This window comes from Harpia harpyja, chromosome Z (assembly GCF_026419915.1).
Source record: "Harpia harpyja isolate bHarHar1 chromosome Z, bHarHar1 primary haplotype, whole genome shotgun sequence".
NCBI classification, from domain to species: domain Eukaryota; kingdom Metazoa; phylum Chordata; class Aves; order Accipitriformes; family Accipitridae; genus Harpia; species Harpia harpyja.
The window spans coordinates 44914781-45058959 of NC_068969.1; the positions used below are offsets into that span (position 1 = coordinate 44914781).

The 144179-nt window shown below is 38.3% G+C and overlaps 1 protein-coding gene across 5 annotated transcripts; it reads left to right on the forward strand.

The window, feature by feature from the left end:
- Nucleotides 1-4179: 4179 nt before the first annotated feature.
- COMMD10 (COMM domain containing 10) lies at nt 4180-119324 on the forward strand. 5 transcript variants are annotated; one of them, XM_052777062.1, is made up of 8 exons: nt 4180-4261; nt 4404-4494; nt 6874-6984; nt 8774-8929; nt 28649-28759; nt 32039-32127; nt 118093-118152; nt 118791-119324. In XM_052777062.1, exons 1-7 carry the CDS (start codon nt 4230-4232, stop codon nt 118112-118114), a joined length of 612 nt encoding a protein of 203 aa, XP_052633022.1. In that variant the 5' UTR covers nt 4180-4229; the 3' UTR covers nt 118115-118152; nt 118791-119324. The 5 variants fall into 5 exon arrangements, with proteins under 5 accessions (XP_052633022.1, XP_052633026.1, XP_052633025.1 ...); XM_052777066.1 differs by lacking the exons at nt 32039-32127; nt 118791-119324 and adding an exon at nt 108847-108927; XM_052777064.1 differs by lacking the exon at nt 32039-32127 and having other exon boundaries at nt 4181-4261.
- The last annotated feature ends 24855 nt before the right edge of the window (nt 119325-144179 follow it).

Below are 144179 nucleotides of genomic sequence, written 5' to 3' on the forward strand. Positions count from 1 at the left end.
ACAGTTAATATTTGCCAGCCTCTGTGATTCATACAAACACAGGAAGGCATTAAAAAAGGTAATTTACTTTGAACTCTTTTCCAGACAATTTTCATGATCCTTTTAACACCTTCTGTAAGAGCACAATTGAACTTTTGCTATATACATCCACAGCAGAGTAGAATACAGATTTCATTCACTTCAGTGGGAAAACCAGAAGAGCTTGACTAAAGAAATATAGACTAATACTTTCTGGATAAATATGCCTCAGATAAATATCTGCACCAAAAGCATTACAGTTGTTGCAGCTCTGTTGGGTTTCTTAGCTACTGATAGCAATATTGATTGTAGCTTCTCCTTTGACACATTTTTCATGATCTCAAAACATTTTAAAACCAATTACGCATGTTTCAGTGGACTATTTTGTTTGATCACATTCTATTTGGAAAACAGACATATCAAGTCTGAGCTAACTGCAACTTTGAACATTAGTTAGAGCATGATACCTGCACTTCATTAACCCTAATTTGTAATCTTGGCATGAACCATAGAAAGATTTGCTGTCGCGTCATTTGCAGAGGGCAGCATATCTTTTCTCCATTGACCTGGCCCTGCAAAGTACTGACCTGCTTCCACCTCTACACAGGTGCAAATGTATGAATGCTGATCTCTTATGGGATCACACCTGTTTGTGTTATAATGGAATAAATTAAGGCCTATTGTCCACAGCTGAATCTCCTGTATGCTCACAGGTGCCTTTGATTAAAGGAGTAGGCTATGCAGCCCTGATTTCCATTGTCAAGCACTGTGTCACCCACTGTGTCTGATTCCTTTCACATGACTAGATGTAATAGTGAAATTTCACATATAAGCACAAAAATAGCAAACAATAAGCCAGCATACAGAGCTAATAAATTAAGAGGGCCCCTCCTTTATTCATAGTGCCCTGCCCTTACTCTTTCCGAGCAGAGTTCAAGTAGTCCTGGTGATTTTAATGAGATTACTCATTCAGTGGAATGCAAATAATGACACAGAAAGAATGGCAGATTGTTTCATAATGATAACAGTCACAGAGAGCAAGAGAAGAGTATTTATTTCTGATAGACGTAACTTAACTGACACACTTAGAACACACTTTACAAAAAAGAACTATTTTTTCAACAACAGTTCAAAAGTTGAGCTATTTAATACTAGGTAAAAGGTACAATTCAATCCCCGCCCCACAAATTTATAGTTTGCTAACTTCAATTGCTTAAGCCACTTGCAAGTTTAAGTGAAAATTTATGTGAAACATTATTGGTTTATTTTCAATGAGTTGCAGGACAATTATTTAGTCAACAAATAGTGTCAGGGATATTGTACAAATCAGATCTTGAAGGAGTTTAGCATGTTCTTTTGTGTGTACCTTCAGAAGTTAGGAAAAATAACAGAGATGAAGATGACAGGAAAAGGAAAGGCTTGAGTGTAGACAGAATGGCATCGCAAGTAAAAGGCTATGGAATAAAAAGAGGATCAAAAGGAGCCAAGAAAAAAAAGAGGAAAATAATACACTCAAAGAAAACAGGTCCTGGTAGGATTTTGAGAGCCTGTAGTCCTCAATGCTGGATCAGCTTTACTCAGTTTCTACACATTTACTATCCATTTTTCACGACAGGTGTTTGTCCCTTTGTGCTTTAAAACCTGTAATGAAGGAGATTCTTCAACTTTGTCATGCAATTTATTACAGTGCTTAACTAGCCTTGTGTGGAAAGTATTCTGTAATTCCTAACTTTACATCCTTTTCATGCTCTATATAATCAGTTTCATCTGACAACCACAGAAGTATTTTAAAAAGCAGAGCCTAAATGAATTCTAACTGAAGGGTTAGGTGGTGAGAAAAGTCTGTAAAACAAACTGTAATCAAATAACATGAAGGCTGGTTTGGTCTTTGTGAAAGAACAGAATATATAGTTCAATTTCTGGAAATCCAAAGTAGGGAAGACCGAGCTTTTCAAGACTGTTGTAAGGCAGTAAGATTCCCAACTTTCATTAGCAGCTAAACATTCTAAAGTCTCAGTCACTGATGCCTAAGATTTTGTCATAGGATGTGAGCAGATTAATCCAAAAGCCCCCACAACATCCATTTGCATGTCTAAATGGAGTATTTTGAGTCAAAATACGGCTAACAATTTGACTCAAAGTATCTCTTAACTAGATGGATAGTTGAGACAACTGATAAAATTCATTAAATTGTGTAATATCATTACCTCAGTGAAAAAAGCTATTATTCACATTGGAAAAATGGATCATGGATGCAAGTACAAAACAGTATTAAAGGAATGGATGTATGAGAAGTCACAACTTTTTATAATTCGTTTTTAGGAACAGAAAATGTATTTGGAAAAAAATGATTTAATTGTGCACTTGACAGCACCTTGTCAGGTTAGCTTCATTACTTACTATTTCCAATCAGCTGCTCTGTTTCCTGTCTTTCTTCAGTGAGGCTTTGAACACAGAATCATACAGGTGGAAGAAGCCTCCAGAGCTCTCAGGTTAAACCTCCTGTGTGAAGCAGGTCCAGCTGGAGGAGGTTGCTCGGGATCCTCTTCAGCTGAGATTTTAATGTTCATTGTTTTGACTCTTCATTTTTAATATTCATTTGATGCAGCAAAGCGTGAAAGAAAACACTTTAAAATAGCTCCATATGATTATAAAACCAGAGAATTGGCAGCAAACCTGAGTGGCGCATCCAATACCTATATCAGCTGGAACTTTTTAAAATAAGTAAGCAATTGTCTAGACTTCCAGTCGCCCTTGCTCGTTTTGACTGAACAAACTTTATAAAATTCTGCTCTCGGGGGAGATTTCCTAGAACAAGAGGCTACATTATTTCAGCGTGGAGTGAAACACTCATGTTTCTTTTCCAGCCAAATAAATTTCTTGCGAGAATATTGTCTTTTCATGTTTTGTAAGAGTACAGAAAAACAGATTAAATAGTTGAACGTAATTATATTTCACCCCAGAACAATAGCATGAAAAATGTAGCTGCCCTTTGTAACAGTGACTGTGGGTCCAGCTTCTGCTGGGGGTATATTACAAGTGTTGTTGAAGTGTCAGATAGGAATTCTCTGCTTTAAAATTCCTGTTGAAGTACGGCCAGGTTTGCCACTCTTTTTTCCTGAAGTTGGTTCTTAAGGCTGAGTCTATTTAAACAGACATTATCTTTTCAAATTTCGTGGCTGAAATCCCTGACCTATTGAAGTTAATAACGAAATTCCCCTCTCTTCAACAGAGTCAGGATTTTGGCATCTATGTTTATAAAACATTTCTTTACAGTACCTCAGAAATTTTCAGCCTTTTCCCACCTGCCTCTTGACCCTACCATAATTTATTACCATACACCTAACCCTTCGGGCCACATCTTACAAACCTTTACAACCACATTCAAAAGCCCTTTGCACATTTTTAATATTTTTAGTTTGCTTCCTAGGAAAACAAGGCCCACGCAGTCATGCTCCCTGTTCCTCTGTTTGTTGGTCCCATGGTCTTTCAGCCCATTTTTCCACTTCAGCCCAATCTGATGGGAACCAGAGGTCTCACAGACGTTACATCCGTTCAAGGTAACACCCGCACGGGGAGAGTTTGGGGTTGCCACCCGTGGAACAGGTTATTTGGGGAAGATGGACACACAGCCAGCTGCCGCTGGTTCCACCGCCTCCGGAACACTCTGCCGTAATACCGCGGGGGTGACAGCCGTGCCACAGGTTCGCGGCCCGCCAACAAGAGCTTCACGGACCCATGGCTCGGAGCTGGCTGGGCGCTACCACACGGGAACACGGAGGCTCTGTGGGGCCGGGAGGGGCCGAGGGGCTTCGCACCACCCACACTTCTGCGGTACGGTTCGAGTACGAGCACGGGCGACACGCGACAGAGGGGGAAATGCCGCTCCCCGGTACTTTCTGCTGGGCGCCAGTACGTCCTCAAGACTTTCAAACCCGAGGATTTCAACGACGGCCTTCCCAGCGGTTGCGGGGTGCTGCCGACCCGTGAGCGAGGCGCCGCCAGGTTGCTTCTCACCGCTCCCCCCAAGCCGCGGAGGCCGCCGCAGGTTCGCCCTGCCTTCAGCTGGGACTGTGCGTGGGGGCTCGGGGCCCTCACCCAGAGCGGCCCCGGCCGCCGACCTGCCCACGCCAGGGCGAAGCGGAGCGGCGGCGCTTGGGCCCGCCGGGCTGCCGTCGCGGGGGTGGGGAGGCGGGGCCGCAGCGGCAGTCATGGCGGCGTCCGTCGTCCCGGAAAGTGACAGGTACCGGTCGCTCCGGCGGCAGCGCCGCTGCCGCCCTTGCCTGCGCTCCCTCCGCGGCAGGGCAGGGCGGGGCGGGTCGGGGACAGGGCCTCGCCTCGCCACGGCCTGGGTCCCCCTGACCGGCTCCTCTCCTTCCGTGCAGCATCCGCAGGGCCGTGTCGCTGCTGAACGCCATGGACCCGGGCCGGTTCCCGCGGCTCCTCTCCCGCCTTCTCCAGAAGCTGCACCTGAAGGTTGGCGGGGCAGGCGGCGGCGGGGCGGGGGGAGCCCGCTAGGAGCCCGCTGGTGCCGCGTTCGGCAGGCAGCGGCGCGCGGCGTGGCGGCAGCGGGGGCCTCGGGCCGCCGGCGGCGGCGGCGGCAGAGACGGGAGGGCCCCGCCGGCGCTTTGGCGGCGTTGCTGCGGGCGAAGCCGCGGGAGCGGGTCCGCGACGGGCGGTACCGGTGTCCCCGAGGAACAGCGACGTGCCAGGTGCCGCTCCGCTCCCGCCCTCGGTGCGGCGGCGTGGGCAGCCTGGCCTTCCCTGCTGTGGGACGGGACGGGGAGCCTCGCCGGGAGCAGCTGCGTCCCGCCTCTGGCCGAGCGCCGCGGAGTCGTCTTCGTGGGACAGAGGCGGCACTCCGCTGTGCTAAGGGACAATTACTTCCACTTTAAATTGGTTTTTTTTGTTGTTTTTTTTTAAGTACTTTTGATCTTAATTTCATTCATCACTTAATTGTTCAGAGCTGTTTCAGGTGAATGAAATAAGAGCCAGTAATGAACGGCCGGAGGTGAATGGCGTGAGGAGTGCCTCTTACAACCCGCTTCCATCGCCTCCAGGTGCTGGCGTCTCTGAGAAAGCTCTCGGAGGAGACGCTGCTTCCTTGTGGTTCCTTGGCTTTTTGCACAAACTCCGCTCTTGCCCTCGCAAGGGAAGCGCTAAATGCTTTTTTTTTTTTGCCTTTTTTTTTTCCTTTTAATTTCTGTACGTCCATCAACCAAAGCCATCAGTGGAATTGAGATTAAAAATGAAGTCCCTAAAATTTCGTGAAAATGTTTGTCATCTTTACAGAAAGTTGTTTCTTTTTTTTTTTTAATTGGAGAATAAAGAAAGAAATAAAATCAGTAGTCAGTTTCACTGCGCAGTGCCAAAAAGTGAAATGGAGACTAAAACTAATGTTTGGACTAAATATTGCAGGAAAGATAAATGCTAAAACAGAAATTACTTTGTTGATTTTCTTTATCTTTCAGTGTCAGATTTTGTTTATTCCCATGTTCTGTATTTAGAAAAAATATAGAAAGAAACACAGAATTTGTTTTCTATACATGAATATATGCAAAATAAGCGTTAAAATATTACAGGTTAGGAGCAGCACAGGTAGAATGTACAAATGTATTAAAGGTCATAATTCTGAGACTCTAAAGATTGTTTTGATTATTTGATTCAGGTGCTGATTTCTTTTCCTACCAAAATTACTGTTGCCACTGTTATTGCAGAGGGTTTTCTCAATTGTTTTGCATGGATATTAATTCACTGGTAACTGGAAAGTGTCACCAACTTTTTTTTTTTTTTTCTTTTTTACTACTCAGTAGCAGTTAAGTAGCTCTTCACAGTTTTAATCAGTGTTTAGGTGAGCTGGAGTGGTCTTTTTAATTTAGCCTGCTGAGTCAATCTCATAAATCGTTCAGTTGGCCTTTCCAAAGTATCTGACTCTAGGGCACGTTAGATTGCTGGAAACTTTAAATTTACTTGCCTTAACAAAGCAGATTCTCAGAGCTCTGCATATCCTTCTAACAGCTAATGATTCAAATAATGTTTCCATTTTGATACTCTTGTCACAAACATTGCTATTATTGAAGTTTTTGTGTAATTGCCTCATTTTGTTTTTTCTGATAGCTGAATTGCTTTTTTGTGTAGCTTTGCAGTTTTGGATTACTAAGTGGTCTAAATATGGTGTTTTGATGTCTGTAGCATAGATTTGTTAGTAATTGCGTTTTAAAAGATGGCAATATCTGCATTTAAATTACTATTTAATTTGCTGTAGTATAATAAATATAACTGTGCTATTTTAAAAATACAGAACATTCTTAGTAATCTTCAGTAATACAGTAGGCTATAGATTCAAATCTGACTTTCAAGATAAGCCTACATTAGGCCTTTATTTTTTTTGTAACAGCATGGATGATTTTCAGAAGAATATCCAGAGTGGAAGGAGCATATGTAACTAACTTCACTACAGTTTTGCCTTCTGTTTTCTTTGGAGTCTGATTAAAGTAACACACTTTGTACTTTTCTTATTTTTTATTTATGAAAGGTTGATGGAGATGGTGTGATAGTTGAAAGAAAAATGTTTCTTCAGTGTCTCTCAGGTGCAAAGAGAAAGCATTTTCTTGTGATGTACTTCAAGTAATCCTAATAACTTCTTGTGTGATACTGTTGGCTTTTAATTTTGATTTTCAGTGAGAGGAATTGCATTGTATTTTTCTATTGGAAAAGAGCTTTACTTTGTTATTTCTATTTAGAAACAACTGGACAGCCACTATGTTTATAAAAATGTGGAGAAAGGTTTTGTTTTGACAGCTATGTTTTTGGTTGCTAAATGGAATGTGAGGACTAACCATTTTTGTGCTTCAGGCTGAAAGTATCTTCAGTGAAGAGGAGGAAGAAAAACTTCAAATAGCTTTTTCATTGGAAAAACAGGATCTTCATCTAGTCCTTGAAACTATATCATTCATTTTGGAACAGGTACCTTGTTTTTATCATTATGAATAGATGAATATATTGTTTTTATTTGATTGTAGATTTCAAAAATATAAAAGTCAAGTTGAAAAGGAATTAGTGAAAATATGTATCTGTAGTATATTATGTATGTTTTGGGGGCATGATTTTGCTGCTTTTGTTTGCATGCTTTCCTGATTCAGATTGGACTCATTGCATTTGTGGAGTGAGTTTCCAGCTGATGTAAATATAGGTGGTGGAAGCGAGCTCTGCATGACTCAGAGAGAAGTGCTGATAATTGTGAGTTATAGTCTTTCCTCTTATTCATTGTAAGCAAGCCAGTCATGCATTTTTTTAATTCCTGTAAGGAGACTATTAGATGGCATTATTGAGCACTGCTTAAGTTACATGATGTGTCAGATTTGGAAAATTTTCATGCACAGAAGCAGTCTGTACTTAGGTGAACAGATGCAGCTGATGTAGCTCTAGTATCTGAATGAGTAGGTGACTGCATGGTGTAGAGCTAAGTGTCTTGTAAACAGGGAAGGTTTTCCAGTTCTACAGTCTACCACTACTCAGGTTGCAAAGCCAATGTATTACTGGGTAAATATAGTAACTTTCTTAGAAATTGTCACAGCTGTGATGTTATCCATCCATTTCATGCAAGTATAGTAAGTGTAGTTGATGCAGAGGGCCTGCATACTGATGGTCTGTTGTGGGATTTGGATCTTGTCCTTTCTTACATGTCAGTTTATGATTAGTTCACTTAGTTAACACATTCCACAGCATTAGAAAGAAAACAAACAAACAGTCCTCCCTATGGCTCCTGTGCACAGAAAAGTCAAAACAAAACCTGACGTCACATCCAAACTGGAATTTTGAATTTTCATCTCAACCGAACAGCAAACTTACCTGTTTTATTGTCTGGTCCTAATTTCATCAGACTGCTTCATTTATACGATAATTATTGAAGATAAACAGAAGAAGCAGTTCAGTTTCCTCTAGGAGTTACTTCTTTGGCATTTAAAAAAAAAACAAACCAAAAACGAAAGGGAAGGATATTAATATCTGCCCAAAGAAGAGTGCCAGATGGAATACATGTTGTATGAGGACTCTTTTGTATTCCCACTGACAGCTACGCTTCACAGAGTAGCTGCTTGTTCTGTCAGAGCGTAACTTTTTTAACAGCCCTTTGGTCTATGGACACTATAGATAATGAAAATGCTGCATGGTCTTTGCTGCATGTGTTGTTTATTTTTTCCTTTTTTTTCCCCGCCCTGGTGCTGACGGAGTCCTGTTTTGAAAGTGGAGATGAGCATACTAATATAGAGTGTTTACCACAAAAATTGATGTTAATAGGGAGGTTATCTCTAACTCACCTTTTTTGGCAAACTGTTCCTGTCTTTTCAGAATATTACCTTGTAGTTCAGGCTTACTTGAGGAGTGTGAATTTGGAAAAGTTGTCCTTTCTTCATGGTCACAATTGACTTCAAAGCTCAAGTTTTTTTCAGTGATAGCTGCTTTGGCATTATGTACAGTGGAAACATACTCAGATCTAGCTTGTGTATACATTTTTTCACAGTTTGTCTTCAGACAAGTCACTTGTAATGTTGCATTTTGAGATACAATTGAAATAGTTAGTTACACTTTTCTGTCTTCTCAGTCAGAGGGTTAAGATGAACAGGATGCTTGCAGTCCCACAGTAGAGTTGCTAGTAAAAATCTTGTGTGAACACGGTGGCCATCTGTGGTAGAATTTATCTGGCACAAGTTGTAGAGCAGTGCTCGACAACAGCAGTTATTTTTCCTTTTAACAGGCAGTCTATCATAATTTGAAACCTGCTTCATTGCAACAACAGCTGCAAAACATTCACCTGGATCAAGACAAAGCTGAAACATTTGCCAGTGCATGGGCGGCTGCAGGTCAAGATACCATTGAAAAGTTCAGGCAGAGGGTTTTGACCCCTCAGAAGGTAATGTTTTTTTCTAAGAGAGAATAAAGCTGTGTAGGTTTGTTTTAAAGCAAGGAGTTTAGACTAAGATACAAAGTTTGTGACAAGCCAAGGTACTGGAAAATAAAAAGGGTACTTATTAGGTAGCAGATAAATGTGGCTGGGGCAGTGGAGTTCCATTGTCTTAAAGAGATGTTACATGTTAGCTGAGCTGCTGTACCTGTTGGAACCTGACTATATGTGCATTGTTAGCAATGTAAAGTAATGCAACCTACATACCATTTGGAGATGTTTGTGAACATGCTTTACAATAGGGCAAGGGTAAAATGTGCTCATGAACACTTGTAGTGGTTTAGCTCATCAGCCTGTTGATTCTCTGTACTTAAAGTGTATCTGAGCTCCTGCCATCTTTAGTTTTGCAAGCTGGTTGGATGGTGCATTTTGTGAGATACTTACTATGATTTTGAGATATTATTATGCCTTGGTAAAAAAGTCTTGCTTCACCTGTGCCTGTTACCAGTTAAAACCTTGGTATGTGCTGTGGAAGTCTCAGTGTGTCTTCAGGCAAAATGTCTGCATCTATGAGTAGGTATAATAACATCCTTCTGTTGATTCATAATAAGCCTTCAACTGCAGTAGGAGATGTATACAGAACACATCAGTGGCAGCCAGGATCAAATGGTTCAAAAGAATTGTGGAACACTGACTCAATTATTCTCACTTTATTTTTATCATTGCTATATAACTCGTTGGGATAAGATTCAGTTTGTTACTTTCTGATTTGGTTAGTAAAATATACATAGAAAATAATTTTATATATAAGGTACACATGATACACTGACAGAAGTAGAACAATGTAATTTATACCAGTAGGTTTACACCTAAATAAACCTAGAATTTTATTTAGGTGTAAAATGCACATTTTGAGAAGACAAAATATGTCTGTGAAGCAGAGTAAAGATATTCAGAATCGCATCACAGGTGATTTTTCCGAAGTATTTAAACTTGATCCTTTGTAAAACTGGGTAATTTTAGACACAAAACTTGTAGGATTTTAATCTGCAAAATTATAGTGACTCATGAACCTAACCAAGTAAATGACTGATAATGTAAGTATGCAAAAAAAAATTTGAGCTGAACAAGACACTTTGGGCTTCTGTCTTTTTGCAATAATATTTACAGTGCTAAGCGTACAAGTCCCAAAGTTTAAATGGTCAGCAATACCGTGAGTATATAGGCAAGTATGACTCTCCATTGAAGGAGGTGAGTAATTTGAAGACCAAGTGAAATCACAGAAGGTGATAAGGCAAACTTTTCAGAATACAGTATACGTGTGCAGAACGGAAGGCAATTCTGAAGATACCCTGCCAAGCACCTGTCTGAGAATTTACTTCACATGGACTATACAGCAATACATATTTTACTGCTGGGTCTTCAGCGTATGAGAAACTAATAAAACCACCTTTGATCCTCTTTTATTTGGAGCTAGTACCATACACACCTGTGGTCCTTCTGTTTGGCGATGACATTGCTCTGTTTCTTGCCTGCAGTTTTGTGAGCCCTGCAAGATACAATGCTTCTGGTGTATGTTACAGTTTTGGAGATTTTGTGACTTCACTGCGGTCTCATATGATGGAATGGCATTTTGCTAGTGTATTATATCCCATATAAAGCAGTTTTAAACTGTCATTTGTAATAAACCTTGTAGAAAAGCAACGGCCAAAATATCACAGTGCAACTTACTTGTTTTTTAGCGTGAAAGCAGGTTTAAAATAGGTGTGTGCCTTTACATGTGCTTAAAGCATCATTTCACCCTCTCTTTTCTTTCCTTTTCCTAGCCTAGATGATGAGTTGAGTATCAGTTTGACTGTGAGTGTAACTTGAGTTTGAACTTGAATTTACTTTCTCATTTTGTTTTGAAAACATCTTAATCCTGTAGATTTTAGTTGAGTGAAAAACTTGAAGTTCAAGAGAACTTTTCCTTAACCCAAAGCCTCAATTCACAGAACTAGTTGCTAAATGAGGTATTTATTCTGCTGACAAGGCACACAGAGATAAAATATTTTAGAAATTGCATGAGATAATAGAAGAACTTGCCATCTCCTTATCTTCTGAATCTCCTTGTAATGTCTTATGAGTGCAGTAGATGACTGCATGATCCCTGCATTATTTCCTTCTATATTCTATAAATATTTGTGTATCAGCACGTATTTGCTGTATTATCTTTCTATACCTTGAGAAGTGGTGGGCAAAATATTCTCTTACTTGTGATACATTGTTATAGTAGCCAACTTGCTGTAAACTTTCAACATGTCGAATTAAAGTTAAAAAAAGTTAGAATCCTGAAAAATACTTAGACCAGAGTGCTAGCTTTTTAGATTAGATTTACAATTTAGGTTTTTAGATTGATGTAGAAATTATATTAACTTATTTCTTTGTAAAAAGAGATGTGTATCTGATTAGCAGTATTCTCTGCAACATGTATATATGTGTATAACTTTTAAAACAATTGACCCTAAAAATTTGCCCTCTCTGTAGGTACTTCTTTAAATGCCTGTGTGTAAGTTAATGACTGGCGCTGTTCACTTCTCTCACGGAAGCAATATTAGGTACATAGAAAGAATACGACTGTTCTGTTGTCATAATTGTCAGCAACATAATCACAGAATGGTTGGGGTTGGAAGGGACCTCTGGAGGTCATCTGGTCCAGCCTCTCTGCTCAGGCAGGGCCACCTAGAGTCAGTTGCCCAGGACTGTGTCCAGACAGCGTTTGAATGTCTCAAGGATGGAGACTCCACCGTCTTCCTGGGCAACCTGGTGCCAGTGCTTGGTCACCCTCAAAGTGAAAAAGTGTTTTCTTGTGTTCAGGCAGAGCCTTCTGTGTTTCAGTTTGTGCCCATTGCCTCTCGTCCTGTCACTGGGCACCACTGGAAAGAGCCTGGTTCCATCCTCTTTGCACCCTCCCTTCAGGTATGTGTATACATTGATGCAGTCCCCCTGAGCCCACTCTTCTCCAGGCTGAACGGTCCCAGCTCTCTCAGCCTTTCCTTGTATGTGAGGTTCTCCAGTCCCTTCATCATCTTAGTGGCCCTTGCTGGACTCTCTTCAGTAAGTCCATGTCTCTCTTGTACTGGAGAGCCCAGAACTGGTAATAGTACTCCAGATGTGGCCACATTATTGCTGAGTAGAAGGTCACCTCCCTCAGCCTGCTGGCAATACTATTCCTAATGGAATCCTAGATAGCATTAGCCCTCTTTGCTGTAAGGGCATTTTGTTGGCTTATGCTCAACTTGGTGTCCAGCAGGACCCCCAGGTCCTTTTTCACAAAGCTTCTTTCCAGCTGGGTGGCCCCCAGCATGTACTTGTTCTTGGGGTTGTTCCTCCCCAGCTGCAGGACTTTGCACTTACCCTTCTTGAACTTCACAAGGTTTCTGTCAGCCCATTTCTCCAGCCTCTCCAGGTCCCTCAGGATGGTAGCGCAACTCTGGTCTGTCAGTCACTTCTCCCAATTTTGTGTCATCTGCAAACTTGCTGAGGGTACACTCTGCCCCATCGTCCAGATCATTAATGAAGATGTTGAACAGGACTGGACCCAATATTTGCCTCTGGCATACAGTGCTAGTTACTGGCTTCCAACTAGACTTTGTGCCACTGATCACCACCCTCCGTGCCTGGCCATTCAGCCAGTTTTCAGTCTGCCTCTCTTTCTGCATCGTCAGCATACATGAACAGCTTGTCTATGAGGATCTTACGGGACGCAGTGTCAAAGGCCTTCCTGAAGTCAAGGTAGACCCTATCCACTGCTCTCACCTTGTCTACCAAGCCAGTCATTTCGTTGAAGAAGTTTATCAAGTTGGTCAAGCATGACTTCCCCATTGTGAATCCATGCTGACTGCTTCAAGTCACCTTCTTGTTCTTCATGTGCCTGGAAGTGGTTTCCAGGATTAGTTGTTCCATCACCTTCCCAGGGACTGAGGTGAGGCTGACCAGCCTTTAGTTCCCTGGGTCCTCCTTCTTGAAGATAAGAGTGACATTTGTTTTCCTTAGGAATCTTGAGGATTGGTGTTTGTTGGGGCTGATTTTGGATTTTTTGTTGGGGTTTTTTTTGGTTTTTTTTTTGTTTGTTTGTTTGGTTTGTTTTTGTTTTTGTTTGGATGGTTGGGGGTTTTTTAAGACTCTTGATTTATTCATGCTTTGTGTATGGTTGAAGTTGCATTCATAATGATCAGGTTTTTTTGTCAAGTGTACCTTGTAGTTTTGTTAGTGATTCAGATTCCAGAAATATGGGAGTTGCTGTACTGGATCAGAAAATCTGTTCATTGTGTATCCTGTCTTTGGCACCTTGGATGGAAGTGTAGGGGTGGGATCCTTTAGTTAACCTGTTTGATGAAAACTTCTGCCTCACCTCGTGACTTAGAAGCTGTCTTATACCCTCAAAGATGATTGATTGTCACTTGTGAAATATCCTACTTTAATGAACCTGGAGGTTTCAGTCTGTGTACTTGCCTGATTTCTGATTTTCTACCACTTGAGGGAATGGTGATATGTATTGATGTTTTTTAAAAACAGTATATCCATTATCTTTTGATTTTAATGTGTATCCCCTTTTTTTTATTATGAGAAATACTAAAGAAGAATGTGGTCTTGTTTTTATTTTGAGCTGCATAGTCTGTGATTTCTCACTCTCATTCCATGGAAGTTTCCTGTTTGTCATCCTTCAAGTTATCTGTCTCTGACATATTTCTGCTATATTTTGCAAGAAACTAATGTGAATAGAGTATGATATGGGCTTGCCTGAAATATTAATACTTTATGTGGTGGCTTTATAATAAAGGTCTCCCTCAGGGGTCTGGACTGGGACCAACACTATTTAATGTCTTCATCAATGCCACAGTGGTAGTGAGTGTACCCTCAGCAAGTTTGTGGATGACACCAAGCTCCATGGTGCAGTTGATTTGCTAGAGGGAAGGGTTGCCACTCAGAGGGACCTTGACAACCTTGGGGAGTGGGTGCATGTGAACCTTATGAAGTTCAACAAGGCCAAGCACAAGGTCCTGCTCCTGGCTCGGGGCAATCCCCAGCATCAACACAGACTTGGGGATGAAGAGATTGAAGGACTTGGGGATACCGGTGGATGAAAAATGGGACATGAGCCAGCAATGTGTACTTGCAGCCCAGAAAGCCAATAGTATCCCAGCTTCTGTAAAAAGAAGGGTGGCCAGCAGGTTGAGGGAGGTGATTCTGCCCTTTTGCTCTGCTCTAGTGAGACCCCACCTGGAGTCCTGCATCCAGCTCTGGAGTCCCCAGAGCAAGAAAGACGTGGACCTGTTGCTGCGGGTCCAGAGGAGAGCCACAAAAATGATCAGAGGGCTGGAACACCTCTGCTATGAAGACAGGCAGAGAGAGGTGGGGTTGTTCAGCCTGGAGAAGGGAAGGTTCCGGGGAGACCTTATTGGACCCTTTCAGTATATAAAGGCAGCTTATAAGAAAGATGGAGAGAGACTTTTTACCAGGGCCTGTAGTGACAGGACTAGGGGGATTGGTTTTAAACTAAAAGAGGATAGGTTTAGGTTGGATATAAGGGAAGAATTTTTTTACAATGAAGGTGGTGAGACACTGTAAGAGGTTGCCCAGAGAAGCCGTGGATGCCCCATTATTGGAAGTGTTCAAAGTCAGGTTGGAAGGGGCTTTGAACAATGTGATCTATTGACAGATGTCCTTGCACACAGCAGGAGGGTTGGACTAGGTGATCTTTAAATGTTTCTTCCAACCCATAATATGATTCTATGAATACAGATTTTTTTTTTTTTCTTTCATACACTTCTAAAAATCTGTATGGGCTTTTTGGTTGTCACTGCATCTTTGGTAAGGGCTTTTACTGTCCTGTTCAGGTGGTGTGCAGGACTACATATTAATTTAGAATGCAGAGTATGTGTGAATATTTCATGCTTTTGCTTGCCATATGCTTTTCTGTACACTTACCAACTCTGGATTTTCTTTGTAACAGCTTTAGTGGGTGTATGCATGGGATAGCTCACCTGGTTCTGAGTGCAGAATCAGGGTCATGATGATTATTACTGAGATCCTGATAGTTCTGTTCCAGCATGAGAGGGTGTTCTGGGAAACTGTGTACAACATAGAGTTTGCAGTGTAACTAAGAAAGATCTAATTGGAATTTTATCTTTGTTTTAAAGTGTTTTACTAAAATCCAAGTGGCAAAATAATTCTGAGTCTCTCCTGGCATCTGATACTTAGCTGTGTATTTTGGAAGTGCTGCTGAAATGCTGCTACTAAGTCTGTTTCCTGTAGGGTACACAAGAAGGACCAGGCTCTAATCTTGCATTTCTGTTTTAAGACAACATAAAATGGTTGACAGTTTTTTCTTTTTTTATTTAGCGGTATGGTTTGCACATCACGCAAATTTTGGAACCTTTGGCCAAATTGAAGGAAGAACTGAGGATTCATTAACTTATGGCCAAAACTAGTGGGTAGTTGACTGTCCGGGATTATTATTTCATAATATTACTTATTCATTTGGCTCATCACCATTTTTGAGAGAGTAGGCCACTGCACCTTTGGGTTGCAGCAGTGCTCAGACTGGGACTCCAGACCACTAGTTATTACAAGAAGTAATTTCTTACAGATATTTCACTTGTATTGCCACGTTATTTCTCTTAAACCCGATTTTCTTCTTGCCTGCAAACTACAACTCGGTAAAAACTAGTATTCTGGGTTCTGGGTCTGTCAGTTCTATGCAAGAGATGTAGGTGGTAATGTGCTGGCTGATAGCTTCATTAGGGTGACAAGCCAAACTGAGTTTGTTAGAGCAACAGAACAAGTATTTCCCAGAATACTGATTAGGTGAAGTTTTCTGTGGCATATTGAACACTACTTCTAATTGTTAGAGAAAAAATGTTCTTTTTTGAACATAGGTCTTTGAAATTTTATTGGTGCAGACTGCTTAGCTGATAGGACGTTATTGTCTTCAGAAATTAAGAAAAACTGTGGAGTTAAACTAAAGCTGTACTGCTAAACAGTATTTATTTTCTCACTTCATCTTTTCATTTTCTTCACTGAACTATAGGCAGTCTTCAGCTGCACAGCGTTATTAATTATCTATTCTCCTGTTGCATTAATTAGTTCTTTGAATCTTTACTTGTATGGCAGTCCCTTTATTGTATTATTTCTGCTGTATAATACAATCCTAGTCAATTAGAATGATGGTATTTGTATCAGTTTTTTCTTTGAATGTGTTCTTAATTTGGCCTCTAGAATGATAGGCCAGTAATAATAGTCTGATACCAATCTGATCCAGTTTTTAAGTCTTTGCTGGGTAATGTATCAGTTTAGACATCAGGACACATATTGATCAGATTAAAATGTATTTTTTCCTCTCTGTGAAGAAGAGCTAGTTTTTTATTAGGATTCACTGTGAATTCTCATCGCAATTTTTCATCAATTCTGTTGCTTTTCTCCCCCACCCCCTATATTATGTTCTCTGTATGGTTTTTTGGTACTCTGTGTAAAGTACTCTATCTGTTTTAAAGGCAGGTCAAGCTAAGTGCCTCATAGCTTTCTTGTCTTGGAAAACTACTGAGGGTATCTTTAAAATATATATATATATATAAAAAATAGAAAAGATAAGAATCCTATGTTGCCAAGCAGGAGAAGTTTTTTATAGCCTTCAGACAGCATTACTTAATATAATGATGCGTGGGAATGCAACTAGTGAAATTACATACCTAAAATTCTTGACAGAGCTGTCAATTCTGTATCTTGACTGGCTGTTTGAAGCCATATGGGAAAAACTCTGAAAGTAGTTTTCTCAGAAACTGGCCTTCTTGCTAAGGGGTGTATATGTAATGTGAATATGCTAAATTCCCTCTCCTAAATGCTGGCAAATCTGCAGAAGTATTCTGAAACACATACATCCTATGGTGGTTATGACAAAAAAGAACAGAATTGGTGTGCTCTGTGTGTGTGTCGTGAGGGGAAAAAGTCGTTCTGGTATCAGAAGATATGCAAAATAAAGAGGAATATAGCTCAAACAGAAAGAATCTCTCAGTTTTTTGTTAGTGTCTGATCCACTAGTCATTCTTACAGTGACAAACAGAGGTCACAAAGACCGTGTTGTACCTATGGGCATTGTCACAGTGAGTTGTGAATTGCATTATATGATGCCATCACAGACAGTGGCAAAGAGAGCACAAATGATGAAAGATGTAGTAAAGGCATAGTTGTATACCTACTGAGATTTATTTTAATAGCCAGCTACAGCACAACTGGGTCTGTTTAATCTTCCACTCGCCCAACTTTGTTAGTAGGTATTTTAATTGTTTACAATTTTTAGGTACTACTTCTTGAGGATTTTTTTAATGAGTTTCTTCCTATCCTTCTTACCCTCTTCTGTCTTCTACCAAGAAAGTAGAAATAATAAAAGTTGGAAGAAGGTACATTTTGAGAATGTTTAAAAACATCTGAAACATTTGTTCTGTTCCTACATGCAAAATAGCATCTTTTAAGGTTATAAAAGAGTATCATGCTTATCTTGTGTAAGTTCCTGTGTAATACAAACTGTAATTTTTTCTTCAATGTGTAAAAGAACTTTTGAAACAGGGGTCTGGTTGTGATTTCAAGGCTTGAAATGACAGGTAACTTCTGGGGTATTTTTTATGGTTAATAAAAATGTGTGCCTTATCTCTGATTAAAATCTGTCTAACTTCATCTTCCCACCATTGGATCTTGCTATATATTCTTCTGCTAGATAAAAGAGCCAGTCAGCTATGAGTTTTCCATATAAGCACTCGTAGACTGGTGCATATTTTTACTGTAACTCTGTGCCCACAAATTTCCCAGAGAGGGACAAAGTGCAACAACACTTTTATCTTTTGTACAAAGTGAATCCCTAAATACTGGGGTTTTGGAACCTCGAATGCTGTTTTTAATGTTTGTGATACAGTCCCTTTCTGTTTGCTTTCAAGCTAGCTGCTTATCAGTTAAAATACATGTAAAGGTGAAAACCTGTAGTAACTTCAGTTAGGGAAAAGTCTTTTGAAGTTGTTGCTTCTTAGCATTAGCCTTGCTCTACCAATTTCATGTCATATTATTTCTTTTGTTTACTCCCTTTTGAAATACACTGGTACTTTTTGGTGTGTGTCTTTTTCCTTTTTTAAATTCAAAGATTAAAGATGTGAGGAGTTTTAGTTTGAGTATTGAATGAAGAAGTCTGAAAATACCACTTTGCCTGGCATATGTGCTAAGTAAGGTTTGCTGAAGAGCAATAGGACATTATCCTTGCAGACAAAAATGGGAAGTCAGAGGAAATTAACCCTCCAGGAGAGAGCCAATCTTAGATGAAGAATCTAGTTCATCTTACATATTCACCAAATAAGATAGCTTTAGGTATATAATTTGTGCAAATTTTCCTTTTAGAGTTAGATCTCAGTCTCTTTTTCTATTTTTAATACCCTCTTAATATTCAAATCCTCTCTGAGAGGTAATGGAGGTACTGGCTTTTTGGCTTGCTCCTCTTGCTTTTTCTAGTATTAATTACAAACTGAAAGTCCCAGTTTACAAAGTTAAAACACTTATTGCTCCTCATTTTTTTTTTTTTTTTTTTTTTTTTCCCCCTGCCTCCTAAAGTTGCTGATATCATTAGGGGAAGTTGTGGTGAGGGATCTAAGAGTTGCACAGCAAACATAACCCATGGCCTGTGGCACTCTTCAGTGCCTCCCTGTCCCACTCACTTGAATGTCCCATGCGACTAGGGGTCTGGCCCAACCTATCTTCAGTCCGTTGGTCTTACAGTGCCTTCTTTCGAGGCTAAGACACAAAGCCACATAAATAGTTTCCCTTTGTTTTTTAAAATTTCAGAATTTTTTCCTTTGGGAATTGTGTTCTGTTCGGTCAGTCTTTTTACAGGATTCTCTAAATTCATTGTCTGTCTGCCTGACCCAATCCAACCCGTTCCTTACCTTTATGTTACAGCTACCACTATTTCTAGTTAGAGACAATTAGAGCATGTGGACTGCTTCAGAGCCTGGAAGGTTATTCTTGTCTACTGGTGAAAAACATAGTTGCTACTTTCCTGTTTGTTTTGTTTTGTTTGTCTGTTTACTGATGGTCTTGCAGTATCTGCAAGATTAAAGCAGAATTGGATTCGACATTACATTCTAGTATTGTGACTAGATAGATAAGATCCATCCAGTGACTCTTACTTTCTTATGAATACATGACTAAGATACATTGCAAAACTAGCATTGAGGTTGCAAAGTCTGGTCTTAAAATTTAGTTAGAGGCACTGTAGTTGGCTGTGCAACCTCTGCTTAACTTGGCTGTGCATATGTGTTATGACTGTCTTTAATTACAGGCTTTCGTGCTTTTTAAAAAAAAACCACTCTATTGTCCTGACTTTGTGTGGATGTATTTAAGGTTTTATTGATAGTTACATAATGTTTTTGTGGAGCCTGCTCTGACTCTTGGGTTTAATTTGAAGATTTGCCTAATAACGTCAGCTGAAGATGCTGATCATTCAATTTGTGACTCATATTTCTGGATAAAAATTGAGTCTTGCAGATTTTCAATCTGCCACAGAAGAGTACTTTTCACTGAAGCCACAAAATGCCTCAGTAATCCATTTATAAAATGGGGGTACTGAATTGTGTTGAAGTTGAGTGTGTTTGTACAGTAGGGGGACAGCTTTTGAAATAGTGTATACCATCAGTTTTTTCCATTGCTATTCAAAATGTGGTAGAAGACTGTAGTCAGAAACTATATGCAACCGATGTGAAAATCCAGCTGTTTCACTGCAGACACCTCGCCCATGGAGCAGTTGTTACCCATGGAGGCCTGCAGAAAAGAGGCTGCAACACCCAGAACTTCTTTCAAAGATATTCATGCCACCTTAATACAACTGAAGTCAGTAGCAACACTAGAGAATAGAAATCAGTGTGTCTATGCAGTCATTGCCCCTGCCCCCAGTGCTAGAGCTTCCCATCAGTACGAAACTGATGTTTGATCTGGGGCTTATCTTAAAGGAAACAATCTCTTCCTAATTACAGAATATTTCTGTGATGAAGACCCTACCTGTGATGATTGGCGAATTGTGCCTGTTGCTCATGGCTTTCCTCTTAAAAATGTGCACCTTTTTTTCTTCTTTAATATTTGTTTGCTGTATTGCATACACTTTTGGCTTTATCCTGCTGGTGTCTCCTCTGCACTATCATTCTTTTCTTAAGTAGGCAGGGAGAGTTTTTGAAGGAGTTCAGTCATACATGTTTTGTAATCCTTCTCTTGGCCTCTTACCTAAATTATTTTCATCATCACAGCAGGCACAATTGACATTTTCATATCTAATTTGGAGGTTTGATTCTGCAGTGCTGAGTGTGCTGATGAAGAACAGAATTGGCATCTTAGGCTGTAAATTTTAGAGAGCAGACTTAATGGTTTGCTTTAGTTTTATGTTGGTGTGATTACACAGGTCTAAAGTTAGAGTAGTGCGTTGTAGACCAGTGCTTTTCTTAACAGGCAATATACCTTTAGTCCTCTCCCATCCATACAAAACTGATAGTTAATTTATTAAAACCATATATATGTGTTGCAGTACTTTATTTAAATGAAAGGTATTCATCTGTGTAACTCTGACTTAGTACATTTTGTCTAATTTGATTGTTGAAAGATGAGTGGAGGAGACACCCAAGCTTTAAAATGTGAGTATTCTGACTTTCTACAATGAAATGAGGAGTACTTGGTCTTCAGTGGAGGAACTACTGGAGTTACTCTTTCAAGAATTAAAACTGAGTGAACGGATGGCCATACTCATTTTCCTCTAGGTTATTTGGTTAGAACAACTGAAATAAGTGTATTGTAAGTGAAAGATCTGCACCAGAAAAATCCTTATGTTATGGATTATTTATTTCCTTAAATTATTTTGTTAGTTGGAAAACACTCTTAAATGTTTTGTGTCAGTGTGATATACACTATTGTAATAATATGAGAAAAAGATTTGCTGAATATGTCTTTCATATCCCATTATCTGTCACTTCACTGGTCGTAACAGCTTTAATGAGAGTAATACTATGGATGTCTTAAATTACATAAACAGCTCTTTCAGATTGTTCCAGGAAATGTTTTGATATTTAAAGTTGGACTATTGCTCTCAAACTAGAGGGGAAAATAGCTGAACTGAGTGAGTTAGTATCTGAGTTAAAAAGACAAAATTCTGATTTCATTTGTTGAAACAGGATTTAATTTTTCTCTTTCTGTAATTGTTGCCTTTGGGAGCAGGATAGGTTCATTTCTAAGGTACATGTGGGCAGAGACATTGAGTTGTTCATTTTCCCTATTACTGCAAGCAGCCACATCATATAGTGACTTTCTGAATTTGTCAGGCTCCATCTTTAAAGTATCTAATAGTTTTTGCTCACCCTGGTGCTATTTGAGCGTAGCTCTTCAACCTTATTTCTCCAGCTATCATACATCTACTTCTTCAAGAATGGCCTGAAGGCTGGGTTTTCATCCCCCTATTATGCACTCTCCTACAGTGTTAGTTACTCACTCTTAACGCTGTAATAGTAGCAGTTTAGACTTTGGAATCTTAAGTTATCAATATTTACTGTAGACAGTGAATTAAAGTAGCCTTTTAACTAGGTGAGCACTCCAGCATTGATGTAGTGAAGCTGAACTTACTTCCAAGAGTAGTTGCTGCATGTAAACTGATATAGTGCTTTTACAGATACACCATATTTGGTACAAATAGATGAGGAGAGTGTAACTCTGAAAACCAGTGCCATTACACTTGCATATTATTTTGTTTTTTTACAGAAAAAGCTTTATAGAAACAGGCATGTATATTTTTTTTCTCAGGATATGAAAGGCATAATCTCATGTGCAGTAACATTTAAGTTAATTAAACTATTTGAATATCAAATGGGTGGGCCTATATACCCGTGGAGCATGAAACTAATTTCTGTATTACTGCAACCGTCCTACTTTATCTGAAATAGTTTGTTAGGCTTCTGCCTAACAGAAGACTGTTTTCTGTGGTACCTGTAAAGAATGAGTCAGTAAGAAGTTCTTTTTGGCATTCTATTTCTATTATGCAGTTTTTAAAAACTCAAAAAAAGAAGTCAATTACACTGCTTCAGCCTGTCCTCGAATTAATCAGACTGCCAGCAAAGGAAAGTAACTATAGATGCACTTTAACTACCTTGAAGCAGCTCTTTGAGTATTGACTCAAAGTCAGGAGACTTGGATGTTAGAACTCAGCTATGCAAGTGAAAACCGGCATTTTGTGCCATAGGAAGCAGCTGGCAACCAAGAACAGGGATGTCCATATTAACCAAGTCCTTTGGCACCACCAGTACGACAGGAGGCAGTACTATTAGAAGCACACAGTTTTGTGCCAAGATTTGAATTTTCAGAAGGGATGTTAAGATTTATTTTCAGCTGTGCTCAAGTTAGTAACGTCACTAGAGGCCAATTTGACTGAACTGATAGGTGCATTATGAACTAGATGAGTAAGATTTAGTATCATACCATAATTTCCTTAGTACATGTTCTTCTTCTCAATATTCACAACATGTGATCTAGTTATTCTAAAGGTTACTCTTACTGGCTTTTAATTCTGACTGTGGGCTACAAGCTCAGTTTGCTTTAAAGTTCTTACCACTCATGTTGGGAAGCTCCAACAGCCCCTTAGTGACTTCAGGGTAGTGAAAACATTTTGCTCTCTAAAAAGCCACATGTTGTTGGGGGGATTTGTTGCTTTTAAAAAGAAGTCCAAACAGACAAACTAAACCATAACCCATTGACAATGGGAGAAATAACAAACTGAAATAATACAATTGAAAAATTGTATTATTGTATAGTTGATTTGCAAACATTACCAAACGTAGTGGTAATGTTACCACTCCTTTTTACCAATTTCCTTTTGGCAATACTGAAAATGTCTGTTGTAATTGTAGTAGTAGACTTCACAAATTGCATATGCTAGTTTGTTTATGCTATGTGTTCCTTTCCCATCCAGGCTTTCATGAGCTTTTTCCCCCCATAAACATAAAAGTACAGAACACTGCTACTAATTTAGAATTGCTTCTGCATTCTCCGCCCATCAGGCTTGTTAACAAGTTCAGCCCAGAAGTCTGTTTTTCTCACTTTTTAGACTTTAAGATCAAACTCTAATTTTGTGAATTCTTTTTCTTGCTCTTTGCTAAATGCTGATCAGCATTTCTCTCTCTCTCTATAGAAATGCATATAGCCATTTGTTTGTCTGAGATCCTAATGATGGATATGCCAGGATCTTCATAATCTTTCCTGTAGCTAATTTATCTATAGGGGCTTGTTAAGTCATATTTAACCTATAATACTGTTTAAGTGCATTTGCCCACATGTTCTGAATCATGTATGTGCTCTGAATGTAATTATTCTCTCATTAATTGACGATTATGATTTTATGTTTTAGTATTACACAGAAGTGAAGTACATCGTATTTATTCTATTTAGGGAAAGCGAGGTGTTCTGAAAGCAGCAAATCTTCCTGAGAGGATGGAGTACAAGAATCTGAGTGAAATAATTAGATCTTCATAATATGTTAAATTTGAGCTGCAAAGTCATGTCATCAGCTATTTCATAACTGTGTTAATGTCTGGTGGTTATAAAAACCTCAGTCATGTTGATTTTATGTGTCCAAGCAGTATTTCCATATTGTAATTCTTCCAGGTTCAGTTTACTCACTGTTACTCCTACCTTCTCTGAGGTCAGTGCTTACAGCACTTTCTAAGGGACAAATAGATGCCAAATCATGGATTACCCATGGAGGAGAAATAGTGGTTTGCATGGTATTACAACATCTTGCTTGCCTTGTTTTAAGAAGTAAGCTGTGCCACATTGGCGAGTTCTGAGGGCAGTAATACTGATTTTGTATAGTTTCTGTAATGATTCGTTGCGATATTACATGACCTTCTGAAAGCTTCACCTTCTAGAAGTGGGTAATTTATATGAAAATTCCAGTTTTCCATTTAAAATTAAAACAAGCTTCCAGTCTCCATGGGTGTAGAGACAGACAGGAGGTGTGATCTCAGTATATCACTCAAGTCCAAAATCAGAAAATATCCCCTTTCCCTGCTCTGGTACTGACCGAGCATTTAAACCCCTTTTACCCTCTCCTCCCCTAAAAATGCTGGACCCTGCTCCAGAAGTTTTGAATGGCTGAAGTTGGAAGTATTAGGGAAGACATTTTAGGTGCTTACGTATTTTTTGAAATTCTGTTTCCACTTTTAGTTTACCCTTCTTCACAATATTCCCACTTTTTTTCTTTTCTCAAATCAAAGTCCTTGCCAACATTTTTTCCAGTGTGAGTTTCTCAGTCACTTTGGCTCTGTTCTTGGTCTTCAGGTTGGAGCCCTTCAACATGCCTGTTCTGGACATCCAGTCTGCCTTCTCTCTCAAAGTTGTAGTCCTTTGTTTTTGAGTCTGATAGACTGGCTCATTTATAGCTAAGATTGTTTTCTCCTTGATGTTTTTAGCCTGCTTTTCTTTGCAAAAGCACATTTATTTGATTTCTCATTAAAGAGTATAAAATAAATATCTTTATGTAGTTGACAAAGGAGAATTATTTTGATTTTTTGACAACTAATATAGAAACTTGTCTTCTTTATCTGATTTCTTGAATTTCTTCTCAGTTTTGGTTTAATTTGTAGAAATGTTTATGGGCAGTCAAAAGTGAAAATACGTGAGAAAGAGACAATAGTATGTAAAAACATAATGGGCTGTAAGCGATGAGGGAAATGGTGTATTCTGTGGATGTTAATTTTGGCTGTGTGAAATCATTTATTTGGTTGGAGATAGTGCTTAACGTTTATATTGGATAAGCTGTGAAAGCTGATGACATTTAGTGCACATGGGCTTTTTGCAGAGGGTGACTTTCACCCAAGCATTTTACCATAGTAGGATTGCTGATGATCTTGTTCTAATATGTGAAATACTACACTCTACTATTTAGTATGGAAAGCAGTCTGGTAGACTAGACAGTGGGCATGAGTCCGAAGCTCCCATGTTTTACACTGGAGAAAAGTGACTGTGGGTATCACAGACTTCATCACAGACAGAGCAGAGTCTTGTAAAGTTGTTAGTGATCTAAAGATGAAGGGTCAGGTCCTTTCATATTAGGGGAACTGGCAGCTCTCTAGTGTGGATCTGCACCTGGGACAGGCGTGGGTTGCCACTGAGAAGAGAAGCACTATGATTGTAGGGGGTACAGAGCTGGTTTAGCAGGTATAACACCTTATCTTTTCTACAGCTAATACTGAGTGAGTGCTGGAAGGGAGAAAGAAGTGCATAGGTCCTTCCATGCCTGTTAGTCCTGGCTGTCATGGTATCCTGTTCAGAAGCCTGAGTGGAACAAAATAGACATGGGAACTGAGGATTACAGTGGTTGTTGAAAGCTTCCTCATATCTTTGTTGCCCTGAATCATTTGCCGTAGGGTTCATGGAGCAGATCTGGAGCATTTTCATACGTGCTTACTCTTGGTTTTATTTAGTATCTATGTTTTTTCCTTACCTTGTTTTCCAGCTTGCACCTGTTTTAAACATAACCCTGAGGTTAAGTAAGTGCCAGAGATACTAGTGAGAACTTACAGTGCTAAATAGTACATTTTCAATGGTCTTTATTGTTGCAGTGACAAGGTAGCTTGTACATTTCTAAACTGCTGAGAAGAAATTGTAAAAAGAAGATAACGGGCTATAGTAACTAAAACCATGGCTTTATTTTCATGCTAGTTATGGAGAAATACTTCCCCCTCCTCCTCAGTAAATGCTTTTCAGGTAATATATTGCAGATTCTGGTATCATATAGTCTCTCCCAACGTTCTGTTTTCTGTAACAAGTTTTATATCAGAAATGAAAATAATTTTGTAGTTCTTTTCATTTTTTAAAAAATTGGCCCTAAAATACCTACCGCTTTGTGGCTACCAAATACTGTGCCTTGACACAAATGCCATGCAGAAACATGTCACCACTCTCAAAAGGTTAATTGATATTTCAGGATGTTGAATGTCTTCTAAGTAAACATGACCATGGCCAAATACATGTTACATTTTTCTTTCAAGAAAATAAATAGCTAGACCATTTTGAAGCCTTAGGCAGTGTACTATTTGTTAATCAAAACTTGTTCTTGTACAACTGTATTTAAAACAGAAAAGACACATGAATCGTATAGGAAAACAAAGTAATTTTAAGGTAAAGCAATATAAAAAAAAGAGTTATGGCTGCTGTTCAGCTATAAACTCAGGCCGCTGTGCTGCCACATATATTGTATTTGTTCTGAGCCTTCTACAATATTCCTGGATAGATGTGTATTAGAAGTGAAATAGAAGACATAAATTTGAATTTCTTTACTTTTGATGGTTTGTTTTTCATGCTACATACAGTACACTGTTTAACAGCTTTAGAAAAGTCTTAAAAGTCAGGCTTCCTAGGATATTGTTCTTGTCTCTAGTGGCATTGTTTTATAATCCTGTATAAGCTGCTAGTCTAAGGCTTGGTTTCCATACTACTATAATAAACTGTTTAAGTAACTGAAAGTCCTTTCTAAATGGAGGAGCATGGGGCTTAAACCTTAGTGACTGCAATATGAAGAGCCATTGCATTCCAGAGCTTGCGCACTGTCTCTGACCTTAGTGGTTAGGTGTTTTATCAAAATAGGCGGTACTGTTCCCTGTTGTCTGCTTCAGGCTGCTCCCACCACTAACCTCTTAAGTCAGCATTTGGGTCCTTCTCTGTTGACCATTATCAATTTTGGTAGGGTTCTTTAACTGAGCTGAACTTCTTTCTTGATCTAAAACCTAGAATAAGGCAAGACACTAAGACCTTTGTGCTCCTGAGAGAACCAGAGGTAATTTCTTTACTTAATTTTATTGAAGTCTGTGGAGAGAAAAATGTTTTCCAGCTGTGTCATTCTGGTATAATTTGCTGGAAGATTCCAGATACTGGCCAGCACAGGGGCCTAGCAGACTTCTCCATTAGTGTGATTCACATCAGCACGTCTACAGAATCCACTTTGGATTGTGCTGTACTTCTGGGTTGGATGGGCAATGCCCTATTATTTTCATCAACCAAGATGTAATCAGGTTAGAGGAAATCAATACAGAGAATTATGATTAAAAATTAATCTGCTTTTAGAATTTATAAAACTTGTCTTTTAAAGCATCTTTAGTTCATGGGCTGTAGGCATACTGAAACTAAAGCTATGCCTACCACAAAATAAGCTAGACCAGATTTACAGCATTTCAGCTGTGTCTGTTTGTGTCGTATGCATGCTTTTATTGATTTATGTGTAAACTTCCTTATTTTCACCTCAGAATGAAGCCTGAATAGGGGCTTTTATTGCAGAGTGGCTGACAGACTACAGGCTGACCTGCTGAAGTTCTTCCTCCTGTCTTGTTCCTATAGCTGTATACAAAGTCAGTCTGAGACTGACTGTGTCCTTCTGTTAACTTTGTTTGGCCTTGGCTAAACTCCCTAACCATCGTGGACTGGCAGTGGTGGTTAATAGGTCATGATATGTAATTTTCGTTTTGGTATGCTTAGTCCTATGGCTTTCAGTGTTTGTTACATAATTGGTATAATATTGATGCAATATACAAAGAAATGCAGTATAACATACACTAACATGTAAATGTAAATGGCATAGCTGCAATAAATTTTGAAAGTTCTGTCTTTGAGCTATGCCCATGGAAGATGTTTCTGCCACTCACTTTCTCTCCTATCTTTCATCTAGACATTACTGTCGCTGTAGGAGGCAGGGTATGTATTGGCTTCTTTGCTGTTCACAGTGCAGCGCCTGTGGGATGACTTTGTGCTATTGATGATTTTAGCTGAATTGTTGGACTGGTAAGAGATTAACTGAGATGTGGCACGCTTTCACTTTTACCAAGTCAGCCACAATATTTACTAACAGAGGGGAGACACTAGATTAAAAAGAACTTGTATGCAAATTAACTTGCCAGATGGTAAGACTTTATAATCTGACTTTTCTTTATTCAAGAAAGTGAGGTAGGTTATTTCATGAAAGACTTGTAGTTCTGTTCTTGCGTACTTCATTTGTGCGTGAGGTGTAGCTTGCCCACGTTTGAATATCATTTTAGATTAATGATTAAAAAGCAATTTGAAATTTTTTTGTGTGTAACTTTCTATTAAAAATTTTGTTGCTCACATGCTTAGCTGGTTTTTGGCTTTTCAGTAATAACAATTTATAAAGCAGCACAGAATTATTTTTGTCATTAACATCTGTATACGGTAGAACACCCATGAATAGATCTGTTGATTAAGAAATTACCATTTTTAGCTGGTTTACCATTTATTGGTAATTTTTTTCTTAAAAGAAAAATAAATACAAAATAAAATCGAATCCACAGCTTTGCTGATAGACTTCCACAAGAAGGGGGAAACTACCTTATTTTGGACCCTTGGTTGTATTTTATGGATTGGTTCCAGCAGACCTGAGGCATATGAAGTAGCTTTATTTTGGGTGGTCACAGGCACTTTGAACTGATAAATTTGGCAAGAGGGAGAAGCAAATCTGTCTTGGAGTCCAGGAGAATTTGCGGAATGTGCATTGTATAAAAATGCTTAACATTTATAGAGCCTGACATCGTGTTCACTGACACAGACTGTTCACAGTATTGAAAGTTGACCTGAGTGCTTCTGTACCATCTGATTGTAATCTAAATTTGTGTTTTATAGCTCGAAACAATTGGATGGCAGCTTAATCTTCAAATGGCAGAGTCCATGCAAGCGAAGCTGAAGTCTCCTCGAGCTGTGCTAGAGCTGGGAGTGAGCGACGAAGATTCAAAGGTAAGAAATACATTCCTGGCAGAGTTGGAATGAGTTGTGGTGATGGCCTTGTGTTCAAAGTTCTGAGGCATCCGTTTGAAGTCTTGATCATTGTTAGTCTCGCCAGTGTTTTCATAAAATTATATTTCATAAAACTATAGTAAGCATTTGGAATTGTAATAGCATACATATTAGGTGAACTGAGAGCTGAGTGCTGTGTTACCAGCTCTTTGGGCTGTAACGTAATAGAGGAATATCGTGGAATATGGTTATTTTAGGTCTCTCAAATATCTTTGTAGATAATTTATTTTTATCATATAGCACGTGATTGGTACTTCTTATACTTTTAATGCCTAGTAGCCTGCAGCCCTCTACCATGTGTGTAGTTATGTAAGATACTACTCGTCACTTGCAACCTTTCAGTGCTAATGATGTATTTATATGAATGATGACATAGTATGTGAAGCCACAGAAACCCAATATTTACAATTTTTAAGGTAAAGTCTTAAGTTCAGGGATTTTAGTGACTGGTGGTGTTTCAGTGCCGAAACCCACTAATGACTGTAATTTTTTATTCATAAAATCTGTATCTTTTGTTAGCTAGCATGTTTTAAATTAAACACGTGATTTGCTTTTAACTTTATCTTGCTAACGGAAATTAGAGTCTTTACTGCTGTGGTGTCTGTCAGTGTTTATCTATGAAAAAGTCAGTAAAAAGATTTGAGGGGAAAAATCAGAACTCAGTTCTGCTTTAGCATTGCATTTAAATCACAGTAATTTTACTAATGTGAGTGGAATTTCTGATTTATGGTAGAATAAAAGAGAATATGCAGCTTACGTTTGTGCTTCTCACCAGGACTTGCAGCAGTTGTATTTTTTTCAGCAGTTCACTGCAATCTGTATTTTTGAAATGCAAATACAGGAACCAGACAATATGTCCGAGCTGCACTGGGCAGCACTGCATACAGATTCAATTCTGTGGCAAAACAATTTTTAAAAAAATGAGGAAAAAATGTCACTTTCAAATGACACACAAAGTTTGTCTGTTTCCTTTACAAACAGAATTCAGCAAGTGGATTTTTTTGATTTTCCTCTCTATTTCTTTTTGTGGGTATAATTACCCACAAGATCAGAATTATTTTGCAATAATTACAAGCCTAGAATAGACTTGTAACTGGCATTTAGATAGAACAGTGCAACAAGAAAAACATACTGATGCTCTTACACTACAGACACTAAAAATCTGTGTTGGTGTGAAAATAACTACAGGTTTTTTTTGCTGAGGGATTCCATCCTAGTATAGAATGAGTTTAAGACTGGCTAATATCTGCTTATATACTGACAAAAACTTTGGAACATAATTTTTGTGCTGTTTTGCATCTTCATGATCTCTTTCTGCACTAAGTTACCTGAAAATCCTAGATACTAGATGCTTCCCCCCCCCCCCCCCAAATTTATGTGTGTGTGTCTTTTGCGCAGAAATTTGGTATGAATATAGCATATATGTTCTTAATGATTGTCTTCATTTCTCATGAAACTTTTTTTTTCTTAATTCATGGCTATAATTTGCATTTTTTCAGGAAAGAGACAAAACTGTTGCAGAGGAGCTTTTGCGGGCTGTCTCATTAGAGGGCAGTAGTGCTCTTTGTTACACTGGCTCTGAATGCTTTTTTGAGATCCTACTCAGAATCAATTTTGATGATGTGGGGAGTGTTAAGTGTTTACACTTCTAATCTGTATATAACAATAGAAGTTTGTCTTGCTCATCTAAAACTAAAGCCTATTAATTAAAAAAAACCCATACTGAGCAAGGTAAATGAAATTGGCCATTATTTCTGCTTTTGCTAACTAAAAGTAATTGTACTAGTACATTAATGTTTACTACAACTCACTCCACTTAAAGATCATTTAAACAGTTCTTTGTCAGAAGCAGACATTGAAAATTAGTATTTAAATTATCTCTCCAGGAGAGGTGATCAGAAAACCTGTGGATATATAAAAGTTATTGGTGTTTTGTGAAATAAAAAGTCAGAGAATCTGCTATATGCTATATAAATATTTATAGAGTATATTCTGTCAGCTTCAGATGAAATGCAGAGTCCCATAGGTATTATACCATGAAAATTCAAAAGTAAGGTGGCCTTTGATTCTTTCAGGTGATTCAAGCTAATGACATTTGCATTGCCCAGTAAATAATGCTGCTTATGACTAGGAGTAATTGTGATCAGATGACATGATTTTTGGTAAACTGTTTTTTCCTGGGTTTTGTTACAAATTTGCTGTTTGCTTATACTCAGACTTTGAATTATGCTTGATTTCAATCTAAACAAATATTTTGCATATGCCATGAAAAGTTTTTCACCATGGGGGTGATTAAATACAGGAATGAGATACTTGGAGAGGTTGCAGAGTTGCCAGCCTTGAGAGGAGTCAACGGGACAAGTCCCTGAGTATCCTGACTAAGCATGGAGTTAGCCCTGCTGTGAGCAGGGTGGGGGATCAGGTGGGCTGCCAAACCCTGCCTTCCAGCCCAAGTTGTCCTGTGATCTAGGCTGCTTTGCAGCTTGGTTGCTGCTTGTGTTTTGTATGAGAAGGAGAAAACAGGAGCTTTCAATTAAAAATCCAATTAACAGTGGCTTCTTACAACGATTCAGAATTTGAAATGTTTAATTGCATTTTTAAATCTGAGGGAAGTGGAATTTCTATCAACTAGGCACACAAAACAAGCTGGTATGATAGAAAACATCTTTTTGAACTGCAAGATCCTTTTGCTTCCATTCTGACATTTTAATGAGCTAAGGTGACATTTAGAACTGATGTGTAAGATACCAGCTGTGTATAAGGGTTTTCTTTAATAATATAATCTGGTTTCAGATTTTTTGGGCTGTTGAGTTGCAACACAGCAATCTGGGGATTTTTTGGATTTATTATTTTTATGGCTATAGGGTGAATTAACCAGTAGAGGGAGCACAAATTAACAATCCTGATAATCTGTGCTGCTAATTATGATTTTGATTTGCAAAGAAAGATTGATCCCAAAACGTGCTGTGTTTATTTAGTATCTGTTTCCTTCAGTAATTTATTTAATAATTATCCACATAGGCACACACTTGCACATTCTTTCTCACTGTTCATAGCAGTAATTCCTTAGGCCGCCTAGTCCATACCTTTCTAAACAACTGTGATCATATTCTATAACCATAGGAGCCATATAAAAAAAAAAAATTGTGGTAATGGCTGTAGAAAAGGTCTGAGGGCTTCAGAAATTTCACATCATTGATGCTGAATATTCTTCTGCAGAGGAATGTGAGAAGTAAGAGTGTGTTCTTAAAGAGTTGCTGCTATGCCTCTTCACTAGGAAGATCCAGTAAAGTGCATTACTGTATAAGGTATTTATTATTATGTATTTTTACACACGATCTGTAGTTAACATTTATGCTTGAAAATTGTTAGGATAAATAAACTGTTCTTGTGCAGTGTTGTCTCTCGATAGTTACCAATTTTTTTCTGTAAATTCATTCCACAGGTTTCATTAGATTCAGTTATCTAATTACAATTTGTCCTATGGAAGACTTTGCTCTTTTCTTGTTTTTCATTCTCTTTATTTCATCTACGATTTCATTCTTAACCATTAAGGACTTCTTGGGGGAGCTCTTTTTTTTCCAGTGTGAATGCTATGTATAGATTCTTTGTGAGAATTCAATACTTTGTTTATTTTGTTCCTTCTTTATACATGTATTTGAAGAATTTTGTTACAGGATTTTGTCTGCCAGCGCAAGACAAAGAATAACTGATAAATGTGCTGGTTTGTTAAGCCTGCTAATGTAATGCTTTTGACAAAAGACAGATAATATTAAAATGTTACTATACTAATTTAATTTTATTTCCTTTTAATTCATTTGCCCTAATTTCTAGATGCTTTAAAAGCAGAATATAACAATGGAAATATATTAAACTATTTTTTTCTGCAACTGTTCAAAATCAAAATGGGGTCTGACTGCATTTGGAGCTGAGATTGTAATACATATTCATCATTCTACAGAGTAAATAGAAGCCTGGAAATCTTAAATGATTATTTTTTACTTGTTAAAGTAACAGGACATCGCTTTCTTTTTTTTACTCCTGGTTTTTACAGACTTTCTATACATTTCTGGACTGCGAACAAATCTAGACCTTAGGTATTTTGCTCTGTTTACTTCAATAAGTATGCCATTCTGCTTTCTGAGTTTGCCATTATGAATACTTTCCCCAGCTTTAACAACAAAGCAGAGTAGAAGAGAAACAAAGCTTTTCTTCTAGCAGAGCTAGATCAATCACTCAATTCAGGCTGTAGATTCTGTGGAGCCTGTATGGCATGCAGGCAGGATATGCACTTGGATGGATATTTAAGGAAATACGGTTGTGCTTTCCCTTCCCTCTCAGTTTAGCCCTTTGTTTCCTTCTGAAGTGAAGTTCTATTTGTGGAGTGACATAACTGTGAGAACTAGTGGATGCTAGTGATATGTTCCCACTCCAGAGAGGTAGGAGGTGGCAGGGTTGAGCATCTATACAGTGATGTACCCCCTTCATTTGCCTCCTCAGTCCTCAGCTTTTGGGGTGATGCATTTAGGTGCCAGTTTTTTCAAAATAGAGGAGTAGTTTGCATCTGTAGGGCCTCAAAGAAAGAGGACAATTAAAAGACATGATGCTGGAGGAACTGTGATGAGGTGCAAAGACTAAACAATTGTAAATTGCTTCTCGAATTCATCAGCTACTTCTCTATCACTTTCTGTTCTGATGAGGATATCACCCATTTCCTTCTCAGAACACAAACAAGCTGCATGTACGCTCCTGAACTGAGTTTATTCTTCTTGTCAAGCAGATTTGTAAGTCTCTAGCAATTGCAAAAAGTAAGTGGCCTTGGGTGAATGCAAAAATGTTTAAGGATGAGATTGAGAGAAAAGGTTTTTTCATTCCTATTTGGAGGAGGTAATTGGAGGCCTGGGTAGCCTCAGAATCACAGTCCTGGTTTGAGGTCTTTCTGAACTTCAGTATAGAAGCAAGTTTGCTGCTTTTGGCAAGGTACATCATGAAACCAATTTTGTTCAGAGAACTAAAATCTAGTAAGTACTGCTGCTGTTAAGGAAGCAGAAACTTCCCTGAGAGGAGGTTTCAGAATGTTGAGAAAAGTCCTCATATTTGTAGGAGCTGTATTAAGAATGACTGCATAATCTTGAGTGTGTGAAACTTTTGCCTGAAAAGTGGATTCATCACCCGGTGTGCAATGAGCCAATAATCACACACTTGGGAGAGACATTATTTATTTCATGTTTGCGCAAAGATGGGCACAAGGCAGTAGTTCCGCAAAGCTAGCACACCCTGCAGTTAAACAAGCAAGCAATTTATACAGTTTTAGATTCACCCGCTTAGTTTCCAAAGTTCTTCCCCAAAATCATTACTGGCAGTGGCTTATGTGCCACCATTTCTTTTGGGCTAAGGTTTTCCCCACTTCAAATTAAAGGTACAGTGTTCTCTTATTCTACAGCGCATGCTCAAGGTGGGGATGGTGGTGGTAAGTCTTTTAGGTCTTGAATCGAGTCAGTGGTCACGATCTACCCCTGACGCCTTTACTTTTCCCCTAGTTCATGCTTCTTTGGCAATCATCCGGCCTTTGGTGCCTTCTGGGGCAGGATGTTTCCTTTTTAGCAGTCTTTAGCTCCCCCTTCAAGGGCATAGCCTTAGCAAAGCCTGCATGGTTTATACAAACTAATGAGGCCTGCATAGTGAAGCCATTGAGTAGTGGTCCTCCTTAAAGGACAATGCATCGTGTTTAACCCTAAATTGAGCAGTATCACCACAGTTAGGCTGTAACTCAAACATATGACTACAGAGCAGCTCAGAAGAATGAGCCTGAAATTTGTAATTTGCTTCCAGGCTGTCACATTGCTACAGAAAGCTGTCAGAAATTTCATTGCTCAATCATGAGAGCCAGAAATTCTGGACTTGTAATGCACAGCAATTCTTGCATTAGACTGTTTTGGATCTATCATATCTATTATCTCTGATTAAATCCATCTGATTAGAGGAAGAAATGAAGCTGCAGTCCAGAATTTTCAAGATGCTGAAAGGACTTTTGTTTTCTTACGAGCGTAGAAATGGATGGCAGAGCAACCCATGTCCTGTAAGTTGTGAGTAGTTTGACATTTTACTTAAAAACCATTTACCAGATGGTGTGACTCCAGGAGTATGCACTCACCTCAGGCAGTTGTACTGCAGGGTGTAGTTAATTATCTGGCTCCATTTGTGATCTTACATGATTCAATTACCCAGCTTATAGTGAGGATGTCTTTACAGTGCTCTTTACAGAATTCTTTTGTTTCACCTGGCTATATACACAATTTATGAATACAGTCTGTAACACATGAATTTATAAACTCTGAAACTGGCTACAGCCTCTGCATGTGCTCGGTTCCTGCTGAAACACTTATGACTTTGTCCATGTGTCTTTGTGTCATGGAATTAAAGAGGAAAATGGTCCCAGTTGACTGTGTACAGTTGGTTGCAGCCTTGGGCAACCTCAGCCTATAGTTAGTACTGAAACTCTTGTTTTGTACAGGAGTAAATTGAATTGTCCATAATATGTAAATTTACTACTATCAGTCCAAATAAGCAGAAGAAAAGTAGCTGAAATACTTAAAAGTTAAGTTTAGACTTGGCGACCCATTTCATTGCCAGGCAGAGTTAAACTTTAAGGCCTTGAGGGCAGTTGAAAAACACAAAGATCTGGTGAGTTTTTCGTCATTTAATGCCGTTGTGTATGCCACCTTTTTTCTTACAAAATTTGTTTCTCATTTGCCTCAAACCGGTTTTGTAGGCTTGGTCCTTCAGTCTTTTCAGATGAAGGAAAAACATTCATGGAATTCATTGCAAATTCTCAGGCATCTATATATTTTCCTGCCTGCTATTCTCATAAACTATGCAGTGCTTTAGCAAATGAACTGTTGTCTTCATTTGTGTGTAGCAATAGAAAATAACCCTGGTTTTTTCAGTACTTTTGCTATGCTTTTGCAGTACTTCCAGGCAGTACCAATCCCCCGCTTTTACTTAGGCAATAAGCTCTGTGGTCCCTTCACAAATGTGTTAAAAACTGGCATCTCTCCCATGTCTGTTTCTTCCTGACTCTCAGGTAGAAAGATAAGGTGGTGTAAGAAATGGGTGAGATTAGGGAGAGGTGAACATAAAAGTTGAACCTTCTCTAACAGCAAGGCTCAGTCTTACCAACATAGCTCTTTTGGATGTGTCCTCTGTTACAACAAAGTTGACTGCTGCCTTTGAGAATTGGAGGCAGAGGCAGAGGAATTCAATGTGTAATCTCCAAGTTAGCAGCTTTCTAACGTGGATGTTTAAAAACAGATAATTATTCTATGTAGAGATACATAAAAATTTCTGCTGAATGTTATAAGGTATAAAATTCAGAGTGTCATAAGGCCTTTAGATATAAGTATATCAAGTGAGTAGCATTTCATGGCATTTAAATTGGGTATGAATGCTTAAATCAGGTATGAGTGGTTGTCTCTTGCATTATTTGACAATTAGTAGCAAGCAGAGAAGAGGTGGAATATATTTTTTATAAAAGTAGGAGATTAACTTGCTACATATGGAAAGCCTTGGTGTTGGGGAAGCTGTGCAGATCTACCTATAAACATGTGTCTGTACATTTTTTGAGTACCATTGGAAATGCTTCTCAGTTTTCCATTTTCAGCTTCTCAGTTCTTCCATCTGTAAAATGTTGAACTTGTTACTGCTCAGCAGTTGCAACTTGGAGAGACTTGCTTGTGGAAGGTTTTGTTATCTATTAATCCTTTATTTTTCCTTTGAGGGGTTCTAAATGAGAAAAGTTATGAGGGATGTGGAATTTTAAAAAAGGAATTTCCATGTGTTTTTTCTCAGTAGACTCATGCTTCAAAATACTTCACATCTTTAAGAGCCAGCAGTTTTTTATTTTCCTGTTGCTGGTTCCCATCTAAGGGATACCTTCAGAGCTTGTTGGAAGAGGTAGGATTGTCTTCTACAGTCATGATTACTGCCTGTTTTTCATTTATACTGATGCTTCAGAAGCAGCTGCCTTGTTCCTCATTACTGTAGCGGTAGCTTAGGAGCAGACTGTGCTTTGCTGCTCACTTCTTGAGTCGGAATGGGAGAGGTGCACTCTTCTTAATGCCTTGTCTTCTGGTAGTGCGTACTGTGTTGGAGGCACTCTCTGAATATGAGATCTTTAGTTGGAGAGAAGCAAATATAAAAAAGAGGGAGTTAAAAATAAGATCTAAATATATACAGAATGTTTTAATGCAAGTTGTGAACTTACCTATAAATGCCTCTAACTTTTGTAGCTGCACCGGAGAAAGCATTTTTTGGACATACTCCAAAAAGAGGTAGGTTAATGACCTTGCTTGGGGTATCCAGAAAGAACAGTATGGAGTGTTCAAAGAAAGGTTTAAGTCTTATGCAGCCTATTTGTTAAAAATAGCAGGCTTGTAGAAGAGAGAGAGTATGGTATCCACACCTGCCTGGTCTGACTGCAGCACTCCACCTTTTCTTTGCATAATTTCCTGTTTTTTTCAGGCTTACTGTGGTTGGTTAGTATTTCTTTTCTCACCACTGCATTGTACTTCTGCAGCTGTGGCAGGATGGGCAGAAAATACAGGAAACTTTCTGCCTTCTATTCCTGTGTTAAACATGCTGTTTACTGAAACACTGCTCAGAAGGCTCCGTGATGGGCATGGATAGAAATGGAACTCTTGTGTTGTAAGCAGAAGAAACAAAATTCTGTGGAGAAACAGAAGAACAAATCTAAAACAAATACCAATGAAATGGGTTCTTACTGTCCACCCTAAGCAGTTCTTTAGTAATTTGTATAACTTTTTATTCCATTTTTTTCATAGAAGAAATAATGATACTGACTTTGTTGAACTTGAGCTGTTGAGGAGCACTGGCAGGAGTTTTATTCCTTGTTTTTCCCAATATTTCACCTGCCTTTTCTTTTAATGGTGCACAAAAAAGCATACCTGAACAAACCTCTCAACTTCTTTTATAAGATGTACTTGATTGTTTTGTCCTGAGACGTGCATTTTTCACCTTTGAAAGTTAAGTGGGTGGATTAGCTTGGAAACTGTGATATTATGTTGCTGTTTAAATTATATGAAAGATACTCTAAGAGGAAGGAGGATAAGCAGGAAGGTATAAGAGGCACGGAGTAGTCACTCAGCCTGTTACTGTCTTACTTATGTTGATTCTCTGTGCAGCTTCTGAAAAGCCTAGCTGCAGGCTGACATATTTTAACCCAGGTCAGACACTGATCTCATTGTTCTCCTGTGATAAGTCTTCGTTACCTTCATAAAACAGTCTCGTAGACTACAAGTCCACTATAGCTAATTTCTGATTTGTACAATGTAGTAATTTCAATCCATTTTGCTTAATTATTGCTGTAGGGCAGGTTTTTATAGGAAAAATTTATAAGAATGTTATATAAATGAACATTTTTTTAAAGTACCATAATATTTGGGGTATTTGTTTTCTTGCTGAGTGTCATGCTGCCTAAATAACTTCTGCTGTGTTACATCTTTTTGCACATCAAACGAGTAATTTTAATCAGTCTCTAGTTCTGTTTTTTCTCCCTACAGTATCAAATCACTCGCCTGTTCTTCAGTTGCAGCAGACCTAGTTATTCCAGTTCTTGTATTTGTTAAGTTTTTTCTTTTGCCTATTTATAGTTATATAGTTACGCTGTGTGTCCTGACAAAATAAGGTCAGCTTCAACATCAAATTCAGTTAAGACATTTACATTTCTAAGGCAGTTCTGACACTAAAGTTGTGTATAATATCTGTCTTGTACAGGCTGGAATTGATATATAAACTTATAAAAGTCCATTGCGTATTTGTAAGCATTTCATTGCAAGCCTGAGTGTAATTACGTGCTTTTAAAATCTGTGCGAGTGCCCTCAGATGCTTGAAGATGTCTGTCTTTATAATAGACAGAAAAGCTGAAAGTAAATTACGTTTAACAAGTATGATTTTGCCTTTTTATGTTTCTGAAGTGCAAAAAGGAGGTTGGGCCAAATGGATTAAAAATCTTGTAGGTAATTCACAACATTTAAATAACTTCTAAAATCTGGGAATATTTAGCAAAGTTAACTTTCATTGTTCCTTAACTTCTTGCATGTCAAATCTCGGGATTTTTTAAAAAATTAGTTTCTAATTTGTTTTGTCCTCTCCAACAAACTTTTCAACTCCCTTACCAGCGGATGTGCTCTGGAACGGGCACACAGAGCTGTGTTTGAGTAGCTAGTATGTTTGCATGGAGGAAGATCAGCACCAGCTTGAGAGTCAGAAGCGCGCTGCTGGAGTGGGGAGCTTCAGATGAGCCATCTCCTAATGCTGAAGTGTGTGCTGACCTGTTAGAGAGGTAACAGCGAGGTCCCCATCCTGGGAGAGAGCAAGCCAGGGAGCTGCTCTGGGAACAGCTGCCTACTTTCCCTTCAGCATCTTGACTGCAGCGGTCATAACTCCATCTTCTGCACTGGAAGGGACAGAGGTATTGGTTGAGTGAGGGTAGAGGTTTCCAGTCAAAGTAGCTGCACAGGACTTGAGAGACTGGGTGATATCGCTTAAATTTATGTAATGGGGCAGTTTACCTTTCTTCCAGAAGAAGCACTGCTGAGTGTCTGAGGGCAGAGGGATGGTTTTGGTAAATTTACAGGGGCTTTAACTCTACAGTGCCATAAGTACTCTTCTAAGTATGAAGTTGAACAATTGTGAGATTCTGCTTCAAAATATGAGTGCTTGGCAGTATTTTCTTTTCAGACTTTCTCTGTAATCCTTTCAAGAGTAGAGCTAGCCACGGAAATGAAAAAATGAACTGTTTGAAACATTTGAACACGGTGACTCTTTTGTAATGCTAAAAAGTGAGGCCATCACATGGGAAACTTTAATTTAGATTAGGAAATTACAGATTCTATTACAGTATTTTTACAGTGCAGCCCAAAGGAGAGAAGCTGATCTGTGTCAGAGCATTTGCATCTTGCCAGGGTCAGGTCCCTTACTATGGGACCACTTCGGGGCTGTGCATCCTGCACCCAGTCATGTTTCCCCCCTCTCTGTTGTCATTATACACAACCTGTCACGTGTCTTGTTGAATGACACACATGCATACCTTTTCTTCCTAACCCAACACTTATATCAGAAGAGATTGTTTGGGTGTGAAAGGATGGCAAGGAGCAGCTGCCAGAGCAATTCACATACTGTGCAGGTTGTACCTTGCTTTTGTCTCATGCACCTTTAGAAAACATTATGGTGAGGAGAATCATATCCAGTTACCCTGTTGGTTCATACCTTGCCAGCAGCTTTGTATTACTTAGACTGTTACAAACTAATTAGGTATTTTATGTGACAAGCATCTCGCCAGGTCTGCTCCAGGTAGTACAGAAGGACCTCGTGCTTCTTCATTTGCATTCAGTTTATGTTTGTGTTCACCATTGTTGTGATTCTCCCCGTGCTCTGCTTTTCATATGTCAGTTCTTTAAATGCATTGTTTAATGAATTTTGCTACAAAATGGTACTGCCAAGAAAAAGTAATCCTCTCAGTGATTATGAGTTTCCAACCAAGCTGCTTTGTGGGTTAACAGCATGTTTTTGAATTTAAAAGCAATTGGATTGTTCTGTATTTTCTGTCCCCTTTGCAGAATTGCTGGGCTTACTTTCCTGTTACTTTTGCTAATTTTTTTGTCAATGAGCAAACTAATGAAATTGCCAAATCTGGCTTCCTGGAGAAGTAGTATGTATATTCTTGAAGGAGTACAAAGTGAGCATCTCCTGCGTCGCTAACATCTGTCCTGCTTAAGGCAATAAATATACAATACATGCTCTCAAACAGTATCAACACTGTGCATTTGACATTGAACAGGCATCTGTAACAATGCTGTGACACCCTTTCCAGCCATGCTTCAGGTGGAAGAGGGTGGGTCATCACCTCAATTATATGCAAAGGTGGCAATTTTCACACATCTCGTTTCCTGTTGTTTACGAATGACAGGAGTCTGGTATCTGGAACTGTGTGGCATCTAATTTGTGCCACTTGGCTTGTATGAACATTTAGCAAACTTTAAAAGCTGCTATGACAAGTGACCTTTTCCACTGGTTAAAATACATGAAATATGACCTCTTTTACAGAAAAACCACAACCCACAGTGTGGCCTACATCCCCTGAGCAAATTTTGTTCAGTATGATTGTATAACATCATTACTAATGAAATAACAAATACATATTTCTAGGAATGCACACTCACTGGCAAGGCAGTAATAGAAAGATTTCAAGGGGGAAAGGAAAATGCTTTTTTTTTTCCGTATTGAGACAGATCTTGTTACTAAGAATACATTTTGAAGCCTTGTGCTAATGAAAGGGCAATACAAAACCAAAAATAGAGCCAAAGCTAGTGAAAATGCTTGTCTATCTTGAAATTTGTACATGAGGAAAAGCTGCTGCTTTTTTTGACCCCTTGAGCAACATATTTGTACTTGCATGTAGGTAGTCAGAAACTAAGTTGTCCAGCCAGCCCATGAGATGGAACCACACCAGTGGGTCAAATGGAAGAGAAAACTGCACTGTGATGCTTTCTTGGTGAGTTTATAGGTGTCTCAGTGTAAGGGGATCACAATTTCTGCTGCGCATGTAATCAAAATATTATGCAAATTGCTTTGTAAGTGGTGTTTGTAAATGCTTTCCTTCCTCAACAACATCAGCATTAGGCACTGAGTTTTTCAGTAATGCCTGCTTCGAGGCCTTTTGGATTACTTCTGGTGCATAGAGGTAGGCAGCAGAGTTTTAAAGAAGGCTGAAAATGCTGCATTATTTATCTGTCCTCTCTTCCAACATCAACAGAAATGAGGAGCTAGGAGGTGCTTATGCTTGGGAATAAGTCATGTTATGAGATTGGGAATTTGACAGCAAAACAAGTTGCCAAGGGCCAGATTTGTAGGCAACTCTGGTCGATGTATATTTCTTTGATTAGGTACTTCAACACCAAAGGGTTCACTTGTCTCCTTCATGAGATGGAGAAATGTATTATCCACTGTGTTGGCATAGGAGAGTAGCAGGCTGAAGCTTTCTGGAGAATTACTGATGCTATCTATACCTTAGGGGGCTGCCCACTGGTGGCTTAGGAGTGCTGTCATACCTAGTAGTCCTGGAGGGTTTTAGAGCCCGGAACTGAGTATAAGATTCATTAACTGCACAGGAAGTTCAAATTCCTGTCGTCTTTCCTTTTCTCCTATTCTGAACCCTAAATAAAGGAATTTCAAAATCTAACTGTACACACTTGAAAATAAAGACGCATCTTTGTTCAAGAACAAGTGCATAAACATTACAAATACTGCCTGCAAATACCTGAAGCTATTACTGGAAAGGAAGTGTGTTTTATTAGAAGATCCTAACAGTAGTCAGGAGGAGAAGGTTCATTTGAAGATGCAATTTAAAGTTAGGAAGAAAGGTACCTGTAGATTCAGGAAAGTCCTTGTGACAGCTGAGAAACAGAGTTCCTGAGCTGTTTTTTCTTGTTGTCATTTCTAGATCACTTTTCCTCTTCACATTGCCATTCCTTCTTCCTTTCCGTCATCCCATCTTCATAGGAACAAACAGATTGTGCTCCTATCAAAGAAATGCTACAGATTCCAAAATATCTTTGAAATTCCTCTAACAGCAGAGCTGCCATCAAAGTGGGACAGAATTCCTGGGGTTGGTGCTATATCTAAGAAGTTCTACTACATGCTTTCAAGTGCTGCCATCATATAATTAGTATTTTTTTTTCATTGTTGCTTCTGTTTCTTTTCTTTTTGAACAAAAGTTAATTAAAGAATGTATCATTATAATGCTTTATTATATTGGTGTCCTTTGTTCTTCAGTCCTTAAAGCCCTTCTTGTGCTGTAGGGTATCTTCTGCTCCTAAAGGGATAGCATGGAATGATATAAATCCAAGACAGATGTTTAGGCAGTGTTTAGACAGTTTAAGAGTTCCTGGATCGCAGTCTATTCCTATCTGTACTTTTGGAGGCTAACATTTAACAAGTTCTTGAGTGAGCATTTTAGTTTACTCTTTCTAAGTTCGTATCATGTTGAGTGAAAATGAAAGTCTTTCTGATGAGGACCAAAGTGGTTTGGAGATAATATGGTTGAGATCAAGAATAGCCAGTTTTTAGTATTGAAATTGGTACTATTTGATTTCTTTCTAAATGCAGATGTATTTGAGAAAAAATATAGGAGGAAACGTTTAATACTAAACCTTTTCAGGAGAACTGCTTTGCTGCAGCAGCAAGGAGCTTCTCTGTTGGAGTGCATTGATTTGCCAAGGGTGCTGTAGCCAGGCAGACTCAGGTAAGCTGGCACAGTGATGTTTGAGAATGGTATAACATAGAACAGAAGTGCATGAAACAACTATGGGGAGGTGGAGGCAGTAAGGGCAATTAACAGCAACAGAGGAGCAAGGAAGTGTTGTTCATTGAGAGCTAAGTGAAGTTGAGGTGAACCTGTACAGCTTTGTCTGGGTAAGGCTGAGGATGATTAACATGCAGGGAAGCGATGCACTGTGAGAAGCGTTATGCCACATGATGCAGTGCTTTGTTCTCAACCTGGTATCTGAAAAGTCGTTCTGAAAAGCTCTTGAAAATTCAAGTGTAGCATAATTTGAATTTATTTTTTTAGTGGAGTTGCATTAAAATTCACATTACCATTTCAAACAGCAATTGTACGCTCCTGTGGCCTTGAGGGAGTCACAAAGAACTTGGAGCCATCCTTGACTTTAAGGTTGAGTCCTGTGATGCCTGTCTAGGACAGAGTACACTTGTTGTGTTTACTGCTTTTTGATGACTTTGACACATCTGTAACTGAGGGAGTGTGATCCAAGGGTGACCCACAGACCAACAGCAGGTCTTTCAAAGATGTGTGGTAATAGTAAGGCAGAGGAATGATGTAACAAGCACAAAAAAAACCCCCAAACCAAACCCAATAGGGCATCTAGTATATATGTTCTTTATGGATAGAAAGATGAAACATATTTGTCAGAGCTGAGCGTGAGAGGTGCAGTGCTGTAACTTAAGAACCGCAGTGAGACACTAAGTTGTGGATACTTGTTCTAAATCCTTTCCTTCCTTCTTTGCAATAAAATTGTTTTCAAAACATTCCAATTCAACATAACCCAGCTTTGAATTTGTTGAAGTAACTTGAATGTTTTCGTTAATCTGACTATTTTTAAGATGCTCAAAAGTTGCAGAATTGAGAGACTACTGGCTTTTTATAGCAATGTGGCTTCAGATGATGGAAAAAAAAAAATCAGCATTCTGTTTTTCCAGTGTTTTCTGAAGCACTTCAGTAATGTGCTTTCAGCATTAGCTTTTTTTTAACTGAAGAAGGAAATAAGAATTGTGGACCAAACATGAGTCAGCCTATAAAACTGCAGCTTGAAACCAAAATACTATTACTTTAGTATTTGTCTTCATATAAAAATAAGCACTTCCCATTTTCAGAGTTCTGTGGAATTGGCATGTGTTTAATTCTTTCACAAAAAATTGCAGGAGTAGGGAGAGTGTGAATGTTAGGAAGACTGCAGGTTATTATTGCCACTGGAAACAATATCCAGTAATGTGCTGTTCTACCAACACATCTAGAACAGGTGCAAAATTTATCTGCCATTGTACACGTACGGCATATGTTAATATCTTCATATTACCTCAGAGATGGAGAAAATTAAATTATTCTATGGCTTTGTGGAAGGAAAAGTTTAAAAAAAAATAGATCTAGTTACATGGAGTCACCATTTCTTTACTGTTTGCATCTAATTCTTACACTTCCATTAAAAAACTCTTTGCAGTTTTGGGGGTTTTTTTGGTTTTTTGTTTTTTTTTTTTTTGGTTAAAGAATGCTGACACCTTTACTGAGTGTAAAAGCGTTTGGAATATGTCAAGGAGAAAGCCTTTGGGCTAAAACAGTATCTTTTAGTTTGTCCCACAAAATCCCTTTCAAGTTTAATTGACTTAAACTGTAAATATTACCATTTCATTTTTTGCTGATTGTTTCTCATGGAAGTCCTGGATTTTTGCCCAAACACTAACTGATTATGAGCATTCTGATTTAAGGTCAGGCTTTGCTGTCATTAAACACCAAGCACATAACACTTTTGAGCACTGTGGAGAGCACACAGTCCAGGGGCTGAAATAATGCACCTGGGAGGAGAGTGCTTGGCTGAGCTTCCTTCTAGTCTTTAATATAGTACAGGGAATCAGCAGTATACGCTCCACTTTCTGAAGGTGGCGTATAAAATAATGTAGAAGGTGGTGACTGATCTCCCCCAGGTAGATGAATGCTCTACAGAAAACAGAAGAAACCATTTCCAGAGAGTGTAAGATAGAATACACTCATGTACTAGCAGAAAGATGGGTGAGGTGACCAAAAGGATTTTTCCAATGATTTTTTTGATTATAATAAAAATCCCTATTTAAACTTGTAAATCTAAAAAATATATATACATATATATATATAGTGAGGGACTGCAGACGTGTGGGTGACAGTAAAATCTATTTTGCTTACAATTACATTACTCTGTGGACTGGACGAAGCCTGGGAACCAATTTGGAAAGGGGCAGGAAATCCTTGACCAAGAAGGAGGACAAGGTTACCCTTGGAACAGGCATCACGGGGAACAGCACAGCATGGGATTGAATTTCCTTGGCTGTTCATGTTAGAATGTTGAACATGTTTTTATCCTGAAGTTACTGATACAGACTGTAGACCTTAATGTTGCTTAAATTAAATGGGATTTTTTTGCATGTGAACAGATACCGATGTCAACAGTTGTGAAGCGTCCTTCAAAGCAAACATAAAAGCAGTAGAACAAACTGTGGCTGCAGAGATGAACCTTGGAAATAAAAGCAAAACAAAACAAAACCCCTTCATCCTGCTGGCTGTTGAGAAATGTATTCATTCTCTCTCTAAATCCATCGAAACCCAACTGTGTGTTTTATTCTGTAGTAGGTGGAAGAAAGGCTGGTGAATGAAGTTCACCACTCTCTGTTGTGTCGATATGTTTGTAAAACTACACTGCAAAATGGATCCCTGAAATGAATTAGAAAATGAAACAAAGCCAATGTCCTGGAGGTTTCTAGAAATCGTGAGTGCTTAAGTTACCAGTGGGCCCTACAAAAAAATTACACTGACAAAAGGAAATAGACTGTGGTTTTCAGGTGGTTGTGAGTTGTTAGCGTGAGGAAGGGTGTGACGTGGTGAAGAAAATGCAACTTTAAACTATTCCCTGTTCTTAACTATTACACTTCTTCTTCATGATTGCTGGACTCGTGCTTTCCAAAATCGCAGTTGTGTCCCAGATTTTAGCAGACATCTTCAGACTTGCATTTTGCTTTACAGATGTAGGTAGAAGTGAGACGCTTCTGCATCTATGTTTGTGCCTTTAGTATTGCTACCGATACAAAGATCAGGAAGATTTCTGGTAAGTTTGTAAAACTTACTGTTTTCAGAGGCAGGAGAGAGAAATGACTTGCATGGAATTTCTTAAGGTTGATGCATTGGTGTTTCTTGTTAATGAAATCAGTGAGATGGAGAGACAAATATTTCAAGAATTCCTCCAAATTTAAAAAGCAGGACGTTGCTAAGCATTTTTAGTTTTTGTAATCGAGTTTGTATGTTTGACTGAAGTGCCATTTGATTAGATTCTTTTTCTTAGTAGTGTCATTCATATGCTCAGTCTTAAAATAATATAGTTTTTACCCCAAGCAATTCACAGTCTCAAAGAGCTTTATGTATAAAGTTTGCATATAAAGTTTTACAGATGGTGAGCTTATCTTATGCTACTGAAGCTGTTTTAAAATAATTTTCTCTTGTGTCCAAACATAAACCAAAGAATACAATAAGAAGAATTTGATTTGTAAGTAAAGTGCATATAACTAAAATGTACAGGTATGAAATAGCAATGATAAGAAGGTTACCTGATTGTAATCAACATGCATTATGAAAGAGAAAATAGGAGGGGGAGAAGAATGGAAATTATGGAAACGTCAATATGGAACATATTTAGAGTAGATATTGTGCACATTAGTAACAGATAAGATAAAATTGCCAAAACAGATTCACTTAAAGGATCAAGAGTGGCATGGAATGTATGGAATTGACGGAGGCAGGAAATGAATGGCTGAGGAGGAAAACCCTCTCTGAGCTGCAGGAATTAGCCTACCACTTTGTTTTCTCAACTAATAATTGATATGTAGCTGGCTAAGGAAATCATAGAAATAAAGGATGTTACTTGTAACATGTGCAGTGATACAAAAAGCAAAAAATTATAAAGTCATGAAGAAAAGATAAAAAGGAATACAGTGATTAAGGCAACCACAACTCAAACTCAGAGATTCTTGTCTAAGATGATAGTGAATATTATCAAAAGGATTTCAATGTATTCAATTAGTATTTTAAATAAGATTTTCAAGCTGGAGGGGAGAAAATTGAGAACATCACTGAAAGTGGCTAAATTAAATTTGGAAGGAACAATTTATGTGGTTCTGTAGCTGGAAAGTTTAAAAGAGATTTAAATTTTCACAAAAGTGGTGTCCTTGAGTAAGATGTCAGAAGTGGACATTTCTGCAGAAGCTATATGTTGAAAATTCACTGTAAAGCAAAATACTTGGACTTTCAGAGTTACCCGTGCTTTGAGCAGGGAGGATGGGGATGGTTGAGCCAGGTGACCTCCTGAGGCCCATTTCAAGCTAAATTATTCTGCAGTTATGGAGAGAGATCAGTTACGAAGGTGTTAACTAGACTCTTCTGCAGAGTATTGAAAAAGAAGCTGAATAGGGTCATGACTAGTTTAGTATTTAATCTGCTCTGTTTTGTTTACACAAGAAAAGTAAGCAAGAGTGCCCAGATTCCAGTGAGGATAAAAGGTAGGACCACCCTTTTGGAGGAGGAAAGCAATAGAGACATTAAATCCACAAATCAAAGGGTCTCTTTCCTAGGCAGAATTGTACTTAGCTTTTGTGAAACGTTCCTAATTTGTTTTGGCCCTTTCTAAAACCCACACAATTCTAGTCAGTTTGTCACATTTTCCATTCTGGGTATTATGTTAAGATGTCCAAGTGTATTTTTGTTAGAAATGCTACTCATCGGGAGATGTACGAAAGTGCTATAGCATTGCAGATGAGTTCTTCAATGAAATTGATTCTCATTAAAATCACTCAGTCTTCTCTAGATAATGGAAAATAATGAGTTGCTCATAACCTGGCAGACTTGGGACCTATGTCAAGCACTAACCAGTATTACTATAGTTAGCATAACCTGGCATTATATTACTTATGTGAAACATGCACAGTAAGGAGCTGTTTGATGAGAACGAAAGCACTGAAATGAGGTAAAAACAATATACAGGATAAAGGACCAGAAGCAATAGTAACTCTGTGCTTGGAGTGCAAATTTTGTGGTATTCCATATTTAATATTATATTAAAATAGCATTTGGGCATACATTTGTGGTTGCACTTACTCTGGGCAGAACTTGTAGTGCAGGAGACAAACAATTGGGGACCTGCAATCTGATGTCTTTGCACTCTTTATGATTATTGAGTTATTTAATTTTAAGGGTAATAGTAGTGATTTAAGCTTGTTTAGGACCAATAAGCAGAGTAGCATTTCAAGGAAACTTTTTTTTCTATTTCTTCTATGAATCTGTAATCTGATTCCACATTTTACAGTGTAGGATTTGGTGAATGGGACATGAAGATTATATACTAAAATTAAGTAATGGTGCATCTCTGAAAAGCTTCAACATTTTAAATGCTGACCTTAATTTGCTGCAGACTTCTTTCTAAAATCTGCAGTGTTCTGCATTGAGAAAGTATGTTATTGTGATAGGTAACTTTTATGATTAATTTCCTTAAGAAGGTCTGAAATTAGTAGTTTTTTTTAACTTGTTGCTTTGTGTGTGAATAAGATGTGCATTTATAAATTCCTTGCAGCCAGGATCCATTTTTCCTATACTTAAAACCAGCAGATTTTTGCCATAATTGGAAAATGTTCCTTCAGACTACTGCTAAATGCAGTTGTTGATTTTAGTCTAGGACTTTCATATTTCCTCATATCAGTGTTTTGACCTGCTAACTGATTCGCCTTGTAATTCTGCAGTGCTTTCTTTAGATACTAATTTTAATACAGTGCTAATGCTCTGTAGAAAAAGCTGTGGAAGCACTGTGGAAGATTTGGATTCTGTGTAGCTTTGCCCCTCCAGTTCACAAGTAACAAACCATAATATTCTTTATTTTAATACACCGTCTGCTAAAATTGCATGTTGCAATTCAGTGTGACAAGCTGTGTACCTAGTTACACCTACACCCAAGCTGGTGTGTGACACAGGAATGACCATAAAGCTGTGGTCCATTGCTGGCTCAATACTGCTTGTAGACGGGTCTGCAGGCAGAGGGTTGGTGTGATAAGCCACAATTAGGATGCACAGTCCCCAGTACTTTGAGGTGTGCCATTGCTTGGCACCTGAGGCTGCGCCTGTATGTTTGTAATGCCTCTACAAGCAATTCAGGCATAAGGGGTGGTGTTGATGTGGTTTCCCTTCAAGGTGCAGTCAAAGCACTTACCTTCTTTCAGTCCGCTGCAAACACGAGCATGAGAATGGTGAATGAGGATGGAGAACCTGGACAGCTTGCTAGGGAAAGCAGAGTAGTGGGTGGCTGCATTTCTGTGGCATTGCTGTCTTGTGTATGTATGGTTCTTTTTAAACCTATTGGAAGATGATGGTTTGTAAAACCGAAATGTACAAGCCAATTATTAGACTGAATTCACATTTAGTTTTCATAAGCTGTAAGGGACAGAAGGATGGTTGTAAAATGTTATATTGCTATATTTAATAAATTGAAAAAGTTTACAGAAAGCATATTATAAAATATAACCTATTAATTATTGTCAGGCTAAGCCTGGAAGCAGGATTTTGCTGGGACACTTTTTAACAGTGGTTATTCTGTCAGTGGAAGGTACTGCTCAAATTTCACATGAAACTGCATACTAACCTTCAGTGTTCACTGGTGATAAAAGTATGTTGTGCTTGTTACAGAACATAGCAGGAGTAATAACACTGTTGCCTTTCTCACTTATTTAATCTAAAAATTGTGCTTTGTTTAAAGGAAAAATAATCATGCACTGAAACATTCTACCATTTGCTTCTAATATGTGCCCCCCTCCCCTTGGGGTCTTGTGTATTTTATTGATTCAATTCTTAAATTAGACTTCCGAAAAGTTTTGGAAATGCAAAATTAACCCTTTCTTTATCATAATGAAACAGAGTCTTTGCAGTAAAGTAGGGATCTAGGTTTTTTTTTTTTTTCCCTCTGTTAATGCTCTTAAAGACAAGATGGACCTTTTAGGTGTAACAACTTAAACAGTAGCAGGCAATTGTGAATTAGGAGTGGAATTACATTTTCAAAAGAATATATTTTTGAATAAAGTCTGTTGGAATTCTGGCATACTGTTTTCAATATGATTTCTGTTTGTAAATTGTTAAAAGCTTTACAACAAAAATGTATTTAAATTCTTTAATCTGAAACAGACTAATGAACATGCAGGTAAAATATTAGCAGAACGTTATGCCACACATTGATGGTAAGTTTGGGAATAGAACCCAAGCACTGTCTACTGGGAAGCAGCATGTCTTAATTCTGGCTCTTGTGAACAGAGGGGAGCAAGAGTATTCATAATGTGTGTTGTAACAGTTGACGCAATCTGAACTATCCTTACACTGTCAGATACTCTGAAGTAATAAATAAGTATGTCTGAGACACGGCCAATACTTCCAAGTGAGAAATCCACACATTCTTTTATTGTCTTTAATTTTGTGCTGTAACCATTTGCAAGTCTGGACTGTATTATTGTTTACTCCTCTATGTTTTACTTTTGGCAATACAAGTATGGCATACACAGCAGACTGGTGGGTAAGTGGATGAGTGGGTTTTGTCAATTATGATGTTTATGGCTTAGTTAAAAACAGTGTAAGTGAAACTTCAGATTTGCATCTCAGTATGGCTATATTTTGTAAAATGAGGTTTTATAGAAGTAGAGAATCAGGAGCAGTGAGGGAAGAGGTGGGTAGAAGATAGAGCTGGGCTAGTCCTGAAATTGCTGGGGTGTGTCACCTTGCTTTCTCTAAGAGCTGCTTTCACATTTGTTCCTACATCAGTGTGGCAAACATGCAGATGTTTTGGAGCTTCTTGTGGTGTAGGAGTTCTGTGCCTTCTGACAGAAATGAACAACTGGGTATAATTTTTAGAGTAGACTTAACCAAATACCTAAACCTGTCTTTCAGGTCTTTGGATCCCAAACATACTCATTATTATTTGAATAATTTATTATATACAAACTCATGAGGATATCAAGTCTATAGAAAATATGTCCTATGGAGAAAGATTCCCTGTGTAATGGGAATCTTTTTGCATTACTAATAGTCTTATATTCTTGGTTTGGTCATTTTCATGTTTGCCAAGGCCCTGTGGCCAGGTTGAATACTTACCATATTCCAGATACATTCACTTACCAGTGTAAGCAGTTTTCTGTATTTCTGCTAGTAATTTTTTAACCTCATCATCTGATAGATAGCTTGCTTGTTGAAAGCAAAAAGCTTGTGTTTGTTGGGGGTTTTTTTTCTTGATGAATTTTTTTAATGAGCAAGGGACTAATTCATTCCTTGTGCTCTATCAACCCAAGTCTACTGGTTTATTAAATCACATCCATGATACCCATGACCTTGGAAAAGTCATAAAAATTTCAAATGCCCTCTGCTGTTCTTCCATGTCACTTTAAAGGACTGTCCTAATGGGGTAAAAGACAGGAAGCAGAAAGAAATATGCTACATGGATAATTAAAATTGTTTGGTGTTTTTTTTTCTTCTTGGTATTCTATTTAGTTTAGAAGACTTCATTTGTATTTTGAGAAGCCAGGTTTTGTAATTCAAATAACCTGGGTAAGCTGAATTCTGCGTTTGGAAGATTTGTTTTAATAATTGACATTTATATTCATTTCCAGACCACATTTTGGCCCCTTTGCAGAAATCAGAGAACTAAGGTTTCCTCAGTGCAACAATTATTATGAGCCTGGTACAAAATCTGAATATATTTGTGGAGGTGGTGTGATAGCTATCTGTTGATGAATACTGTTTTACTTTGTCCTGAAAGATACTTCTTAATTGGTGTTTAGAGGGAGTAAGCCCTTGTTTCACAAACTGTGAATATTTGGAAACAGGATATGTGGTTAAGAGGAACTATGAATAATGTGGCAGACAGTTGCTTAAATTCTGGTGAATTTAGCAGTTTTTTGGGCTGAAGGACTGGTTGTTTTTTTTTTTTTAATACACTTTCATTATCAAGGAACCATAAGACATGGAGGGAAATCAGAGCAGAATTTGTGTGCGCAATGGAGATACCCAAATATAACTTTACTTCTCTCCAAAATTATACGAGTCGTCCATTGAGCAGAATTGCATCCAGCACTGGCTCAAAAGAAAACGGTTGACTCTTCTTTACCCCTTCCCTGTGGCCTCTTCTTTTCAGCTGCAGTTAAAGAATGTGTTGAAATCAAGTGAAGTGCATTACTGGAGGACACATGTTGAGACTTTCCTTAATCAAATACTACTGCTTAACATCAAAGACTGCATAAAAAAATTTAATGTGACACTGTTTCAAATTTAATGTTTTAGTTTTTCCTGGTATACGAGCACCAGCCTTTCTACACCTTGGGTTTTCTGTAGTAGTGGTAATGTAAAAGGTTAAGGCACATTTTCACCTAGAACTGTATGTTTCTGATGAACTCCCATGTTCCCATAGCAATTTCAGTAACCACACGCTGTTTTACTGGAAGAGTGACTTGAGGATATTGCCTGATCTCTCTCTACCTCCCATGGTAAACCTTCTGTTTGTTTTGTGAATTTAGTAGTCAGAGGTGCATGATAAAACTTGCCATCTCTTACTTAATGACACTTCACAGCCAGTAAGACTGCCAAATGGCTATACAACTTTCCTTTTTACTTCATTAAGCAACACAGAGGAACAGATCACAACAATTATTTTCTACCCTAATGCCTCATATTGACTGAAACATTTAAGTCTTAAAAATAGATAAGTGCCATAAAATAAAAGGCTTAAATGGGGGAAGGGACATCTTCACAGCTCCAAATGGGTCTAAAGAGAGGAAAAAGCGCAGAAGGACCTAAGTCAAGAAAATGGAGCTTTTTCAGATGAGTGAAGCATGAGTTGGAGACGGGGGAGAAAAGGTTAAGCTATGCTTATCATAGAAGGTTAAACTAGAAATAAAACTTAGGGGTTTTTTTCAGCAAAACCACACTAGAGGAAGAAACTGGAACAAAGTGTTTCTGCTTTCTCTAGTGGCAACAGTTAAACTGTAGTGACACTTAAAATAACCTGTGTGCTATTTTGCAGAGAACATTACTGTCTCAAAAGTCCTTTAATAACTGGCTGACCAACCTGCATCTTTGTGCTTTAAGGGTAAGGGAGCAGTAGTCTGATACTCCTCCTCACATAACAAAATGACTTGCAATAGAAATTGTTTTCTTGTGGTTATGGAGTTTGTGATTTCCCCTGTGTTTTCTGGTTTTCAAGAGTTGTAAATGCAAAAAAGTAAACACATTTCCTCCTTTCTCCCTGCCTTCTCTCCAACCAAAAAAAAAAAAAGAAAAAGAAAAAAAACCATTCACCTACAATAGTGGTTTGGCACATGGTATCTTATTAGTTAAAAGGCAAATAGAATCAATGTTTGTATTACCCTAGCTTCAGTTTTCTTTCTGCAAGCAGCAGACCAGACAAAAAGTTCAAGAAAAGGAGGCGAAGGGTGGACAGGGAAAGAGAAAATGTGCTCTCTGGGCAAACCATTGTACCCCTGGAAAACACTTCTGTGGCCTTGGAAGAAGCCTACAAGTCAGTAAGAACAAAACTTGATCTCTGCAGTGAGTGGTTGTGAATCTTTAGTATGTATACGGATTTGAAAAGTGTGGTTTCTCTATTGTGGGTGGGTGTAGACCACAGTTTATGGCTAAAGACTGTGGTGTTGGTGATGTAACTGAGCTTGTGTCTTACTGAGAACTTATTATTTTGCTTGTGAGTTCAGATTTCACTGGAAATTCAGCAATCGTTGAGGTGATGCATTTGCAGAAAAAATTTGCCGAAAAAATTTGCCATTTCAATAGGCATAGAATGTGACCCCACAGATTGTGGACTGCACTTGGGGGGGGAGGAGATAACCTGCTATTGTTTATACTATTTTTACATTGTATTGAGGATAGATAGTTTGTAAAGCAGAGGATAAATATGTAATTACTTCTTTTTTTTTCTCTTGTCCTGTAAGGAGAATAAGTTCTGGAGCCTTTCTTTGGTCCTTCACTCATTGCAAACAAATGAAGACCTGCATTACTTCTTAATTTACATACTGATGGAACTTCCAGCCAGCTGCCTTCAGTGTAGGATGGGGAGCATACAGATTACTGCTATAATATTGCCTGAAAGTATTCCAGAATGCACTGCTGTAGAATACACTGAAATAATCTTGCACTTGAAAATTGGAGCTCTACAATTCTGATTGTTTCTGTCTTTTAGGCAAAGTGGGACAAAGACAACACAGAAGATCTGACTTTTCCAGAAAGTAATCGTGAATTATTGTCACGGATTTTCACTATTCCTTTATTTGGTTTTTTCGTTATTTTAACCTACTTATCAGTTTAAATTTCGGTCGTGATTTCGTAAGTGGTGTCTAGGTTGTCAGGTTCAGTTATGGCCTTTTTATAAAATAATGTTTGAAAATTTGACATTTCCTTGTCTGAGATTTCCTCCCTTGTTCTGGCTTCATAAATCTTGCCCTGAATCTCTTGCCATTTCAACTTTTTTTTCCAACACAAATCTAAAATATTGAAAATACTGAAATATTTGAATTGGAAATGCTGAAATTGGTCTTTGTGTACCAAGCTGAGCCATGATTCGATATGTAATCCATTTCCTCAGTTCTACATTGAATTAATCTAAGAGGAAACCACTGGGAATTCCCTTCTGCTGTGTTTTGGGATTCTTCCTGCATGATTTCCTGTCAGTATCCACAGAGTTCACTTTAGTGAGCAATTGGTTAATGTAATTAGTTAAGTAGACATAAATTCAGCTTCTGCTTTAGCACTAATGAAACTGCAGAGGCTGATTGTATTCTCGTGCTGCAACAAGAAAAAACAGGACAATTTTTGTTGTGATTTTGAAGAAAGTGTTGAGTATGTACAGAAAATAGTTACTGTTACCATGACAAAGACATTACTGATGCTGGCTCCTTGTTTGGGGCAAATTCCGTAAAGCATATAGGTATGTCTATACCATATGTGCTGACTGACGCAGTGATAACTTGGAGTACTCATGCAGCACCCCAGTGCTGCAGTGCCTACAGTGGAAGTGGACAATGACCATGCAGAGCAAAAGAGAGCAAGATTTTTGAATAGAAGATGACTCACAAAGGTTCTCATGTTAAAATACTGGATGACATTTGCATAATGTGTGACTTAGTCCCATAACTTACCTTTTTAGAGCTGGCAAATATTCAGCCATATTTCTTAAGAAAATTAAAAAAACCCCAACAAACTAGAACCAAACCCACAACCAAATTTCTGGATTATTTTTATTTCCTTGCTTCAAGAGGTTAAAAAAAATAAATCAGTGTGGTGGGTTGACTCTGGCTGGATGCCAGGTGCCTATCAAAGCTGCTCTATCACTCCCCCCCTCAACTGGACAGGGGAGAGAAAATAGAACAAAAGGCTCGTGGGTCGAGATAAGGACAGTTTAATAAAGCAAAAGCAAAGGTCCTGCGTGAAGGCAAAGGAAAACAAAAGATTTTATTCTCTACTTCCCATCCGCAGGTGATCTCTGGCCACTTCCTGGGAAGCAGGGCTTCAGTACGCGTAGTGGTTGCTCCAGAAGACAAAAGTAAATAACAAATGCTCCCCCTTCCTCCTCCTTTTACTTAGCTTTTATTGCTGAGTAGACCTCATATGGTATGGAATATCCCTTTGGTCAGTTTGGGTCAGTTGTCCTGGCTGTGTCCCCTCCCAAGATCTTGCCCCAGCCTGCCGGTGAGGGGGGGAAATGTTGGAGAGACAGCCTTGATGCTGTGCCAGCACTGCTCAGCAGTAGCCAAAACACTGGTGTGTTATCAACACCTTTCTGGCTACCAGTACAGAGCACAGCACTATGAGGGCTGCTGTGGGGAGAATTAACTCCCTCTCAGCCAGACCCAACAAATCTGTTACTCCCACTTCTGTACCAGGAAAGGAACCTATTTAAACAAATATGTGGGTAGCCAATAATAAGACAGTGCTACTTTAAAAGATAGACAATACAGTCTGCTAATTGACTTGAGATATCAGGCTGAAAAAGTTAAGCTTTTTAAATAGGACTTTTATTATCCCATTATCTTATTTCTTAATTAAACTCTAAATCAGGGGTTGTTTTAATTACCACTGGAGGTTTAAAAAAAAAAAAAAGTATAAGCTGATATCTTATTAACATTGCACTGGTAGTCTACAGATCTGGTAACACCAAAGCCAAGTTGTAGAACCCCATTCATTATTGAACACCAACTTTTTAGGTCATAAGATGTAAACACTCTACCACCTTCCTTCATCATAAACCTCAAATGTATCCATTGTGCATGTTTTAAAAGTGTTTTGGCTTTAATTAACTCAGCCTGTAGGAGGAAAGAATTGTAAGGTAAGGGGAACAAGAATACAAGTGGTTTCTCACAGTTGCCAAATTTTACTGTGAGTACTAAAACTTGCTTTCATATAGACTCACAGAATAAAATAATCATGAAGTAAAGCTTAAAAATGAAGGCAAAAAGTTTGTCTTCATGTTCAGCTATGATTGACTTAGTCTCTCTTATGAATTTGTTATGCTGAGCTCGAAGTACTTCACGTTTTTACAAGATATAAATAAGATTTCTTTCACAATTTGCTGGAATATTGGAGCATGGGAGTACTTTTTAAAAATAAAAACCAACCCCCTGAAGAATAGTTGAACACTGAGGACTAAGGTAACATTTGCATTTGTGGCCTTTTACTTCCATTTGGGTTTTGAGACATTTCTGAAAAACATCATCATATCAGAGAATCCTGGAACATTTTCCCCTAATTTGAGATTGGTGCTCGGAGCAAGTTTACCTTGCCATGCTTGCATGTACAACTCAATGTGAGTGGACGTGCTTTCGGAGACCAATGCAACACTTGCATTAAGTGCTTACAGTGCTGCAGGCTTCGGTATTTTTAACATGAATTTTTCAATTTGCCTTTTTCTCCCAGGTTTCATGTGAGAATCTTAGGTTTCATTTCTTCTGAAGAGGAATGAGCTCTTTCTGAACTGGGGCCCAAGTGCCTCTCCTTGTTGTCCAAAAAGACAGGCTTCACCATGGTTACCAGATAGAAATATGAGAACTTGCTTACCTGTTTGCATTGTTTCTTTTGAAAACTGACATCCACGTTGCTGTTACTGGATTCCTCATAAGGAGCAATTCTTTGATGGAAAATAGTGAATCTTTTCCTGTATGAAGAGAATGGTGGGTAAAAAAAAGGTAAAATTTAGGTCAGGATTTATTCCAGCTCTTAAAAATTTGAAGCTTTCAGGTCAGAGATTCTGTTTGCATGTTATGTCTGATTTGCTTCAAGAAAGAAAGAGGTTATTAGAATGTGTTTATAAAGTATGTTAATAACTGTTTGATGATTTGAGCATTGTGTTGTCTGGAAGTTGGATAAAATACTTACTGAAACAGAGCTGAACAGCTATTCAAACATTCTTTTGTGCAGGTCCAGCACGGGTTGATACAACTTTTATCTTCATTTACAATTTGAGGTGATTGTATTTTAAAGTACAAATAATCTACACATGAAAATCTGTTCCACTGGATAATGTAGTCTTTTTTAAAGAAATACATTTATTGTAATCTGTCAAGATTGTATTGAAAAAATAGCCTCCAACCCCCTGAATTGAAAAATAAATAATAAATCACTGAGTAGTAGCATTTTTTAAAAATGAAAACAAACAAAAGCTAAAAAAAATGCAAATGTTTGCGTCAAAGTAAGGATACAAGGCACATGTAGCTTTCATAATCCAACAAGCATCCATGCTCTGGTTTTTTGTACATATTAGAGTTTCTTCTACTTTCTTGTATTTTATGTTTAATTAGGTTTAATCTTGTGAAGGATAGAACTATGGTTTAGGTCTAAGGGACTTCTTAGGTGCTCTAAGTTTGAACTGCATGAAACTGCATGAACTGCATTTTCAGTGGGAAATACTGAACAATACATAAAGAAAACTGCATGTACAACTGCTTCAATGCAGCTAATTACTTGCAGATACAGGGGGCAGTTTTAGTGTGGAGAACTGGTATTCACACCTGCACCTTTGTGCATCAGAGAACTGTCTGCTGTTTCATTAATGCCTGTTTCAGCCAGGCGTTTGTTCTCCTTGTTTGAGCCATTACTGTCACTACCCTACAGGTGGTGGAGTGGTAGAAAATGAACTTTATCATCTAGAGCCACTAAATATAGGAAGGAGAGAATGGTGCATTTAAAATGCTCCTGTTTAAAATAAGTTCAGCACAATTAAAAGTTGGTTTCTAATCAAAGTGTAAGGCTTCAGTGCACAGAAAATAAAACCGACTCCAGAAATAAAGCAATATAGGAAGCAAAGCCACTTTCAGGCAGGTTTATCAACACACCTAAGCTTCTTATCTGGGTGTCCACCTTTCACAAATGCGTACAGTTGTGGCCTACTTACTTCTTCCAATTACTTTAACAATTTTCTAAATGCCCATAAGCATTGGCAGTTATATGAAAAAAAAATATTCTCCCACAGTGTGCCCAGTTGAGATGCAGTTATGGGTTCATCAACTTTTTCCTATTATAGCATCTTCTGCAGTATTTCAGCTTAATTAGTTTCAGAACTCTGTTTAAAAGAACACAACTATATTTCACGTCCATTGAAGCTTTCACATTGCTTTGCAGTTTTCACAGTATCTAAAGAGTAGGAAAAGAAGCGCTTCATGAAATTTTGCAACAAAAATAAAGTATTAAGAATATTTTATAGGCTGAATAATGATAGGAGAAAGGGTGTTTTGGCTGGTTGGTTGTTTCATGTGTGCTTTTTAGGATTATACTTTTTTTGACTTCCACAGTACTCTTATTAGCATTGAATAATAAAATATTTTTCTGAAAAACAGCAATAACATCCAGTGTTCAATACAACACTGATTTTAATTTTAGTTTTATAGTGTTCTTACTGTGCATCTTATTCCAGCTCAGCTTCCTATTAATGATGTATTTGTTGGAATTTAATTCCATACCATATTTTTTTGTAGGAAATATATCAGCAGCTGAAACATACTTTCGGTTTTAGGGGAGGGTTTTTTGGGGGTTTGTTTTTTTTTTTTTTCCATCTAAGGAGCAGCTTGGTGCTCCTAGTCAAATTTAATGGCTTCCAAGTTAAATTTCATATTAAGTGTAGGGAGGAAAGATCATTATGGTGTTTGTGTTTTCAAAAGGAAGAATCCCAGGAAGGAAGCCTTTCTTAATGGCATCTAGAAATCAGGGGGTATTGAATATATTTGTTTTGTATTGTTGTTTGTATTGTGCAATGCACCTTTGTGCTGAGGTATTATCAAACAGCTGTCATATTCACCAAGGGTTATGGTTTAGGATTACTGGTCTGGGTGCTGTTCACAACACACTGTTGATCTCCATTCTCTGCTATCTCAAAAGCATCCCACAAGTCTTTACATCAGAGGGGTAGTCCTAGTCAGACATTGTAGGATGCATCATGCTGTCCAGTCAACTGCCTGATCCCAGTGAGGTTGCTTTGGCGGTGCTTCCTGTGGTTCAGGTGATGCCTTCAAGGCTTCCTCTGGCTAGTTGTTTTCTGTGCTTTGAGCCGGTGCTATCTGCAGCAGCTTTTCTGCTTCTGGGATGAGTTTTATTCCTTTTATATTCCATCTTGAGAAGAAGGAGTATTACAAAGGAAGAACAGCATTAATGTATGGTTTACTTCAGGCTAAATATTGAACCATGATCTTCGGAGTAATTGAGACTTGAGCTTTACCACAGGTAGTCATGTTGGTCTTGCAGAAAAAGGACATTATGAATTTTTTCTGGTCATGTGGTGTGCTGAAGTTATTGAAAAATTCCTTTGGGTAGAATAGCAGGAGAGCATGGCACTTTGCTGTGCATTTCTACTGCTTGTAACAAACTATTATTTTATCTGTGCCATAGCTTCATCTGGAAGTAAGTAATATATTTTACTTAAGCTGAGTATTGAAGTGGTATACATAAGGTGGTACGTGATCAGGGACCTAGAGGAAGGCATTGAAACTTGAAAATTACAGTGGAGATGTATGCAATGGGCAGTTTCTCACAACTTCTTGCTGGCGTGCTTCAAACCTGTGTTTTGGACAGAATAAAGTACATTTAGAAAAGAGAACAAAAAAGGCAATCTTTTGGAAGGCTGTCATCTTGGGATGCAGGTACACATTTTTAGGGAACTAGTCTGAGATTGTGCTTTACATAGCCACCAGTAGTTGGTGGATATTATCAACTCAGACATTAACAGATACTGCGATGAGGTAAAGCTGTCCTGTGTTGCATGGTTAGAGAATCATAAAATCATAGAATGGTTTGGGTTGGAAGGGACCTTAAAGACCATCTGGTTCCAACCCCCCTGCCATGGGCAGGGACACCTTCTGGTAGACCAGGTTGCTCAAAGCCCCATCCAACCAACTTGAACACTTCCAGGGATGGGGCATCCACAACCTCTCTGGGCAACCTGTTCCAGTGCCTCTCCACCCTCACAGTCAAGAACTTCCTCCTTACATCCAATCTAAATCTACCCTCTTTCAGTTTAAAGCCATTACCCCTTGTCCTATCACTGCATGCCCTTCTAAAAAGTCCCTCTTGGGCTTTCCTGTAGGCCCCCTTTAAATACTGGAAGGCTGCTATAAAGTCTCCCCGGAGCCTTCTCTTCTCCAGTCTAAACAACCCCAACTTTCAGCCTTTCTTCATAGGAGAGGTGTTCCAGCCTTCTGATCATTTTCATGGCCCTCCTCTGGACCTGCTCCAACAGGTCTGTGGCTTTCCTGTGCTGAGGACCCCAGAGCTGGATGCAGTACTCCAGGTGGGGTCTCACCAGAGCGGAGTAGAGGGGCAGAGCCACCTCCCTCAACCTGCTGGCCACACTTCTTTTAATGCAGCCCCGATATGGTTGGCTTTCTGGGCTGCAAGCACACATGGCCAGGTCATGTTGAGCTTCTCGTCAACCAACACCCCCAAGTTCTCACGTCAGTGAGAAATTGAGGCAAATGGAAGAAACCACCAGAGGGTGGAGCTCACTCCTGATCCTCTGCAGATCCATACTGTGATTTAAGTCATTGTAAACGCCTAATTGGATTTCCATGGGGCAGAGCACCGAGATAGCCCGTGTTTTTAACCTTGTGGTTCTTCTTCTTGTGTAAATACTAATTTTTAAAAATGTATTCACTTGTATTAGTATCTTTTTGTTTTCTCTCCAGAAATGCCTGCTATTCTCTTGGAATTTAAAGAAAGAGCTACACAAAGAATTATTAGTTTTTCAATGTCACATTCGATTTAGCTATATTATTTTAGCTATTTTCCTCAATCTTTCTTCTTTTTTCAAAGACTGCCATTAAAATAAAAACTCTTTTTTTGATCTGTTTCAAACTAATGAGCAAACCCTACATTAGGAAAATAACATACTGTCTTTTTGTAGCTCTCACACCAACAAGAACGTCTTCCTCAGGTCAGCAGCAGGAGGAAAGATTACAGTGAAACAGAAAATCAGTGGTGTACTGTTTTTTAAAGTGGCAATTTTTAGAAAAAATATGTTCATTTATATTAGCATTATATCTTCTTCATTTCTTGTCATGGAATCCTCTGTAATGTTCATTAGTGAATCAAGTAAATTCAATAATCATATAATTCTTGTTAAATGAGTGATTTTTAGAGAACCAGTGAAAATACTGGTGCCTACTGAGATTATTGTATACTTCCAAAGAAGACTAAATAAGTTTAGGTAGAGAATGCTATTTAGCCTGCAAGGACAAATCACACAGTGAAAGGTCATTGCCAAAGACACTTAATATGCCGGTTACAGGTGAAGGGCTGTATGCCTGCAGAGTTGAAAAGGAATCCAGCACGTATGCTGCTCAGTCTAATTATAACGTTACAGATGGTCATTACATAAGGAATGCCTCCAAATCAATATTGTCCATGCAGCGAGACTTCTAAGTATACCTCATCCTGAATGAGCAGCAGCTCACTATTTCTCTCCAGGAATATAGCTCTTGAAGCAGCAAGGTGCACCTTCCCTTCCAAGTTACCTTCTCTCTCATACCAACTCAGTATTTACAGTCGATTTTCTCTCCCTGATCACCATGCTACCCTCCTTAGTGTTTTTTTTCTCTTTACTGTATGCATGCATCAGGCTGGACTGCATATTAGATGGAGACAGTTACATTTTATTAAAAATGAACGTCATTTGCCCTGCTTAGGATCTTTTCATTAGAGGTAAGAGTATGGTGATGCAGAGACTGAATTTAACTGAAAGAGAATAAACCTAGCTAGCAAGGGAATAACATACAGAACCCATAATTGCCCAAGCCAAATGTGGCTTCAGGTGCCTACGAAAACTGGCACTGAGTTTTCAATAACAGCAGTAATTAGGATCAGTGTGTTAGCACAGTATTTGCAAGTGCAAGCTATAGCGAGCTGCAGGGAAAAGTACTTCCTAACTGTCGTATGGTCAATACAACAGTGGTTGAAACTGGGGAAAAAAATTACGCAGTTTAAGTGACATTTAGGAGTAATAAAAGATTAGACGTTAAATATATCTGTCCTATTTTCATACTGAATGAAGATGCCTCCCCATCCCTAGATGAAGAGCTCATCGCCTTTCCTGTCTGCCATGGACAGTACCTAAAGAAGAGGCTTGTGATTGTATCAGTGGTCCATATAGTTCACATTTTTAAGTAAGCATGCACTTTTGTGTTCAGATATGTCTGAATTCTAGTACCATCCACTTTTAAAATACAAAATGCATACTAGCTTGCCCTCTGCATCTGCAGCCAGGTTTAAGTAGTGTAGTCTTCCACCAGCATCTCCACAGTTTTAGGATATGTATGTGTTTTCCTACAGCTGACTGGGTAAGAATCATGAAGGGTCTGGACGCAAGGGATTTTGGATGTGCCTACACATCTGCTTTGCTGGATGCATGTTCATAATCTAGCCAGACTAATGTAAATAACTAGTGTGCTAGATACTTGGGGTCATTGCTGAGGAAGGCTATTGCTAGCCTGCTCTGGATTTCTGGCTGTGGATCTTTCATAATATGGCTTTTCATAGCATAATGCTCTTCCTTAGGATAATGTCCAACTTCTGGGTAGGACAAGCAGTGTTTTGAGGGTCCACTGCCCCCATGTTTGAAAATAATAGCTTCCCTGAGAGGCTGCTTACTGTAGGTTCATTTAAGTATTACAGGTATAGTATATAGAGTAGATTGGAAAGATTTAGGTATGAGATAGATTGCAACAGCTCATGTCAAGCTATTGTCTGGTCTCTGTTCAGGTACACGGTGTTAGCTGGTTCTAATTAGTGGTGAAAATTTTCTAAGCAAATTGAAGAGAACTCACTCTTTTCCGGTGTTACTACTTTTAAGGACCCTTATTTATTTATTTACCTTCAAATTGGAAACTTATTTTTAAAATGCATTAGCTTTTTAGCATTTAAATACTAAAATTTATTATTGGTATGATACGGTTTTTGTGTTTCTATTTAGTGCCACGTCGCATGCCAAAGTTATGTGTTTCTTTGAAGATTGAAATCTTTACATAAGTTGCCCAGGATGCCAGCAGCTTGCTTACATTAAATAATGTGGTTAGAGTGGTTGACTAGTTGATTTAGTTTGTTCTACAATGCAGCATGGAACAGATGTTAGTTTATTACCAGCTTTCTGTGGAATTACAATATAAGGATGGGGAGAAAAGGCTAGAACTGGCAGACTGGTTAATTATGCAGAACAGCATGATCTATAAAGTTACTGTCTGGTGCTGCTGTATTTGGGATGTATTGCAGACATTAAAAATATGCTGGGTTTTTGTTTAAGGGAGAGTCTGACAAAATTTCTTCTACACCTTTAGGTACACTAGTGGTTAAGTCAGAAAACGCTAGTGTTTTAGTCTTCGGGCTAGAGTCCTTGAGCTTAGGAATACCTCAGAGTGAGGAGGTTTTATAGGGAAGTGCATGCAAATAGTCTTGTGCTTCTGCACTATATGTAGGAAAAGAGAAAACATGGAAGGAATGACAGTCAAAAAAGTGGTGTCCGAGCTTGGAGTATGGGTAATGCACAGGTCTGTAGAAAAGAGGACTGCCGGGATCTTCTGGCCTTCAACAACAGTAGTGTTGTGTATAACCATACAAAAATGCCTCTCACTCCTGTGATGTTTCTTGCCCCTATTAACTACTAGTAAAAAATGTTCAGAATGTTGTTCACCTGATGACAAGGGCTTCCGGTTCCCAGCTCTGCTTGTTAATATCCACTTCCTATGTGCCAGTGTTGTCTATAGCTTTAGAGTTTTTCTCCTTCCCTTTTCTTACATCTCTGATTTGTTTATAGAGAGCACTCTCATTGCCTCTCAGCCTTCATTTTACTAGTCTAATTAAACCAGGCTCTGTTAGTATGGTCTTTGTACTATCCTCTCCTTGCTTCCCTGGTTATTCTCATAGCTTTTCTCTGCACATGCTTCAGCTTAAATCATGTTTTTTTTAAGGCAGGTGACCAGAAATTTTCACAGAGTTCCAGCTGAGATCTTACCGGTTTCTTGTAAAATGGCTTTAATACGTCCCCATCTCTGCTGAAAATTTCTCCCTTGATAAAGTCAGACTGCAGTTGCCTTTTTTGCAACTGTATCTCTCTGACAGTTTGTATTCATCTCTGACAGTTTGTATTCATCGCGATTGATTAATTCATCCAAGTCATTCTCCTCCTCTGTTATTGCAGCTGATGATCCTCTAGCTTACAGTAGAAGTTCTTCCTGTTCCCAGAGTGCTTGACCTTGACTTTGTGCTATTGCATTGTGTCATTACTATCACTAGGTCATTGAAGGCTATTCAGTTCTGTCAATGTGATGGTCTTCTCTGTAGAAATAGTAGTTCTAATTTTTAATTTTTTTTTTTTTAACCATCATCAAGTGACATTATTGTGATCCAATTTTTTTATTCCTTTTTTCTGCTGTAAGGTCAGTTCTCAGAATGGTTTGTAAGAACATCACTCTTAATCTCATTCTAGTCCAATAGCTTCCTTCCACATTGTAGCCTTACTTTTTCTTAGTAAAGCCCTTGCAGTTTTGCATTCAATTTGTCATTTTCTGTCTTATTTACTGGTGTCCGTACAGTTTGGTATCATAGGACTTACTGAAGTACCTATTTTTAAGACATTCATTTCAGTGATCTAGGATTTTAGTTACCTCCACAATATAGGAGGTTAGCCTGGACTATCTGTTTCTGAGTGTGACCATATCTGAATTTTTTGTTTGGGTGAGAAACTGTCCACTAAAACACAACATGACTTGATGAAAATGCCAAATGAAGAAAATTAGGTTCTTCAGTGTCGAAAGAACCACAAGTGACTCTCAGCAGTCTCTCTGAATAGCTTATGAACTTTTCTGAATGTAAAATATGCTTGTTTATGAGCTTGTCTATGCCTTTTTATAAGGCCTTTATTTATAAAACTGTCTAGGCCTACTTTTCAAAAATGTATTAGGCAAGTAATTGGGAACCCTAGTGATACTTCATCTTTGGATTCTAAAAATTAATGTATAGATAGACTCAGGACTACACTGAGTTCTGCTTGATGCTTGCTGCATGCTGTGAGGAAGAGGCAGAGAGAGGATTTTATAAAAGTTTTTGTGAGATGCTGTTTTCCTCTTTATGATGAAAAAGAATTTCAAATATTACAAAAAAATCCAGTAATATTCCTCTAACAGGCCAGCCACAGGATTACAGAACATCTTAATGAAATACAGTATTCAATTCAGTACTGTTTTTCTTGCACAGAGACATACTCTGCAAATCTGCTGGAAAAGGTCTGTAGTGGTGTGTGCCTTCCTTAACCAACACGATGGTTAGACATAAATCCTACCTGTGTCAATCTTGCTAGCCTTCATCTTGATAGTACCTGACTGTCTCCTTTGTATTTAAAAACAGAAATGACAATCTTTCTCCCTCTGCCTTTTTAGCTTGATTAGTTCATAGTTGAAAGTGTGAGACATTTAGGGGAAAAGCTAAATTGAAGGGTTGAGGCTCCCATTGTGAATGTGGTTAAGATCCATTGTTCTTCTTGCAGGAGTGCTCGCTGCCGTCTTTTGTCAAAGTCACATGAAAGTCTTCGTTTCAGTGCTTTTTATTGTTTGGCAGTTTTGCTGGTGCAGAGGAGCGTAGCTGTTGTGGTGACAGAGCAGTGAGCAGTGGGTAGGGAGATGACTCCTTTGGTGCTATAGGAAACACTGGGTACTGGAAGACGCTTAGAGTTGTGCCCAGAACACAGAAAAACCTACGCCAGAGCAATGGGTGATGACCATCCCGACATTTAGGCTTTCTATGCTCAAGTATATATGAACTGGATTTTTGTTAATGTGCTCACATTTGTTTTTCACCACAATGATTTAAATAATTCAAGGTGGAGGTCAGGCGTATGTGATAGAGTATGGTTTTGCTCTATCACACGTAAGGATGGAGTGAAAGGTTGCTGGTTGTAGATGGCTGTGAGTGTTCTTCTCCTGTTTCTATCTTAGTGTTTAGTGGCACTGACACCCTTGACAACGTGTGATGCTAAGCAGCAGTGAAGAACACTTTCTTTGCTTTGGAGAACGTAGATGCATCTATGAAAGAGCCATTTCAGTGATTATTCAACAGAAATTGGTGGGATAGGAGTTGTGCTAAGTAAGACTCAGATTTTGTTAGGATTGAGTATTATTTAAGGGGAAAAGGAGTAGGACTTCTTAGGGGCATGAAAATACCTCTTCCTTCCATATACTGTATTGATCCTATCCAAAGAAAACAAAGTGCATGCTTTGTCCTCTCTCATGATTCCTCACTCTTATTTTTTAACACTGGAAATAACACTTCTAATTACTCTCTGTCTCTAGTCAACCTTACTGTAATTTCTTCACTTAATGTAATTAATATTTTTTATGATTCCATAATTTTTTTGTGGGGGAAAAATGCTGTGATTTAACATGATATTAGTAGCAGCTTGTGATCAAAGAGAAGAAACAGATAAACTGTTGATAAACTTACACATAAACCTCATTAATATTTTGAATTCTCTATATTGCAAAAAAGTAATGCAGGTTGTCCTGGTTTTGGCTGGGATAGAGTTCATTTTCTTTCTAGTAGCTGGTATAGTGCCGTGTTTTGGATTTAGTATGAGAATAATGTTGATAACACACAGGTATTTTCAGTTGTTGCTAAGTAGTGTTTAGATTAAGTCAAGGATTTTTCAGCTTCTGATGCCCAGCCAGCAAGAAGGCTGGAGGGGCACAAGAAGTTGGGAGGGAACACAGCCAGGATAGCTGACCCAAACTGGCCAAAGGGGTATTCCATATCATGTGATGTCATGCCCAGTATATAAACTGGGGGGAGTGGGGCTGGGAGGGCAGATCGCTGCTTGGGAACTAACTGGGCATCAGTCCACAAGTGGTGAGCAATTGCATTGTGCATCACTTGTTTTGTATATTCCAATTCTTTTATTATTATGATTATTGTCATTTTATTATTGTGATTATTATCATTATTATTTTCTTCCTTTCTGTCCTATTAAACTGTTCTTATGTCAGCTCACCAGTTTTACTTTTTTTCCAATTCTCTCCCCCATCCTACTGGGGGGGGGGAAAGTGAGCGAGCGGCTGTGTGGTGCTTAGTTGCTGGCTGGGGTTAAACCATGATAAGGGGGTTGTATTTTTTAGTAACTAAAGCTATTTTAAAAGGTGTATTTTCAGCTTGATACCATCAGAGGGGTGCAAGTGCAATATGGTAAGTCTAAGGTCTTTGTGGAGCTTGGGCGGGCATGGACAGGAGTGTTTAAAAACAAGACAGTTCTGAGAAAGAAACACTAAAAAAATGCATATGTATCACTCCAAGCTATGTATATAAATACAATCTATGTCTGTTCCTCCTCTCCCTCAAGCAAATATGCTGTTTTCTTGTGGCATCAGAGGGTCTTTAAGTAGCTGTGTATCCCTGCACCTCTGTATTGAGAATTCTTCTACTCAGGCAGGGCAAGTTGTGATGCTTCAGTGCTGTGTTAGCAATTATGAAATGCAGACTGAAGAGGGAGAAGATAAAAGAAGAAAACTTGTACATTTTCTCATGGGAGATAGGACCCAAAGCACAATGGGGAAGTCATTACAGTGATGCCAAACAAACTTCTGGGGCATTCAAGCTCAATTTAACCTCTAACAGTAACCCTGCTTTTGTGAAAATACTCCCAAGTGTAGCAGGGAGTGAGCCTGGCCAACCGTATCTTCTGACAAGTTTGTTTTAGCCACTGGAATTGAATGTTAATAGATTAATTTGGAAATCTACTCAACCTGAAATTTCATTTAATAGAAAAAATGCAGAACTATAATATAACTTAGGTTGAAAATATTTATTTTGATAAACTTTTGCAGATGCTGCACCTTAATAACCCTCTCGAAGTGGTGTATCTAAGCCTTGTATATCTAGGTTGCAGACTGTCATGGGCATTTAAGTATTTGGGTGGTCCTGCCCTACAGAAATGCCCCCGTGTTGTCAGAAACATGAGATAAAAAGGGGAGTTTCATGAAGCCATGTTATCAGTGAATTGTCTCTGTCTTGTATAGGCATAGAGAGCCTTTATTTTTAGTATTTCAGAAGCATGGGAAGTTTATGCACAAAGGTGTAAATATAAGGTTCTTTTCTGGGTTTCTTAGGTTTTTTTTTTTATTTTGGGTTTGGGATTTTAAGGTGTGAAACCTGATGTCTATCTCTGTTTCTGTCTCTTTTGTTTTTCCACCTGAAAAGCCAGTAATTCCATTAGACCTAACACCCAACTATCTCTTACATCAAGAGATTGTTTTATTTTTTGTTGTGATGTCCTTGAAGGTGATTTATTATTAATTGGTAGTAGTAGTAGTAGTTGTAGTAGTATTCAGATATGCTTGAACAACAAGACCTTAGTTCATCGCATTTGGTAGCTACCAGTGTTTGCAGTGACAACAGAAGTGACTGTATATGCCTTTTTAATACAGTAGCACCTTGAATCCTGGTAAGTTACACCAAGATCATAAAATGAAACTCAGGACAATCTTGGATAATGAAGAAAAGAAAATTAAATTAAGAGAGCTCAGGAGTAAAAGAGGTGGGTGCATACAGGATAAAGCTATCTCATGAGTAGGAGGGAAGTGAGTGTGGAGAACTGCAAGATGTGCTTCTACTCAAACCCCATATGCTTTGGAAGAATGTAACTCCATGGGTAGTTTGCAAAACTCAAGAGGTTAGTTTGGACATCAAAGAAGTGTGAGAGGTATTTTAATTTCCCTGAAAGCTCGAGATGACAGAACACAACTAACTTACTGGAGTTACTGTTGTGAGAAATTTATGCTGTTGTAACTCAGAAGAGGAGGCCAATTGTGTTTTTCTGCAAGATGAAGGACTGATTGGAAAACCTAAGTTCTACCACTCTTTATATAGCTAGGGAAGGTAGAATTATGTTTCTGTCTAATCCTAGACAGAAGAGCATAGCATTTAAAATATTGACCATCATAGCTATTTTCATAAAACCCACCAAAATACCCAGTACAGTGTGTACTTACATTTTTATTCCTAATTTGGCAGGTCCCGGGATCAGTATTGTCCTTGGTCTTATTTTCCAATCATCCTTGTAGTTGATATTTAGTATATCCTTTATATAAATATTTGGTAAAGAGAAATATATTTCAGTGAAATTGCTGAAATATAGCATTTAAATTTAGGAGACTTACGGGTAGCTTATAAGTGTAGGTTTGTATGGTTTTGGATTAATCTAAGTCTAATTTACTGTAAATTTAATGTGCAGATGAAAGAAGTCCCCATTTAAAAGAGTTAATAAGAATCAGTCTAGCACCAATGTATTCATTTTTAGATAAGTATTATAGGTATACTTTGTGTATATATTCTGGGCTGACCATATGGCTCAAGTATTCATTAGTACTTTAGATATTTAAACACTTGGTACTTGTAGACACTGTTAAACATTCCTATATAAACATTCATATATTGTAAATTTAGACAGAAAAAAAAGACTAGCTTCCAAGTCGCTCACTAAATTATTGAAATTAATCTAGTTATGTGTTACTTGCCGATCCTGGAATGTACTGTAAAGTTCGTGTCATGCTTACCGTCTGCCATTTGGTTGCTGCTGCTAGCAGTGATGTAATTTCATCTTTCTGTCATGGAATCAGATGCAACTAATTATTTTAATTGAGTTCATTGCTTCATATAGCTGAAAAGAGCTCCTAGTTTGATTGCAGGGAAGTACCTACTTTTTAAAGTTTTATTTTAATTCACTAGTTTGAAAGTTCATGTGTTAGTTACTTGAGGACTGAGTTATCCTGAGTCAAATTACACTGATGTGGTATGTTGTTTTCATGCAGCAATTAGAAGCTCATGTCATCTTACCCATGGTTGGCAGAAGCTAGAAGTACTGCTCCAGTCTGATTGTTTCCTTGCTATTGTCTTTTATTGAAGTATTCCTTTAAAAAAATCTACCTGAAAGATTTGCTTTAAACCATCAAGACTTTAAAAACTACTTCCAGATTTCAAAAATTTTCTCTATGTTATTCATGAATAAGACAAGTATCTTTATGCATCGCCTGTATGTAACATTGGAAGAAGAATAACTTTTTTTTTTATGGCTATCATTTATTTTTGTTTCCTTTTTTTTACTTCTGAGTACAAAAATATTGATAAATTATCTTTTGGAGAGCACCAGCAGATTTTGTTCTTAATTGCATCTCTAGATACGTAGCTTTACAGTCAAAACAGAGTCTAGGTTCAAGGATAATAGACTGGTTATCAACAGAAGATGTGACTGGCCTAAAGGTGTAAGAGACTTATAATTTCAAATGAATGTATGTAAACTAATTTGTCCTGTATTTTGTGGTCTCATCTGTGACATTTGTTACAGCATTATGTATATTTATTATATGTTTCAATAACCTGATCAGTGATGTGTAGGCTTCCTTGCTACCATCAGTTTTTCAGTTCAGAAAAACAGACTTTTCATTTTGCAGTATCAGATTTCTTTACTACCATCCCCTCACTCCCAGCAAAAAAACCCAGAAAAAGTAAAACTTAGTCGTTATAATCCAGATTCATCCAATAGGATGAACCAATAGGAACCAGACATTATGCTGGGGCAAAATCACTTAGGAAACTCAAGGTACTTTTTCACCATGCTAATCTGATCTTTTATAAATGTCACCAAGAGAAAGGGAAAGTAAAATGCCACATGCAAGATGCACATATATGAGAAGCTGCTATAGGTAACAATGACTGTAGTTTTTTCACCACAGATGCTCAACCTTGAGAGTTAGTGCACTCGTTTGAAGTGCTGGTGTTGTAAGAAGGAAGATTCAACTGTCATTTCAATTAATATCTAATTGTAGATTGATGGAGGAGCAGTCTATAGGATCGATGCATGTTTAATAAATGATCCAGAATTAATTACTTATATAGCATTATTGAGCTAAAGCTGCAGATTCAAGCACAGAAGTTAAGAGGATGTGTCTGCTTGTAACTGTCATCATACTACATTCTTTGACTACAGGACAATAGCTGGTTTTTCATAGCATTTCTCTCTTTTGTTGTAGAAGCTGTACAGTGAATGAGTCAAAAGGTAGCAGAAAGAGAAATTAACAGTCTCGTGACAAAGAAATTAGGATGTTGCTTGAGAATTCTTGGAAAAAGCTAGATAATTTTTGCCAAAAATTAAGTAAATTTAAAAGCAAAGTCTGAGGCAGACGCCTGCATGGAAAATTTTAGCCTAAGTATTATTCTTTTTGGCAGTGTTGCCAAAACTCTCCTTAAAAAACAAAACAAAACAAACCCAAATAAAATTATTTGTATATTCTTGTGAAAACTGGGATTGGATAAATTGATGCAGATTATATGGAGACATGAGGTATAGGTAGCTTGAATGTATGGTATGTAATCTCACAGGAAGTTGATTTATTTATTTCAAAGGTCAGTAGATCTAAAGTAATTTTTAACAAATTACTAATACCTTGGAAGTTTATTTTAAATTGTATGTAAGACCTTAAATCTTAGAAAGAAACTGTGTTACATGCTGGTCCATTCCTCTTGAGTTTACAGTGTTGTCTATGTATATGTCACTCTGACAATTTCTGTGTTAGTTAATATCTAAATACTTCTACTTTAAGAATTTTTATTTGTACAGATGGCAATAATTGGTTACTCAGAACTTTTGAAAATCAAGCTACCTTCTCTCTCTCTCCCCTCTCTCTAAAAATAAAAATTCAGAATTTTAAGTACAGTTCTGTCTTTTTGGAAACTATCCTTTTTAATATGTTGTTTGTTGTTTACACTTTTCTCAAAATTCACCCATAAAATAAAATCTGCAAGCTAACAATGAATGTCATTTCTAGACTATAAATACATTTCAGGGACCACCAAACCCTGAGATGAAAGGTAGGGAAGTATGAAAAACTGACATCAACTTTCTCTGTTCTCAGTGCAAACCCCAGCAAGCATCCTGCCCCTTAACTCTTACTCATTTGAACCTTGTATATATCACAAGAAAAAAGCTTTCTGGAGGAACTTATTGGATACTTCTCTAAGGTTTACTGTAATTTGACAAAATATGCAGTTTAGAGAGAGAAGCTGTTGCTTTTTGGGGACAACGCATCATGTTCTGCTGAGATTCAATGCTTTGTAGCTAGTGACTAAATTTATGGCACTCCTAAAGACCTTTACAAAAACTTTTAGAAATATTTACATCCTGTTTTTACCACCTCAAACATGGTTTAACCCACCCCCCCCAACCCCACAAGGCTCCTAGTTTGAAGCTGCAATTATGTTTTATTTTTCTTTTCTTTTTAGAAGGGCAGGATTTAAAAAAAAAATCTGATTGGGACATCTTTGTTTTCTTTTTTTTTGCTCACACAGAAATAGTGGTAAGCACTAAATAGAGTCTCAGGTTTTGTGAATTGACTTAGAGAAGAGGTTTTAGTTTGCATTGTGATTTGTGAGATGTGGGATTTTCATGTGGTAGTTGTCGAGTATGCATTTTAAGTACAAGTCTAGAATAGATTTGAAGTTGATAGTAATAAAATATTGCCTGATTATTAAAACACTTCTTAATAGATACACACCTATAAATATAGCTGCCTTTCATTTGTTTATTTCATAACTATTGTATCATTCATTTTTATGACTTTCATGGAACAATAAATAACAAAAAGTTTATTACTGAGGAGAGATCTTTCTCTAAAAATCTTTCTCTGCATATTTTAAGATAATTTAATCTTTGTTCTTGTCCTCTTCACTCTTCTTTTTTGTGATATTTGTTTTGACTACACCATTTGTTACATTGTTTTAGAAAAAAACTAAGTTTAAAAAATAGTGAAAGTCTCTCTGTACAGAATTGAAAACCCTAATAAATTATAGATAACGTATTGAGTAGAATAAAATTAGTGATACCTTTATAATCTGTATATGGGCATTTTCAGCTGCCCTGCCTTTTTTATTTGGGATTTGAGACCAGTGCTTAGACTTAAATCGTATGACATTACTTATCATAATTTTGCAATTTTATTTCACTTATAGATATACCCAGAATATAGGTTGACTAATCAAATTCAATACACGTTTACAGTGTCAGACAAAAAAATAGGCTTTCTTATATATCTAATGAAACTAGTAGTGATGCCTGACTGCAGGGGTCTTATTGGTGTGACCATACAGCTCTTACATGTCTAGAGGCAGTGTTCGGGTATTTAAATAACTTACAAAAGAATGGGTAAATTGGAGGGTAGTTTAGACTAAAAGTCTCATAATGTCAGCAGCTAGATAATGGGACATAGAAAGATACATTATAGGAGAGAGAGGAAAATGTAAGGGGAGATCCCTAGGTAGCAGAGTATTACAGGAGAGCAAAAAATAGAAGCTGAGTAAATGAAGAGGAAGCTTGGCCACAATACAATTTGTATGGTGATTTTATAGAAATCCAAGCTATGTTTTTGGTCTCTTAAGTTCTAATTGATGCAGTCTATTGTCTTTGCAATGTCTTTGTCCTGGGTAGATTTACAAAACATTAGGCTTAGACTTTCTTGATTATTGCTTTGTAACCCATTCTTTCAAAATTAAGGTTTTTCTCTCCAGGAGCAGAGACTCCTTTGTTTAGGACAGGATGTTGTATATCAGAAAGATACAACACTTTTTGGACAAGAAATATTGAAAGTCAAAGGCAGCTTTTCTACTTACACTCAGTTACAAGTAGAAAAGCCTTTAGGATTCTTTTTTCTTTATTCTATACTAAATTCTGTGGCTTGTGTACCATGTGTGGTAAATGTGATCTTGAACAAATGCCTAGTTAACACTTATTTTACCATCATCCCATGCGTTGCACCTTTTTGTATTTGCAAAATGGGCTGCATAAGATTAGATGGTTATTATGGTTTTGAATTGATGTTGAAAAAGAGTTTGTGAAGAGAACTGTTTCTAGTGCTGCTTCTTACTGCATTTTGTTGGAATATAAAAGGAATATATTGTTTAGGTTTTTTCTTTTCTTTCGTAGTCGTGACAGTATGTTATTTTTTTTTTTAGCTACTCATCTTCCATTTAATCAAATGTAGCCTGAAATTATGGCACATATGAAAATATACATTAATTTGGGGGGAAGGAACAAATTTCTCGTAGTGACTCTTAATTCTTCATAGGGCATGTTAATAAATAATTTCTAATTTATTAACCAAATCCTTCATTTATTCGGCAAACTCTTGTTTGCTCCTCGTTGATGGCAGATCCAGACCTTCATTTGAAACAGGCTGGGAGTGATCGAACTTGTTGAACACTCAGATCAATCAATTTTTGACAGGTAGAAGGGAGAAGCTTTGAGCAGGGAGGTTGGAATGTATAGTCTCCAGAGGCCTCTTCCATCTTCACCCACTCTGTGACTCTGTGAAGGCTTGTTGTATTGCCTGCTTAGATGAAAAAGCGTAAGGACCTGCAAAACAGGATCCTGCTCAGTATTGCTGGATTTGCATTTATTCTGCATTACTGCAGAAAGTTTTCTCGTGATCGTTTCTCTAGATACAGATATAGGTGGCTGCAGGCATTTTGGGTGCCATGCGTAGTGGGCTGGCCTGAAGTGCTGCAAAGATCCTACAAGCAGCAAGGTAGAGTCTTTGTAAAGATGTAAAAATACCTATTCTAACTGTCCCAGTCGTACTGGAAGCTGGCTGTGGTACCCTATATTCTCACACTGCTCTCAATGCAAATACAGAAGGTGGCAAGTAGGAAGGAGTCTCTGGTCTCATTACCTGTGTTCGTCCTTTTGAACTTGCATTGTAAGTGACAGGCTGGAAAGCAAAAGCAAATTGATGCAAAGATATGTTGTGCTTAACCCTTCCCCAGGAGATATTTCTTAACTGTTCTTTACAATTTCCCAGTGGCAGAGATTCTTTAAGTTTCTTACATACTTTCTACTGGGGCAAATTATTCATATAGCTGGAAAGGAATCTTTCCAGCTATATAGATACTGACACTAAATCTCCCTTACTGCAAATTGGTCTATTTACTAGCTTTTACCATGTGAAGTGGCCATGGAGTACAGATCTCTTTTATAACAGTATTCTGAATATATCAAGATGTGAAGTATATGCCCTTGATAATTTCTTTTATTCTAAACAAATTAATTTTTTCAGTTTTTTAGTAAATCACATTCTCTGAATGTTACTTCATGCTCTTTTCAGTTTGTCTACATTTGAATTAAAGTAACTGAAATTGGACACAGCTGATGTCTTCTACAAAAAAAAAAAAAACCAAACCCAAACCAAAAAACCTCCATGTGTCTTCTATACAGCACTCCTGTTAATGTACTAGAGAGGGCAGCATCATCCCACTGTTGATTCAACTTGTGGTCAGCAGTAGGTTCAGAATCCTTTTCTACAGATTCAGAGAGGTCACCTCTTGAGTGAACATTTCAGGATTAAATTTCTTTCAGTGCTGCAGAAGAAGGCATGGTGTTATGGTTTCTTTGTTAGTGATGATTTTGGGTTTTGTTTCCTCAAGTCTGGAACCATTTTTCATCCTGTAGCAAAGGAGAGGGAGATGGAAACTATCTACATTTGAAATACTTGATATCAGACTTCTGAGAGGTTGATAATTTTCTTTTGGTTTTTTTTCCTGTTTCCTCTCTTCTCCATCCCCCGTTGCCCCCACCTCCCCAAATCTGTGACACTGAAATAGAAAAGATTAAAGAACAGCATAAAGAGCTCTGCAGAGACTGGCTGCAGAGGTCACTCTTCTATAGAGAAAAAAATTCTAAGACTTGGGTTTTTTTCCAAGGAGAGAATGAAAAAGAGTTTCAGGAAAGAGTGCCATAATGCAAATCTTTCCACTGGAAAGTCTCTGAAAAGAACAAAACCCAGCTTAGGAAGATCAGAGAATTCTTCGTTCATTTTATGGGAGCAAGGATGGCTCTTTAGTCTTGGGGTCAGAGTTTATGGAGGAGAATACAGCTTTTTTTTTTTTTTTTTCTAGGAGCATTTGAATCTAATCCTTGGATTCTGTTTCAGATCATATTTCCCAAAGAAACATATGAAAAGGAACAAATACATCTACATATAAATCTACCACATTTATAAGAAATTGTCATTAAAAATAGTAAGCAGAGCCACCTCAACAGTTTCCAGAGTATCTAGTATTCTCTGCATCTCTTGCAGATTTCATCTACTGTGAGTAAATGATCCTTTATGGCAGGAACCTTGGAAAAATAAAAGTGATAAAATGTGTGTATGTTATATGGATACTGCATGAGAGAGGGGAAGAAGGAGGGAGGATGGAAATTGCTAGTCTGAGTGTCTTGTCTGGATTGCACTTCAAATGCAATATAGCTCTAATGTAAAAGCAGTGATACAGATTTGTTAGCCCCAGTAAAAGCTACATGCAATTGACTTTACTTGTGTGCATCATTGTATTAACTTTCCAAGTTGCTTTTCCATGGAGGACTGATATTCATGAAAGAGTGGCTACAAGGCATATCTCATTTTTAGCCACTCGCATTTGTACCAACCAAGTGGCTGAAACATGTCAGTGTTAAGTATTACTCTGTCTGGGTCCTCATCAGAAACTTCTGATGAAAAAAGATCACTTTAGAACCCATTTTGGATGAATAAAGCACAACGGTAAGTAGTGGTTAACTTAGTCCAGATAAAAATGAAATGTAATTGTGTTTGGAGTGTTCATTAAACTCACAATAAGATGGTACACCTCCTATTATTTAGCTTGTTGCCTTTTCTGTGGCCATGAGCATAGGATTGTGTGAGGATGTAAAAATGCTCATTTTTTACATGAAAAAGTGTCTGAATGCAGGCCTTTTGCTGGATGCCCAAGTAGCCTTATTTTTGTTTCCCTCTTACAAACATTTTGAATTTCCTATCCTTTAAAGCTTGTTATCCAGCTATAATCACTTTACAGACTAGTGTTTAGGGGAGGATAAGGAAACAATGGCATTGTTATTATGAGAGTAGAATTCTGTTAAGGATCAACATAGTATTTATTGCAAAAACAAACTTGGTTACAGGAAATTCTGTCCCGTCCCTGTCCCCTGTCCCCCGTCCCCACCCCCCTACCCCCCTGGCTTTTGCCCACATGCAAAACAGATTTAAAATAAGTAAATTAATTAATTAAAATAGAAAGCAAACAAACAAACTGACATATGCCTCTGGCACACTTTTAGTTTCAGATGAGTTCTAAAATTCTAGATTGAATGCAGCTTCTTTTCCAGAAAATCTCTAGCTATGCTGGTTTATGACTGATATTTTATCATTAGTAACAGCTGCCAGGATGTGAATTTTCATATGCCCTGAAAGGTGCATTTTCATTTTTTTGAAGGTTAATAAGAGGTGTTTTTTCTCTTCAATCTTCATGCCCTTTCATTAAAGGCTATGAAAACCTCTAGCCTGAGAGACCATATGGAACATATTTAAAACAATGGTGAACATTCTCTTCCTCATGGTACTATTCTGCATTTTTAATTTGCAAAATGGAGTATCACTAGTGGGTCTCTCTGAAAGCAGTATCTATTTTAAAAATTGGATCTTCGTCTTTTTAATCCTTTTCTATCTTTGGTGACGCACTGATGTTGGACATCCCATCAGGATGGAGTTAAATTCTTTCCCTACAAAGTGGAGGAGAAATACTGTATTTCTTTACTTAAGTATATTTAATGGAGAATATTTGTGGATCCATCTTGTTCAGCAGGGTAGGCTAATTCTGAAGCAGACTGGAATTTTCACTTCTGGGGTAAGCAATGCTTTTCTCCATTTTTTTTTCTGTTTTCCATGATTCTTTTTATTCTACCTATTTGTCATCAAAGTCATTTGTCTGAAGAACAGCGTTGTCCTTTATTCCCCTCTTTCAACTCGAGTTCATTGTCAGATCTTAACCTGCTATTCCACTGTCACAAGAGTTTCTATTACTATTTCTGCAAACACAGTGTTCTTGCACTGAATCAGTAATGCACAGGCTCATGCCTCAGGAGGGGCTGTCTCACTCAGTGCCGCTGCCTGGGACAGTTGATTGCTGCGGGCAGTGAAGTTACTGTGACCTTGCTGTGTACCTTGCCAAGGCCAGCCACCAGAATGCTGCTGCTGCCTGGTGAGTTGGCTTCCACTGGCAAGCGGGAATATTTGCTCTCATTTACAATAGTTGCTGTCACAGTCCCTTGCATCACTTCCAGTGGCAGCGCGTAGGTTAAATACTCAACCAATAATAAAAACACGCAAAGCAGAAAATCTGCATGCATTTCAGTCATTTACTAGTAATTGTGTTGCAAAGATTTTTCACCTCTTTCAAAAGCAAGTTGAAATAAGCTCTTTTTTAGGAGTTGCTGAATATTACAAATTCAGAACATGTATGATGGTCCTAATAATGGAATGATTCAGGTGACAACTCAAACTCGTGGTTTATGGAAATTATTTGCGTTACCAGTGACTGTGTGCACAAGTGTGAGAAAAAGCGCAATACCTTTGTTACAGAGCAGGGAAATATACACAGGAATTGGAGGGACAGGAATGCCTAAGAGGGTCCACAAGGTTATTATCCAGATCTTGGCCTTGAAAGTTTGTATTTCTTCACAGAAACCAACAGCAAAGAGATTTCATATGGATTTCTATTATGACAGCTGCTATGCTTGTGGTTTCATTTTGTGAAGTCTTGCTGTTTTGAACAATACCTTATTTTTCGGTTCTCAAAGTTTTACTCAACAGTGGATATTTAAGGAGTTGTTCAGCTTTTTGCATGAACTGTGCCATTCCCAGAGGAGAAGACTTGGCTGATATATCAACACCGTATGTGTTACTCCTGCTGATTCATTAGGTGTAAAATAGTTCAGATGTTGGAGTAACTCTTCTCATTGCTAACGGGTGTATGTTCCAGAACCTAGTCTGAAAGGGAATCTTCTGGAAACTTTGATATATATTTTGGGGGTTGCTTTGTAGAGTCCTCTAACCTTTTCCCATTTTCTGTGTTTAAAAAAAAAAGCCACACACTTTTTAAATTAATTACCAAAGTCAGATTTCTCCCCCCTGCCCCAAGTTATTCAATACCTTTTATTTTTGTTACTCTTATTCTTGTTTAGTAATCAGATTCAAGAGTTGCTAGATCATATATTGAAAAAAATTCTTTTCATCCTGGGGGCTGGTGGCATAGCATTTACTTGTTTTCATAGCAGAATAATAAACTGTAGAAACTAAGGCCATGGTACTTCAGTATTTACTGCCACAACTTTTATGGCTACATATTTGAATGTTTATGCTAATTATGTGATACACTTTGGCATATTGAAAACAAAGTGTCACTGAAGGGAAAAATGAAAAGTTGGAGAATGAATCTGAAAGACATCTCCTAGCTGTGTGATACAGTTATATGCATCTTTACTCTAGTTAGGTGGTTTACCTTTGCTGTTGCTACTAAGTGTTTGACCAGAATCTCTACTCTGAGGACAATGAACCTTGTAATATTTGGTCTCTTTTCGAAGTCTACCCTCCTTTTTTTTTTCTTTTGTGTGTGTAAAAGTTATCTTTCATCCTAAGAGTTTTTTATGACACTTCCTCTGACATTTAAAGAGCAATCTGACTCCCTAATTGTCATTGTATTGCAATCCTTATGTAAGCCAAGCTGGTTTTGTTGCTAATATAAATAAGCTTTCAATTCCCTGAAATTCCTAGCATCCTTTTCCTCTTCTTGTGCCAACCTGAATCCTATTTCTTGCAAATGGACAACCAGATTTGCATGTAGTAGTTTTGGTGAGGTCTTACTGGTACCCAGTGTTGTGGCCTGCAAAGTGTTCCAGCAATTTAATAGCTGGGTTCCTGCTCTTGTCCTGATGAGTCCTCCTCTCTAAAGTAGGAAAACTTGCATCATCTGTGTAGTCAGTGTTTGTCTTCCTATCCCCTAGCAATTTGAACCTATTATTTGTTTTCTTCTAAGTTTGGAAAAAAGAACAGAGGTATCAAACATAATTTCTTTCCTGCTTATTTTGAGTGCAGGACGTACTGCTCCCTGTAAATCCTTGACTAAATGAAAAGCTGCAGGATGAGTTCACATAGTATCTGACAGAAAGAGTCCATATAAGAAAGCCTCAGTCTTACCTGGACCACACAAGTGTGTGCACACAGGCACAGAATCCATTAAGAACCATACTTAATTATTATCAGTACATTACTTTTTCAAGTTTTAGTTTCTCTGCTTCTTCAAGAAAATTACTTATTCACTTAACAGTATGAAAGATCTGTTTTCCTCCTTTGATTGCCATACAAGTTCTTCAAATATTTGGGTTGTTTTTCTGATCTGTCTTAAAGAAATGTCAAGTTCTTGCCATTCAAGTCCTGAACTCTTCAGTAAGTTTTCATTATTTTTATCTTACATGTTACTGTGTGGGAGCTGTAGTCCAACAGACCGTTTACATGTGCTTAACTTTGCATCTGTGATACTTCTGTTGTCTTCCATGTAGTACTCAGGTATTTAAAAGTGATTGAATTTGTACACTCTATTGGATTGGAGCAACCAGGATCAGAAGATAAAAAGTATTGCATCTGCCTCAAAGTTGCATGGGGATTTATGCTCCCATTTTATATTTTCTTAAATGGACAAAAGTTAATCCATTGATCACCTCAGTGAAGTAATGAGAATAATGACATACACTTTCTGGTTTTTGGTTTGGATTGTTTGGGGGGTTTTTTGGTACTCTTGTTGGTATTTAGGATGGTAATATGACTTCTATACCTGAAAGCAAGAGAGACTTGGATGCTAAATGCATATGCTTCAAAACAGTTTAGGGTCAGCTGAATTGTTAGTCTAAACAAATGACAATATTAAACAGATACATACTTTGATAAATGTACTTTACTAGCTGTTCTGTTAGAAGCGATGAACTGTTAAAACCTGTAGTTAATATACAATAGTATTACTGCAACAGAAACTGCATTTGTTGAGTCCTTGCACATTCTGGCACTTTTCAAGATGATCTTCTGAAAGTACACTAAGCATTTGCTGTATTTCAAAAAAAAATTGTCTCTGAGTTACATCTCTCTTCACAAATTTCCAGTTGTGTGTGAGACTGCATTGACTCACCAGCCCTACACAGACTCAGTTTTTCCCCCTGAAATTTCTGAATGAACAATACAGGTGACTTTTTTGTTTGGGCTTTTTTTTTATCTTTAATAAATAGATCACTATGTAAAGTCCACTTTAAATATATTGGAAAAGCAGTCTAATTAAAGAAGTCAGGCTATTTAGTGAAATGGGATTGAAACTGTTTCTTTGAAGAATAGACAAAAGAAGTTATTTTTGGTCTTAGGAAAACAAGCAGTGCTTGAGGCTGGCAATTTTACAGAAGTGAAGTTTGTGAACAATAGTATTACAAGAATTCCTCTTACAAGATAAGCATTAAGACATATTAGCTCATATGTCTTTCATGGATATCGTAATGCTTAGGGAATGTTTAAGCATAAATGTAAAATCAATGTTTTAGATTTGCCATGGTGATAATGGTATCACAAGATCTGTGCCTTACTGTCTTACTGAGAGAAAAGTGGACTACAAGTATAGCCCAGTTCCAGAATTATTTTAGATTTAAAAATACATACGATGTCCTCTAAATGGTTTTATTTTTTATTCTCAACATTCCTTTGTATTCTTTATTCTTAGCATTTTGTATATTTAAATGATATTAAAGATATTAAAAGCTGGATTGAGAAGCATAAATTCACCTTACTTTTATGAAGCTCTTATGTTCAAGAATAAAGCCTTTGTTTAATATCCATACAAATCAAGATCACTTTTTCCCTAATTCTAACACTAAAATTGGCTTTCACTCTGCTCTTCAGCATGCTGTAGGTCCCATGATTCTCATGAGATGTTTTATTTAAATCTGAACTGAGGCTAGAAGGCAAAACTATAATTTAACTTTATTGTGTAATGTTATAAGAAGCTGAAGCAGACTAATTAGATGAAGTACTATTCATACTTGTTCCTGAAAAAGATACCTGTTTGGTTCTGAAGAGAAAGATACAATGGGTTGCAAATCCAAAGAAGTTTGCCTGTGTGGAAGGAATGGTGTGAATGATTGGTGTCTGTTATAATTTAACTTTTCCCTGGATTTTCTAAGAATGTTTTATGAGAAGGGCCATAGATACTGTGATTGACAAAATGAAAATGGAGGAGAGACAAGAACTACTAAAAGTGTCACCTGCCCAAGAGTGGAAATACTTTTTTCTGTTCAGTCTGAATTCCTCTGGGATCCCCTTTGCAATTCTTCTGAGCAGCTGGAGAGGTGCATGGCTGATGGCAGCAGACTTTGGCTGTAATCCTACTGCCTTGGAAAATGTCCAAGTTCATGGGATGAAACAGGAGGGGCAGTATTTCATAAATACAATGCTGTTCCTGCCTCAGTGAGCCTGAATGTCCCCTTCTGTACAAATACTTACTCTTCCTTGTCCAATCAGCAACTCCCAAGCCTCCACTGAGTAAACTCACACACTGGGATTTTCATCTTTCTCCAAGCCACATGGTGCTGTGTGTTGCTATATACTGGAGTAGTAAACAATGAATCAAACCCTTTTGCATGGAAGCTTTTTAATAAAGGTGAATTTTAGACTATGACTATCATGCAGGAATGGAATGACCGAATCTCCTGAGGATGACAGGAGACTGAGTGGTATAGAAATGTAGACAGGACAGTAGGGATGGCCGTAAATAGACAACTTTCCTTATTTCTTAGGAAGATGGTGTCATGCAAGTAAAAGAGAAGTACTCTTGGAGCAGAAAAATTTCCCCAAATTGGATGAAAGAACAAGGGAGTAAGAAAAATAATCATTTCCTTAATGAATTACGTTTTGATGAGAAATTTTGCATTTTTATCAGTGTGGCTTGTATGACTTACAAAAGGGCAGTAATCTTCATGAGAGATGCGGTTCAGTAAGCAGCAATATGTGTAATTTTTTTCTAGAATTGTGCCCCTTGTGCCTTCCCTAATGCCATTTTATAATGGTAATTATAAAAGTTTTCTGGAAACTCTACAAAAGTTGTAGTTTGGATGAAACTACATATTTTACAGGAATTATTCTTTCTTATAAATCTCATTTGAAGGTTCAAGGATGCTGCATCCTGCTGAGCCATTGGGTGTTTCTATTTTCAGTACTTTGTGTGCTACTTGAGTCATATTGATTTCCAAATACTGTAAAACTGTAGAAAACAGGAAGAGTGTAATAACCTTATACAGTAGCTGAGATTTTTTTTTTCCCCTAATCAAAGTATTTATTAAAATTGAACAGGAATAGCTCAATGTAATAAAAAGCTGCATTTTCTCTGTTTGCAACCCAAGCTACTGTTTGAACTGATTCCAATTGTTTCAGTTGTTCAAGTGTAAGCTTTATCTGCTGTGGAGGAAAAGTAAGGGAGAAACTTTCTTTTAATGTCCTCTCAAAAGTAGGAAAATGCAATTTGTGCAGGTCAGAAGAGATGAAGTCTAACAATAACAAATTGCTGAACAAAGAATAATTTTCCTTGTGCCTGTGTTATCATTGCCTGATCCATTTATCTGTATTTCGTTACAATAATTAATATTCTGGAACACTAACTTGCTATAATTAAGCTACTTTTTGTTTCAGTTACCCTGAATGTTCTAAAATATGAAACTTGTGGTTGTGAAATAGTGCTGGCAGTTCACGTTTACTTTTTTTTTTTTAAAGTGAGGATGCCTGCAATATTTTTACTTTTAAAGTAAGTTGAGAAATGTGGCAACAGTATTTTGTGCTTCTAATATATACAGGTACCACAATACTTCCCATTTGCTTTTGCAAAAAGGCCCAGAGTACCTGTTTGGTTCCCCTCTGGAGGTTTTAAGTTCTGAGACTTGATGGTTCCACGTAGCTGGTCACTTCCTAAGAGTGATCAACAGTCTGCCAGATTTCCTGCACAGACATTAACTAGTCTGGTGGAAATCGTCCAGAAGGATTTATTTTTGTGCTCCTAAGAGACTTTATTCATTTCTTCCCCTCATATATGCCTCTGCCTTTCTCTGAAGGACAGGGACAAATGTCAGCAGCGGAAGCCAGCACCATCAGTGTGCACCTCCCTCCCATAATGCAGAAAGCCTGCCTTCTGCTGGTTGCACAATCCCCACCCACACCAAGGGGGAGAGCCGGGCTCACAGGCAGCGCTCTGTGTTTTGGCTAACAGCATTTTACAAACATGCACTTAGCCTCTGTTTTTCGTGTACCCTGTTCAGGTACAGCTCGTACCCCTGAGTCGTGTGTGGTTAGACAGACCTTTCTGATGTAAAGATGTCCACCTGAAGGCACTGGCCATTAGCAGTTTAGGTCCTACAGACATATCCTTTATTACTACTGGTGAAATTCTTGGTTTAAAGAAGGAAGATAGCAGCAAGAAGGTTATATTTGTCAATATAAAGGCTTTATTGATCTGGGTGATACAGGATGGTTTGGACCTTGTCCAAGCCTTGATAAGGTGACTGGGTTATTTCTGTAGTTCCTTGTGAACTTTGACGGTAGTGGCTTATATACAGGCAAATCTCAGTCTAACTTTAAGCATGAGTATGTGTTAAGCAATTTGTCCCAAACTGTGTAATAAACTTGTAACAGCAGAATATGAAGTCAGAATTTGCTACGGCCTAAGTCCTGCCTCTATCCATCTTCCTCTTGTACTGCTGGCTCCTGCTTTTTCATAACCTTTTAAATACAGCCTTGTTCCAAACCAGTCCTTTGCTGTTCTTGCATCCTCTGCTGTTCAGTTCCCCATACCTTTACTAAGGTTTGCCTTTCTGGGAAGGTACCTCAGGAGTGTAAGCCAGGCTGTGCTGAGCAACAGAGAAATGGGAGGATGATGCAAGGGCAATGAAAGGAGTAATTACAGCATTCTGTATTCAGAAGTATCTCCTCAAAGAATCCACATAAATGGATAGAAGGATTAGGCCTGTGAATTAAGGGCCTGCCAGGAAATTTTTTGCTTTGAAGACCAAGGAAATAAGTGAATAAAAGCTTCACTAAGATGGGGTTAAGATTATTCACTGGTGCTCTGTAGTTTTTGAGGATGTAGAGAATAGCTAATACAAAGCCTCTAGAAACCAGAAAGTGGATGATTTAATGTGTTCAGCTTCCACTGCGGGATTTAATTCTACTTTTCTGGAATGATGCCTTGCTGTATCTTCACATGCTTGTGCACAGCCTCTGCAGGTGCCCCAACAGATCTGGGCACAGAACACCTAAGCTCTCTAGGGCAAAGCCCTAACACGTCCTTCTTTCCTGGCAAAATTTGGATTTTTAAATAGGTATGGCAAGTAGGGGCTTTTCCCAGCACCGGCTTACTCTTCACAAATTACACCAGACTTGCCTGGGGTTTCATTCTGAGATGCTCCTTTCACTTACCCCTCACTATACTTTCAGGATTCATTGTCATATATGCCAGTAGGCTATTAGTAATTCCATGACATGAAGGCATTTTTGTTCATCTCTAGGGAACCTTTGTAGCTGAATCATTCCCACACAATCAATTCAGTTCAGCCCTGAAAGGAGGCATTCTTGATTCCTTGGGATAAATATATACTCTTTTCAAATCACAAGATGCAGTTCTTCCAGGCTGCTCTCACTAACAACTCCACTGGTTGCCACACTGAGTGTTAACATAGTGAATGCAGCTGGAGTGTTTGCAAATATGTGCCGGAATGTAAATGTGTGAATACGGCATAAACAATAACACATTGTTCTAGTTCATTCACATATCTATTCATGTATCTTGTAGCAATTTTCAGGCCCCTGAGAACCATCATCTAGTCCTGCCTCTTGGCTGTCCTTCCTGTATGGGTTTCTCAGATGGTAGCTTTCTTCAGGAGTTCATCCTTTTGCTGCAAAGAAATCAAAAGATGGACAACCTCTACTAAGTGCAGAGGTTTTCCTATCTGTGAACCCTTGTCACTGAACCGTTCCCAGGGACTGTTGGCAGTTCCCTGACTTCATAACCAAGGTCATGTTATGGGGGTGGTAAGTACATTATTTTTTATTGCCTAAGGCACAGTCTAAAAGATCTGAGACACCACTGGCCCACTTGAACTGTGCTAACTAAGCTTTGGGACATTCAAAACATATAAAGAGTGGGTTTTTTCCATATATTTTTCCATCTTCACTTTTCATAGGAAAACCTGGAAGAAGGCACTAGGATTCTTTGAATAAAGCTTTTAGGTCCATTGCTTCATTCCTGTGTACATGGCTCAGCAAGTTCTTACAGGCTGTAATTCAGATGGAGAAGCATCTAGGAAGAAGGAGTTAGCACATGAGGTGCCTTAAGGGGAAATCTTAAAAGCAGCCAATTGAGGAAGAATACTTTTGTTGAACTTGAGTTTTGAGTACTCAGTAATACCAACACAAGGGTTTGAATATTAACTTCTGGACTGCGTTTTTCCAGAGTCTCAAATATGCCCTTCCTCTGTTCATTTTCTGTATGTGATTGAGCTGTGTTTTGGGAGAGCCATAGTCTCTAAAGCTTTAATGTTTTGTATTACTTTATCCATGGTACTTTGCTGGCTTATTATGAGAACAACGCTTGCCAACGCTCTCTATTAACTTTCGTAGTTATCCTTACAAACAGTAATTGATCTTTTGGTGAATTTAAATGTCCTTCTTCAAAGGCATGCTGGGAGATATATTTCTGTGGCTGAGTGATAATCTTCTTTATTATATTTACAACTTTTAACAAAGCTCTGGTTTCTCAGCTAATTAAATTATGTGGGTTTTCTTTCTGTTTTTCTTTTGATAGAAGTATTTTCATCTTCAGTGCTTTTTCACCTCTTGAGGTATTTTGAAAATTAAAATGGTAATATGAAAAAGCCACAAGACATATGTTATCCAGTCTTGGTTTAGACATTTGTAATGGATTCTTGAGCCTCAAGTGAGAATACATCAAGAAAAGTTTAATTCACTTAACCAGAATGACGAAGGAAGTTTGTTCAGAATTATACTTCATTTTGACACAATTCTATTCACATTTTAATAGAATTAACTCATGATCTATGTACTTATGAGTTAAGACTATGTTAACTTCCACTTCTTTATTCCATTTGCTGCATTTCCAAAACAAAATTTTAAGAGCAGCTGTTGAGGGGTGCTACATCATGCTCCTATTCTGTTATCTCCGAATGCTGCAATATAGATTGCATTAGTAGAACTTATTTTATTTGAAATAGTGTCTGAATATATTATTTTTAGTAGCATCTGTGTGTTTCATAACATGTAATATTTATACATTCTTTTAAATCATTGCAATGATCTATATTGTCAAGCTGGGTCAAGTCAGCAGAAGTTTTTTCAAATTTGTTCTGGGATCCATGAAGAAATACATGCTATGTTTTCTTCTTGAGCAGGTGGATTTTTTTCTGTTGTTATGTAAAAAACCAAAAATGCACAGGAAACACTGTTTTTCCTAGTGCAAATGTGAGTTCTGTCTCACTAACTTCAATATTATTATAATGATCAATTCTACATGGATTCACTAATCTGAATGCTTTCTTCAACAAAATGAACCAAAGCATTTTAATTAATAGGCTTTAGGACCTTTTCAGTATTGTGTCCTCAAAGCTGTAAAGTGGAAGGGGTTTGCTGTTTTTTTTTTTTTAATTAGGAAAATTATTTTTTTCTTAATCTGACAACACATTTCTCCTGTGAAATACTGTGCAGTGCCATTTTGTTCTGTGGATAAATGAAATATTCTAGAAATTTGTTAGTTGAAGTCATTTGGCTTTGTCAAGCTAAATACTTTGAATGTGTCAGTATGCTCTTTGTTCTCCTTGATGTTCAGTACTTTGAGGAGGGGCATGGCAACTAAGGCAGCCAAAAGTAGAGACAGTTTTGGGGGGCATTTTCCATGTTGGGCATGGCATCAAGCTTTTGGTTCAAGCAAGTGAAATGCTTGAATTTTAAGGGTTGAATTTTGATTTTTTTCGATGAATTATTACAAGAGGTGACTAAACAGTAAAAGGATGAAGGGATTCCCTTTCTGGAAGCTGCGTATGAGAAATGTAGGCAGAAGGTGGGAGCTTTACAAGTTGGAGCGAAGTCTGCTTTTGTTGGAACTGGGGGAATAAAACTTTTTTGGTGAGCAGCATTAGTGAGGGACAGCAAAAAGGTACACCGTATTAGAGGCAGGGTGCCAGAAAGTGGAGTGTTTGTATATGGGCAAAAACAGATTCATGAAGGCTGAACTATGATAGAAAAGAAAGGATGCAATATTGAAATATTTGAGGTAGGCTGCTCTTCATCACTACATTTGAGGTAAGTATGCTTGCTAAGGACAAGAATCCCTGTGGTATAAATAAAAGTGTGTTGTAATTAGAGAGGCAGAGGGTTCTTCATGATGGCTCTGGACTCTACAGTTCAAAATAATAAATATGCTATTCCTGATCACAGGAACAGTGATATGGTGCAAAAGTTTTTCACACCTGTCTTACAGAGTGAGTTCTTTTACAACTAGGTAGAATTCATTGTTCTTCTGCAACATTTCTTCTCTCCAGTGAGGCTAGGATTGAAAATATTCAAATGTCAAACACAAAAAGAAATCAGTCTGAGGTCCAGTATCTGAATTCCTTCCAAAAGCAGTCTGAATGTTCCTTTTCAGTGTCTGAAGAGTGTAAGGTGGGACAAGCAGTGAAGAGACCACTGGTCCCATTGTGGGTTTTTTTTTAATTCTGGGTGGTTAGTGTATGAAGTCTGTGTTATGATACAGGCTCCGCATAGGCTGCTGAGAGCGGGAGACTGTATGTCTTGTGGGATAAGCAGTGTACCTGAGTCTCAGACACTGATTGTACTTTGTAGAGTGTGTAGAAATCTACCGATGCACACTATGCTGTGTCAGTGTGAATGTACATGACGCTTTAGTAGTTGTATTTTTCCTTTTGTTTTCTTAGAGAAAGAAGAAAGACTTTGTCCATTTTTACAGTCTCTGTTCTGGAATATTTTTAGGAAAAATAAACTCTGTGATCAGCTGTCACCTAGGCAGTGTACAGGAGTGTTCTCAGCCATTTTATGGATTTAGAAGAAAAGGAACTGAAACTGAGGGAGACTTTGGATTTTGACACAGCAAAAATAATCAGCAGTTTTTAGCCAGCATGTGCTTTTGAGCTGCTTTACTCAACTTGATAAATTATTCACAGATGACTGCAAATTCCAGCCAAATTGCTTATTTAAATGCATCATTACTGGACACCTCACCAGCTTCTCATCCATTTCAGTGCAGTGTACTTCTACTTCATTTCAAAGCTTATTTTACTTAAGAAACTACTTTATTTTTCCTGGCTTACTGGCTGTACTCAGAAAATGATGATTTTACTACTCTATTAAACCCATTTATATGTTGCTCACATTGCAACAGATACAATGTTTGACTATAAGGCTCTTTTCCTGCTTATGTGGTCCATTTTATGTGATAATACCTAAAGTAATCTGTTATTTAATGAATAGTTGTTTATTCATTGATTCTCTAGATTTTACCCTTCAGATTTGGTTACTGGATATTTCATACAGAATGGCTTAGGATTTCTGGTTACAACATGTCATAGTATATATAATGCCTTTTGCTATTTAAATGTTTTAACTGCAGTGTAAGTAAAAACAGCCTGGATTTTGTGTCCAAAACCAAATTTTAGGTGTCAGACTGGTTCCCTTGAGTGATACCACAGTTGTGGTTCAGTCCAGAGCACTGCAGAGTAGGAAATCAAGTCCTAATGAGGGGGTAGGGAGAAAAAAAGATTAACTTATTACATCTTCTTTTGTATTATATTTTATACCTACAAAACCCACCAGCAACACAAATGAAAAACAGATACTTACCATGCTTTGTCCTTTGCAACAAATGACAGTTGTCTTTATCAAGCAGGCTGAGGACCGTAATAACTGCAAAGTCTTGTTCAGGTCTAACAGTAGGTGTGGGAAAATCACATAGAGATAAGGATCTTGGTTTCTTGCCAAGGAACATATCAGACTCTGTGATAACCTGGATGACTTTGTACCCTACCCTGTATGACAGAGTAGCAGATGTTTGGCCAACTGCCACCCAGAAGCAGTGGTAGCCTTGAGGGTCTGGCTGGCCACGAGGCAGCCTGTTGGCAAGATTTTGGAAGCCAAAGCTTCCAGCAGCCCCTGATGGTGCTGCTGTTAGGCCTGGAGCTCAAAAACCCCAATATCTTTGTCATTCAACAGCCAGGGATGGCACTGGTTTGGAAATCCAAACCTGTCGCTGTCCTGGTACTTTCACTCTGCAGCAGCCCTCTGGACAGATTGGTGGAAGATGTGAGAACCTCATTAGAATCATAGAATCATAGAATCATAGAATCATTTCGGTTGGAAAAGACCTTCAAGATCATCAAGTCCAACCATTAACCATGCCCCCTAAACCATGCCCTGGAGTACCCTATCCACTCGCTTTTTGAATACCTCCAGGGATGGTGACTCAACCACTTCCCTGGGCAGCCCATTCCAATGTTTGACAACCCTCTCAGTAAAAAAATTTTTCCTAATATCTAACCTAAATCTCCCTTGCCTCAACTTGAGGCCATTTCCTCTTGTCCTTAGCCTTGTGTCCTTGGCAGTCTTCAGGCCCAGGGAAGCAGGCAGAGGAGCTGCCAGAAAAGCAGACAGGTTTCTAGCTAAGCTTTCATTAGAATTAAAATTTTCTGCAGTAACATGTCAAATTCAGCATTTTATAGGAGAAAGTTGCTATAATAGAGCAATCTTAACCAGCCTTATTAAAAGCTTACATTCTTTCAGCCTGCAGAAGAAAAAAAATTGAGGAGGTTGGAAGTTGGTGATACCTCCTTTGCATTTGTGCGGTTATGATACTGTTCCAGTAATGTATAGAATAGGTCAGAAAACCGAAACAAACAGAATATCCAGAAGAAATTAATGGTTTGCGTGTTTGGTTGCCAAGAAGGAGCTTGAAACGGTATAAAAAGTTTCACAGTTCATTTAAGAATTTTTTGCAAATTTGAGAGAGAAGAAAGAAATGATGTTGTGCATCATTTCTTAGCGTCTTCACATTTTAATCAGATCACAACAGAGGTTTGCAAAGTGGTGTTCCACTGGAGACGTTTTGCCCGTATTCTGTAGTTGAAATCTGAAACATTTTTCATGCTTACATTTTTATTCCTGAATATTTGTTCGACTTCTAAGCTGCTGGTTTAAAGTTTTGTAAAAATTACAGTTTAATAATAAAAGCTTCATCTTAATTAATTATTTGTATTTTAATTACTACCATACCAGAGAAGGGGAGAATAGTCTGTGCTGTTTCCATATATGTTGTAAAGCTTGACAAGACCTACTTGCAATTGAACCATGATCACTGCACATGTTCCTGACTGAATTTTTACAAGGATTACCTTGAACACAACTGTTATCTTTGTGTTATATTAATTAAGTGATATATCCCTAAGCACATCAACAGTGAACAAATAAAAACCCAAATGGGTTGCTACTCTCATTAGAATATCTCCTTTTCTTTCCCCTCCCCTGTCTGCCTAGAATTGATATTTCTAATTGGAAATGCCAGATCCCAAAGTGGGTGTTTTGAAAAGTGAATGCTGTTCTGTGGTAAAGCAGATTTATCATTCAAAGCAGGAAAGATAGCCAAAGAGGAGGAAAAGGCAGGTGGCCAGAGAGCAGAGGCCCTCTTTCCTGTTGTACTTGATCCTTTTTGTGTGTCTCTATGCAAGTCCAGTAACTTTTTAGTACTAAGAACATGTTGGAGTCTAATACTACATAGTTCATTGTCCTGTGAGTTGAGGTGATTATGTAAACATCCATATCTAAGGATTAAGAATACAGTAAATTTTGATTTAGAATGGAGGACAATATTGAAATGTCAACTATATAAAAGTAATAATAATAATTTAAAAAAAAAATCTTGTAAATCTTTCACCAGCAACTGCAAATGGCATACAATACAGAATTAAGCATCCTGACCATTTCAAGTTGTGTTCAGATTTTTGAAACTCTGAATTGTTCTCACATGCTGGGACTGTTCTTTTCTTCTGTACCAATATCTATAATGTGTATTTTACACATGTTGCTTCTTTTGCATCTCTTATTCTCAACAGAGAGCTCTAAGTAGCATGTAAAGCTAGGCATTTGTTTTAGTGGTTCCATGCAGTGTTAGCTCTTGCCCTGTGCTGAGGAACACTACTCCTTTCCAAATATTTTTGAAAGCACACATCCCTTTTATTTTTCATCCTTTAAAGTAAGTTATTCAGGCTTGATCCTAAGCTGTGGCTTCCATGAACTGCTTAGCTTGAATTTGCATAGTATCTTGTATTTTATTTTTCTTAGTGCTCATCCCCCCAATACATGAATTTACTACTTACTCCATGTTTGTTCATACAAATAGGCATCTGATAAGAAACTTGCGGCAAGCTTTGTCATTATTTATAGCTCCTCTTTCTTCTAAACCAAAAAACTAAAGATGCCAAAGATACTACTACACGTCAGTTTTTTAAAAGTTTGCTTTTTAGAAATCAGAATGTGCCTCAGTTTGCGAAGCAATTTTTGAGGAATGGGAAACTTTTCTTACTATTTGAGGAAACTTTCATTAAAAACAGTGAAGCCTGTTTTCAGTCAAGTACAGATTGTTTAGTTATATACAATTACTGAAGTGTGAAAGGATCCTTCTACAAAATCTTCTAAATTCAGTAATACAGTTTAAATGTTCTTTATATATCCGTTACCAGAATGAAGGCACAAGAAGAAAATTAAAATTAGTTTCTGTTGTGCATCTGAAACAAGCGTCAGAAGACTACATTTAAAGAAAAATTTGAATAAAGAAAGCTTGGGGGGGGTTTGGTACAAAAGCAGTAGGCTGTAAGGGATGAGGTGTTATGCAAAAAGATACGAAGATTGGAGATTTTCAATTTGGACAAGAGCTGACTGAGAATGTTTTCTTTCTGTTGTGTGGAAATCAGTCCTATGATGATAGCAAAATTAAATATTCTCCCTGTGTTCATTTAGCTACAGATTGGCCCTTTTGGGACTCGACTCAAATCCAGACATAAAACTGAAACTACTTCTCAGAGTTTTGAAGACTTTGTCTTTCCTCTGCGCCCAAGAGAATTAAAGGAAAAAATGTAAAACATGGATCAATGAACTCTTTTTTCAGTTATTTTACAAAACAATACAGATTGCAGAGAATGAATCATCTAATGATATTTCACTTCTTAAAAATTTAATGAAAGAGATTATTCTCTGGAGTAACCTGCTGTGCCTGTTTCACAGTGACAATATACAATATTCCCTGAAGCTATTTCTGACATCACTGAGTCTGACATGGTTTAGGATGTTTGATGGGAAATTATGTAGGAGAGATGCTGGTTAGAGTACCCACTGATCCCAGGGATACTACACTAAACTGAGAGTCTGGGCAGAGTGGATTTTTATCTTACCAGCTGTCACAAATACTAAAGCAAAATAAACAAATGGACTGTGTGACAATCTGATATACTATTCTGTTGCTTCAAAGCTGCTTCTGAGATTTTGTAGGTTTGATAAAGATAAGGTACATGTTGCTATTTATGATGTGTTGGATGTAGAACTGAAAGCTTTATGTTGTGTTGGGCAGTATTATCAACAACGCTGCAAACAATGGGCAGAGAGCAAGGTACGTGGGAGGCTGCTTCCTTGTTAAGTCTTGAGCTTCATGATTTTAAGATTCAAGGGAGGTTTGTGGCACTAGCTGACCTTAGCTGTCAATATACAGTGGATTTTTGGCTTATTTTTGATGTGGGTTAATATTTAGTGTGCTTTGAGAAACTAATATTCTCTAATACTTTTGAAAGTTGCTTTGTTCCAATATATCCAGTGATATAGTGCTCAGAAGTGACTGCTGATTTTGGGTGCATCACTCTTTGGATGAGAATTTAAGAATCTGGAACTTAAAGTGATACCTTGTGCTACTATTTCCTTGCTTTCATGAGATTGCTATGTCATATAGCTCCTTCATAAATTCTGTGATCTTCATTATAAAATCAGTTCCGATTTTTGGCCCCATTACTTTGATGGGAAGACTCCTCTAGGTTTCTCTGTCACAGTGTTTAAGAACCTTTGTTTGAATTTGAGCTGAATATTTTGTTAATTTGTGTCAATTTGTTTTCATTCCAATATTCTTTTACGCTGACAGCTTTCTCTTTCAATAGTGTTTAAACTCCTGTTTTATTTATGCTCTGTAAGAAACTTAAGGAATCCTTCAGTGTAAAAGAATTTGGAGGGCTGATGTAAACCATCTTCAAGCATCTCAGTGATTAATTACTTTTGATTTGTCTCTGCCTTTACACCTGTCACTCATCTTTACTTTTGGTGCGTACAGAATGCAAGTTTTAGTAATATAGGATTATACCAGTAATGCAATGTTAAATACAAAGTGTTTAGTACTCCTTAGGATCTGTATTCCCTTTCTCTTTCTAGATGCCCTGCACAGCTTCATGCTTGGCAGTGTAGAAGACTAAACATAGTATTTCTCTGCATATATGGGCACTAGATTTGCAAAGACCATCCATGAGGTTTGGGCTTTCTAAATATTCAAACTAGTTAGTGCAATGTAATTCTAAAGTGATATTCAATGCAGTGGTAAAATTACTTATTTTACTTTTGAGGGAGCACTACATTTTCCAGCTAAGATGACGTCCATGTCATCATCACAGATTGCTGTTTGTTCAGTTCCTTTTATTTGGATGAACCTCAGAAAAATATGTATTATGTATGAACTCTGCAGATGCACTATGAAATCATAAGCCATCCAAATGTTGAGCTGTTTTATATAACACAAATGCCAGTAAATTTGCAGTGTTACCAAATACTAAACTAATTCTGTACACAAGGTCTAAGGCAGTATGTACATTCAGCAAGTTCTTTGTTTTCTTCATTACTGCAAAGACAAAAAGAAAAACACAAAGCTGTCAATGAAGAAGAGTTTGCTAAACGAAGAGCAAAGATTGCCTTTGCAGCCTGTGCTTGAGATTGTTGCATAGGCAGCTAAGGAGACACAGCAAGATCTTCAACTAGAACTGTGCTGCTGTTGTGTTGAATTTTGTAAGCATAACGGGCATGAGCCAGAATAAATTCAGAGAACTGTTATGCTAATATTAACAATAACATAAGTATAGATACAGATTCTGAAAATGCTGTGACAGATACTAAGGGAGAGAAAATCACTTTCAGCATCTTTAAATATTTCCCTATATGTAGAATTTTTCCTCTTTTATGTCTCTTTTCTCTTCTGCCATACACAGTATGCTTTCCTGCAGAACATTAAACTTAAACATTGTTATTTTATGACTAGTTTCATCAAGTTGTTAGAGCAAATTATGGTTTTATAATGTTCTTGTCTTTGGGGTTTTTTTCATATTAGGAGAATAACAATCTTGCCTATTATTTATTTCTATAAAAAAACAGGGGACATAAGTATATGCCCTTATTAAAATAGTTTAGTGTTAGTTGGAGTGGTGTTAGTTGGAGTGATGTTAATGCAGTTGCAGGCTAAAATCACAGAATTCTATTAAAGGCAATGAAAAATTTTCTTTGTTCTTAATTAGAATTTTTACATAGCCTTAATGATACACATGACATTGCTTGTGATGGGGAAAAAGATACAACCTTAGAAAGTAAATAAATCTGGATTTAAAAGTTAACATGTATGAATGATTAAATATTATTCTTGTTTAGCTTACTGTAAACTCCAATGAAGTTTAAGAAACTTAAATAGTCTGCTTATTTGTCCTTAAGATAAAATTTTAGGTGCTCAGGTCCTGAAACAAACAAAAGAAAAAACCTAACAAAGAAACCCCAACCCAGTAATAGTGTCATTGTTTGTGTTAAAAACATAAGGCAAGTTAATGGGTACTAATGCTCTCTGTGCTATAAACAGTATTTTGGATTAAATACTTTTATTTTGCTTTCAATAAATATGAATTTACTTGCTTTGTTATTGAAAAATTTCTCTCTGAAGTTTTGGTAGAGGAAAGAAAAACAATCTGTGGTATGTTCAATTGTAGGGTGGCTAGGTGACAGTACTTCCTATCATGTGGTAGTGTATCAGCTTTGTAGTGTTTAGAAGACACTAAGCTATTATGAGAATGTAACATCTACATTCTACCAAAAAGTCTGCATTCTTCATGGATTTGAGAAGTTTACTCACATTACCCAGTTTACTCTTATGGATAAAAATGTCAGCTGAACTGTTTTGAATGGTGCAGCTCTAACCAGTTGTATATACATAGAAATCAGCTGTTCTTTTAACATAAGCTGATAAACAGTTGGCAACTATTGCAAGTCATTACCAGATTTGGCTAGATGGAAATCCTTTTTATGTTAATCTAATATGCTGTCACCTAAAGACATACGAACTTTTGAAGCGTATTGGAGTGGTAACTTGCAAGGGATATTATGACAGAAGAAAGCTGGCAATGCAGTAGCAGTTGGCCAACATTACATTAATTTGGGAGTTGGACTTGATGATCCTTATGGGTCCCTTCCAACTCGAGATGTGTTATGTTGTGTTATGTTACGTTACGTTACGTTATGTTATGTTATGTTTAGGCAGAGTCTAGTTTTTTGTAGCACACTGCTGGGAGGTTTCTACAGTAGGGCAACAGGCTACATTTTTATGAAATAAGAAACTAAGCAGATGCATTGAAGTGATAACCTTCATAGCGGTTTTGCATGAGGAAGGAAGAATATTTTACTATCTAGAGACAGAGTTGGCGCTTTGGCAGCAAGAAAAATAATTACATCCTTTTTGCAGTCTGACTATGATTTTTAGTAGTTAGTCCTGCTGCTACTTAAATTTATTATTTTTACTGTAAATTTAATAATAAGTAATGTTTATTAATAGTTAACCCATTTATTATTATCCATTATTTGATAGAAAAAGGAATCATTGGGTTCATACATTTGCAAAGTGTAAGTGTAAAAGAAATAATATGTATTTACTCTGAAGAAACTGTAATTGAATCAGTTACTGTACTTTGTAATTGTGATTACTTAAAAATAATGTAATGTTCTGAAATTCCTAACTATAAGGGACAACAACCTTTTTGTCAAAAAAGGGGGTTTGGCTTTAGGAATGGGAATGCAAAATTGAAGGAATTATCCAGGTGTTGAAAAAAATAATTAAGAAAAGAATGGATGTTTGCAAGGTGGTTGATGGTGAGCAGTAATTCCATTTCATTACCAACATAATTTCATAATAATAACCCCCTCAAAATTCTTTTTTCAGAATCAACATGTGATTCTTACTTTTAATAATTGTATATTGATTACAACTAAAAAGCAGGAAATCATGCTTTTCTAAAGTTCATTTCCATTCTCAAGTCATATTTTGCCTATTCTTGGAGTTAAGCATCTTTTATTTTCTGAAAGGAACTGAAAGTCTCCCAAATCATGAGTTCTACAAGTAGAGAGAAAATTGGATTCTTCAGTATAGAGAAGCTGTACTAAAGGTGGAAAAAAACTGGACTAATGGATAAGGTGCTTTGGGAGTTGAAGCAAATCCCCTATTATTGCATTAGAAAATACGTCTTTCTAAAGCTCAGTGGATAAAACGTAGTATAAGCTTTAAGTAGCATCTTAATATATTCCCCTCAATTTGACAATAGTATGACAATTAACAGATGGAGGGAAGGCATTTACTGAGATTAGCAATACAACTGTCATTGACTCATACTAACTTTATAAAAGGAGCTGATATGTCAGGATGTGTTTTTTTTTTAATTAAAGCTGAAGTGTTGATTCATTTACATAAGAAGTAGTAGTCCTTTGGAAAGCCTTGCCCAAAAATGTGGTTGCAAACATTTTACTTGGGCTTAAGGGAAGATGCGACAAGCTTCTGAATAGAGGTCTACTGAGGATTATTAGACAGATAAACCCACATGAGGCTCAAGAAATCCAGCTGGAGTCTGGGAGGTTGTCTGATAGGGATGTACATACACTGCTACCTCTAAAGTCATTGGTTTCAGACTGTTCACAGTGAAACAGAAGAAATCTGAAAGTGAGGTTTGTTTTTTTTTTTTTTTTAGCTGGAAAGCTAATTATCTTTTAAGGGAAGCTTTGCTTACTCATTTCTGCTACCTTTCTCTTTCTGCATCTTTGTTCCATAATTACTGGTGTTTCATCCATTGTGTGAATTGCTTGAGAATTCACCAGGCTTTGTGTTTTGTGGTAGAAATAAACTGAAGGGACAGCTGGGTCTATTACTTTAATGCTAAACAAAAATTGCAATGATGAAGAGAGTATTTCCAAGTTTATTTTGTCAGTTAAACGGACACACTTGCAAGGGTTCTTTCCATACTGTAGTTAGATTTGTTAAAAATGAATTAATGGTTGATGACTTCTGAAGGCCAGACACCCTGTTTCAAGAAGCAGTTTCAAGGAGCTTTGACAACAATCCCAAAGTGTTTGAAGTACTTACCTGCAAACAGATGAAGGGAGAAGAGAAAGTCTGACGAGAGGTTACCGATTGAAATTGATGGAATATAAATGGAGTTGAAGTTATGGATAGCAGAGTGTGACAAAAGGTACTTCTTTCTGGAGTGTGGAGGTGCTTTCAAGTTTGAGAAGTAAGTTTTTAAAGGGAGTATGACTGCGGCTTTGGGATCTCCTTGGACTAGGAGTGGAGTCTAGCGTTAAATATGCCTGTGTTTTCTAGATCCTTTGATTTTGTGGTATTGCAACAGAAAATAGCTCCCTTCTCCAAGTTTGTAACTCTGACTTCCATGACAATGCCAGATATTCCTATGATGTGCTTTAAAGTCTCTTATGAAGTCATCTTTAACACAGGAAAAAATTGCATTTTGCATCTTAGATTTCTTTAATCATAATTTTTTCGCTATTGAATTTATTTTTCTGTCCTCTGCCAGTTCTTCTTCTTCTTGGGCAAAAACAAATAAAGGCATGTATTTTAAAAATAATGCCACTTACTTGTTTTCTCATTGCTGCATAAAATGCATGCATCACCATTGCCACAGAAGGAGTTTGGGGCAAAAGGTGTGCATATTGAGAAAATTCATATTGTCAGTTAGCTCGCTGTATAGACATGTCACCTACTCATGTTAATACTGGCATTCTGATTCCATGCTAATAGCCCCATTGTTATTAATATATGCTGCCTGGTTTTGACCTGCTTTGTTTAGAATTCATGTTGGTTTTTAATGTGCATGATGTTTAAGGGTTATGGATTAAAAAATTAGATTTTCCAAAATAAAAAAATCTCATACATTTTTAATAGGGTTTACAAAAGAGCTGCTCTTCCCCTCTAGCAAGATGGTACAGTATTGAATTAAGTGTCAGTACTTCTGTGGTCATGTAAGATTTAATATTCTGGGCAAAGCTATTAATTGTCTTTTGGAATGGACAGATGGATTTGCCTAAAACCTGCTTGTTAATTAATTGGATTTTTTGAAAAACAAGTAATTTTCAAATGAGATTTCAGACTTTTAATTCTTTGATAGAAACATTTTTCTATTGTAGGTGTGTCTGGTTTTTTTTGTAGAAGTATATATAGAGGGCCACAAGAAAACATTTCTTTGTGTGATTTATATATTTTCTATGTGAGTATGGAAGTAGAACCTAGGTAGTGTAGAAATTCATATCATCTCTCATGCAAAACATGTCCAAGCTTGGATTGAAAATAAACAAAAATATCTCAAGAGTCAAGCTGTTACTGCTCTTCACTGCAATGTGAGGGAACTGAATTTACCACTCATTTATACAAATTTGCACTTTACTCCTAATAAAAAAATATAAATTGCTGCTACGAAATTATGTATGAGGCAAGTTACCACTCTTACAGTCTCCTAAGCTTTTTCAGAAGTACCACTTTTAAAACTTCAGCTTTTAGTGTTGAGGATCAAGAGGAAAATGAAGTCAGCAGAAGTGTGTGCAAGCCATTTCATCTTTCAGCGAAAGCGAGAACTGAACATCAGAGCTGTGGCTAGGTAAATGTATCAAGAAAGCATTAGGCTGTAGAGCCAATCTAATCTCATGCTGTGCTGTAGATGACACGCAAACCTGTGAACAAAGGTAGTATATATTTGGTAAATTCTCAGGGATGCTGGAAAGCTCAAATATATATATTTTTACAGACTTTCATTTACCACTATTGCTCTTTTAATCTACACTGATGTAGGATTAATTCAATGCGTACATTAAAAGCTCTTACTTTTCTCCTGTTCCATTCCTCCCTTTCATCCACTGAAATATATCTAAACCATAATAAAGTTCTTTGGTGCTAAGCATTTACATAAAGTGTGTATGCCCATGAGCACCTTTCATTTTTGTTAAAAAGCAAAATCTCTAAAATTTACTTATTTCAGGTGCCTTTTTCCTCCTTGTTATTCAAAACAGCTTGAATTGAAAAAATGTTTAAAAGGACAGAATACAAGATTCTAAATAATGAGTGCTGCATATATGCACCTAATATTTACCCACAGGTTTTAGAACAAGTTTTTTCCTTTGATATTAGATTTTCTACATTACACTAGTGTGGAAGGAACCATTTCTGATATAGCATGAATAGGCTTCCTGATAGGGGACCAAAAAAGAAAGAAATTTAAAAGCCCAAATAATACTGTGTTCACTGCAATTCACTGAAAAGCAGCTACAAAAAAGCCCAAATAATACAGCGTTCACTGCAGTTCACTGAAAAGTAGCTATACTGGCAAAAATATTGGGCATACTTTGAGACTTTAACATCAAGTGAACGAGAGATTTATGGATTTAAAAATTTGTTTATTTAGTTGAAGGCATTAAATAAATTTATTGTACTGATGGAGCAGAAAGTTTTTATCACTGCAAAACATAACATCTGTATTTAACTTTTTTGAAAATATCTCTTTTTTTGTTGTTGTTTTTTTAATTTCTCTATGGTACTAGTGAACCACTCTGGTCAAATCCTTATTCAGTAGGAATAAGCTGATTGTGGGTATATTTTTTTAATATATAGACTTTATGTTGGTCTCTGACCATAGTCCATCAAAATTCCTTTTTAGGAGTAGAAAAATTCTGCTGGTGGTATCTGCCGTTGTCAGGCCCTTGCAATAAGGAAAGCAGTAAGCTTTTCTGGCTATAAGAAAGGTCTCTGTTCCGCCTTTCCTGTATTATACATTGTTATTTTGCAGTTCTGTTGTTCCTAATACATAACAAGACTACGCTTCTCTTTATGCCCTGCTCTTCAAACACGCATGTGGAAGAACGGTGTTTGTTTCCTGTACTAAGACTCTGTCTTGGCTACCTCTTTGGATGAGTGAGTAGTTTATCTCTCACTGGTTAAGTGTTTAGACCAATAAAACATGCAAACTTCGATTGCTTTTTTCTGCATGCTGTGGGTTATGACTGAGACCCCCTACCTCATTTCACACAGCTGCCAATGTAGTAGTCTAGAAATACAGGGAGAGGCTGTTATCGAAGGCCAGGTATCACCTAACTGGGAATTACAGGGATGGTGAAGGAAGGACTATCTTTTCCTTCTGGCTCCTAGAACACAGAGTGATGGCAGGGCTGGACAGCACCTGCTGTTGCAGTCTCTTGATCCTGAGGTCGGTCTTTTCCAATGTCTACGTCGATTTCTGGATTGATCTGCATGAACTAATTACTTTCTTTGTAATCCTCAGTCAGAGTTATCTCACACATTTTCTAGGCTATGAAACCATTGCATATTTAAACCCCTGTGGTCAGGGTGGAAAAGAGGATTTGTGACAAAGCTATATTTTGTTTTAAAATTCTTGCATTATTTTGTGCTTTCAACTGTAGTCATTCAACTGGCTAGAATTTAGGAGCTTTTTGTAGTCAGCAGCTAGAAGCAGTGGGATGCTGGGATTTTATGAAGTAGCCAATGTAAATTGTCTTAAAATTTCATTAATTTGTGTAGGTTTTGAATGTGGATCTCTGTCAGTGTTTAATGTGTCTTGGTTTCTGTAAACACAGTGTTAGCAAAATGCATTATATAGGAAAATGCAACTACTAAGGAGATGATGCCATGCTGCATTAAACAGAATTGTAGAAAATGCAGCATTTTCTAGTAACCATTATTATTATTATTATTATTATTATTATTATTATTATTATTATCTGAATAATGCCCTATGAGATTCTTTGTGGTATGTCTTCACAGTAGTGAAAAATTCCAGGGAGCTTTTGGGTAAGAGCTTTCAGCATGGTAATTTACAGCCCCATTTTGATAGTTATCTTCAGTTCTTCATTCTCTTGTTTGCTTGGAAATTTGCCACATACTGGCCTGTAAATAGCGTCTTCAGTTCAATTCACAGCCAGTCAGTACCTGGAGAAGAAATTAAGTCTAATGCCATGGTTTCACAATTAAGTTTACGCCATGGAGTCTAGGCATGATTTCACAATCATTAGTACTGTATCTCTGCACTAACCAGATTGCTCACAGAAGAATTGTACTGTTGGGTACATGATTGCCATTCTGTCACATTATCTAGAATATATGCAACAAATACAGAGTTTATGCCAGCCTTGTGTTTTTATGCTGTCTTTATTCTGAGAGAATAGGCTATGCAACCACTAATGCAAAATTAACCTATTGACTTTCTATTAAACACATTTTAACAGTTGAAGTGAATCTAGCACCTTGTATTATCTGACCATAGCATTTTGATTCTACACCAAGAGCCCTATTGGCTAGGTGATGCTCTGAATGGTAGTATCTGGAGGCGTAACTGACTAATAGCAGCAATTTTTTTATCCAAGAGCTCCGAACCCTTTGGGTATTCAGTCCTATCTTGCTCTTTATGGATATTTTATACTCTTTTTAAAGTTTCAGAGCTATTGGAGATTGTGCTGGAACACTTTTGCATTGTTTAAAAATCATTAATCAGACTCCAGTTGCAGCACTTTTAAACTGGCGGTGACAGACAAGCAAGAGGTCAGCAAAGTCTTTGGATCCCAAGATTGGCCATTCAACAGCCTTGTCCCTTGTGAATTTTACTGGCCTACTACCAAGTTATCTAGATCATTTTCTGCCTACTGTCACTGCTGATCAGCCAATATCTGTTGAGATTACTTGTTTGATGTACATCCCATTCCATGTCTTCTAAGAGTGAAGAACAGTGGCCATCTAAAAGGTGTGATTGCCAGCTTCTAGGGATTTCATTTGGGTCGACTCCCTGTGAAAAAAATTCAGGGAAATTGAATCCTCATGGATGGCTTGAAATTGCATTCCTTGTCAACTCTTCAGCTAAGGGATGGTTGTTATTTATTACCAAAATCATTCTTTGTATGAGGTAGGGTCTCTAAACAGATAAGATCTGTAATCTTTAACAAGATAAACTAAAATCACCTCTCACAGAGGTACAATTTAATGCTAAAACTGTTACAGATAGGATTGCAATTAGATTCCCCATTCTTAACCCTGTTTCAAACTAAGCAAACCCAACTTGTCCTAGTATCTCCTCACATGTGGTGCATCCAGATGATAACCATCCAGATGATGCTGAACTCCCTCCACTTTCTTAACATCTGTCCACTACTGGGGGTGTGCAAGGCTGGATGCAGTGTCTCAGATGAAGCCTCACGAGTGCCGAGCAGAGGAGAATCACTTGATTCTGCCTGATGGCTGTGTTCTTGCTAACAGAGATAAATGCTCTCTTCTCTTCCTCATACAATGGGATATGTTTTAAGACAAGTCTCTTGTCTTACGTGTAGACCTATCGAAGGATGTATTTCAGAAGGAAAAGTTTTAGTTCCCAAAGAAAAAAGGAATGGAATGGATCTTCAATAGAGGATCTTCTGGATCTTCAGTATCAAAAAGTTTTCATTCGTTGCTGTACCAACCATGGTTATTGTTGAATGGCTTGCAGTTTTTGACCTCCCATGTGTTTACTTTCACATTTCAATACTTCCAACACACAGAAAACATGGACAATTCCTGGAGAAACAGTCCAAATTAAAAAACTGACTTTGTGTATTTACCAAAGTTCTTGCTGATATGGAGATGCAGTTTATTCAGTTGGTCCTTCCTCTTGCAATCTCAGGCTGTGTTCTAACATTTTGGATTTTAATATCTCTGTAGGCTGCATCTTTAGCAGCCACAATGCCACAAAAAAACAAGTACTGCATTTATCAGTTTGAGAACTGGATTGCCAACTGTCAAATGAACTGTTGGATCTACATATTCCTTAGACACCTTCTGATCCCACACTGCCTTTGCCTGACCACCAGAGTTCTGGCTAGTTTATGGTTGCAGACAAGTTAATCTGTTTATCTCCAAGATAAACAAAACAATCCAAGTAGAATTGATTCTCCTACACAATAGTGATTTAATCCTTTTAAAATAATTGTCCCAAGCATATTGGACTATTTGTTCTCATTAAAACAACTATTTGTTCTCATTAAAACAACTGGTTTGCAATTTTGGTAGTTCATTCCTCTGCATAGGGCTGTGGAATTACTCTCTTTTCAGCAGTCACAAAATTTTTCTCATGCCTGGAATCTAATGGTATCTCCCTTTAGTGTCTGCTCAACTGTTAATTCTGTCACTCACCAGTAAGAGAGCGCAGATACTCGTAATATGCTTTTTCATAAGACTGCTGTCACCCTGAGGCCTCAGCTGACTACCTGACCAGGTTAATGAGGGTATCTTTCTGGTTCATCGGTTCATCTGTCAAGCATTTGTTTTCCCAGTTCATTTTTCTGCCAGTTGGTGCACAGTTTTACACATTGAATGCAACTAGAGCACTGGCTTGGTACTAAATAGGAGGAAATAGGAAGTCTAGAGTCTCCATTTTGTCTCTGATGTATGCTTAATTTGAACTTGAGATAGTTCAGTCCTCCTTACTTCCTCATTTTTCTTAGGAAAACAGTGCAAAAAACACAGAATCTTGCTTTAGATAGAAGAATAGGTGAATCATGAAGATTAAAGACAAAGCAATTTACTGTACATGGATAGTCATACCCTGAAGGTGTTTAACAACCGAGAATATGGGAGAATGTACGGTGTGTTCAAGATAGGTACGTTTTCCCTGAAATTGTTGGAAAATATTTCTGTTGTATAAAGGAAAGACAGACTTAACAGTCCCCATTTAGCCAGTGGGGAAGCAGCTATTACAGTTCCCTGGTAGTACTCTTCACCATCATATTCTTCTTTCCCTCTTTAAGCTAAAGTCTCTAGTCTATGTAAAAACTGCATTTATATGTATAACATTGTATGTGTCATTATGTCAGGTTAGAAATCAGATTTTTTATAACCTACCATACCTGCATATCATTCTTCATTGTTCCCTTTACCATTACCTCATTACTTCTGTCTTAAGAAGAGAAAATCAAGCTGTTTTGGACTTGAGTATATTTGAAGTCAGTATTAAAACCAAGGTATTTCAGTATTAACTGACATCATTCTAATTTGTCTGAGTATTGTAGTACAAGTACTAAAATGTATTTTTGTCTGTAAAATAGTGTCACATGTTAAGACATGTATCGTTGTATCATAGAATGGTTTGGGTTGGAAGGAACCTTTAAAGATCACCTAGTCCAACTCCCCTGCCATGGGCAGGGACATCTGTCAATAGACTGCATTGCTTAGAGCCCTGCCCAACCTGACCTTGAATGTTTCCAGGGATGGGGCATCTACAACCTCCCTGGGCAACCTGTTCCAGTATTTCACCACCCTCACCGTAAAAAATTTCTTCCTCTATCTATTCTAAATCTACCTTCTTTTAGTTTAAAACCATTACCCTTTGTCCTATCACTACAGGCCCTACTAAAAAGTCTGTCCCCATCTTTCATATAAGCCTCCTTTAAGTACTTAACAGCTGCAATAAGGTCTCACCGGAGCCTTCTCTTCTCTAGGCTGAACAACCCCAACTCTCTCAGCCTTTCCTCATAGGAGAGGTGTTCCATCCCTCTGATCATTTTTGTGGCCCTCCTCTGGACCCGCTCCAACAGGTCCATGTCTTTCTTGTACTGGGGACCCCAGAGCTGGACGCAGTACTCCAGGTGGGGTCTCACCAGAGCGGAGTAGAGTGGGAGAACCCCCTCCCTCAACCTGCTGGCCACACTTCTTTTGATGCAGCCCAGGATGCGATTGGCTTTTTGGGCTGCAAGTGCACATTGCTGGCTCGCATCCAATTTTTCATCCACCAGCACCCCCAAGTCCTTCTTCAAAGGGCTGCTCTCAATCCCTTCATCCTCCAGTCTGTGTTGATGCCGGGGCTTGCCCCAAGTCAGGAACAGGACCTTGCACTTGGCCTTGTTGAACTTCATGAGGTTCACATGGGCCCACTCCTCAAGCCTGTCCAGGTCCCGCTGAATGGCATCCCTTCCTTCTAGCTAATCAGCTGCACCGCAGAGCTTGGTGTCATCCACAAACTTTCTGAGTGTGCACTCAATCCCACTATTTGTGTCATTAATGAAGACAATAATGAAGATATTAAATAATAGTGGTCCTAGTGCAGACGTTTGAGGGATACCACTCATTAGTGGTTTCCACTTGGACCTTGAGCCATTGATTGTAACTCTTTGGGTGCTGCCATCCAGCCAATTCCTTACCCATCTACCAGTCCATCCGTCAAATCTGTATCTCTCCTATTTAGAGGTGAGAATGTTGTGGGGAACAGTATGCATGTTGAAAACCTTCTTGTGACTAAAATGAGGAAGAAAGTTGTGTTAAATTCCTTTCCATAGTAGCATATAAATACTATTTCAAGAGAAAATATTTTAAACCATTTCCTGTATTTATTTTTCTTTTAAATTTAAAAACCTTTGGTAGTCAGCAAATACTTCTTAGCATTCTCTCCATGTATAAGAGGAGATGTAAGAAAAATCTGGAAACATGTTAGGTTATTTTAAAAGTTTCAAAACTTCTTAGACTGCAAATCTAAATATCAATGACTAACTCATATACTACACTTTTAACCTGTGTTATAATCAGTGCAGACAAGACATTAAACAAATCATAAGCTTTTAGTATTTTTTTTGAAGAAGTGACTTAGTATCTTTAACATGGATTTAAACAGCAGTTTATAAAATTCTTCATACAGAAAAAATAGCATTTGCAAACTGACCTGTAACACCTTATTTTTCCTTTTTTCCCTTTGAAGAACGTGTATGTTAAAAAGGTAAAAACCTGAAAAGCATTAAGCATAGTTTCAATATTAATTTCATGTCTATCTTTATGAAAAGATTACACCATATAATACCACTTTTTATTCTTTGCTTTAGCATTTTAGGTTTGCATCATGCAGTGCTGGCTGGAAAGAGAAAAATGTAATTAATTTGGAGCTAAATGGATTCATTTTGAGAGAAAAACATAAAAAGTATCTTTGTTTTGATATTCACTGAGACCGTTGCAGCCAGCCTGAGTACTGCATTGTACTCCAGCCATCTGTAGAATAATCCAAATCTAGTAGTGTATTCCTTCACATTGGTCACTCTCTTTTAAAGCAACCTGTATGAACTGTAATTCGATAGCACACAGACTTGAAGAAAATAAAAAGGGATTTGATACTTTCTTTCAAATTGCTTATGTTAGCCAAAAGTTGTTTTTTTTCTTCCCTGAGAGGGTATTACCTGTATACTTATGTTCATATTCTGGCTTTGAAGGAAACTGTGGGTGAGTGGTTTATTTCATCTTTGCTGTATGTGAAAACACTTACACGACACCTGTAGTATTTTCTGTCCTTAGCACTCTGTCCAGTTTTCTTTGTAAGCAGTGAGAATCCACTCTGCACCACTGCATCAAGCTTTAAATAACTTTTCAGCAAAAGTAACAAAGCAAGAAGATCACTGAAATTACATTGTGTAAAAGCCAGAATAGCTAATTTTTGCATCATTAGAACTTGTGTAACCTTTAGCAACAAACTGAGAAAGAAAAGTTGGTGGTGGATTGCTTCGTAATAAGTGGTTGTTTCCACATTCTTCTTAATTTTGCAGAGGCATAATCAGAAAAGACCACCCAGTCTTTTTTTTTTTTTTAATCCTTGTAAAAAGGAAGACCTTTTTTGTGTAATTTAAGAAACTGCTTTTAAAGACCTGTTCCACTTTTGCACTGTGCCACGTTGCCTGAGAAATGTTGATGTTTGCTTGTGTCAGCGTGGTGATGTCTTTTTCATCACACTCCAACATCAGTATGTCCTTGATCCAAACAGGTGGCCCAAGTTCAAGGCCTTGCTAGTTGCTTCTGGCGAGGAAGAGATACTGGCTAGAAGTCTGACATTTATTTGTAAACTGTGAGTATTGTAGCAAAAGCTGTACATCTGTTCTATTTATTAGAATACAGTAAAAATAGTAGGCGACTTCCTAATAAAAAAAGAAAAAAAGGAAATCTACTTTACAAAAAAATCTACTTTTACAAAAAAAGGAAAGCTACTTTAAAACAATCTTATTCCATAAGAGCTCTGTCTTTGATCCTGCTGGGGACTAGACTGCTAGTTAACACCCCTCACTCCCGCATGGCTTTCCAGTCTCTTTCAGCAGCTGGGACTTGTGTACAAGCACCCAGTTGCTAGCTGCTGGAGTAATTTGCCTGCTGGAGATCAGAGATATGCTTGCTGACACCCTTTTAGCACAGAAAAAACCCCAAACGTTTTATCTTTGCTTGTCAGCCTAACAAAATCCAAATTGGTGATGCTCTGAGTGACCCATCCCAAACAAAAGGACTAATTTACAAATTATCTGATCTTGACATTTTGTAAATATTTGTGCAGATTTTTTAAAAGGGGTATTTTCACATCAGTTACATTGATTTCACGTGGATCTGAGCTTCCTTAGATCTTTCCTCTCGCTGCTGGCATCTTTTAGCCAGCCTCTTCTCTTGTGCCTCGGTAGAAACAGTAGATAGTTTCAGGTTTTGTGGTGGTGAAGAAAGGCCTTCCATGGTAAAACAATGCAGTGTTGCAGTATCTTATTGACCCAGGTAGGCTCAGAAGCTAACACTACAAAAAGATGCCAGCTTCCTCCATTCTTCTAAAACCTTCTTAAAGTGTTACACATCTGCATGGCTACATCACATAAAATTTCTGTCAGAGCAGTTGCTCTAGATGTGGATGCAGACTACAATAACCCAAGTTTCTGCCCCTGGACAGAGGAGGTTTTGTCTGGCTTTTAGTTCAGACCAAAAGGGTGGCTTCCTGAGCAGTTTGCATCACAACTTGAGCTTTCTCTAAGTCCAGCTTTCTTCAGACTCAATGTTAGATGTGTTATCTGATTTGAACGTAAAGGATTTACAACTCCATGTTAATCACGTCCGCTACAAGCAAGCTGTGTGAGAAGCTCTCTGAAACATTCTGTGCATGTTGATGAGCTGCTCTCCTTGCTGTAGGAGGTTTTGACCATTGTATATCTACATACAGATCTGTCTCAGTCTGCCTTCGATGCTGTAGGGCTGAGCTTCACTGTTGTAAGATACTTATCTAAGTCGCCGTGTTTGCCATTTGAGTCCATAATCTTAAGTTTTCAGATGCCAATGCTAGGCTAATGTTGCCCTTAAAGTTTGCACTCAGTTCTCTTAGCTTCCTAGAACTGGATTATTTTCTGAGTACAATAATGGAAATATTTTATGACCATGCCTACATGACATCTTGTTCATGTGTAGTTTGTAAAAAATGAATTTAGCTGTGATCAAATCCAGCGAACATGTGAGGTCAGAAAAGCTTGAAAGCATTTCTGGAGCCAGCATGCTTGCTGCTGGGCTCTGTTTCTTCAGCAATAGTTCTCTGTGAGTACAAGCGTAAGAAGAAAAGTGAATTCCTTATCATTCAAGGTGAATGTAAGACTATTGTGTCAGTCTTGATGTGAGATATCTTTAGAATAGAAATGTGAACTTACTGGTCTTCATCGTGTTTGAAGACTTACATAATAACTCTGGCTGAAATAAATGAAACACAGAGTTGTAACTTCCCTGTTTCTCCTTGCAGTGTTCATGAACTTGATTTTTTTAATATCATAATTTCTGTGCCAAGTGAGCTGTACAAAAACATGGAAGATCAAAGAATTTAATTTCTTCTCAGGAGTAACATTATTTAGTCATCAAAGTAGCATTCTGACTAAAGAAGAAAGTTGTATTCTGACAGCTACAGACTGTACACTGTATAAGCAATATGCAACAATTAGTGAGTATGTGCTTTCCCAGAGACTCTTTTTTCCATATGTGATACAGTGAAATTCAATAGGAAGAAAGAGTATATTTGTTTTAAACTTTTAGTGAGGTTGCTTCTTCAGAGAGCTTTCTACAGTATTAGGAGCACAGTATAACTTGCAAAACTAGGTGAGAGATGAAATAGGAAAGTTGTCATTATTAGGACCTGTGTTACTTAGATTAAACGGTGGTATTCTTAGTAATTGTGTGGTAGCCTATTAGTGAATGAAACTAACAATTTTCAAACACATCTTTTTCTGGATACTGTATTTGGGAATTATACCTGCAAGTTTTCCTATTGAATCCTGAAATTACAATGTCACATTTGTGTGGATGGATGCTTTATGCTGTTAGTGACTGATCTCCCATGTGGAGACTAGTGAGGAGTCATTAATGAACTTGTAATGTGTAGAGTTGTCTTCAAAGAAGGGAAGGGCATGTGACGGTATATACAAAATACAGAACAGGCACAGAAGGGAGTCAGGCTTTCAATAGATCTTCTATGAGACATTTTCTGTATGTAGAACATACAGGGAGGTATCAATACAAAAGACCTGCTTTTAAATATTTCTTGTGATAGGCATGCACTGATACACGTTTACCACCTATTTCCCCCAAAATCCTGTTTGTTCCTTGTGGTGTTTTTGTAAAAGTGTATTAAACATAATCTTTGCACAGAATTGACAACCCTATAACTCTAGATTTCTGGTTTTGGGAGGTTTCCCATGCAAAAGTATCATTAAGAGACCAACCAACCTAATGTTATTTATAGGAATGTAAATTCCTAGCACATTCAAGGCAAAGGAGCCCTGCGCCTGTATACAACTGTTGGGAAAAAAAAATGCTTTGCTATCTCCCCCTTTTTTTAGCAAGATGGTGTTTACTCTGATTAGGTATATTAAGGTGAAAACTGTAGTTCTTTGTTTCCAGACAATTGTCTCAGTTTTAAAAGCCTTTTTCTCCCCTACTGTGAAGAAAGGGACCTGTTTGCCTGTAATCCACTGTAATCTTCCCAGCCTATGTGGTCTTTTTAGTAGTTGTGTCCCATTTCTTGTCTGTAGCTTCGCACCAGTTCAGCCAGCCAGTAATGGATATTTTCATGAGGGTGGAAGGGAACAGAAGGAGTGAAAATGGAAATGACTGACAGTTTTTGTTGCTGTTTGGAAGCATGTCAGGTCTTCTGCACGTCTCCAAATGCCTGCAGAGTTTGTTGGCTCACTGTCGGACTGGGCAATGAATTTATTCTAGGGACTTTCCATGAAAACATGCTTAGATGGTCCTGTATCTGCTGGAATAAGATTATCTGTATGTATCTCCAAACCATCAATTTCCAGTAACATGCTGATTGGATCTCAGGAATCAACACAGAGCTTTGGATAGGGAGCTTATGAATACATTGCAGAGGGAGGGAAAGACATCCTCAGTATGTTGCTGATTTTGATGTCCCTAAATACCACAGGGAATTTGAAATTCTTAAGCTTATATGAAAAAGAAATGCAAATTTGAAAGGTAGAATGCAGTGTATGTGCAAACTAAATGTTAACGTATCGATCAGGGAAAGAGGGGGTTATTATGAAAGATGTTGTCTTTTGTAACAGTTGCACACTGAGACTTGAAGATGCATGTAATTCAGTCATAAGGCACAAAATTTTTTCTCTAAAAAAATAATTATTTGGTATTGCAAATGGAAATAAGCTTGGAAGAAGAATGAAGTTTGAAGGTCACATTTTCTGATGATGTGAAAGAAGTGTAATTAGGAATATATAAGTCAGTATTTAACTCCCTGTGTTCTGCTGAATCTCTGAGCTGAATTACATCCATCTACTGCTGTAAGAATATAAAAAAGTCTTAACTGCTGTCTCTTATATACAGAGAGTTAAGGAACAGGTGTGCTTTTAAGTAATGCTGGTCTGTTTTAACACATCTGCTTTTCTTACCGTGCTACAGTTAATCTTTCTGACCAAGCAGCTTAAACTTGCTGATAAATTCTGTGAGATACAACTTATGACCCTCTTCCCATCTGTAAGTGTCTAAGTGAATGCATAGTTCTCTAGGGTCCAAGGAAATTTAAAGGAAGTCTGAACTGATGTAGCACAGAAACTGATAGGTCCAGTGGGAAATGTAGGCTACTAAGAATCAACTGGGGTCTGTTTAGGAATGCATCTGAATTTGGCCGTAAACTGATTAGTTTAATTATCCATATCCTTCCATTACGTCTGAGATTGTAAGGATATCTAATAGGAATAAATTGGAGAGTGGAAAGCAAATGTGAAAATATTCTGCTCTTAAACCTAATTGAGATGTGGCTCAAGATAGTATTAAAGGCTATATTAAAATATGGACACTGGGATATGTGTTGCTTCAGCTAGTTACTGTCAACAAACTTCACTGAATATACTGTAATTTTTTACATGTGCTCAGTCATAGAACATTATCATTATCAGTAGACATTTAGATATACAAACCAGCCTGCCCCTCCATCTGCTTGCTTCAGAATACTTGGCATTTATTTTGCAATGTCATAAAAGTAGTTACAGCTTTGCAGTTGAGAACTATTACAGCAATATCAATTTTTCATATTCAAGTTAGCTTTAAAACTAGAAGTTTGCCTTTTATTTATAACTCCTAGTGCCTTGCTCTATGCTTATGCATGGGGTGGGGGAGTTAAATGTGTGGAATACAGCTGGGCAATAAATAAGGTTGCAAAACTCTGTCATTAGTAAAAAAGCCTTTTGCAGTAGTACATTAAAATAAGAAGTATTTAGAGCACTGGATTAAAAAAACCCAAACCCCACAAAAAGCAAACCAAAAACAATTCCTTTGATTATAACCAGGAATTTGCCTCTGCTTTCCAAAGTATTTTAAGAAGACATTTTTTTGTGTGGTTTCCACAGAAACATTTTGCAGCAAGAAGGTATTAATGTTTAAAATAAATCGTTAGCTGAGGCAATGGGAAATTGGAGACTCTATTTACATCTTGTGTAGTTGAATCTTCATCATTTTATGCTGATGATCATGTTCAGCTAAAAATTTGCCTAATTGTTTTCTGGTGGTTGTAAGCTAAGTGTATATGAAATGATTGTGGCTATTTTGTAAAATTAACCATACATTCAGAATGGCTGTTTTGGATAGGATAGCATATTAATGTTGACTGGAAGCAGGAAGTTTTTATTTTCATTTTCCTTTCCTTTCTCTCCCCCCAACCCCCCCAAGGAAATTTGTTTTTGAACAGCTGTTTTAGAGACTGCAGAAGCTGTTACATTTTTCAAAATTATACCAGACAATAAATGAGAAGATAGGTAAGGGGAGAAAACAACCCTAATCAGTTAAATTTATTAGAATTTCACAGTTCTCAGGAGGCTGTAAATTGTAAATTGATACAACCCTGGAGTGAGAGAAGAGGTAGAATGAAATCAGATTCCATCTAGATCTATAAAGGCAAAATGGCACTAAAATTTAATTTTAACACTTAAAAATACCTTCAGTGGTGATATGTGGCCAAGTATGTTAAACTGTACGTTTCAGAAAACTTAGTACCATATTCCTTACGATGGATTCAGAGTGATGTAAAGATTTGTCTTGGGCGACACCTGCAATTCATGCAGACTTTTCCAGTAGTAAATGCAATGCTTTGTCATGTTTAACAGGAGTTGAGCACACTGAACTTAACAGCAACTTCATTTAGCTGAAGATGCTGCACATCACCTCTTTAGCTATGCTCATTGAGCATATCACTCCAGTGCTGTCCCTGCCACTCTTCATGGGTACTGAATCAGACAAAAAGCCTGTCTCCAAGTTTTCAAAGCTGCCCAAAGAATGAATGTTTGGTATTTTAGAGATTTCTTTGTCTTCATAAGAATAACATCTTCAGTTATGTTTCTCTGATGCTATGAAGCTGTCGCCCTCAAGGCTAAAACTCTTAAAAGTATGAGCTAGGACTTCTACTGCCACAACAACAAAGTTTAGGATGTAATTAGAAAAAGTATTAGAGTGGCTGAGTGTGGCAATGTGAATAAATTCAGTTTAGTTTTCTGGTTACTCTGTTTAGTTTTGTTTCACATGAAGATGATAACAGCAAGGAGAAAATGAGATGCCACAAATGAGGGAAAGAGTAGAGCGAAAGCAAGGAATGGGAGGAGATTTATCAGGAAAGAGGAAAAGAGAATGATACGCTTCATAGAAGGAAGAAAGAAGTTAGACATCCAGCAAATTACTGTTTTCTTATTTACCTTCTGGGAAAAACATACTAGGTTGGAGACAACATCTAAAAACCTGTATGTGCAGATAAAAGAAGGCAGCTTAGCTGCACTTTTCATAAATAGGCTGAGACTCTATCTGCACACAGTGACATTTAATTAAGTCAGTAAGCTGAAAGTGATTTTTTTTACCCTATGTTTTAGTTATGGCTAAAAAATTATTGCAGTTTGTAATTTTGTATACTTATCTGAGCAAAATTCCATAAAGTAGATTAGGAGTTTGCCTACTCTGGAGTCTCTATCAATAGTCTATCTATACAGTAATTTTTAATACTATTTTACTGAGTAATTACAGAACTAGATGGTAAGCTAGTCCTGTGACACATTGTTTTAATTACAGTTGTTTGTGTTCACACAGAATAAAGCAAATAAGTGAATAATGGATAACTCAGCTAAAAATGGGGGGCCACCAGCCTGCTCAGACGTAGCTTTTTCTGGTAGGGACCTAGTTATGATATGATGTTTTTGTGGTCTTTACAGGAACTCCTGATCACATGACAGTGATCATTTGGCACCTTTCTCAAGGGACTCATACTAGTGAGAAATGTAATATTGTAAAAATAACATTTTTAACTGGTGCCACACTTCTGCACATTTTTTTGTGACACTGCTCTCTGCTGAAGTGGTGTAGTAGATGTACCAGGTTTTTACACACAGAAACAGTTCTGTGTTAGCAGAGGGTTAAGTGCAGATAAATAACATGTGTCATAAAAGGTTGTTACACCCTCTCTCCCATTGACACTCCCACCTGCACACCCAGATCAGAAACACAGCCTGGCACAGCATGCTTTCTTTTAGATCTCTGCAGACATTTGCCTGCCACAATGCAACATAAATTTTGTCTTAGTTATCAGACTGTGATTATTAAATAATAATGGGAAGAGAGATCTCAGCCTGTTCATAAAGCACAGTGATTTTTTTTTAGTATAAAAAGAACCTGAATTAAAAGGACCACACTTTTTTCATTTGCATATCTTATAACTTAGAGTAATTAATATAGTTAGAGGAAAATATGAAAGACAAGTGTTTAAATTTCTTTTTTTGTGTGCGTGTGAAAAGTTGATGTTGCTTGCTGATCGGAAGTAGTACTAGAAGATGCCCATCTTGAATGAGACATAATGCTCAGAGAAATGAGATCTGGTGCTTGGAGGTGCTACGCACCCACTGTCGCTCTCTGGAGGCATTGCAAAACTGTCATATCGAAATCCAGCAGGCTTTTCTGCCAGAAACCATGCAAGAGATGACCCTGACTATTCATTGTGACTGATAAACTTTAAGATATATGATATCTTCCTTTTATTCTGAACCTCCTCTTTTCAGTTCACTTCCTTCCATTCGAACACCAAAATCCTTCTGGAATGGCATATGCCAAACAAACATCCAGGCTGAAATGGTAGATCCATTTGCTATTAGTGTCTTTCTTTCCTCTACCCCCTTTCTTTTCTGAAGAAACCACTTGTTTGCTTTCTCTTTGTTTCTTAGCTGTTAGAAAGCCTTTAAAAATGCTTTTACTTCCCTGACATGGCATTATGCTCTTTGGAGGGAGGATCAGCTGGAGTCATGGCAAAGAGAACTGCTGTCCTGGAAGTTTTATTTTGTATTCACCATATGATTCCCAGAATTGCATTGTTCCTTCCCAGAGGGGGAAGATTGGTCTCTCATGCAAATCACTGGTCCTTTTCTAGGCTTTTGTAGCCTTCCTGAAATTGTTGGAAAGGATCCTTCTTTCTGCAGAGTGGGGAGGAGGAATTGCACCAGACAGGCTGGCCCCAGTCATTTTATCCCTTTCCTGTGTCTTACAGCTCCTTTTGATGAGCAGGCACCAGGCAGTACCTATCCTGAGTTCCCAGGGCTTCTGCTGCTCTTGTGCAGTTGGTGCGCCAAATTCAGCAGCATTATCTGACTTAAATCGAGACTTGCATCGGTATGAGAGTACACAGAATCTGGCCCACAGCCTTGTCTGTATGCAAAAGTATCCCTGCTCATTTAAGCTGAATTGATAAATAAGTGTTTTTCTACTAACTTAAGTGGTACATGAAGTTGGTACCAGTTAAACAAAATTATCATGTGTACGTTATTTCAGCTGATAATATTTTGTGAGTAGAGGTGTCCACAGATTCAGTTTTCACAGAGCCTTGTTAGTGCTTATGGAAGTGCAGCTGTTATCCACAAGAATATCTCCAAGCCTTGGAAAGTCTAGCAACAACACAGAGAATGTGCAGTAATAGTTAGGAATTTATTTTAAAAGAAGTAAAGTGACAAACCGAAGTGGAAGGAATAAGACTAGAAATCATCTGGACAGATCTGCACTGTGATTGAAAGTAGCAGGCGTTAAAGTACCTGTTTCATGCAAGCGAATTAGGCAGGACAGAAATTTTAATTTAACCCCCATCTCTACAGACATCAGCACGTACATGCAGAGAATTATTACCACCATCTGTTTTATCCACAGTAGTTTCCATCAGTTGTGTTACTTTGCTTTTTTAGTGTTTAAGCACTGCTTTGAAGCTGTTGTGTTAATTTTTAACTTGGGCTGAATCTGTGCATAGATGCTTATAGCAGTGTCAGCATGCTAAGATCATAGCTATTAATTTAATGAATGGAAGTATTAGCTCTGTGCTGGTGCAGTACATTAATAGCTGTGCAAGTTCAATCAAATACAGTACTGACTTTGTCATTGTGTAATGGTATTTACCAGATCTTAGATGGACTGCTGAGAAAGATGAATGATATCTTTCATTTTTGTCTGACTTAAAAATAAGGTAACAAAAACATTTTCATAGAATATTTTATTATTATTCTTTGCAGCAGGAGAATAAATGTGCCTGTGGACTTATGTATGTATGAGGGACATTGTAGTGAATGGAGGGAAAACTAACTGTTGCAACCGTTATCTTTCACGTAGCTTAATCTCATATACTGAATTAGTGGAATTAATACCAAAAAGAAAAGAAAAAGAAGTATGCTTATTCCTTCCTTTTTTTTCCCTTTTTCCTTCACAGAACCTCAAGAAAATGTTTGTAGAATTTAGTCATCAGGAGCTGTTTGAGTTCTATAACAAGGTCTGTAGATTTTACAATACTATAGCTTCTTTGTAAACACCTTATGCTGCTCAGCAGGAAGTGTTGCCTATATGAATTAAATCTAATGAAACTGGAACGAAAATGGATCCAACTTTAATTAAGGCTGTTGCATTTGTTAGATCACATAAAGCATTTTCAAGAAGAGTCTGTGCATTCAGATTTGGCATAGGCAGGGCTTGGGTCATTGTAAGCATACCTGGCAGTTAGATCGAGAGGAGTAGCTGATGATTAACAATGAGGAGCTCTCTGGAAAGAGCATCTTTGTGTTACATCTTCAGTTGAAATGCCAGGCTCGTAATCCAGTCAAAATGAACTCTATTATTTTTTTTCTTGTTATTATGCATTGGAAATTCACAGAAAAACATCTGTGCATGTAAAAAAGGCAGTATTTAGACAACTGTTTCTTTAAAATTTGAATATTTAGACTGCAGCAATGAATTCTAATAGCTTCATGTAAAAACAAATATTCATGAGTACAGGGTTTTTTTATTGCTATGTGAATAGATTTAGTATGCATAGTTGAAGATATTGGAATGTGGGTTTTTTCTGTTTGCATGTTTCTAAACAACATTTTATATGAGTGGAGTTTTTTCTCTCTTTTTTGTTCCTTTAAATAGCTGGAAACTATACAAGCACAGCTGGATTCCCTTATGTGATGTTTTTGAAGACTTATTTCTCCATCACACTCCTGCCACCTCATTATTTTGAATTGAAGATAGTTTGCCAAGCTGTGTTTGCTGAAGGATTCAGTGGGTTGCTTCCTGTAAAATTATATGGCTCATCTCCTTTTTAGACCAGTAACATTAGCCAAGAGCCTTTGTTAAGAGTCTGAAGATTCTAATGGACTTTCTCTTGTTTTCTGAGCAATTGTGAAGAATAGTTTTACTTGCAGAAAGAAAAAAGAATGCTACCATGCTTTAGAATTTTAATTTTTTTTTTTTGTCCTGTTATGTGTGTTAGTTGATTCTGGTAGAAATTTGCATACTAGTGAGGGACCAAGAATCAAGTCTATTTCTTAGACATAAAAAGAATATAAAAGTAGTAAAAAAAATACACAACTAATAAAATCTCTATCATTTTAAATTGTTATTCACATGATTGATAATGCTTATTTCAAATTTGTCAAAATAAATTCACAATTTAAAAATGAATTGGTTTAGTTTGGGCTATTTTAACTTCATTTCATTATCTTTGTTCTTTTTTATTTTGGTTTTTTTTCCTTCCAAATAATCAACAATGTCACTGATTTCAGTGTTTACTTTTGGCACGGAGAATAGATACGGCTTCTTGGCACTGCATGCATACCAATGAATCTAAGTAGTATGGTGTGTAACTGGGGGAAGAAGTCTCAGAGTATATAACAAAGAACACTGAAATAGTCTGACAATCAGATTTCTGAAAGCTATTTTTTGCTCCTACCACCATTTTTACATCAAACAGGAAGAAATAAAGTACAGTGACTTAAAGGCCAAGTTACTCGTATTTTCACACGTTAATTCCAGATGAATGGAGATTCATGAGCAGTATGAGAAGATACTCATCTTAGTTCTTGTTTGTTGCTGTTCATTGACAGGCAACTTCATTGCTGCACCTTGATAATGGGCACAATATACAACTCTCTACTCCAGGCTAATAGAAAGTGAGAGGAAATAAAGAACTTTGGCATTAGCTTGTCTTTCTTCCTCCTTAAGGGATTCCCTGAACAAGGCTTTTTCTTCCAGATGCCTAAACGAGGGGTGGTTAATACCCAACCAGCCCGTTTTCTTTTGAGGTTTGTTTGCTCATGACAGTAGATGTAAGTATAGCCAAAAGGTATGTTTTGAATAGCTAGTGTTTAGGTCCTCTTGTGTCAGATTTCTTGCTTTGTTGCTTTTGGAGGGTTGTTTTGGGCTTTTTGTGTTGCTTTATTACGGATTGTGCTGTACTGAAGGTGTTTGCACCAGTTGTCTAAGCTGTGAGATAATAGATTTAGAAGATAAAGTCGTTAACAGCCTACGTGTGAGTAAAGGGCACTGAAGAGAAAAAACACATTTATCATAGTTCTTAACTGAAATGCCAGACAATACTGTACCACTCTGGTAAGGTAACACTATTAACCTGTTGGAAAGAAGAAATGAGTCACTGTTGCAGGGCAGAATCTTACCCTCTACACCTTGTGAGGCTTGCTGCCAAAATCAAACCTTGTCTCAAACCAGTGGCAAACATGCCTTATCTTCTGGGGATGTAATACTCCCACCCACAGACATCCTCAGTCTGGCTATTCCACAACAGCTTGACGGCTCACTCATCTCAGGCTGCATAGGTTGGTGTGTGTCTGCAGGTGAGCACATACCCACCATTCCCTCTGCCTGCCAGCATTAGCAGTGCTTTGTAGTTAGCCCAGCTAGGAGAATCCCCTTCTTCTTGACAGTTAGGTCGTGGCTTCTCCACTGGTCCTGTGGGACAGTATGTCGTGTGCCAGGACACTGCTTTTCAGTGTTTTCCCTGTGTTTCCAGAGCTTAAGTTCTGGAAGTCAGGTCTGAAGCGAATTGAAGACTCTCCTGTATGGATACAGGACATACTAAGGCAGTTGTCTGAATGTGAGAGAGGGGTTAAGTTATCTTTGTGAATGTGGGCGGTGGTGGATGAATCCTGGAGGAGGGGGTGAAGGCAGGACTAGTTTGGAGTGCAAGAAGCATTGGACAAATTAGCAGACACATCTGAAGAAAAAGAAGTCAAAGACAGAGTAGGGAGAAACTGGATGGGGGGAAAAAGGAAGGAGAAAACAGAGTAATGGATACTCCCAAAGGTGGAATTTGGGAGTTGGAAAACTATAAGGAAGAGATGAGGAACACTGGAAAAGATGGCAAAAGTATATATACAAAGAAAATGTTAGGCAAAGGGGGAGAAAAACCTTATATACTAGGGGAATGGGAAGAAAATTGGGGAAACAAAGTAAACCAGAGTTAACTATGAAAACTGTGGCCAGTTGTGTAACTGTATCTAGTATTTTGAACTAGCCCATAAGTGTCAGCCTTGGTGCAAATTTGGCCAAAATCAAAGAAAAGTTTGGGATAACAAAAAAGAGCATTTTAAATCTAGCTTTAATAGGAAATATTTTAAAAGTGATAAAATAATGTTAAAAGGAAAGCCAGAAAAAACTAAGCCTAAGATTGCAAGGATTCTGTAAAATTTATTTAGTGATTGTCCTTGTTTGCAGGTGGATGAAAAGATTTATGATTTCTTCAGCAGTGGTTGCTTTTTCTTTTTTGCTAAATGTACCAAATGTCTTACTGTCAGAAGCCATAATAAAAGCCATAGTATACCTCACGGTAGGGAGTACAGTTGTTATCTTTTGTCAAGGAACGCTCAGAAATAAACAGTTTAGAAAGACTTTTCTGTGTGTAATGGGAAGCTTTGGGGTTGAACATTATTAGGTAGCAATGGCATAACCAGTACCATCTTAGGGAAGAACATTGTCAATTATTTCAGTGCTCCTGAATAAGGAGAGAAAATTGACCACGCAAGAGCAGAACTATTTAGGAGGGTTTTGTTAGGTCTTTCAGAAAAGAAGGCTTTTATTCTGGTTGCTGCTCCCCTGGGCCTGAGTGGACCTGGAGAGGGGAAGATTAGTCTGACCCTGAGAGCAGCTTCCCCTGCTTAATTTGGATAAAGTCCTGGTGTCCCAGCAGTGTCAGGGAACGAGAGAAACAGAAGCACCAGCACAGACAGGGGGATGCCTGGAGAGAATGGGAGATCTGCCTGCAGCAGGGACTAGAACCCATGCCATACCTCAGAGGCAGTGGAAAGAAAAACACTACTGGGAGGAAGAAGGCAGGTAGCCACTTCAGAACTGAATGCACCAGGTTGGTGTGGAAGCATAGGCAGGGGTGTGCATGCCAAAGGTCTTCAAGCTTTTGTTTTGCATTCTGGTAAAACATAGTTTTGAAGAGTGAGTCTTGTGGGTATTTTGGAGTTTTTACTGCAGGAAAGGAAAGGGATACGTCCCAGGCTCTTTTCAGTTCAGAGTCCTAGCAAACCATTGGTCTGTAATATCCCTTGGGCATGATCCAGAACTGAAATTACCAAGGCTTCTGATAATGTTGAAGGAAAATATTTGCAGAGATTTACTGAGCTCTAAAACTGGAAATTTCAATGAGTAAGAATTAGTAAATCTACTTTCAGATCTTTCAGTGCATTTAAAAACATTTGATTCATCTTTCTTCAGACATTAAAGGTAGTATTTTCCATGACTGTACTTCTCTCAAAGCTGTAGTATCAAAATCTGCCTCAAATGGACTATTGGCAAAAGAAGGAGATCTTTCGGTTTGGGTGTAAACAAGCATCAGTATTGTTTTGATGTGAAGACTTGGAGTTCTGGACATAAAATGAAAACCAGTGTGAGAACTACCTCAAAAATATCAACTTACTGGTAAACAGCAATCATTTGTACATCACTTAGCAACACTAATAGCACATGAGTGCTTGTTAAGTACAAATGCATTAGATTATCTTTGCCCAGTTCAGCCTTAGGCATATACTTCTTGTTTCTCAACAAAATATGAAATGTGTGTAAGTTTCTGCATTCTGTTTTTGTTAAAATGCGTAGCTAGATAGACAAATACATCTTTACTATCTCAAATTTTGACTAATTGCCAAATCTGCTTTGGCTCTTCAGAGGAGGCTTTCAAATTCGCCTTTAATTCCTGGGTTTATTGACACATCAGTTTTGAGTTATGACTTGCAGCTTCATTTCCTACCGTCTGATTTTAAAGACTCTGAAGTCTTGTTCTTTCAAAGCATAAAGAATTTACTGAAATGCTAAGTCTTATGTTGGTTAAAGGAAGAAAAGTGTTTATTGTGATAAAATGGTATAAGCTCCCCTTCACACTTGTTCCATCTCATATTCTCTGATTTCCAACAGCATCAGTAACATTTCATTGTTTGGCTGTATTGGCATATCATATCTTCAAAGATTATGAATTCACTCACATTATGGTAAAGAAATGGCAGCTTAATAATGCCTATTGCCCAGTGAATAAGTATCATATCATTTTGTGAGCGTTGTATAGCTTATTTGACTAATGAAAATGAACAACATTTGGAGCCAGCGTGAGAAAGTTCCTTTTCTATGGAGCAGCCAAACTGGCCTTCTGAATAACAGTGATTTCATATAGGTGGATGAACTACGCTGCTACTGTCTGATACACTGTTCATGGTGTCTCATAAACTAGTAAGATGCTTTTATCTGCAACTCTTGCATAAAGTGATTTCTAATTTCCATAGTAATGAATCAATTTTATTGGATTTTCCCTTGGCCTTTGTAATCATGTTGATCAGACCCAATTACATGCTGTAATTTTAACTGAAATAAAGTATTTAGATGATCCCTTCATTCCTTCCTGAGTTTTTCAAGAGATAGGGGAAAATATTGGTCTGTTACAAATCAGATGCTGTCTAGCTGTGTTGATCTATGTATCCAGGAAGCACTTGTCCCTCTCACTGACAAGATCAGTTCCTTCTCTACTGAGGCCAAAGTATCTTCCATGGTTTTCCAAGGTTTCCTCTATTTACTGAAATCATAGAAAGGCAATGTGGAGTTCTACACATGTTGGAAATATAACTGTCTTGACTGGCTCTTCAAATAAGATGATCACTTTGTTAGAGCAAATTCTTCTTCCAGTGGTGTTGCCGAAATCTGGAATAAAACTCCTTAACAGCAATGAGAAGTTAAGAAGCAGGCACTCCTTTATTGCAGCGCTGGGCACACGGGGGATCGCTCCACCTATCGTGTGCACCTGTCTTGTCTAACAATACAGTTAAATACACACCTGTTATACATATTCACTAGATTTCCAAGCAAAATGTTAATTCCTTTTCAATGATTGGTCTTTTAATCCTACCACCTTATTAATATTCCTATGTTAAAACAATCATTGGTCAATTTCACTTAACTCTACGAGATGGGAAGGGTAAGGGGGTTTCCAAGCAGCAAACTGGTGTCCATGACGGTTTCCTTAGTTTTTGAAACAAAACATAGAAAGACCAGTATCTTCCTGGTGAGGTTTCTATGGTTTGCTTATTTCAAACTTAACAATACTAAGGTTCCTATAGTCACACATAACACAGTTCCTAAAGTTTCTAAGTTCCTATGACTACATTTCAAACTTAACACTCCCATACCTATGCTTCACAATTTTCTACTTCTTAATCAAACCAAACTCTTATATATATATAATTGGATTTTAATTTCTTTATCAAAATATTTTCAACAGTGGGACACACTTAATTTCTTGTCATCAGTGTTACCTTAACTGTCCCTTTATGGTAATATACAGCATACATTCAATGGATGAATATAGTATCTGTCTCTGAGATAGCTGTAGAGTACTTTTCTGTAGAGGATGTTATAGGATTGGACATGCTGGAGCATCAGATTGTGTTTTTTGGAATTCACCTTCTGGTCATTCAGGATAACTGAAGGGAGGAGAAGCAGGACTCCCTGGTCAGTGCTAACGAGACTCCTTGCATCTGCACTGTGTTGGAAGGTTCATCCCACGAGGGTTAATATGAAGGGGTCTGCGTACAGGTGAGCTGACTTTGTTTCTTCTCATTCCAATCCACAGGTTCAATAGTAGGACAACTTAGCTAAATTGCATTTCATGGACAGCATGAGAATACTGTGCTTTTTCCATCACCCACTTGTTTGTTTTTCTGCCTCCAAGTGTTAAGAAATGCAGCTTTTTTTTAAAAAAAAAAAAAAAAAGACAAAAGCAATTTGATTTAAGAAATTATGCAATTAATGTATGCAGTAAGCATTTTAAAGAAGGTTTGCTTTCTTGGATTTTTTTTCTACTTTTGAAGTGTTTGCCATAGCCAATATCCTTGTAGGCAGCTGAGAATGATTCTGAGCAAAGCCCAGGGGAGTGAGGAAAGGACCATGTTTCCTGTTCCACCCACTGCTCCCTGTTGAGCATTGGGGTACAGCTTAGGCTATAAGCCTTGGTTTGTATCTCAGACTGCCAGTTAGGTGAGCTCTTTGTCTTTCCTGGACAACAGTGAGTCAAGAAAAGATCAGAGCAGCTGACTGCGTTGGGCAAAACAAAGCCCAGACTGAATGTTGTTAGCTTGGCTCTTCAATCTGGAAGGCATGAGAATATTTTCTTGATGACAAGCAGCACTTTTGCCCAGATCTCCTGCATGTGAGGAATGAGGTCAGAGGAGTAGCGCTTTGCATCCCAGATGAATCCCTGATGTCTCAGTCAGGAGCTATGCCTTGTGATGGTGGGTCTCTGCCATCTTTTCTAATTCCTAACACATTCCTGCCACTTCCAGCTCATACACAGCCTGGAGATAGGCACCACAGACCTCGAGAACAAAAAAGGACCTTTCTCCTCTCCTGCTTCATCTCTGCTCCCAAGGGGACCTTCTGTCTCAGGCCAACATTCAGCACATCTCCGGGTAGGGTAAAGCTTTCATGGAGGTTGTCCTAGCACCCCAAGTTTGAAACTCACTTTGAGAGAGAGCCAGAAAAGGTCTGTGTGGGAAGGGAGGTAAAACAAGACCACCAGTCTTTTGGGACAGGGGAATTATTTACCATTTGGCCATTTCTGGAGCAAAGTCTCAGTCCAACCTGTGAGTGATCCAGTTTCTCTTTTGCAGTCAAACTCCTTACATGAATAAAATCATCCCTGTTTCTCCCCATCATCCTTATGGATTGCAGCAAGCTAAATCATCCTCAGAATCTGATTTAGAGCAACAGAAGTGAAGTACATCAGATAAATGTAGAAAAAAGAAGCCCATAAACATGGGCTGATCCCTTCAGAGCTGTGTTCACTCACTGTCTTTCACAGGATGAATGGCAGTGTAGTCATATGTTTGAGTTACAGCCTAACTGTGGTGATACTGCTCAATTTAGGGTTAAACATGATGCATTGTCCTTTAAGGAGGACCATTACTCAGTGACTTCACTATGCAGGCCTCATTAGTTTGTGTAAACCATGCAGGCTTTGCTAAGGCTATGCCCTTGAAGAGGGAACTAAAGACTGGTAAAAGGGAACATCCTGCCCCAGAAGGCACCGAAGGCCGGATGATTGCCAAAGAAGCATGAACTAGGGGAAAAGTAAAGGCGTCAGGGGTAGATCGTGACCACTGACTCGATTCAAGACCTAAAAGACTTACCACCACCATCCCCACCTTGAGCATGCGCTGTAGAATAAGAGAACACTGTACCTTTAATTCGAAGTGGGGAAAACCTTAGCCCAAAAGAAATGGTGGCACATAAGCCACTGCCAATAATGATTTTGGGGAAGAACTTTGGAAACTAAGCGGGTGAATCTAAAACTGTATAAATTGCTTGCTTGTTTAACTGCAGGGTGTGCTAGCTTTGTGGAACTACCACCTTGTGCCCATCTTTGCGCAAATATGAAATAAATAATGTCTCTCCCAAGTGTGTGATTATTGGCTCATTGCACACGGGGGGACGAATCTGGTTTTCAGGCAACAGCAGTGGTCCCAGTTTCTTAGGAAATCTGATACTAAAACATAATCTTAAAAAAGAAAAGAAGTTATAAGGAGCCAAAAAGAAAAAAATAAGCAGAGCAGAGTCTCCTTTAAGCAAGAAAGCACAGTATATCACTGACGACACTTGCAGTGAAATGGAGTTTTCTCAGTTCTTATTTGGGCAACGCAGACTGTGTGCACTCCTCATTGCAACACCCAGTGAGTGACTTGGAGTCCTTTTAAGGTCCTTCTACAACTGAACTGCAGCTTCCCATACCCTGTCAGATGTCACCCCTGCATCTGCCCATCAGAAGGCTGTTTGGTAGCCTACTGTTTGATTCCTCTGTGTCTCTAGTCAGTAGAAGGAGTGCCCTGAAGCCCTTCTATGTCAGGACAGAGGATACAAGGCCCTGAATGACTTCATGCACAGCTGGGCAGTGCTGTTCTTACCTGCCTCTGCAAACAGCACCCAACTGGGAGGGCAAAGCACCTTGGGCAATTTTAATGTCTTTCTGGCTGAACAGATTATGATTGTCAGGGTTGACAAACCAAGTTCTGGACTGGTGAATGTCTCTTTCTCAACACTGAAGTTGGTAAGTTTTTGAGATCAGTCTCCTCTCTGGGAACAGAGGGGTTTTAAATGAATATTTAGTTGAAATGGTCCATATGAAAGAGAAGCCAAAGGTGGAGCTTACTCTGGTGCCTGGAGCAAAGTTCATGGTTTAACTACTATGTTAGATGAATAAAATCTACCCTTGAGTTCCTTCCAAGAGGGCCTGGATATGAATGGGTGAGAGTATCTGAGCAAAAGGTCATATCCCTGTGGTATAATGATTTCAGCGTATTGGAAGAAAGGAAATTTCCTATTAATCAGCCTTATTCCAGCGTGCAAGGTCACAAAGTATGAACTTGGAATGTCATTCTGCATTTAATAGCTCTGCCTAAATCAAACCCAGGCTGCAGACATGACTGTACTTCTTATTTGCCAGGGTAGCCCCTTCATCATACCTATCTTCAGTCAAGTGATTTCAATGGTTTCATATCAGATAGTGCCTTCAGCTGCTGTGTTAGCCAACTTCTGCATCAAAAGTAATAGTTCCTCCCTTGAAAATCCAGCCCTTGAGAGCTCTGTCATCCTCCAGATAAAGTAGCCATATCTCTTGTATAGATACAAGAGATCTTCATATCACTTGTATGAAGGTCTGCTCTACCTCTTGACTGTCAATACTTCAGTGAATACTTGATACTGGCTTTGGTTAAAAGCATTTCATGATTTTCTTTGGTTTGACAGAATCTTTCCGATGACTTGGTGACCAGGAAAAGATGCTACAGATTTCCGTGCATAATCTTTTCTCCTTATTTCTCCCTTTTCTCCTCATATTTCTCCCATATTTGAAAGCTGATCCTTTTCCCAGTCTGGGAATATGGTGCTGCTGTAATCCACTGGTAACTGTTCAATGGACATGAGCATGAACAGGAAAACACAACTGCGCCAACCTGTAACAATACTTTGTCTTCAAGGAAGAGTGTGCTTGGAGAAAAAACAATTAGAGATTGATTTCCAAAGATTTAGATTAATAGATTTGAAATGGAATGGCTGTCCATGCCTCTCCCTGGCTGCACGTTGGCTGAAAGCCTGCTGGTGTGGATCTTACTTAACAGCACATAATCTGAAAAGCGCAGATACCTTTCCCTAGTCTCTAGTCGTTAAGCCATCAGATTTTATGAACGTGATCTCTGAGGACAGTTCTAAAGCCCCAGCAAGAATGATGCATCCCACTAAAGCATGAACTGGGGTTCTGATGCTCCCTTTGGTTTTGTGAAAACCTTCCTCCAAATTTACTAATTTCTTCTTTGACCTTTTTGCTGACAGATTCTGTCTTTTACTGTTTTTACCCTGGCTTACTGTGCATCTTGAGCTAACTGGTTTTGCCCACAATTTGCCCTATACTATTCGGTTGTAATTAACATTTTGCTATGTTCTTTCCCTATTTGTAACATATGTACCCTGGCCGCTTTTCAAAAGAAGGATCTGGAGATGCCCTTTTTCTGTCAAGAGTCCTCTGTTGGTGTGCACTTTCAAAGGACTCGGTACAGATCTTAAAGCCAGTAAAACACCATTCTCAAATGGATTATACTGTGTAAAATTGCACTGTTCATCACGATGACACCCAAGGTCAGTACTGCTGGGACGGGGAAGTGCCTAAATAAACCAGCCAAACACCAGAGAAGATCAGGAAACAGTAAGATAAAGAAAAGCCTGTTAAAAAAAAACAGAAGAAGAAAAAAGAAACATCTCTGGACACCTGAAGCACATTTCTAATCCACTTTTATTAGAAGATCAGTCCTGCTAAGAAACAGATGTTTCCATTGCTTCCTTAAGTGATCACATAAACTTTTTCTTTATAGAGGTTTTGTTGCATTAGAAAAAGATGTTTCTGTTAGCTGCAAATACATTCTGTTTATTTGGGTATTAGTACACAGTAGTTTTCAGTCACTTCATTGAAAAGCAAATAGGTCTGAGCTTATCCTAGAGGATATGGAACAGCCCTATAGATTAATTTTACCATCTGTACAGACTGACAGGAGCATTGTGTTCAAAGGAACAGAAGGTTGACAACACGATGCTTCACAAGTACCTATATTTGAAACAGATTTTTATAATCAGATAAAAAAGGCTAACATGTAACATAGCATGGCAAAAAACACTCAAAGAGTTGTCTGCAAGTCTGATGAGATTTATGATCCATGGTCCTGGCCCAGGCATTTTTGCAATGCTGAAAAAGCAAACACAAGGTAATGGAAAACAATTATGAGTCATTCCTTTACTTCAGAGGTGATTAATGTGACATGGTCAAGTTAAATGCTCTGAGGAGACATCAGCAATGCTTTTCACTGATGTGTTTTGTAAGCATGGATTTGATACTATTCCACAAGAGATTTTAATTTCCTGCTAAAAGATATGGTTCATGATCAAAACTGAGATATACATAAATACTAGCTGCTGAGCTTGCAAGACTGATGCATTTCTTATCAGCAAATGATAAGAACATAGAACATCTTCAGTTTTATGATACAAATAATTCTGTATTGCCAAAAACATGCAAAACTGAATTGAAATATTCTCATGGAGTGTGCTGTGAAGGATCTGATAGCAGCACAGCAGACTACCAAGTAGCCTCTGCCCATATTCCAGAGGGTCTGTGTGTACTCCCAATTTAAAAACTGAAAATACTTGCTGCTTTAAATGAAACAAAGAGGGGCACTTAGAAGTTTGAATGGCTTAATTTTCTACAGTGAAATTGTTGCACACTCCGATTGCTGGGCTTTGAGTCCTTTGATGTCTAGTATCCTGCATTATGAAGCTAGTTCAGGTGCACATATACTTCATTTTCATGTAGGTACTGTTTTAAGTCTTAGTCTCAGTTTGCCATTGTTCTGATGCTTTTTATTGAATGCAGATTAACCTAATAACTGTCAGGATACAGAACATCTGAACTCCAAGAAACCAGAAAATTTTAGTGCTTCAGGTGTCACAGCCAGTTACCTCAGCTGAACAGTGTGCTGGCATACTCCTTTTGACTCTGTATTGCCTACACTGGCATGTTTTTTACAGAAACATTTTTGTTCTTGTGTTGGGTTTTTTTGTTTGTTTAGGGGTTTTTTGGTTTGTTTGGCTGGGGTTTTTTTACCAGCTTACAGTGTTAGTATTTATACAACCTTTATTCTTAACTTTTAATCTGATTGCTAGGAAGGTTGTTCTATTTTTGCAGGAACCCAAGTATCAGGTGTTAGACTGTAGTTATTCCTCTAGTACCTCTCTGTTATATTGGAGGTCCATAAAAGAAGGATTGCTTTAAATGTGCTGCCTACTAAAGATACAGATATCTCTTAATCCACCTTTTTCCTGAGAGACATCTTCAGGCTGTGAAAACTTTTGCAAGGATATAAAATGATAGGGAGTTTCTCATAAAAGAAAGGCCAAAGGCTGCTTGAACTAAAGCTAGGCCACATCAAATTTCAGTCCCAAAGATTTTTGCCTCTCCTTGCAAAAACCTGAAGCAAAATCAAAGGATGAAGCTGAAACTTGCATTTATAGCCACATAGTTACTTACAGCTTGCAGACAGATCTACAGAAAATGCCCTTGTTGATGAAGTTTGAAGATACCCAAGAAGCATCCATCTGGTGGGATGTCCAAATGGGATAACTTTTATGCATAAAGAGTGTTTGAAATTGCTTTGGAGCAGATGTAAGTTTCTGTCTGTTGTTCAAGGGCAGATATTTTCTTGTTGTGCTTACTTAAACTGTTTATTTCTTTTCAAATTAATATGTATTCATAACCATAGTCCTTAGGGTCTGTTGCTGATTTGGAGTTGGGGTGGGGTCAGGGGTGGGAGGATAGAGAATTTTTATTTGAGGGGAGTTCTCAGGAGGCACTATCAAATTATTTATCAAATGTCACATATAGAAAGTGCAGAGAAAAGGATTATAGTGTTACAGGAGTCTGGCAATCTCTAAAATGGTGACAGAAAGCTAATAAATTGGACAGAGAAGTAAACTATTACAGCATCTTGTCTACTGCCTCTGTTAAGATCCATTTTAAAGGCATTACATCAGCTTAAATAGAGGTAGTACTCACATCCCCTGTTGGATCAAGAAAGTCAAATGGTCAGGAGAGGAAGGAAGCAGATGAAAAATTATTTCCTACTTTGAATTCCATCAAGCTTCATCTGTGGACCTATCTTAATACATTGTAAAAACCTTAAAAGTCAGTATGTGTGCCAGTAGTGTCTAGTAATATAAGCGAAAAAGAACAAGAGGAACTATTCCCTGACAGCAATAAAATCCACATGCAAGGCAATATTTATTCTTTGATCCATAAAAGCCAGATATGCAAAGTATAGCTTCAGTGTCTGCCTCATTAGATAAAATGGAGCCTAAATTGAAAGGGAAATAAAACATTTGTTTGCTTTGGTATATTTCTCAATGCAGATAATCTTTTCAAGGGAAATTGACCAAGCAGGTTGGCTTCTGCATAGTGGACTTGATATCTGAAAAGAATAGCTCTAACTTCCCAAGACTTCTGTTTTAAAATCATGCCTCTCATTGAATGCTATAAATGTAGCTAATGCTATTTAAAAAAAAAAAAACATACCTAAGAATTTACGTTGTTACAATATGAATCCTAAGACCATAGTACTTAAATTCAGTTAAGTCCAAATTTATTATGTAGAGCTCATTAATGCAGAAGGATCTATTTTTCTAGTGTTCGCTATGTCATTTGCATCCAATCTTATCCTAATTAGGGAACCTGGGGTGCTGCCACAAAAGATTTCATGAGGAAAGGATACCCAATGTGTGTTCCACAGCAAATGAAAGTGAAAAATGGGAACACAGGCAGATCCAAGCAGTGGTATGTAGAGATACCTGGGCTAGCTGAGGTGCTGAAGTAGCCACAAAAGAGCAGCCCACTACCCCGGCTAATATATTTTGCTTCTCAGCAGAGTTATTTAGACAGACTGAGCAGCATGGGAACACTACAGAGGCAGGTGAAGGTAGCTTTGCATAGCCCTGCAGTGGGCCATGAAGATGTCATCCATTAATTGCAACCTAATAAAACCCTTTTGTGAAATAATTTCCGGTGCTGTGATGATGTAGAGTTCATTTAGTCTTGGCAAATTGGAAGATGTTGTTGTTGAAACAAGAATAATATTTTATCCAAAAGAATGGTTTAAGGTCACCATTTTTTGCTGACCAGTGGTGACAAATGGTTCATCATTTAGAACTCTGCAAAAATTATTTATATTCTTCTCCCTCCCACTGCTGGCTTCATCTTCTAAGGCATATATAAGCCCCCTCTAGTACTTTTAAAATAATTTTAGAATAATTTCCATTTTTGTTTCTTATAAAGCTTGTCACTCATGCAGGATTCAGGGTGCTGTGTGCAGCATTTTTTATTTGCACTTGATTTTTTCTGACTCGTAGTCTTTTTATGGGACTTGGTTTTTTAACTGTTGGGATAGGATTGCTTGTACAATGACAGAGCAAGGCAGTCCTGATCCTGAAAGGAGCCTGTGAACACTGTCATGTGAACAATGCTGAAATAATTCTGTTTTGCACTGAGACTGCTTTCTTATTTGCTAAGCCTACCAGAGGAAAGTGGCAGAAGCAAGGGTGCCATTCATCAGGATAATGTCGTGCTAAGAACTGCCACAGAGCTCACTCTTAAGGTGAGTCCTATACCCATTAATCTCCAGAACTAGCACTGTCATAATTTCTGTCTGGATCCTACACACATAACAACGAAAAACTAAGGTGTGTGTTGGCTGTCGGAAGACTTAAGTACATCTGCAGATGTACTTAAAGAAGAAAGCTTTCAGAGTTCACAGATTCAGACTTCCAGTGTCTGTGTTTGTATATCTGCATGCTAGATATTGCTCACACTAGATAGTCACTTAAAAAACGCCTATCTGAAGCCTATAAGACCAAAGAGAAATCTCCAGCAGAAGTGATCAAAGCCCCCACCAGAAGTTCATTTCTAGCCTCCTGGGCTGACAGAACAAGCTCTTCTGCAGAGGGAATCTGAAAGGCAGTTACCTGTTTTAATAGCCTGACTGTTTTATAAACCGTTATAAGGTAAGTCTGCGATGTTCAGCAGATGTGGTGTTTGGAAGCGAAGACTCCATGCTGTGATGTCTAGTTAGTCACTGTACATTTAACCAGCAATCTTTATAGGGTGCTCGTGTAACTATTTGTGCTTATCTTTAATGGGAGAAATAACAGCTCTATTTCTTCTCACTCTTATCTGACTGTTGGCTATGTGTAAACATACAAGCTATTATGTAGAAGGAAGCAAAGTTAGGAATGCATATGAAAAAGTGCAGGAGTTCTTCTAAAAGGCATTTTTTTTCCCTCAGTGTATTTTTTTAAAAACTTTTTTTCTTGGAGAGTGGCTGCTGTGCATTGTCATTAATATTGCATCTCTCAGCATTGAACAGGAACATGGAGGTGGCTCATCTGTCATCTCCCTCACACATCACAGTGAAAAGATGATGTACAGTTGCCTTGGCCATCAAGGGGGAGGGATGCCTTTCATGCTGTGTAACTCATGGGCAGCTGACAAGGTTAAAAACATGGTTTCAAATCTGCCAAGTTAGATTACAGATTCAGTAGTCAACTTTCAGCTTTTAATCCAGAGCTTTAGGGGAACTTTCTTGAGTAACTTTGCTGTGAACGTCCTTCGGACTGGTTACGCAGTCTGGCAGCTGAAGTGAGACACTACCCTGTCACTTGAGGTAACAGGCACATTAGGCGGAGCAATGCAGTGAAGGAGTAAATATATTTTTGGGTCTATATTTACTGTTGCGATGTTTGCATTCTGTTCTATAAGCATTCTTTTGGCCCAGTCTCAGCTGCATTTTCTTGTATAACAGAAAGATCAGAAAGTTGACTCTTACTCAGGTTCTTTGTTGGAACCAGATTACCCAGGTTATTTCGGAATCTCCAGAAATTAGACACACTCCATTTGTTTCTTTTCAGAACAGATGGTGGAGTAGAATTTGAATCACTGAAGTGACAGTAGGAGAGAAGTTACAGTGGGGAAAAAAAAAGGGAACTGAAGTGAAACTTTTCACACTTTCCAGTTTTTTGCTGATTCCCAGCTTTTGTTTTTATATGAAGAGTTTAATAGATCCAGCTTTCAGATTTGTCTCCATTATTCAGATAACTATAAAATCAGATGGATAAAATCTGGAATATTCTGCACTTTTACTGGATACTTAATGGATGCTCATAAAGCATTAGACTTTCACCTCTCTGACTTGAGTTCAGATCTATTTTAAAGGGCTGATTCCTTCTTGGTGTACGTTCTCTGAAGTGACAGAGCTAAAATAAGGATTAATTTTCCCACTCTTGAAAATGAGATGGATGTATGAATTTAGCATGGTGTCTGAAGAAGGCACATCAAAGCCACCATCACTGGCAAAACTGAAGCCCTGGGTGAGAACTCAGTCTATTTCTAGATCATCCCTTTAAATTATTTCTGTGGAGATATTTTTGATTTGTGCCACTGTATTGTCTGCTGTTGCAGAAGCACAGATCAAGCTAACCTGAGAAAATGACTGGCTCGGGGCAGTCATGGAAACAGAGGACTGTACTCCTGCTCCCAGTAGAAAAGGCAAAACTGAACCCTAAGCTCCTCTCTGCTGGGCTTGACTTCATTTTAATGGTGGCTCTTGGACTCAGCGCAGTGTCCTGAAAGGATAGAAGGACATGAATTAGTGTGCCTTGAGCCTCTGCGCCTGCAGTTCTCTCACTGACACCAATAAAAAGCCAGAAATGCATTGCTGCAGATTAGATGGATGAAAGATTTTCCCAGCCCCCATGCCATAAACCAGTAAATGTGGTGGGGTTTTTTGTTGGCTTCTATTATTTCTGCTGTATTGAATTGCTCCTCTTAATGTACCATGCACAGAGGCTTGCAGAAGGCTGAGCACAGGCCACGTGTCCCCCAGTGCAGGAGGTTACAAGCTCAGTCATCCTGCTTTTCTACAGGCTCCCCTCAAATGTATGGCAGGTGGGCTCTGCAGGCTGGGCTGTGCCAGCCATTCACTGCTTGCTTATTGTTTTCTTAATTTTGTGTTTTCACGTCTCAGTGTGCTCTCTCTGCTATGGAGTGCCTAACTGCAATACCCCAGTTCCCACTGAATGTCACCTTACTCCTGCAAGGGTCTTGTGGAAGCCAGCTGGACTACTGGTGGCATAGGCATTTGATACAAGGTTATCTGAATTTCATCCTATGGGAACTTTTATCTCTCTTCACTTGATCTGTCTTCACTTCCATCTGTGCTTTAAACTGTGCTTCTGGGTCACGTAAGTGGTGGTGGGGTTGTTAATTAGACTTTGGCAAACTGTGGTGTGGGGTAAGCAGTCTAAACATGGTTTTAGGAAAAAAAAAAATCAATAAGCTCCCAGGGACAGATTCAGCAAAGCACTTACGGATAAATGCCTAAACGGAGAGATGTGAATAGCCCTGCAGATTTTGGTGGAATTATGGATGCACTTAAAATTACACCTGTGATAAAATACCTGGCTGCGCTGGAGTCTAGTCAGGGCATTGTCAGAGCTTTGCCTGGCTTTATGCAGCCCCAAACTCCCCGTGGTTCCCAGGGGCTCTTCTGCAGCCCAAGCGTGGTGCAAATGCTAACGGCTGTCCTGTGCCACCAGCCTCTCTGGCAGCCAGATTTCCTTTCAGAAACCGCAGATCTAGGTTGGGAGACAAACAAAGGTGAGAGTCTGGCTTTGCACGTGTCTCTCCTCTTTTTCTGGTGGATAAGCAGCACTGCCAGGCTCACTGGCTCTGTGACCTGTGGTGCACTGGCAGATGCAGCCTCGGGGCTTGAGATCTGAGTTGGCCCTACTCGTCCCCTGCCACTCTTCCCAGTGATTTTCTGGCAGGGAAGCAAAGCCAAATGAGATTGGTAAACTTTTCGGCAGTGTTCACTGTAGCTTCAGGAAACACAGTTGTGGTGAGTTTTATCTCGGTGCCATCTGGTACACAAAATGGTATAAAGAAAGAGGGGAAAAAAATGCGTTAGGAAAAAAATGTGGAATGGTAAGAGAAAAATGTAACACAAAAAAAGCAGAATTCAGAGAAGGACATTAATATGAACATAAAAAAATAAGGTGCCACATTTCATAACTGTGATGGAGAAGGATCACATTATTTAGTTTAAGCCATTGCAAGCTACTCACATGATTTTCCACCTCCCAGATGCTCCAGATAGCTTTCCAAGCTATTTTCAAGCACTTCTAATGATAAAGCACCAATTAGAAGGCTGTTGTCAGATTGCCCTTACAGTTAAGAAACTTATTGTGTTACCAAAATGCTTTGGCATACCACTGTCACCTAAAATACCCACAGTGCATTAAACTGTAGGTGTTTGTGGGATCCTGTAAATGTCTTTGCAAATGTAAGCTTGAACAGCTTTCTGTTGACTCCCTCATTTTGTTAGCAGAAACTCCTGCCTCCTCCTCCTCCTCCCATCCCTGGTGTCTCCAACTCCACGCAGCCTCATTAGCTACTAACCTTTAAATGCTACCACCACGCCTAGGTCCAGACCACTTTCCACTGAAAGAGACAGAGCACGAAGTTGGAAGCTTTTTGCAAGAGATGAATTTATATCTTCAACTCCCCTAGGTTTCATTTCCACTTTAAAAAAACCCAGCCCAAAGACACTGAAGTCACCAGGGATCTTCCCATGAGCAGTGGTGGCGTCTTAGGTGCATGTGGTTGGACTGTTAATGGCATTCCCGGTTGGTCATTTAGGAGACCCAGGGCTTGTCTTTTCCATTGAACAATGCAATAGCTCTATTTTCTGTCTGCTCCTCCATTCAGAGCAGCAAATCATCTCCGAGGAGACCGATCTAAGACCCCTAGTTCACAGGCATTGCCTCAATATCTAAGGCAAGGAGTTAGTCCCACTTGATTTTTTTAAAATCAATATTTCATTAAGCAATGCTTTTATGGCATTTCAGTATTCATCTATAATAATTAATATAAGCCTTTTATGTGTGTATATCAAAGCACTTTGTGAAAGTTGGAGAGAATAAAAACTCTGTATTAAAGAGGAAGAAATATGAGGCATGCAGAGGGATTATGTGCTTTGCCCAATTGCCCAGCCAATTAATGGATTAATTCTTAATCTAGTTCCATATCCACTGGGCCACACTGCCAGATTTTATCTCCTAAATGTAAAATATTCTACATCTGAAAATATCTAATCAAGTTAATGACAGAGTCACTTTGCAACTGAATTAATACTCTATTTTTAATTAACTTAACAAAAATAAAACAAATGTGTTTGATTAGGGTGTTTTTCTGAAATTTCTGTATTTTGCTTCAGTGTAAGATTTTCAGTTAATGACATGTTTAACACTCAACTGTCTGGCAATGTGTTTAATTTTCTTTATTTTAATGTTTCACTCTGATTGTCTACACATACAACTGGGAGAGAAGTTGGTGTCACACAGAAGCATTATTTTTAAGGTGTTTTAACACCAAGACTTAAATGAAGAATACAAGTGGAAAGCAGTGTTTATATAAACTTGATGTTCTCTGATTTCCCTGTATTTTTTTCAAAGGGGTTAGCAGCTTTGTATTTCATAGCAGGAAAGCAACCAAACCAGAGGGACCTCACCTAAACAAACACACTTTGTGAGATAATTATTTGACTGACATTACGGAGCTTAAAAACACTCAGACTTCATGGTCTCTGAAGACTGAATTAATTGTCTTAAACAAGAGAAGATTCTCCTTTGGGAATTTTCTGTCTGTCCATTTTTCTTGTATATATAGTTTACCTGCTTAGGAATGCGAGACAAGGAGAATAGATCAGCTCTGTTTAGTTGATACTTCTGACACTTTATTTTTTCTTCGGGGGGGGGGGGGCGGGAGCGGAGAATCTCTTGCTATTCCAAACGTAACCTACTTCTTTTTATGTAGGCAGGCACATGCTTCTCCCCTCAGCTGAGACACGAGGCCCTATTCTTAGCTCCACTTTCATTTACATTGTGCCTTGAGGCAAGATGCACAGGATATAACAGCTCTGCAGTTATGACTGGTTTAAACCATGCAAAATTAGAGCTCTCTGTAACATTACAGGCCATTTTAAGGATATGTGAAAAGATGTTAGAAACCTGTTATAGAAACCCTATTCAAGGATATGTAACCCTGACAAGCAAGAAAGGAACATTAAAATTGTTTGGAAATATTTGGAAACAGTCACCCAGAACGGTATATAACCAGCCTGCTGCTTCATCCTTTTGGCAGCTAAGAATCAGGAAATCTCTGCAGTGAAGGGGTCAGCTCCCCTGTGGATGCAACTCACTTCATTTCACCGATGTTGACTTGCACAAATTGACAAACTAACCCCTCACACCATTCACTACGTTACTTCTCCAGCGTTGCTTCGGCACCACCTTTCGCCCTTTTCTTTCTGCACCTTACTTCTCCCTCCTGTCTCTGCATGTGGATGAAAGGAGAGCAGAGTAAGCGCTCTCCTGGGGATATGACCTTCATTATCCTAAAAAAAAAAAAAAGGAATTAATTCACAAACATCCCAGAAGATTTGACTCTTGGTAAAAGAGTCAATCTTCCCAGTGAAAAATCTATCTGGTTTTATTTTAAATGCCCTTGAGTAACCGACAAGGTGTTAGGCAGAAGAAACAATATAGAAACAGTTCTTTCCAAATCCTGAGAACTAGGTGTCAACATAACTGGTCATGGCTTTGCAGTTCATCCTACAACATCCAAACCAGGCTTTTGCTCTGCAGGAGCTCAGCTGGTTACTGATCATGTTTGGGAAGTGTCCTTGGGAAGTAATGGGTCACTTCTTGGTTGCTTCAACCTGGGATGTGGGCCTGAGGTCACATTGCTGGTGGCAAGGCGAGGCTGTGCTGTGGAGGTGCAATCTGTTCCACCTAATGCCAGAGAAAAAAACATCGGCTTTGGAAGCTGTAGATTGCTTCCCAGCCAGAAATGGTTAGGAAGATCCCTATTCCTCCCCATGAAGCTCCCAAAGCCCTCCCTGAAGCCCCTGAGCAGAGGAGCAGCCCACAGAGGCTGTGGGAGAGCAGCTCCGCAGGGTGCCTTGAGCAGGGCTCACCCCATTGTAAGGAGAGGACAAAGCAGAAGTGAGAGGAAATTATTTATTTCTCTTTCTCCCTCCCCACCTCTCCAAGTGTGCCAGGGCATCACGGGGAGGCTGGCCAGCAGTGGACTGGCATCATCCCCATCAGGCACAGCTGCTGCAGAGCTCAACACAGGGGTGGGAGCAGGGGCCAGTTTGGCTTGACCTGCTGTACTGGTTCCTAGTCCTAACCAACTATGCCGATTCCTAGTTTGGGGATTTGGAAATAATTTCCTCCAGGTGAGGAGTCTGGCAAAAAAAAGCTGTAATGGTTTTTGGATGGTTTTTAGGCCTTTAAATGACAGGCATCTGCACTTTGAGTGTCAGGTGTGTGAAGAATTGCAGAGGACCTGATCTGAGACCACATAAATCAGAGGGCTGATTAAGCAAGTTGGTTTACTGCAGCGGCATATATCTCCATGAGAAAAAAGACTCTGGCTTCAAATCAGTATCCCTGGCTGTCCCAGAGGGTGAAGAGAAAGCGTGGATTTCATCACCTCAACAAGGTTTTCAGCAGTTAGAGCTATTGACATATCTTGCAGCTGGTGCTGGAGCAAAACTGCCACAGATCTGGATGTTTCCCTCCTCTGGGTAACAATGGTAGATAAAGATGTAACTTCATAATTGACCAGGCAGGGATTTATGTACTCACTGGGCTTTGTTCATGATGTTTATTTGCACAGCACAAAATTTTCATCTGTCATTTGCTTGCTCTTTCCCTTGTTATGCCTGAAGAACTGTCTATACCATACAAATACCCTGCACTGAAAAGCAGCAAACAGAGCGGTACCATTTCTGCAGCCAGGGCACATACACAGGGCCTGGAGCATCTTCACGGACCAAGTCGGTGACTTGACATGGCTATGTGATGACAAAGACGTCATTGGACCTCCCTTCCCCAGGACTTCATTACTCCTTCTCTTGTGTGAAAGGCCCTAAGTAAAATCTGGCTGCTGTGGTGCCTGTTATTCATTAAATAGCTCTCTCCCTTCTATGTTAGCTCTGATCCAAGACTTCTGAATGGTGTTGGAGGAACCATGCTACTAGAATGCTTTGTGTGGGATATTCCCTGAATGATCAGAAAAATTAAAAGACCCCTTGGTAGCATAATTACAGACTCAAGATTTGCGGTATCAGGTGAGCTGGTATCCGTGTACCTTGTGGCATTTTTTTAGGTTGGTGGTTCCAGAGTCTGCTTTGGATGCTAAAAATAACTGTACTGCTGCAAAAATGCAGTCTTTGGGAAGTAATTCTATAAAATGTTACAGTACAGCTCTTCTCTGAAAAATAACCTTGGAAAAAATCTGTTGTAATAGTCCATATTTATTGTGTTTCATAATTACTTGGGATCTGTATGTGAAGCTGTGGCTTCTCATTGTCCTGCACTGTCCCTGGTAAAGAAAATTGTTGTGAAAGCTTATGAAATAGGGAGAACAGTCCATCTTTTTCTCCCTTTCTCTCAATGGTGTTGGTTTTATGCAGCTAACAAGCAGTAGGTAGTAAGAATCTATTTCAGTCACCTGAAGTCAGCAGATGTGACAATTCACAGAGTGAGCAGGGTGGCTATGAGAGAAGGTGCTGTGTTTGCAGTCAATTTTCAATGCAGAACTTCACTGAAATTTCTCACACCCAGGAACAGATGACTGGAGCAAAGGTGTGCATTTTCTCCCCCAGGAGGAACAGCTGTCCAGACACAGGGAGATAACTGCCAAGGACCTGGAGGCTAGTCTCTGGTGGTTTGTAGGTAAGGACTAATTACCACTTGCTAACCCTCCCAACCTGGAACTCAATCCCTAGGCATGGCCAGGCAGTCTCTACTGGGCAGACATTGTCTCTGGTATAAGCATTCCCTGAAGGCTGTAAGCCAGATGTCACCAGAACACTGAAAACCTCTTTCCCATCAACACCCATTCCTGCATGCACATGATGCGGAAGAAGACCCTGCATCTTCCTTGCATGCTTTGTCTCAGATATGAATTTGCTTGCATGGCGGATCTTCTCAGTTCAAAGAAGGAAACTCCAGGACTGTCCTTTTGGGGCAGCCCAAAACAGTGGAAGGTGTCTTGGGGAAGAGCAGCTACGATCATCTGAATCACAAGTTGAAAAAAAGCTGGACTCATTCCCTTGGTCTAAATGGTATGGCCATGCTGACAGGTCCCACCTGGACAGTGCACCCGCTGAAGAGCACAGGTTGCTGTTAAAAGTATTGCTGCAACTTCTACAACTTCTTCCTTCCACAGGGTGGATGTTTTATTTCTATCTTTCACACCGTGTGTTCTGTTAAGGCAATCAGCTCTTCTCACCAGTTGCTGCCATCTCTTCACACGCTGATAGCACTTTGCTCCGCTCTGGTAACGCTTCAGCTCCTTGCAGCAGTCCCTCTCCCTTGGGCAACCCCTGTGACGAATCGAACTGCTCAAGATGGAAGTTATGGGAGGCAAGAAAGTCATTAACCCTGTCAGGCAAGAACTGGCCAGCACAGGCTGTTTGCACCTACCCTGTGCCTTGCTGCCAGTGATTCTCCAACCAGGCCGCCCGCCTGCTGAGGCCTGACAGCACACACTTGCCCACCGTGCAGCAGGAGTGTGCACAGCACTTATACACCAGCCCGATTAGAAGAAGCCTCAGTGCAGTTTGGGCAGAGCTGGGTTGGTGTTAGGGAGCTCCAGCTCCCAGGTGACCACATCTGAATATGGCTCAAAAAGGGTCACAAGAGATGGGTGAGCAGTGCCTCTGAAGTGCTTATAACCCACAGGCAGAGGTGGAGATGCGACGCCCGCACTGGGTTACCTCTGGCTGTCTTCTGACCCGGCGGCATTGACCAGCAGCACCTAGCTCAGTCCTTGGGGACCAGGCGCCAGCCCGAGCCGTGGCAATGTGGGCTCCCTCCCCTCTCTCACTTAAAACTGAGGTCTGGTTTCCCCTGCTAACATCCATTCTGCAGCAGCTGGCATCATTTGCGAGGGCTGGTACAAACATACCATTATTTCTGTAGTGGCATGGGATACTCCAGGAAAAAAGCAATCACAGGCTGGTGCCCTGTGAAAAATTCCCAAATTAGGCTGCAAAGCAGGACTGGGCAGGGCTGCTGGTAATGACAACTGGAAAAAAAGGCATTCTGCCTCCCTCTATGTGTAGCTCAAAGTGCTGCCTCTTGGAAAGTAATTATGTTTATCCAGGTGATTTTACTATTCCTCAGGAAAAAAATCTTAAAACGCCTTAAAAATATGTTTGTGTACTGATCTAGTAGTGTGACTTTCCCGAAGAGAGGCAGCCAGCTCCAACTTCTTTTCAGCAGTGATTTGTAAAACGCTGGTATTTTTCTTCTTCCTCCTGGTGATCAAGCAAAATGGTTTTAAAGCACACAAAAAATAAGCCAGTCCCTGGAATTAGTTACTGGTATTGGTCTTGACTGTATATTTTATTAAGCCTAATTAAATATTCATACCATTAGGTCACTTTTGACTGTCACTTTGTCATTGTTAAAAGTGTTAAGGTTTAGTAAGTGTTTGGGGTTTTTTTTTATTAAATATTACATGCAAATGCTTCTGTCAAAACATAATTGTAATTTTCCTGGCAGTTTATTTGAGGCATCTCTATGGGGCTGAATATTATGTCTGAATTGATGAGACTATATATTTGCTCTTATTATTCTTGTTAGGTGCTATTATACCTCGATAATGAGCCTGGTGGGAGAGCCTGGCAAATATGAAATAAACAGGTCATATATGTATTGTCAAGATTGAAGCTGAGAAATAGCTCATTAGGCTTTTTCTTCTTTGCTAAAAATGCTCTAAAATCGTTGCTTTATCCTGGACAATAATTGGTACTCTTCTCAAAAACAATGCCAGCTGAACTCAGTGTGTTATGTCTTAGTGAAGAAGTAAAGTACAGGGTGTGTTTAAGAGGACAACTACCAAAACGTGAAGCATTCTTCAGCTTGAAAGAAAAGTGAAAGGCTGCACAATTTAAAGTACTATACTGATTATGCTCCATTGCTGGCTCATTCCTAAATATCTATGTTCTACATGTTTTTCAAGCATGAAAATCTTTACGTGACTGAGATCTCGTTGGACTAGCAGCCAAATTAACTTCAGAGTTCTCAGACCAAAAATAAATACCTTTTGAAAGGAAGCTGAGGCAAATGTGCCACTTATTACCACTGAGCAGCTTGACACCACTTCAGTCCAAATTTCAAGCCGACTATCCACTCAGCAGGAGATATATTCGTTTTAAATTAAACATGCCAGGAATCAGACTTCAAAGGGAACAAGGCGAGTTCATTGTTTCCACACTGGAAATCTCTATGTCTGCATCAGTGCATTTTGGCTCCCTGTTTTTCCTACTAAAATTAATTGCTATCCACGCTAAACTAGAGCAATTAAGGCCTGAAAGCTCCTGCGCAGTGGTTCTTGGTGAGGGAACCGGGAGTGGGACAGGGGAGAGCAAAGTAACTAACAGCGAACCAGCCTTTATCAGAGATGGAAAAATAATAAGAATGCAAGAGAGCTTAGGAAAATGAGGTCTGGTGTTTTAGTGAACTGACTATTGGGCTAGGATACAAAACCGTTTACTGTGTGTGAAAACCTGGGATTATGCTGTGGGATGAGGGACATGAGCCTTGCTCCAGCACGCCTCTCACAGCTGCAATGGATGTTGTTGCTAGAGAGGTATCTGTCATGTCTGTGTTTACAACAGGATTAGGAACACCCATTTTAAGGGGTCTGCAAATCAACTGGAAAAATTGGCTTAGATCGGGAGTCTGGCTGACAAAGCTATGCTCTTAAAGCAATTGTAAAAAACCAGATCATCTGCTTTTCAAATTGCAGCAGGA

What these genes read in the sequence shown, in the direction of transcription:
- COMMD10 (XM_052777061.1), top strand. Translation starts at nt 4,230, where the DNA reads ATGGCGGCGTCCGTCGTCCCGGAAAGTGACAG. An exon ending in TATCATTCATTTTGGAACAG is followed by an intron (nt 6,985 to 8,773) that starts GTACCTTGTTTT and finishes TCCTTTTAACAG; the next exon opens with GCAGTCTATCATAATTTGAA. An exon ending in TGAGCGACGAAGATTCAAAG is followed by an intron (nt 28,760 to 54,169) that starts GTAAGAAATACA and finishes TTGTCCTGTAAG; the next exon opens with GAGAATAAGTTCTGGAGCCT.